At 38.5% G+C, this 119406-nt stretch overlaps 3 protein-coding genes across 3 annotated transcripts; 1 reads left to right on the plus strand and 2 right to left on the minus strand.

Annotated features, from left to right (window-relative positions):
* Positions 1-32451: 32451 nt before the first annotated feature.
* On the plus strand, positions 32452-50817 carry LOC149819764 (putative LRR receptor-like serine/threonine-protein kinase At1g07650). Its single transcript, XM_089983390.1, has 24 exons — positions 32452-32686; positions 37741-37912; positions 37997-38068; positions 42284-42355; positions 42504-42575; positions 42661-42732; positions 42858-42929; positions 43003-43074; positions 43173-43244; positions 43331-43402; positions 43487-43558; positions 44342-44413; positions 44499-44564; positions 45489-45551; positions 45988-46026; positions 46416-46465; positions 46552-46922; positions 46993-47188; positions 47272-47424; positions 48161-48282; positions 48532-48742; positions 48812-49046; positions 49575-49722; positions 50189-50817. The coding sequence occupies exons 1-24, from the start codon at positions 32554-32556 to the stop codon at positions 50573-50575; spliced, it is 3066 nt and encodes a 1021-aa protein (XP_089839516.1). The 5' UTR covers positions 32452-32553; the 3' UTR covers positions 50576-50817.
* Positions 50818-51586: 769 nt separating this feature from the next.
* LOC149819765 (putative LRR receptor-like serine/threonine-protein kinase At1g53440) lies at positions 51587-54941 on the minus strand. Its single transcript, XM_089983391.1, has 4 exons — positions 54741-54941; positions 54193-54345; positions 53692-53810; positions 51587-51962 (listed from the first exon to the last, which is right to left on the minus strand). The coding sequence occupies exons 2-4, from the start codon at positions 54251-54253 to the stop codon at positions 51807-51809; spliced, it is 336 nt and encodes a 111-aa protein (XP_089839517.1). The 5' UTR covers positions 54254-54345; positions 54741-54941; the 3' UTR covers positions 51587-51806.
* A 19083-nt stretch (positions 54942-74024) lies between these two features.
* On the minus strand, positions 74025-102767 carry LOC149819766 (putative LRR receptor-like serine/threonine-protein kinase At1g07650). Its single transcript, XM_089983392.1, has 24 exons — positions 102609-102767; positions 97836-98010; positions 97680-97751; positions 87565-87633; positions 87345-87416; positions 87196-87267; positions 87000-87071; positions 86855-86926; positions 86685-86756; positions 86525-86596; positions 86370-86441; positions 85479-85550; positions 85317-85382; positions 84409-84471; positions 83948-83986; positions 83511-83560; positions 83054-83424; positions 82788-82983; positions 82554-82706; positions 76417-76538; positions 75956-76166; positions 75649-75886; positions 74982-75132; positions 74025-74603 (listed from the first exon to the last, which is right to left on the minus strand). The coding sequence occupies exons 1-24, from the start codon at positions 102742-102744 to the stop codon at positions 74217-74219; spliced, it is 3075 nt and encodes a 1024-aa protein (XP_089839518.1). The 5' UTR covers positions 102745-102767; the 3' UTR covers positions 74025-74216.
* Positions 102768-119406: the final 16639 nt, after the last annotated feature.

Here is a 119406-nt window from a genome sequence, read left to right on the forward strand (position 1 = left end):
ATTAAAAAAAATAGTTGAAAATTTGGGGCATTACAATATGTTTGTTGAAAGCTTGGAGAAGATGAAATGAAGTATAAGGAGTTTGTATTTAAAATGTGTTTGTTGCAGGCTTGGAGAGGGTGTAGTGAGTTTGTATTTAAAGTGTGTTGTTGCAAGCTTGGAAGGGGTTTGTATTTTTGAAGCGTATGTTTATTTATAAAGTGTATTTGAAGTTTTTGTTGAATGTATGTTAATATATTGAATGTTTGAAGTGAATGTTTGAAAATGTATGTTTGAAGTTGAATGTTTGAGGATGTATGTTTGAGGATATATGTTTGAAGTGAATGTTTGAGGATATATGCTTGAAGTTGAATGTTTGAAGTATATATTTGAAGTATAATGTTGTTTTTGTTGAATATATGTTTTAGTTGTTTATTTTAGTATATTTGAAGTTTTGTTGAAGTGCATATATTTGAATATGAAAAAAAATTAAACTAATTGGTAGTTTTTTAATTTGCAGGTCTATATATTATAATAGTGGCATTCCTGTTTCGTCATTACAAGCAAGATCCCTTTCTCGCCATTATAGCTAGCCTATAACGGCGAGTTAATTATCCATGTTATAGCTTACAATGGAAAGTTAATGCTTGCCATTATAGGTTATATCAGTGACATAAGAATGTTATAACCTATAGGTAGCCTATAACGGTGATCCAAAGATCTCATTGTTATTAAACATCTCGCTATTAAAAAAATTTCACTGTTATAGGCTTTCTCGCCACTATTAGTATTCTCAATTTCGACGAGTAATCTCGTTGGTGTTGGGTCATCTTTAACGATGACCTATAAGTGTCATCGTTATTGGTCAACAAAGGCCATTTTTTTTACGGTGACTTAACGATGAGAATTCTCATCGTTATAAGCTAATAGCGATGAGAAATAGAGCAATAGTGGCAAGAAAAATTGCCGCTATTGACCCTCATCCTTGTAGTGCTTCTATCTCAGAAAAACAATGCTTGAAGAGTAGGTACTAATACATGCATCGTTTGATACAGTCTACTTTTGAATTCTAACGCATTTTGCATCACACTCGGTCATTAGGTCCACACTCCGGAATGTTGGAGGAGTGTGGAACATGTTTCCCACCTGAATATAGATTCACAATTTTTGAAGATCTAACTTCAAAGTAAGTTGGCACCGGGCTGCCAACTTACCTTGAAAGATGGGGGTTCGGAGTGGTAGACCTCAAGGCAAATTCTTTTGGAAAGTAGTTCTATAATTTTACCCTAGACTCCTTGTTATATTCAACTACAAAAGTAGACTCTTTGTAAAATTCGTAGTCTTATTTAAGAAGGCATCCCCCTCTATATTATGTATCCCAATCAATAAAAAAAAAAGGATAAGTGTAGTCATGGACAGAAGCAATTTTTGTCAAATTAGTGTGTGATTATTTTCTTTTTTTGTTTTTTTAATGCTTGTTTCTTCGATCCGTCAGTAGATGGAATGGTCATTCCCTAACAATGAAAAGCTCATAACCAGGTTCGTTGATTTTTGCCATCAAACCAACTGTGGCTAGGTGCTAGTAGAGCATCACTCCACTTGCCATAGTGAAGTGAGATGGCAGAGGCGAGGTGGGAAAGATGAGCCAGGGTGTTGGCAAAGATTAACATAAGTTAATCGCATGTCAAGATAAGATAGAAGGATTCCCAAGTAGTATATGTTTTAATGAAAAAGAAATGCAAAAGAACATAAAAGTTAATGTGTTGGTAAACTGTTTAACTAATTACAGTTGCTCCCTGGGGGCAGGGGGTAAGCCCACGTTTTATGCTGGCAGATCTAGCTTGGCTAGGTCTTTGATCTTCGGGGTGGTTTCTCCGTTTAAATATCAAAAAAAAAAAAAAAGAGTTTGAGGTATACTTAGTAGTATAACTTGTTTAACAAGAAGATATTATTATATTTCCTATTGGTGATTTGTAAAGCAAAATAAGTGCAGTCGAGTGCAAACAACTAAGAAATAGTCATAAGAAAAAAACATAAACATGATATATGGTTCAAGAGAAAATCTTCAGTGCATGTGCAATAGATGAAGATGATCTATTATACATGTTTACAGATAGTGGGTTTGAAGAAGACAAGAGTGGGATCCAAACCCTCTTTTTTTCTCAGTCAAGAGAAGGTTACCTCAGGGTGCTCTTGAATCCCCCTGGATTTCAGATCCGATGAATCTTGACTAGAGACCCTCAGACCCGAGATCTGGATCTCCAGTCTGACCACACACCATTGTGGGTTTCGGGAAGTTTTGGCCTAAAACGAGGATATCAGGTCCTCCGTGGAATGTAGGTTAGATCATTAGATCAAGGTGTGGCCGTGTAGTGATTTTCTGCATAAAACGCACAGCAAAATAGCTACCTGCATTAGCGATTTTTTGTGTAAAAAGCAATACACAGAAAATCGCTATACAAAGTTTCTGTGTTTTATGTGGCCCTAGTATTTTGTAAAGTATCGAGGCCCCAACATTGGATCTGCTCTGCAATCAAATGCACCCTCTGTGTTTCAAACCCAAAATTCCTGGCTTAAGATTGCAATGATCCATCTTACTCAACCCCATTGATGGGATTAGTGGGTATGAACTAGAGAGAGAAATTTATAGTTTAATAACGTAATAAACAGGAGCATTTTCAATAGTGCATTTTAAACTTGCCTTAGGAAAATGCAAACTGAGAAGAGTCACACGAGATGATTGGGTTCATAGTAGGCAAGACTTGAAAAAGTTTCATCTACTCCACTACTCCAAGCACCAATACAGCCAAAATTCTAGGAAGGTGACAACAGTTGGATCAAAGTACAACATTTTTCTTCTTACATATGTCATGTAATCGACCCTTTGCTCTTTCGTTACGGAAAGCCCCATCAAATCCATTTTCCAGCACTGGCCCAGCTGAGCAGCTTTGCCGTGATCTTTACGCTCTGTCATAGTGACAAACGTTTTTATCGGCAATTTCTCGTTTAACAAAAACTTGTGAGAAATTGAAAAAAATACATAAATCTTGCATTTTTTTTGGCAAAATCTTGGCAATAAAAAAGTAATTAAAATACAAAAAAAATATAAGAAAATATTAATAAAAATACATGATTTTTTTCATGATAAATAGCGGTTTAAAACATAAATAACGTGTTTAAATCACGATATTTATGTTTTTTCATAAATCTCGTTATATTTTGTAAATCTCGCGAGAAATTGCCGTTTTAAACTTTCAGGCAATTTCTCACGAAATTATCACTAGATTTTCATAAATCTCCCCATATTTGTCACACTGTGCTCTGTCAACCTCGCCTCTCTTCAAAATGAGATGATCTTGATGACAACCATCTATGCCGTCAATCTACTAGATGTATCCCTTTTATCTACTTGAGACCCAACAGGACTAGCATAGACTATGCACATTGCAACAGAGGGAAAATGCAACAGGAACTCGTTTGTTTCCGTGGCATTGGAAGAACATGGAAATTCTTTTCCTAAGAGCATAATGATTCAAAATCCCATAGTGAAAATTTGAAAGTGCAAAAGTTTTTGAAGCCCTTCCAAATGAAGAACAAGCGCTACCCCAGGGTGAGGAGAGCCATCACAATTGTTCACCAAGTGATTTTTTTTTTCATGACAGAGAAAGCTGGGGTTAGCCTGACCCCTACCAGTCATACAACCATAGGGGGAGCTTGGGGGGGGGGGGGGGGGGGGTTAGGACTGGGCCCAGCCTCCGGAAACAGTTAAAAAAAATTTAAAAGCCCAGCCAGATTCCATATGAAATAGATTTTTATCCATTTTTTAGCCCAGCCCTGACTGCATCAAATAGTTTGATTTGTCCATATGAGATAGATTTTTATTAATAATTGTAGCCATTTTTTATTTTATCTCAAAAAATATATTTTTCGGGGGCGCTGCGCCCGAACCCCATACTATCACACCAATTTTTTTTTTCATATACCCCTGTTTGCAGGGGTGGGGGGCAGAACTGGGCTGTAGCTCAGTCCTGCCTCCCGGCCCAGTTAAAAAAAAATAATTTAAAAGCCCAGCCCTGATTTCATATGAAATAGATTTTTATCCATTTTTGTAGCCCAACCCAGCCCTGACTGCAGCAAATAGTTTGATTTGTCCATATGAAATAGATTTTTATTAATAATTGTAGCCATTTTTTATTTTATCTCAAAAAATATTTTTCGGGGCCGAACCCCAGACTATCACACCAAATTTTTTTTTTCTACACCCCTGTTTGCACCCCCTCACATGAATCCTAGCTACGCCCCTGTATACAACCATACCATTTGGGGTTCGAACTTGCAACGTCCCAACACAAGGTGATGCGCACTAACTGCACAACTATTAAGTTTATAACAGATCGACTACAATTAAACTCTTTTCATTTCCATAAAATTTTTTTTTAATGGCGAGGAACCTGCCTAGGAACGGGGGTCACTTTAACGGCTGAGTGGCCTAGCCCGCAAAGGATACAGATTTGAGTCCTTTGACATAGGATGGCTTTCATCCTATATTCAATCCTAACCATCCAATCAATAGCTAGGTTGGTCCATATTTTCACTTGGATGTGGACTAATCCTGGGCATCAAAGGACTGGATCCTGTTTGCCCACACACGTTTCTTCAAAACCTACTAACAAAAAATAACTATTATTCCCGTCAGGAGGCTTTTAGAGGTGGGCCACGTGAAGCAGGGTGGGTTTTCCTTGCTTCAGTGAAGGTTCCTCGTCATAAAAAAAAAAATCCCATGAGGAGGATAAAAATCACTTGTCTAACAGACCGATCACATGAAAAATAAGCAAAAATTAATAAACACACCATCTGAATAAATATAGGTGCACGCAATAGGACATTAATATACCCATTTCTTCAACTCCCTACCATCAGGACGACTGCTTGTTGGGATAAACCACCACGTTGGTGGTGGTTACCCACGACGCTTCATCTAAAAGATGTTCCTTTCGTTAAACCTGCACAAATAAGGGGGAACGATTACACAACTGTTCCTATTTTGTGTTTATAAAAAGGAGGTTTCATGAGCAACCTCATACGGGAAAAATAGTGAAAAACAGAAAGGGAATAGAGCTTTGTGATCTTACCTTTCATCTAGCGTTTTTCTATTCAGTGAGGGAACGGTGATCCTGCTCACCAACTGCATCTGGCAGCATGAGCTCGTGGAGGGCAGCAGTCCGGTTGAGGAGTGAAGCCTCCCTGCTCTAGCCACCACCAGTAGTGGCACAGCCTTCTCCTTCTCCAGCCGATCTCCACCACCCACAGCAGTTCAACAATGGTGGCATCAGGTACGCTGTCCTCAGTGCTTTGTGTTTTTCAGTTTTTACACAAGGCCACCGCCACTCAGGGGAGCCGATGGAGTTTTGCCGAAAAACCACCAACCGACCCAACAATGGGTTATAGGCCCAGACCGTGCATTCGTTGCGCTGGTTTTTTCGGCAACTGTCGCCATTGGAAGACAGTGTTTTCCAATGACTGTCGCCATGAGGCGACAGAGCTTCTTTCGGTTGAGTGGTGTCACCGTGGGGTGACATGATGGCTGTCGACAGCAGGTCGCCGTAGGGTGACATTGTGTCGACGGTAGCCGGCGACTGTAGCCGTTGGGCGACAGACAGCAAAAAAAAAAATTAGAGGGGTTTTGGGTTTTTCTTTTACCTGAGGCCATTAGGTTGTTGTATCGTCGGGAAACTAGAGCCTTCGATAGACGTTTCACCGGCGTCAAAGACCATCCGGCAACATGCGACATCTGGGACACTCCAACGTCCTATTTCAGGGCAGCAGGCTGTGTCGATTGGAAGGTTTTGCTGGTGGTGCATCGCCGACCGGACTTCAGTGTATGTCACCGTCGGGGCTCCTGCGTGTGTTGCCGACAAAAGGCGTGGGTCGCCGGCAAGCAGCGCGAATCACTGGCGAGCGACGTTGATCACCGACTGGAAGATGGGGAAAACCCCTCTTTTTTAGAAAAATTGGGGTTTTTCTGCTCTTTTTCAGAAAAAACAGAGTTTTTCTGCTCTTTTTCAGATCCGATTTTTATTGGGTCTGGTACTGGGTCGGACATAGATCTAGCCCAGATCTAGTAACCTCGGGTCCGACCCAGCTCATGTTAACTCCGGATCTGACCCAGATCCAGTTTATATCGAGTCTGACCCGGATTCGATTATAAACCGGGTCTGGCCCAGATCTAGAAAACCCTGGGTTTTGACCCAGATCCAGTCCAAACTGGGTCCTACCCAAAATCAGTTCATAGCGGGTCAGACCCGGATCTAGTTACAGTTGGGTTTGATCCGGATCCAGTTGGTTTCAGGCATTATTTGGCCTGAACCGGATCAGGAACTGATTCGGCCCCCTTTCGGGACTGGTTCAGAGTCATTTTTTATCGGTTCCTTCCAGTTTCTCACTGATTCCGAGATACTAAGACTCTGTTTTCTTGCATATAAGAAAATACATGAATTTTTGCATACGGTTATAGGGTTTTTATGAACTTTTGTTCATACTTGACCCGGTTTATAAGGTTCAGAACTGGTTCGGACCCTTGGATGACCGATTCAGGGTTGTTTCAGACCGGTTCAGAGTGCTTGTAAACCAGTTCCTGCTTGAGGGCCCAAGGTTTTACCCATTTAAGTTTGGCTTGAGTTATTGTTCATGCATTTATAAGTAAGTTTTGCATGCGTGGACGATGTTAGTATAGTATTGGCATTAAGGATAGCAAAGTAACTTAGTGAATTCATGTCACCAAAGTTACTGAATACACATATGTTGTCAAAATTTTATACTATCATATGGTTTTAACCAATATTATTATTGTACTTAGATTCATGAAACGATAAATGACCCAAAGGTAGTTTTATCGTGTTTGAAATTTAAGCAGGGTAAAATAAGGTAAATGTGTTGAGATAAATGACACGTGTGTATCCAAAGGTACCTTGTGTCGATGGTCTAACTTTATAAGAACCTTAGTTTTACCGAATATGGTCGGTAGGCGAAGTGGTTTCGCGTGTCAGAGCTCTTACCAAAGTAGGACTTCGATGACCCCCCTCACTCGCCTGGAAATAAGCATATTAAGGGCCTTTCTTTTGCTTTTTTTACTAAAGTTTTAGTCTCGTACGAATGCTTCTTGATACGTATTTTTTGTTGTGCAGTTTCTAGTTCTGTGATTTTAGATGGCTCTAGCTCAATACCTTTTCTAGATGAATCTAATTTTGGTGATTAAAAAGAAACTATTTTTTTTACATTAGGGTAATTGGATTTAGATCTGACCCTAAGGATAGATGAACCCGCTTCCCTCACTGATCAAAGCATTGTTGATCAAAAGATTGCTTTTGAGAAGTGGGAGTGCTCAAATAGGCTTAGCTTGTTGCTTTTGCAATATAAAGTAGCTAAGAATATTCGCAGTGCTATCCCACAATGCAGAACAGTGAGAAATTTTTTGAGTGCCATTGAGGCACAATTTGTGAGTTCAAATAAGGCCAGAGCTAGTACCTTGATGTCTAAGCTCATATCTATGAAATATACTGGAGGGGGAAACATTCGCCAGCACATTTTGGAGATGAGAAATATAGCATCTCAGCTGAATGACATGAAGCTCACCATCTCTGATTCTTTCCTAGTCATTTAGTTCTAACGTCATTATCTTTGGAATACGGACCTTTCAAAATCTCTTACAACACACATAATGATGAATGGACGTTCAATGAACTTATGTCCAATTGTGTTGAAGAAGAAGAGAGGTTGAAAGAAGAGAAGGTGCAGAGTGCACATATAGCTTCTCATACATCCAAGGTAGGACTAAAGAAGAATGCATTTAAGAGAAATGCCAGGAAGAAGCCAACTGGGATAAGTCATCCCAAGACAAGCAATCTAACTTTGCTCACATAAAGTGCTTCTTTTGCAAGAAGAAAGGACACATAAAGGCAGATTGCATAAAATACAAGAAGTGGTTGGAAAAGAGAGGTAATCTTTAATTTGTTTCTCATGTATGTAATTTATTATAAATTCCTAAAAATATCTAGTAGATTGATTCTGGTGCTACTATTCATATTTCCAACTGTCTACAGTTGTTCTTGAGTAGAAGAGAACCAACAATGCATGAGAAGAGCATCTATTCAGGAAATAAGATGTGTTCACATGTGAAGGGTATTGAAACCTGTAGGATTACTCTAGATACAAGCGGAGTTTTAGATCTTCATGATGTATTTTATATTTCATCGTATAGTAGAAACTTAATTTCAATTTCAAAGTTGGATAAATTTGGATATTGTTTTAAGTTTGAAAATTTCAAATTGTTCATTTTCAGAAATTTAATTGAAATTGGTTCTGCGTCAGTTTATGATGGTTTATATAGATTGAATACGAAGATCCAAACTCAGGAGTCTCTGATTTCTAAATACGCATTGGTTGGAAATAAATGTAGCTTGATAAATGATAAATCTTATATGCTTTGGCATCAAAGGTTGGGTCATATCTCTGAAAAGAGAATAAAGAGACTTATAAATGAAGGGATCTTGAAATCTCTAGATTTTACCGACAATGACCTATGTGTTGATTGCATAAAGGCTAAGCATACAAACACATATAAAGAGTGTGCCAAACGCGGTAGTGAGATATTGGAAATAGTCCATACGAATGTATGTGGACTATTTTTCTCCTATTACACAAGCAAAAAATATTTTGTCACATTTATTAATGACTATTCTCGGTATATGTATCTCTACTTGATCTTTAAAAAATCTGATATTTTTCAGATGTTTAAGAAATTTAAGAAAGAAGTAGAGAAACAAATTGATAAGGTTATTAAAATAGTCAGGTCTGATAGAGGTGACGAATATTATGGTAGGTTTACTGAGATGAGGCAAAGGGAATGACCATTAGCGCGATTTTTCAAAAAAGAAGGCATTGTGCCTCAATATACCATGCCTGGTAGTGCCTATCAGCTGAAAGGAGAAACCGTACGCTTAAAGAAATGGTTAGAGCCATGTTGAATTATTCAACATTTCCCATAAAGTTGTGGGGTGAAGCCTTAAGGACTGTTGTGTATATTTTGAATAAGGTTCCTACGAAATCTGTGCCTAAAACTCCTTACGTGTTGTGGACGGGTAGGAAATCATCACTGTCTTATATGCACATATGGGGATGTCCTGCAAAGGCTAAATTATATAACCTCCACATTAAAGTCATTGATCCAAGAACAACCAGTGAATATTTCATTGGTGATCCAGAAAGATCAAAAGAGTACAGGTTTTATTGCTCATCTCACTCACCACAGATTATTGAAATGGATAAGGCAAGATTCTTAGAAGATGATTCAGTAGAATTAAGTGCACTTCAAAACTTTGATTTTGAAGAAGTACAAGATCTAGTTTCGTCACTTTTTAAGGAAAACATTAAAAGATACCACATTATTATTCCTAATGATGGTGTGGTTGATCATTCGGTTGTTAATGCACAAATCCAAAGTGAACCTATTGTGGATAATTCGGAAGAGCACGAGCAGGATGATCAGGTTCAATCTGAGCCTGAAGAACGACCTGTTTGGAGATCCACAAGGATAAGAAGATCTGCCATACATCTTGATTATGTGGTGTACCTTCAAGAGCCTGGTGATTTCATATATATAGATGATGACCCGTTGACTTTTATGGAAGCTGTGGAAAGCAAACAATCTACACACTGGATAAAAGCCATGAAAGAAGAGTTAGACTCTATGGCTAAAAATCAAGTGTGGGATCTTGTCGAGTTACCTAAGGGAGTAAAGCCCGTAGGGTGTAAATGGGTCTTTAAGACCAAGAAAGACTCCAAAGGTAACATAGAGAGACATAAAGCTTGCTAACGGATTCACCCAAATGGATGACATTGACTATAATGAGACATTTTCTCCTGTCTCAACTAACGAGTCAATGAGGATAATTTTCGCCCTCGTAGCTCATTATGACTTAGAGATACATCAAATGGATATTAAAACAGTGTTCGACAATGGAGATTTGAATGAAGAGGTATATATGGAACAACCTCATGGTTTCTCTGAAAATGATCATCTGGTTTGCAAGGTCAACAAATCAATATATGAACTTAAACAGGCCTCCCGACAGTGGTATATTAAATTTTCCCAAGTCATTGTGACTTTCGGGTTTACAGAAAACATTATTGATCAATGTATATACCTTAAGGAAAGTGAAATCAAGTTCATTATATTGATGTTGTATGTAGATGACATTTTACTTGCAACCAACGATATAAAGTTGCTTTCAGAGACAAAACAGTTTCTTGCATCACATTTTGATATGAAAGATATGGGTGAGGCTACTTATGTTCTTGGCATTGAGATCCATCAAGACAGAGCAAAAGGTTTTCTAGGCCTCTCACAGAGATCCTATATAGATAAGGTGTTAAAGCGATATGGGATGGAGAATTGTTCTCCTAGTTCTACACTCATATCAAAAGGTGATAAGTTGAGCCTAAAGGATTGTCCACAGAACGATATTGACAAAGTACAGATGTGCGATTATCCATATGCATCAGTTGTTGGCAGCTTGCAGTACGCACAAACATGTTCTCGACCAGATATTTCTTTTGCAGTAGGGGTGCTTGGCAGATTTCAGTCTAACCCAAGTTTACCCCATTGGAAGGCTGCCAAGAAAGTCTTGTGATACTTGCAAGAGACAAAAGTCTATATGTTAATGTATCATAAAGTTGATCACCTTGAGGTCATTGGCTACTTAGATGCGGATTTAGAAGAATGCCTTGATAGTAGAAAGTTTACTATTGGGTACGTCTTCTTACTTGCTGGGGGTGCAATCTCTTGGAGGAGTGGGAAGCAAGCGACCATTGTTGCCCATACCATTGAAGCAGAATTCATAGCATTATACGAGACTACTTCGCAGGCCATATTGTTAAAGAACTTCATATCACAGTTAAAGGTGGTTGATTCTATTGGGAAGCCACTGAAGGTCTACTGTGATAATGAAGTTGCAGTGTCCTTTTCGAATAACAACAAAAGTACTACGGCATGTAAGCATATGAAATTGAAGTATTTTATTGTTAAAGAAAAGACGGAGAATCATTTAGTACATATTGTTAATATTGGTACCAAAGAGATGAACGTTGATCCTCTTACTAAAGGGCTAGCACAAGGATTATATTCCGAACATGTAATGAGGATGGAATTGTTAAACTCTTTTTGACATATACACACAAATAAACTGATCACTTTCAGTCTTTTGATTCTCATTATGGTTGTTGTCAATCTAATAAGGATTAGATATTCAACTCAGGATCTATAGAATATATTATAAAGGTCGATCTATAGAATAAATTATAAAGGCCAATCTATTCATCAAGTTATTCTCATAAGGTTTTTGGTCAAAAGGGTTTATCGTCAGAAAAAGTAAGAGAATGTTGGGATAAACTACCACGTTGGTGGTGGTTACCCACGATGTGGGTAAGGCTCCATCTAAAAGATGTTCCTTCCGTTAAACCTGCACAAATAAGGGGGAACGATTACACAATCGTTCCCATTTTGTATCTATAAAAAGGAGGTTTCATGAGCAACCTCATACGTGAAAAATAGTGAAAAACATAAAGGGAATAGAGCTTTGTGATCTTACCTTTCATCCAGTGTTTTTCTATTCAGTGAGGGAATGATGATCCTGCTCACCAACCGCATCCGGCAGCCTGGGCTCGTGGAGGGCAGCAGTCCGGTTGAGGAGTGAAGCCCCCCTGCTCTAGTCACCACCAGTAGCGGTGCGGCCTTCTCCTGCTCCAACCGATCTCCATCACCCACAGCAGTTCAGCAATGGCGGCATCAGGTACGCTGTCCTCAGTGCTCTCTATTTTTCAGTTTTTACACAGGGCCACCGCCACTCAGGGGAGCATGGAGTTTTGCCAGAAAACCACCAACCGACCCAACACTGCCCTCTACCTTCGGTCTTTCCGGTTTGTTGAGAGCACTGTCCCATTTGATTCCACCTGCTCAAAAGGAAAAAAAGAAAAAAGAAAAAAGAAAAAGAAAATAAAAACCATTAAACAGTGGATTTGATAATAAAATTATATCGGGTTCATAAGTGAGCGAAATAAAAGAAAATTGTCAACCACAGATTCCTATGGTAACGCCATTGCTCTGAGATCAATATTAACCCTAAAGGTTAAAGCAGGATCTTACAAAGAATTTGCTCATTTGCTTGTCCGGTATCCTCATCAACATTTTGATATATGTCACGTAATTACTTGTTTAAAGCAGCATCTCCTTCCAACTTCTCATCTTTTTTCCTGAAACGAATTTAACCAATGGCATCATTAAACATATAACTGTCACATCTTGAATCACTTGACGCAAGGTTCCCTCGTTCTCCCTCATCAATCACAGGTGAATAACCTGGCACAAAATCCATTTGTTCTCTTTCATCAATCGATTTGGCATGCACTCTTTGCTTCAGCTTCCAGACCACAACCAATTCCCTTGATTTTCAATGATGGATATGCGGGCCTCTGAGATCTTAAATCTGCTGAGAAGAAACATGTTAACTGCAGCTTCTCCGAGACAATTGTATTCATCACTGTCCACAAACGTGGATAGTTTTAGCTGAAAACAGAGCGAGGCAAAACGCAAAGTGGCACCTAGAACAGTAAACTGGTGAATAGGCTCTGTTTGCAAAGAGGTAGTTGGTGAATAGGCTCCTCGAGTGAAACCCTCCAAATTCGTGGATTTTTTTCTTTTCTGTGAAAAACACTTCATTGAAATTCGACCATGGTAACAGATTCAGATTTTCTTCTATATTTCTTTCCCACCACTAAGACGACACTCATACCCAAACCAGTGGCGGAGCCAGGGGTGGGGGTGGGGGTGGGCATGGGTGGGCGGCCGCCCACCCTAAAATTTGAAACCGAATTGACTCATGACTCGAAAAACCGAATCAAATCGGGACTCGTGAAACCGAGTCGACCGGGACCCGAGCTCTCGATGAGTCTAGAGCCTGCCAAAAGGGGCGAGGGGTAAAACCCTCGCCAGTTTTCCTTTATCGTTCGTGCTCTGCCCCTCTGTTTTGGCGTTCCCCTTCTGTCACAGCAAGGCGGCAACCCCATTCGCCGGCAACCCTTGTGCTCTGTAGTGCCGCCGGCCTCCCTTCGGTGAACCCGCGGTGGAGGTGCCCCCCTCCGAGCTTCTCCCTCTCTGCTGCAATCTCCGGCGACGCGAGGCACCAGTGTCGCAGTCAGTCGAACCTTCGCCAATCTCCGGTGACCATTGCTAGCAGCCGGCCATCGCACTGTCTCAGGTAACCTTCCTAGTCCCTACCCCCTCTCTCTTGCTTTTCTTGCCGATCGGCAAACACGATAACCCTGTTTGCGGTTTCTGAGAAACCGAAGCCTTCGGTTTCTTAGAAACCACAAAGCATCATACGACCCATGTCGCCCATGTCACCGACCGAAAGACCTTCCGACGACGACTGCCAACACGACGCTCAGCCATGCCCACCCCTGGCTCCGCCACTGGGTGAAATGTCCCAACATCCCAGTTGAATGCGTATTTTCAGTGGGTTATTTTGTTTGCATTTAGCTGTTAATCTTCCTATCTACTTGACGCTATTCAATTCAATTTGAATACCGTTTGTCGGGCAGTTAGCTATTCCTATTTATCCTTGTTATATGTAGTTTTTGAGTTAAATCTGAATTCTATTTTTGCTTGCTTGAATTATTAGTAATTTGGTTTAGGACAGGGTTTGTGTTTCACGATTTTTTTCGTCTTGGATTTTAAGCCAAAAGGGCTGTTAGTAGTATGGGTGTGGGCACACACCAACTGTTTGGTGAAATAGCTCATTGACTCAGCTGAACCAGTTTGGTTCAGATTTTTTGGCCACCCATTGTCTTTTTCTAAGGGTCGAGTTCCTACCGTGTTGGCACATTTTAAACAGGGTTTAGGCATCTTTTAGAAGACAGTTTGCTGAATTGTTTTGTTCCATAAATCAGTACTTAAACCAGTCCCTAGTCATGTTAAATAGTTTGAGAATTTCATACATTTAATTCCACTATCATTGCTACTTGTGCATACTCTTTACAGGATCGTCCTTCAAGACCATAGCATTGTCCTCGAGACCCGAAGTCTGCCCACCCAACAAAAAACTTCTGGCTCCGCCGCTGACCCAAACATGAGATGAGTTGGAAAATTGCATTATAAAAGTACAACAAAAGCTCCCAACTCATCCTACTTTTCTGGATAAATGACTGAACGATGTGGGAAAAAAAAAAAAGCCTTGCTCCTGGTCCTCAGGATGCAGCTGAAAATCCAGATTTTTTTAACTTTTCCACATTCGTAGTGGTTGAAATTCCTGACTCAGGCTACGTGACAAACGCTGCTCGGCTGTCATTGCGAATTCCCCCTCCATGGTCAAACATACCTTGCCAAACAAGTTGGTTCATAATTAGACTTATCATGAAATCATGAAGTAGGTTCTCAGCAAATGATCAATGTACATAAATGACCGTACCTTACAGTCAACTATTACATGCTGGAATTGGGAAACAAACTCTGACATTGCCTCACTGAATGCTTAGCTCGACACCAAGATTGACCGTCCGTATGAGATTCTCCTTTCAACCACGTGGCTATGACTCAACCACCAGTCTTGCATCCCTGACACTACTCTAGTCCTCGATGCCCCTGCGACATAGAAGTGGGGCAGCAAATGGATCGGATTCTTCTTATAATAAGACCAGAATGTAGATTTGGATCGTATTGAGATTGCTCAGTCTTGTTTTTTTGGATTCGTATCAGTATTTTAGGTCAGATCCAATTCAATCTAGATAAAAATTTAAATTATTTTCATTTTTTATATGCAAGGAGCTTGGTTTTGAATTTTTGGGTTACCTTGTATATATTATGGATCTAGATTCAATCCTACCATATAAAATCTAATTCAGATCCAGATTTGGATTCAAATCTGTATTGTACATTTTGGATTTGGAAGTGAATCTAACAAGATCCTACCTGTATCTGACCCGTTTGCAGCCCTACCTAGAAGTGGAAGTAAGGAAAGTAGGTCTAATCCAATTGGACCTTCCACCAGGCTCAACAAATTTTTGGGGATACGGATCAATCAAGAAACAAGGTCCTTTTCCATATTTTGGTGAGACTTTGAATCTACCTGGTCGGATCAAGGTTCATTTTCTTCTAATTAGCATCCAGGTCATATGAAGATCCTCTATTGAGGGACCGCCCCAGGCGCAGAGACCTAGCCACTTTGGCTCAGCCTACCGTTCGCTATCCTGTCAACGTAAAACTCCAAGGGCTTACCCCTTGACCCTAGGGAGTTGCCAAGCTCCGGCTTACACGGGGTAACGCCCATGAGATTTGAACCTAGGCTGTTGGTGAAAAGGCCTAGGCCCCATGTCTTACCTGATCTGCTTCGCCTGTCCAACTCCATGTCTCGGCTGAGGTTTGGACCCTCAACTATGTCCAGCCTTTGGACAGGCAGATTTGACCAAGTTGCAACCTATTAATAGGGCTAGGAAATCAGACGAGCAGCTCTCGGTATGACCAGGGGAAGCTCTGATCAGCTCGGTTAGGTTTGTATGAGCTTGTTTTATATATTATATATACAACAACAACAACAACTACTATGCCTTCATCCCAAAACAATTGGGGTCAGCGATATGAACCAAAAAAGAAATTCATTTTGGGTCTTCCACATGAATCCTTTTCCTCCAATCATTTCTATCCAATGCCATGTCCTCGGTGAGGTTCAAAGCATTCATATCCTTTCCGATCATCTCCATCCAAGTCTTCCTAGGCCTACCCCGACCTCTTTTAACTAATAAATTTTCCCATTTCTCCAACCTTCTAACTGGAGCATCATTAGGCCTTCGCCGAATATGTCCAAACCACCGTAAACGATTCTCTCGCATCTTATTTTCAATGGGTGCAACACCTACCTTCTTACGTATTTCCTCGTTCCGAATCTTATCTCTTATTGTATTTCCACACATCCATCTAAGCATCCGCATCTCAGCTACACTCATTTTTTGAATATGATGTCTCTTGGCAGCCCAACATTCCGTACCATATAGTAAAGCGGGTCTAATAGTCGTCCTATAAAACTTTCCCTTCAACCGCAATGGCATTCTACGATCGCACATCACTCCAGTTGCACTTTTCCATTTCATCCACCCAACCTTTATCCTATGATTTACATCTCCATCAATTTCTCCATACTTTTGAATGATGGATCCCAAATATTTGAAATAATCATTCACCGGTATTTCTTGCTCACCAAGCTTCACTACACTCTTATCCCTACTTCGTTGCTTACTAAACTGACATTCCATATATTCAGTCTTACTCTTACTCAACTTAAAACCTCTAGCTTCCAATGTCTGTCTCCATAAGTCTAACTTAGCATTAACCCCAGCTCTAGACTCATCAATCAAAACAATATCATCAGCAAACAACATACACCACGGTACATTTTCTTGAATTGATCTCGTAAGCTCATCCATCACTATCGCAAAAAGGAAAGGGCTTAAAGCAGATCCTTGATGTAACCCAACCGTTATCGGAAAATTGGTTGTCACCCCTCCACACGTGCGGACATTGGTTACTACTCCTTCATACATATCTTTAATTATACTAATGTACTTGAGAGAAACACCTTTCTTCATCATTGTCCACCAGAGAACGTCCCTAGGTACTCTATCGTATGCCTTCTCTAAATCAATAAAAACCATATGCAAATCTTTATTTCTCTCTCTATATCTTTCAATAAGTTGTCTAAGAAGATGTATAGCTTCCATAGTTGATCTACCAGGCATAAAACCAAATTGATTCTCCGATATCGTAACAACCTTCCTCAACCTAGACTCAATCACCCTCTCCCAAAGTTTCATAGTATGACTCATGAGTTTTATACCACGATAGTTTGTACAATCTTGTATATCACCCTTATTCTTATATAAAGGCACCAAAGTACTCTTCCTCCACTCATTTGGCATCTTATTTGTTCGCCAAATCAAGTTAAAAAGATTTGTCAACCATTCTAAACCTTTCCCTCCCAAGCATTTCCAAGCCTCGATAGGTATACCATCTGGGCCAACTGCCCTTCTTGATTTCATTTTCTTCAAAGCCTCTGCAATTTCATTCTTTTGAATCTTGCACATGAAGTCACGATTTATCTCATGAAAAAGAATGGAGAAGTCTCCAAGATCTTGAGTATGACTATCATTAAATAGCTTATCAAAATAATCTTTCCATCTCTCCTTAATCTCCTCATCTTTGACTAAAACCCTTTGCGTTTCATCTTTGATACATCTAACCATACCCAAATCCTTCGATTTCTTATCTCTCATCTTTGCAAGCCTATAAATATCCTTCTCGCCTTTTGTGGTATCCAACTTGTCATAAACTTCTTTATATACCTTAGCCCTCGCGTTTCGAACAACTTTTTTAGCTTCCTTCTTTGCTATCATATACTTCTCCAAATTCTCATTATCACGACTCTTACTTAGATTTCTATAACACTCTCTTTTAACCTTAATAGCTAATTTGACATCCTCGTTCCACCATGATGTATCCTTACCTAGTGGTGCACCGCCTTTAGACTCACCCAATACCTCCTTAGCCACTTTTCTCATGCCACCCGCTATCTTATTCCACATTGATTCTGAATCCTCCTCGAGACACCAATTAGCTTCCTTAACTACCTGCTCTACAAACATTCTTTGTTTAGCTCCTTTCAGTGACCACCACTTAATTCTAGGATCTATCCTATGTCTATCCCTTTTGCGGCATTGTCTAATTCTAAGATCTAAAATTAAGACTCTATGTTGTGTAGCTACACTTTCTCCCGGTATAACCTTACAATCGATGCAACAACCCCTATCTCTCTTTCTAAGTAGAAAAAAATCTATCTGACTTGTATTAACCCCACTTTTAAATGTTACTAGGTGAGACTCTCTCTTCCTAAACCAAGTGTTTGCTATGATCATATCATAGGACAAACAAAAATCTAAAATCCTTTCCCCACTTTCATTTCTTTCTCCTATACCATAGCCTCCATGGATACTCTCAAATCCATCCCTACTAATGCCTACATGTCCATTAAGGTCACCGCCGATGAAAAGCTTTTCTCCATAAGATATCCCTTGTACTACTCCATCTAAATCTTCCCAAAATTGATGCTTAATGGAATCATCTAAACCTACTTGAGGTGCATAAACACTAATAATATTAATAATATCCGTACCTAATACTAATTTAATAAGTAAAATTCTATCACCCTTCCTACGGACCTCAACTACATTATCTATAAACTGATGACTCATAACAATCCCTACTCCATTCCTATTCCTATTTATTCTTGTATACCAAATCTTATATCCCCAAGGTTCTATCACTTTAGCTTTCTCACCTACCCATTTGGTCTCTTGAAGACATAAAATATCAATCTTTCTCCTACACATAACATCTACTAACTCTACCAACTTACCAGTTAAAGACCCTATGTTCCAAGTGGCTAACCTAATTTTATGGTCTTGGACTAACTTCTTTATCCCCACCCGTCCAACAAAGTGAGGGAACCCTTGCCTATTTGACACCACACCCGGGCGCCGGTGTGACGCGTCGCTTCTGGGCGACGACCTAGCAACCCTTGCCCATTTATCACTGCCTCCGGGCCTATTGAGTACAGCGCGTCGCTCAGTAGGGAACGCCCCAACGAAATTCTCATATTGGTTCATTTTCATAGGATATGACAAAGTTTTTATGCTGGCTGTCACAGGCCTACCGCAACCCTCCTCCTTTATCCGGGCTTGGGACAGGCAGTGTTTTATATATTATATATAAAATTATAAATTATATATTATACATATTATATAGGTCTTATGCATATAAGCAACTCTTAAAAACATTTTTTTGTAACAAAATGAGCCAGCTCGTGATCGGCTAGCAACAAACTCACGAGCCAAGTCCGAGTAGGGGTGCACCCTTAATTAATGAGCTGAATCCGAACAGGCCGAGCTCAAATCGTTTGGCTCATTCACTGGCCTTGCCTACTAATGTGTCATTTGGACCGTCCAGAAAACAGGCCAAGGAAGTCGTGTTTTTGTATTGGGGATGGAGTTGTGTTGCCAACTCCAGCCCCAATGCATGGTTTTGGCGACACTAATGTTCCCAAACATCCAAAGGCTACAGTGGAAACCACAACACAACACCAAGATTGTGGTTTCCATGTTCCCAAACATAGCCTTTAGTCATTTTTTCTTTAGGAAATGACCGCATTGAAACTGACACGATTGGCATAGCTTGGGACACATGATGTTTAGCTGCACTCAAGTTGGCTCATAGCTGGGCTCCATGCTCATGATGTCACAACAAACGCTAGGATAAGGCAAGCCTCAAAGTGGTTTGGCGTAGTGGGATGAGGCTTAGACTGCTAGATGGGTAGTCTAGGCTCAAACTCCATGGGCGTCAGCTCCTTGCACATTAAGGGAAAGCTAGGTTATACTGCAGTTTTACACCCTCAAAGAAATGATTGTATGTTCAATTGCATAAGTCCAGCTCTGTGAGGTGCCTTGCTCTGAAAGTGGTTTTTCCATTTCATATAATAAAAAAAAAAGTTAGTGTTGTCAACGAGTTGAGTATCGGACTAAAGTTATACTCGAAACCCACCCAAATAATTAACTCAGGTTCAGGTTTGTTGGGTAAAAAAAAAACAAATCTCAAACCCCAAACCATGTAATTTAAAGAGTTTATATTGTCTAAGGCCCTGTTTGGAATCTTGGAGTCCATGGTAGCTGGGGAAGGAAGTATGGATCCATAAATTGAGTGGATTTGAATACTTGGGTCCATCGGAGATGGGTTGAATATCCAATAAAAAATATGACCCAAACCCATCGGGATCAGATCGACCCGAATAATAATCAAGCTGTCATTTTTTATGCCTGCACTTAGGTATTGGAGTTCGGATCAGGTACTTCATACAAACCCAATTCATTATACATAGTGCACAACCTGGTTTTACCTACACAAAGCTTCAAGACAATGACAATATCTATTTGCACTTTTCTATAGTATTCATCTACTAAACCATCTTATTCTCTTTTGATCTCTCAGATATTTCATAAAGCAGAGTCTCTATATATAGACCCCAATCACCAACCCTTGCATGAATAGCGATTGACTCAATAAGGCCGACATTGATTTCTTCCAACATACCAATTGGGCAAAATATGTCTGAATATCTCGTATATGAAAACTAGCGAACAAAATTTTTTATTTTTTATTTTTAATTTTAAAAGAAGCAGCGAACAAAATTTTCAAATCAATCATATTAAGTGATAGACTTCGGTTAGTTTTGTCCTCATCTTGCAACTGGACTAATGGATGAACTCGGCAACTTACGCGGGTAATTAAAGTTAGGTGATAGGCTTCGGTTAGTTTTGTCCTCATTTTGCCTAGGTTTTCTTCATTTCACACTCCAATTGTTGAGATAGATGCTTTGCTGACTTCCAAAGGCATATGGCTTCATATCAGTTCCCTCAAAGAGAACTTGTCCAAGAGAGCACTACAGTAAGCTCGTAAGTATCACATATGTGAATCATCTTCATGCCGTGTGGATCCTAAGCCAAAAAGTATGGTATACCACTTTTAGATAATAGAGGTAAAGATAATAAAGTAACTCAGACTGATGCTTGGGGAGACTTCACTACACCTAGGCCCAGCTCCCTTTTGGGGAGAGTTTTTCCCTGGCCCTTGATGTGTAAGGTGAAAAAAAGGGCAAACAATTTAATAGATTTTCAAAAGTGAACACGTTATGAGCATGTTTGAAAGAAAGAAAAATTCTCACAGAAAAAGAAAAAAATTTCTATAAAAAGTTTTGATATAATAACTTTTCTTAATGAAAAATTTTCACTTATTTACGTAGCATGAGAAAAATGGAATGAAAAATGTAAGAAAAAATGAGAGAGAGAGAGAAAGAGAGGAGTGTCTGTGGGGTCGCAGAGAGAGAGAGAGAGAGAGAGAGAGAGAGAGAGAGAGAGAGAGAACTTTTGATAGGAAAAATTACTCCACTCCCGGGTTGAGGAATTTTTTTTTTATCAAAAATTGTACTTTTAAAAAAACATTCTTTGCAAAAAAAATTCTCTCATTTGAAACGGTTGAAAAATATATTTTTCCTTTTTTCAGCCTACCTGACACATCCGCTCATCTTTGCATTTTTAGAAATGGGTGTGGGTTTCAGCACAGTACCTAATGGACCTAGTCGTAAAATCTTGGCCCAAACCCGGCCCATGGCATGCCTGGTCGGCTTGGTCCATCACCCACCCCTACTTGAATCATCTGAATCCAACCTGCAAGTAGGCATTTTCGGTGATTCAAAAATCGATGAAATGAAAAAATGCAAAATAAATAAATTATAATTTAAATGCACATGTTTTATTCAAGAGTTGATTTCTATTAAATCAACCACGTTGGATTCATCTACAGGGTCAACTTTTATCAAAACAACTTGCACCAATGTGATTCCAGAGGGGATACGACATTAGGGAATGGCATAGGAGATGAGTGGAACCCGGTTGGCCCATTTCAAACAAGAATTTATGAAATCTAATACGATGTCCAGTCCAATTAAGGCCTGACTCGGCAAACCATGGTCCATGTTCAATAACTCCTGGTTGTGGTCAAGTTAAAGAATCCTAGAAGGCCTTGACCAAAGAGTCGGCAACAATTGATGTAACTTGGCTTCCTTTAAAAAGGAAGAAAAAAAACATGCAACTTGGCAGTACTTAGGGTGGCCTGATCGATCCTATTAAGAGTTGGTGGGTTTGGTTAAGTCAAAACCTTTGATTTGAGAGTTTCAAGGCATCAGTGTAGGGATGGCAGTGGATCGGGGCGGGGGCGGGGGACATTATGGTAAGGTTGGTTCAACATTAGGCAATCAGGTGATCGGGTTGGTTCAACATTAGGTAATCAGGTGATCGACCCGATCACCTGATACCCTTTTTTGCTTTACAAGTGGTTGACACTCTTTCATAAAATTGGTTGAATTTTTTTTTTTAAATTTATAACCTGAAAAAACTGCACCTGACATGAAGACATGGTCATGTTGGCTCAGCCTGTCATACCTATGATCATCGTACCGGCAGCGTAAAACTCCGAGATTAGGACCCCCTGCCCCCGAGCATACGCTACACATTGGCTTGTGCAAAGGAGCGACACATATGAGAATCAAACCTTAACTACCAGTCTAACAACCAAGACCGAACCCCATCAGGCCAACTCCCCTGGGGGCGGTTGATGAGCAGCTTGAAACATAGTCAGTGGAAGCTTTTACGACCTTCTTGGTAGGCCGTTTGAAAGAATCAGACTTCCCTCATCCTAATCAGACTATGATTACTTGGATCTAATATTGCCACATCCGAACCGTTTACTCATAGGTGAACAATAGGGATGGCAGTGGGGTGGGGCGGGGCGGGGCGGAGGACAAGGTCTCCACTCCCGCCCCGCCTCAAGATTTTATCCTCCACCCCCGCCCCGCCTCCCTTGCGGGGATGGATTTTATCCTCCACCCCCGCCTTCATCCCCGTTTCATGTCCTCCATCCCCGGTTCAAACGGGGATGAGGCGGGACGGGGCAAGGATATTGCGGGGAAAAGTGGTCGGGGCGGGGTTGAGGCAGGGATCGTGGTGGGGAGGGGGCAGGGCGGGGAAAAGTGCACGTCCACCCCCGGACGGGGATGGATTTTAACCTTCGTCCCCGCCTCCATCCCCGGTCCAAACGGGGCGAGGCGGGGCGGGGCCCGCTTTCCCCCGGTCCACTGCCATTCCTAGTGAACAATGACGCAAACATTTTCGCCAAGAACAGACGTCAACCCGTCATTTTGTAACATCTCATTGGAGGGCTTGACTGAAAAAATGCAACGATCCAAACCAAGTCGTTTTCTCCCACCGCCCCTTAAAATATTGGTGTGTCGTTGACGGAGACAGCTCCTTTGATGGTCAAATAAATTACAAATAAAATAAAGATATCTGAAAAACGATTTTTTGTACAGATGTGCCCGTGGTAATCTCCTCACGCGGAGGGGTTTCTTGGAAATATTCGGACTTCACGGAGGGGTTTTATGGTAAAAGTACACGAGATTGTTACAGTCTGCACAGGAGTACACAAGTTCACACATTCAGACCCTCTTTGCTTATATTTCTATTTATTATTTATAAAAATCATAAAAAATTAAAAAAAATGATTTTCTTTTTTTTTATATTTATAGAGAAAACCAACAAAGGTAATTATCATAATGACACTTTTGTCTGCTCTTAGTTTAATACTCGCATTTTGGGTTCACGAAATGTTTTCTTTTTTAACTAAAGAATAAACTCGCCTTATTCATGGTGGGTCCCACTTGTACTGAGCTATAGTACAGTGGATTGGCTTTTGTGGTTGTAAAGGCTGGGTGAGACACACAGCGTTTTACAGGATCTGCTATATAGACCACAACACGCTGGTGAGTTTTGAAGCCAATGTAGGGATGGCAGTGGACGGAGAAATATGGCCCCGCCCTGCCTCGTCTCGTTTGGACCTGGGATAGAGGATATGAAACAGGGATGGAGGCCGGGATGAAGGTTTAAAATTAAAACCCGTGTGGGGATGGACTTATACTTTTTTTCCCCACCCCACCCCACCCTACCCCGTCCTCGATCTCCGTCTTGCCCCGTCCTGCCCTATATCCAATCCTCCTTTAGAGATGACAGTGGACCGAGGGAAAACAGGATGAAGGACATGAAACGGCGATGGAGGTTAAAATCAAAACCCATGTAGGAATGAAAACAAGGATGGATGGTAGGATTTTGAGACGGGACTGGCTGAAGACCTTGTCCTCTGAGGCTCCGCCCCAGCCCCGATCTACTGTCATCCCTAAGCCACAGCAACGCAAACATGGGCTTGCCTTTCCTCTTAAAAAAGGGAGCCGTTTTCAAGGAACACGGATCCCATCATTTGAAATATGATCATACATTCAATCCTAGCCATCCAGCAGACCATTTGGCCATTGATTGGATGGCTAGGATTGGATATATGATCATATTCAAATGATGGGATCGTTGTTCGTTTTCAATCCCTTTCTGCGAAACCTTTTCCGGGGGAGCTCCAATTCTGTTTCAGCGGAAGAGGTGCCACCGCACTCTCTTTCTGGGATGCAAACGTGGTGTGTTTCTGTGGAAACCCCCTGATTTTCACTGCACACAAATGCACCCTAAAAAGACAAGGAAACGTCATTCTTATGTCTAACCATGGAATTCCCTTTTTATCTTTCTTGCATATTGTGAAAAACTTGGGTTGCATCCACGAAAATTGGCTTTTAATTCCAAGTTGCATGTTTGGATTCTCTAGGGTCCAAGAAATGGCTAGTTCATGAGTCTCACATATGTGGAATGTGGATCATCTCACCTTGCAGACACTTTAGCTGCTACCTTGGTGATAAAACCTTGCTAAATTTATATGGCTATAAGCAAACCCAAAGGGTCATTCTAGTAGCAGGTTGGGGTTGACCCGGACCAAGTGGCCCATTACATTGGTTAGTGATCCAATAGATGTACCTTGCTCATGGTAGGGGTGCGAAGGGATTGTATACAGGCTGGATCTTGTAAAATCGAAATCCAAATATGAAACTGATCTAATATGGTAGGGCTGAATCCTGATCCGAAATATATGTGGTAATATTAAGTCTGATAGAAACTGAAAAAAAAAACAAACTCTTAGCATGTGAAAAAATGAAACAAGATTGATGCCCATATTGGGATATCCAGATAGGGTACCTGAGACAAACCAGACTCATTGACAGTAGGCTACAAATGGATTGGACATAGTTGACGTAACATCTCTAAAAAAATTCAACCTTTTAAAAGGTTTTTTCAAAACCCAAAAATTTGGAAAAATTTAAAATTTTTCATTCGAGTAAAATTATACATAACTTCCAAAGGTAATGCATCAAAAAGTTCATCTAGGAACACGTTTTAACCATTCTAAATATTACATTGCTTGTCCAAGCATAAGCGCAAGCATATATTAGCCTCACAACATCAAGTACAATATGAAATCATCCATAGACACAACTTGATTGAGTTTATTACTCTATCAGAATTTATATAATATATGTGAAAGACAAAATTTATTTAAGGATTAGGAGATTTAAGAAGTTATGTAAAAGTTAGAGATTTGAAATAAAATTTTAATTTGCATATGAGAAATGAATTAACATCTACAAGTTCATCTTATTCCAAAATATTTATAAGTCTTTGACCATAAAATTCAAGACAAGAGTTATGATTCAGAACAGTAAAAGTTTAATATTTTTACAAGTTTCTAAAAAAGAAATCAAAGTCTAGATTTCTCAAACGATCGTGGTAGGTAAGAGTATCCCTCGAGTGCTCAGCAACCCATCATTTGCTTCAGATCTCTAGAATAATATATGTAATTTTGTTTGGGCATTAATACTACGCGTTCGTATAACACCAAAACTGAGCTTAAAGAATAAAAATCAAATTTGTATTGGTACAATATAGTATGATTTTTATCATTTATAAAATAAGGGTTAATGAAATCCACATTCATTCATTCATTTTATTGTCATTCATTCATTCTCATGGCAATCATTTACATAAATGAATAAGCAATTAAAACACAACATATGTAATTGTGTAAAGAAAATTGGTCAAGTCTTACTGGTCAATTAAAACACATGCACATATTTTTCAAACAAGTCAAGACATACGAGTCTCTCACATCATAACATATGCATTTACAAAATTCATAAAACAAATAAGTCAAAATCCCATTTGGCCATTTCAACATATATTATACGCGCATGCTTTACAAGCAAACAAGACATACCAATCTATGATCATTTATGACATTTGCATTCATTCTTTTATAAAAGAGTATTCAGTTCAATCATATGATAAGTGAATACATATGTATGATATGCATTTATATAACCCACAGGTCAATTCTCATGACTGTAATACTCATAAATTTTTTTATAATTATTTAATAAATAAAGATAATTTTTATATCTTATTTATGGATTTTTAGGTATTCCAATATGCATTGATAATAAAATTTATTGTATTTATTAACTTAAAAATTAATCTCAAGTGAGTTGGAATTTTAACTAAAAGTTAAAATAAAATTCAAATTTAATTGAGGGTTAATTTAATGTAAATTAAAATTTAAATAGAATTTGAATTTGGATTTAGTAAGTCAAGTTGGATTGATATTGGGTTTGAAAATTCGTGGATGATGATTGGGAAGAGGAACAGAAGTCCAAAGAAAAGTTGTATGGGCATTTCTTAGGTGGACAAAAGAAACGGTTCAGCGAAAAGCGGTTTGCACCACCTACCAAGAAAGGCAAGCAACAACAACAGAATCATGGAACATTATGCCCCAAGTGTCACCATTACCATTAAGAAAAATCACGTCCTCTTGACACGGGTGCATGCCTGCATTGCGGTCTGATGGGTCACTTCGCCAAGGAGGCCCTCTAGAAGAAGCTCAATGGTGAGAATCAAGGAGTAGAAGGCTAACCTCAGTAACAGCTACACCAACAACAATGGCAAAAAAATGTTACTAGTCATGTCTATGACACCACAATAGCTAAGTTGGAGCAAGATGCAAATGCCATTAAAGGTACTTTCCTTATTATAGGCTATAATACTAGAGTGTTGTTTGATATAGAAGTAACACAATTTTTTTTGTTGCCACACATTTTGCTTCTATATTAAATCTACCTTCTATTACTTTGGGTTATACTTTAAAGATACTTACACCTTCAAGTGATAGGATCATAACTTGTAATTACTTGTCTAAGGTAGAGGTATTGATTGCACTGCATGATTGGTTGTGAATATGTGAATTGAGTTTAGATTGATATGTTGTGTTGTATGTTTTAGTTGATTGTTTGAAGATGTACCTATGTTTGTCTCTTATATTTGGGTTATATTCATATTTATGTGTATTGGTGTATCCTACTGAGGTTGTGGATTAATGCCCCCTACTTTAACATTTTTTAGATAAAGCATGAGCTGGTATGATGGTGAGTTATTCGGCGATGTCTGACGGATCATTATCATTTTTTTTTGGGATCCAGCTTCAGTTTACATATTTTTATATTAAGTTAAAATTTTATTGTGACATGTAAACTATGAATTTAATTGAGTACTGGTTTGAATTAATTTCTTTAATTAAGTTTTTTAAATCCACTTGTGTGTGTTGATGTGTTATTGTAACCCGCTCAAAGTTTGAATCGGTTTCAATTCTTCTATTCCAATGTGTTTGCAATGAGATAAATCAAATTAAAAAAAATATTTGAAAATTTTCAATAAGATTTTGAGGCATTACAATGACAGGTTGATTCTCATGACCTTTCTAGTGTATATCACATATACATATGCATCTTACATGCATTTCAGTAAACTCATTGACTTACTTTATTTGGTCAATCAAATGATCCCTTACATATTTTTTTCATTCACATGTATGCTAATATGCAATAACATTCATAAACATTAGCAATTTAAATGGATATTTCACGATGTTTATGCATATGACATGTGATTTTAAAAATCTAATGCATTGTTTCTCTTGATTTACTTAAACTCATTTAGTACAAAAGATGGTATAGTTGTTCTAAAACAACCATAGAGGTATTTATTATGTTATGCATTTTCAATTTTCTTTCTATGACTTAACTAGTTTTATCCTAGGCGATCAATCTTGTACTATAGCAATTGCAAGATGGACACAGAGTCCTTGTATTGGCCTACGTCCGTGTATGCCGCTCGAGTTGAAAACAAAGAAAATGTCTTCCCTTAATTACTTTACAGAGTTTCTAACTCTATCTTGTGAATTCTCGGGTAGGCATGTCCCCATAACCTCTATGGGGTGGGGACGAGGCACACTTAGTCTTCCAATATTTTTATACTAAATGAGGTTTATACTGCATTTTTCTCTCTAATAAAGATATGAAATCAGGACGGACCCAACTATCTTGTTGATATCGAGATGAACCCAACTATCTCATTGAGATCGAGATGGACCTAGCCATCTCGGAGCGCCTGATCTTACAAGCGCTCCGAGATGGCTAGATAAGTATTCTAAAAATTCTAAAAATTAATTTAGTCACAATTCATATATAATTGCCACAAACAACCTAGATAAGTATTCTAAAAATTCAGTTAAGGGTTTCTACCCTTGTAGATCTAGTAATTAACTTTGTGAAACCTACAATGCCAAGGGGTTTTAATCAAACACTTGGCATTTGTGTGCAACACTAAGAGAAATAGCACAAAAAGGTTCAGTTGGAACGTTTGTCTGCGGACGAAGAGTGCTACAGGACGACACACTTATCACGGTGAAGTAAAAAACTCTTCCATATAAATCGATAATCAAGGATGAAATGGTTTTGCTCAAAATTGACAAAAAAAAAAAACAATTTGGCAATGTTCCGCACCACTGGGCATCCACCTCTATGATCTATATGCTTCCCAACACTGCTATTATTGATGCAAATCCCAAGAAAACACGAAATGGGCAGTCAACTATAAAAAATTCTATATAAAAGAAGAAGATTGAAGAAAGAAGAAAATGTAGGGAAAACAACACCACATCGTCAAAATAGAGGGTTTGGGTATGAATTCCAACCATGCTTGGCATGATTTTCAATGCTAGTGGGTTGAATCCCTGAAAAGATAGGGGGAGGCTAGCTAATTAGGGAAGAAAGAGCGATAAAATTCTCTTTAACCCAAGAAGGAATTGAAGAAGGTGAAAATGATGATACGCTTACCAAGGGAGGGGCATGAATTTTTAGGCAGATGGAGGAGGTTGCTACTGGCACAAATCCCAATGCAAGAGGAGGAGTCGGCTATGGTGAAAAAGGGTTTCTTTTAAACCCAAGAGGAAAAAAAGTAGGGTGCGTCTACTTTGGGAGAGAAAAAAAGAGAAGATAGAGGGGATTGGATGCCCTAGTGGGCCCCACCCAACCTCTCATTTATTCTCCTATGCGCCCCTCCCAAATCGGATTCAATTCAAGTCCAGTTTGGGCCTAGTTTGATCCCAAACCCTAAATGAGGTTTTGTAGAATAATTAAACCCCAATATAATAATAATAATATTATTATATTTATCTATATTAAGTTTCATAATCAATATTAAAATAAAAATATAAAATTCTGTAACTTTTTTAGAATTCATAGGAAAAACTAATTTGGGTCGGTTCGAATTCAAACCCATATGGATTTCAAATCCATACTAAAAATTCATTTTCACTAAAATAAAATCCTAAACTTTGCTAAAACAAAACAAATTATTCTAACTCTAATAAATTATCGTTTTGGCAAGTCCTTGATTAAGTCACTATTTTGAAATAAAATATCCACTTATATTATTTTTTTACCAAAATACTCTTTTTATAAAAATTCATTCTCAAGCTAGTTAAATGCATCTAGTTAATTTCAAAACACTTTGAAATCACCTTGATAAGTCATAAACACAATCAATTACATATATTTAAGTTTAAATCAAATATTTAATAGTTAATTGCTTGAACTAAAGTTATAGATACCAATTCTACACTTAATGACTAGAAATGAGTACATGAACACGTAATACATCAATAAATGAAATTTAAAAGCTAAAAACAAATTTCTAATCTGATCATAAATGTGTTTACTTTATTTATTTACAACTCTCAAATTTTATAGGTTTTACGGTTGATTATCCAATTCAAATCTAATAATTTTAATTTGAACCCTTACTGTAAGATCTGAGTGTAGATTCAGAATAGAATTGAAATACCCTTTAAATTCCATGGTTGGGTTTGATACTTCATTTTCTCGACCAAACATAACCTGTGGATGCCCGGTATTTGGACGGGTTTGGATGTGCACCCTTGTTGAGTTGAATACCCGATCCATAGTGAGTTTTACATGCTAGTTACATGTCATGTAGATGGACCAACTTTGTCATCATCTATAAGGTTGAATAATAGAACCAGGCTCCTTAAATCCAATATCCTAACCAAGGGCTCTATGATAGAGATAGATTCGAATGTGAGTTGCACTCCAACCAATGTTGTAAGAACCCTCTCGGACCAAATCGATTGGAAGAATCGATTCTGATTCAGGCTGAATTGTTTTGAATCGGGCCAACTTTTAACCACAGAGAGACACGTTGTAAAAAAATATTAAAATAATTAAAACTATTTTGTCCATTTTTTTATTTATTTAAAAAATAGCCAGTTTATGTCAGTTTCTTATCATTTTTTCCTGCCTATACGGTACGAATCAAACTGATTTGCAAAGATACTTACCTCCAACTTGACTAACAGGAGAGCGAAATAAAAATTAAAACTTTGGTAAACTAGGTTTGGATGAGCTGGGGGGCTTAATAAAACTGAATCTCCACTCATTTTTGATCAACCTGGATCGAACCAAGCCGAGAATACCTTAAACTAGTCAACTTGCTCAAGGAATACTTAAAAAAAATAGTAAAGAATTAAGCTGCACATTGGGTACGTTTGGAAGAGAGAAAAATTTTCATAAGAAAAGAAAGTTTTGCCATGAGATTTTTTGATATGAGAAGTTCTCTAAAAGAAAGTTTTTTACTTGTTTGTGTAGCATAAAAAAAACAGAGAAAAAATGTTAAAAAATGAGAGAGAAGAGAAAGCTGGTGGAGAGTGTAAAAATAAATTTTTTGCTTGGTAGGAAACATTCCTCCACCACCCTAATGTTTTCTATCAATAAGTATACGTTTTAGAAAAACTCTCATAGCAAAAAAGTCGCTCTTGTATGGAAGGGTAAAAAATTTCATATAGATTTTTCATTTTACATGACTTTTCTTACGTATTTCGCTTCCAAACGCTCCCTTCATGACTTGGCAGTAGCTTCAGCCATGTTCAAGCTGGGTTCTGACGTAATAACACTAAAAAAATAAAAGAGTTGACTAAGTCCATTAAATTTGACTAGGCTATGCATGCCTTAACATTTAAGCGATGTCTCATCTTCAGCATTTGACCATGTTTTTCCAGTGGAGCGCACCCAAAACCCATGTGCCCAAACAAGGGCATTGAAATCCCCCAGATTTTTAGGGTCCTGAGAGAAAGGCCCCAAAGTCAGCCATTTCCATGCTTGGACCCGGATCAGCCCCGCAACTTAGAGTCTGAGAAATTTAAATCCATCATCATTTTTCCCTCACTGGTTTTGAGTCAGCAGATAGTACCTGGATGGCTCGACCTTGTGGCAACTGAGTCGGATCCAGTTTGACCAATCTGAACCAAGAGCAAGACTTGATATGGCTTACTTATAGGCTTATCAAGCCTTGGCTAAGCCGCCTAGCTAAGGACTTAGTCACAAGACTCAAGTGCCATCTTAGACTAAGACACTAGGGATTTTCTGCAAGACATCAAAGCTTAGACTGAGTCAAACCAACTGATCTACTCTGACGGTTTCATGTATACGAGTGACTTTAACTGGTGGGCTCCGTGATAAATCTCCATAAAGGCGTAATGTGTTCAAAATAACACTTATTTTATAAACTATCATAAATTTATCACCATATCAACTCCTTTTTAATTTTTGTATTTGAAAAAATTTGTTAATTTTTTTTATATATTTTCCTAGGAAAGGAATTGGGTACAAGAAGCTAGTGTTAAAAAATAATATGAAGTGGAATTGTGAAGTGATTAAGCAAGCACATGAAAAATGAAAAAGAAAACACATTGAAAGCAATATTAAGTGCAGGCATAAGCAAATTAAAAAATGACATGAACATAAATATAAAACAATAAAAACAACATGCAAGCTTGTTATAAAGAAATTATAATATTTGTAATATAGAAAACATAGAAAGTAAGAGAGAAGCAAGTGAGAAGTGATAGGAAATGAAAATAACACGTTGCGGAAGGTAAAGGGAATCCATTTGGAAAACAAAGAGGATGGGCTTTTCACAAAAAAAAAACAAGTTTCTCATATTTTAGAAGTTAGGTTTCCCAAAGTTTTCCTCATTTTTGAGAAAGGTTTCTCACTTCTGAAGCGAGTTTCTGAGATTCATGTAGCGTGAGGCTTCAGGTAACTATGGTTTAGTCAACACAGTCCTTGGTGGGTACCTTATACCCTTTCTTAGACTGATTCCACTCTGTGAGAAATAAGGCCGGGCTCACTTTTGTCGTCATTCCAAAATTCATGCTCCATAACCCAATGTCCGAATTCGGATCCAAGAAAATAGGGATACGTTTGTCATTCTAAAAAATACGGGGACAAATAAGGAATTCCAATCGAACGGCCAGCTATGAGCTACCCGATTTATTGCTAAGGTCCCCTGTTCTCCGCTCTGACCTCTGCGGAATTAAAAACTAAAATTGTAATAAAAAAAGATTAATATATTTGAAAAAATATCCCAACATTTATCCGCCGTATAAAAGAGCCAAGTAGAGGAGGGGAGCAGCGTTTCCTTTCCTTCTGATTGAGATTCTTCTTTCTCTCTCTTTCCGGACGCAGAGGGCCACAGATGGGAGCGGAGATTCGGATTGCGGGATCGTTCCGTACTCTTCCTCCTGCTCTTCTTCTTCTTCTCTTCTGCCTTGCTGCGAATTCTGGAGGAGTCTTACGATCGGATGCTGCAGAGCTCCCGAAGGGAGAAGGTTAGGATTCGAACCGTTTTTGTTTTTTTTCTTGTTGATTTTAGAGCTCGATCTTGTTTTATTTCGCTGTTTCGGCCGTTTTTGTTTAGCTCGAATTGAGGAATGCGCCAACATTTCGTTTCTTCAAGATTAGGTAGTCGAATCGATTGTTAAGCTGGGAAATTACTGGCTTTCGCTCTTTTTTTGTGAGTTTTAAAACGAGATCTTGTTTTAGTTTCTCGTTTTGTTGTTATTGTTTAGCTTGAAATGAGGAAAATGTGCTAAAGTTTATTTTTTGAAGAGTAAGTTGTCAAACGGATGGTTAGGCTAGAAAAATTACGTTTTTTTTTTGCTAGTTTTTTGTGAATTTAAAGTGAGATCTTGTATTGGATCATCACTCTATGGTTTTTAGTCGCCTTCAGTTTGAGAATGAGTGAGCTTTTCATCTTCTGAAGGTTTTTGTTAGATTGGAGGTTAAACTTTAAAGTGACAATTTCTAGAGTTTTGCAGGGATATCCTGACTTAGCTCGTTATCTTGTTCGTCTTTGTTTAACTTTTTTGTGTTCGAGAGTTACAGAATATAGAGAGAGATTAAACTACACAATTCTATGTCTCTTGCTTTTAATATTTTTATTTCTTAACCTTTTCGGATTATATAGCGATATCATACTTTAGTTCACCATCTTCTTCACGTTTTAGCTGGAATTCAAGAAATTAGTGATTTTTCATCTTTTGAAGATCATTTAGACAGGTCGCAGTGTTAAAAATTATTGGTCCCTTTTTCTTTTTTAGTTTCAGAGCGACATCTTGTCCACATTAGGTATTCTTTCTTAATCTTTCGTTGAATGAGTGAGTAAATACTAATAATTTGGAGATTATGTAGTTACTTTTATATACTGGCAAATTATTGCTTGTTTCTTCGTTGAGTAAGAACCACATTTGCTTATTCTACTGTTACTAATTTGCTTAAAGCTAACTGATTTTTGTTTTGGACGAAATAATTTATTGAGATCAGAAGAGAATTCTTGGAATAGATGGATTTTTTGGCCGATTTTTGCGATCAAAACGAGCAGTTGCTAAGAATAGTCATCATTTTCTTCTGACCATGTCGGGTTATAAAGCAAATATTGAAAAGGGCACTCCGTTGTGATCAAAAGCACTAATAACTTAACATTCTTCCCATAGAAATCCGTCGACCTAAAATTTCGGCCGTCTAAATCTCTGCACTTTTTTTTTTTTAATTTATAACCCGAAGAAACTTCACCGGGCACGAAGACGTGGTTGCCCTGGCTCAGCCTGCCATGGTCATCGTGCCGACAGCGTAAAACTCCTAAGATAGGATCCCTGCCTCCGGGGCCTATGCTAAATCTCTACGCTAAAATGCATCATCGGACTTGCAAAGTTGAGATAAGTTGCTTAAAAGAGCAATCAAAATCTACTTACATTTCCGGAAAGGAAGTCCTCGGTCATCTAGGGAAAGGCCTCATCCTATTTTGTCTAGCGTGCCTGCCATAATTCGAGAGTTTTGATCCCTTCCGGACCAAATTACCGCTGTCTACATGGGGGGTAACCTTTTCGATTCGTTGCTTGTGTCTTTCACGGATAATCTACCAATCTTGACTGTGGAAGGCGAAAAGAAGGGTTTCCTTTTAACAAAGTTGGGCTTGATTCAGAGATTACCTCGTAGTCACTGAACGGCTACTCTTTTCAAAATACGCGCGAGTCAAAGCCAAAAGTCGGCTTTGACTGTACACAGTATACTAGTAAAGGTTGGCTTGATTTTTTGGATGTGCTACTGCCAGGTCACAAAGTCTCAGGAGGCAACAACGTCAATCAGTATTAGGCCATTTACTATAATAAGCATTAGAGCTTATTTTATTATCAAGATACTTATGGTTACGGTTGAGGCCTCGAGGGGGTTGTGGGTCATGTAATATATGACGGCATTCAGGATATGTTTGATGGCTTGTCCATATTAGAGGGACTGAACAAAAAAAATCGTTCAGTAACAACTGTATCAAATTCAACGTTTGTTTTAGATAGTATTTGGATTCTGTATTCCAAATGTCAATGACTATGTGCAGATAATTTTAACAGTCATGAATAATGAGTAGGATTACTTTGTTCTGGATCGTATGACCTAATCTGCCCAATAATACTAGTGTTTTAACATGTTTATTATGACTTTTAACATTGGATATAGATATCAGATTAATTTAAAAACTAAAAAATATTTAAAATTTGGGTAATTTAAAAAAATAAAAATTAAGAATTTTTATATATAAATGCTTTAACTGGTATCTTATTAGATGTAATTATGAAAGTTTATCATATTTTTTATATACAAACCAAAAATCCTTCATTTTAATATACTAACTAAAAACAAAAGGATGCAAGATATTCATAATTTTTATATCAAAAACCAAAATTCAAGAATTCATATTCATAAAACCGAAAACCAAAATCCAAATTCCAAAAACCAAAAACTGAAAATTTAGGCCAGACCACAGCTCTCTACAGCCAATGCCCGCATAATGAGATCATTCAAGCACAAACAAAGACACACGGAGAATTTCTACACGCTTGTGAATTCGCAATCTTAATCGACCAAAAACCTTAACTAACCATCCAAAATTACAAACAAGACTCATAGATTGGGTTTCCAGACACCATTTCGCAGAATAAAATCATCCAAAGCCGAAAAAAGGGCGAAAAAGCATTCAAAAGAAATGATGGCAAAAAACAAGAATTCTGCAGTTTCACATATTAAAGTCTGGACTTTTGAATTCAATAGCACTCTATTTAGAACACCAAATAGAAAAGAAACAAATGCAGCAAACTCACAACCATATAATCTCAACAATGAGAGTAAAAAGAAGGGGTAAAACACACATTTTCGAGCAGGCAGTATCCATGGTCTATAGGAATTAGAATGGTTCTCCCTTCATCCCCTTCCTTGCTGATCAAAATGTTTCAGGGTTCATGTCTTCACAGCTCCCATAGTTCTTCACAAACATATGCAGAGACCCAACCTTGACGTTCTTGGCAGACCCATCGTACCCGTCGCGGTAGTTAAACCCGCTGTGCAAACACCATCCTGGAGAAACAACGTCGGGATGGTTCCTCATCGATGGGCTTGAACACCGCGGCGTACCTGCTCCCGGAGGATTCACACATGAAATAAGCACCGTCCTGCGAGGGATTGAGGACGATCGGGCGGCAGGAAGCGAGGGAGGAGGGATCTCCAGAGGTGACGATTCGGCCGGGAGAGTTGACGGAATAACCTTGATGAGAGGAGGGCGGCCTCCGCCCCTCCGCCGGCCTCGGCACCGCTCTTTCTCCGGCCGCTCCTCCGCCCCTCTGCCCGCTGCACAGGAGAGAGGGGTCGGGCGCCCCCGTCGAGGAGTATGTTTATTTATTTAAACTTTGTTTCCTCTGTCCTTGTTATTTTTGTAACAAGAGTATCGGTGGAACGAAAATAACGCTTTATTTTGGACGCTATTCCAGGCATCCGCCGCGAAATACATCTTTTTTGTCTTGCTGGATGAACCATCAAACATACTCTCAGGGTGCATTGGAGACTCGTGGTGGCTTGTCCCACCGGCGTTCTCTATGCTCAAAAAAAAAAAAAAAGACCCACCGGCTTCTCTTGACGCAACACAGTTCGGACTAGCACCTGCATTTTGCGAGAGCATGCTTGTCCTCCTCTCTTTTTTTTCTTTTGGATAGAGAAAGCTGAGTTAGTCAGACCCCTACCGGTTTACAACTATACCATTGAGATTCGAACTTGCAACGTCCCAACACAAGATGACATCACTAACTGCTCCTGCCATACAAGCGGAGCCCCACGTTCGTATTCTTGTCCTCTAAAAAAAGAAATCATGCTTGTCCTTCTTGTGGTAGTCTGAAAGGAGAAAAGAAAAATTCATTGCAAATTGGAAATGGCGGTTCGGCCGTTCTTGTGCGCGAATCCGGTGATTAAACAAACTGCTTTCATGATATCAATCGATTTATTGTTTTTATTTTTTTGCCTTTGGAAATTGCGTGTTTAATCCTCTGACTTTTTTCTTCCTTGAGGCTTGAATCGAGAAAACAATGGATTCTACCCGTTTTTCAAAAGATTATTCGGAAGAATGGATTCTTCATTTTTTTCGGTTTTCTTCGAATTTTGGTTGTTTTCTTCGGTAGTGATGCCTTTTCTGTTTTTATGAAGAACGAAGTGGTACGATTCACTCTGTGGAAACTCTACTGTTTTCCGTTATAGTCGTTCCGAAATCTTTAAAAATGGGCCCGGCAATCTCTTGGCAGAAGCCATAAACTCTTTGCGGGTATTTGACTAAACTGTTTGCCAAAAGTTTACAAAATTTTCATTTCTTTTCCAAGATTCATTTAAAAGTTCTCTATTCTTTGAAAAACTTCCTTTGGGAATGTTAAAGTGATCGTACCCTTCTCTATTGCGAACTTAAAAAAATGTACGGTAATGTGGTCAAATTATAGGATCAGCCAAATATCGTATTTACTTCATACATTTCTTGGGGGATAACTGGTTCGAAGCTGACTCCAAATTAGCCAAACATTGGAAATTAGTCGAACTTTCTGTATAGTGTTTGCTAATTTCAGCAAGAAGACTGTTTGTAAAAACTTGGAAAGAGAAAAATGATGAGAATGTCATTCCGAATGACACGTTTTTGTTGGAAAGGACAAGAACCCGCACGAAACTTGGAGGTCCTCTTCCGTGAGCAACCGATCACTATATAACGCCCTGTATCTATCATGTATCCTCATTCTCACATCACTAACTGCCCCTCTCTAATGAGAAAAATAAGTTTCAACCTTTTCCTTTTTCCTTCCTGTCTTTTAAACTACCAATTAGCTTCCATGGTCGCAAACTGCCTCTTCTATCTCAAGTCCATGGAAGTTTTTACTTTATCATCGATGTTTTGTTCTCTAGTTTGTGTTTGGAAATTCTGGTGGGTGCAATAAATTGCTTTGATAATGTATCTTGGATAATACACTTGTCTCATGAGCCGACTGGTGTATTGATACTGACTGCTGCTTTTCCATGTTTTAAATAGTTGATGCTCTTATACAAATTTCAAGGAAGCTTGGAGGAACAAACTGGAATTTCAGTATAAATCCTTGCTCCGGAAAGGGATGGAATGAAACTGATGAAGGGCAGGATCGGGTTAATAGTGTCACTTGCGACTGTTCATACAAAAATCGAACTGTCTGCCACGTCGTGAGCATGTACGGATTTTGGAAACAGCTTAGTTTTCAGAATGCAACATTTGTTGATTGTTAACCCTCATCTTTACACCCTCTCAACTGCAGTATGCTGAAGGCCCAAAACCTTTCTGGTGTCCTGCCTGAGGAGTTTGCTAATCTGACCTTCCTCAGAATAATGTAAGTAGATTATTGATCTGATTTTGTTGTGATTATCTATAAATGGCTGTTAGTGAGAACCATTTTCTGTTGGTAGTTGTCTTTTCTGATTTCATGTTAAGCTGCTTATATTTTGAAATCTATTTTCTAAGAAACAGCAATCCAAATTGAAGGGTTATGTTACTAGATATGCCCAGCTGTGGACGTGAATGAACTTTACTTTTGGAATGCAGGTTGTTTGGAATATGATTAGTCTATAGTTAAACTCAATATTGATGACTTATTTGTGATCCATAATCCTTGTTGTTACTTATTTCATTATTTGTATTGCAATGGATCTTTTCTGCTCGGGTTTCCAAAAAGAAAAGTGAAAAGACGTCTTTAGGCTATCTGTACATTGAAATGAGAGTGGTTCATAAGTTTATTTTTCTGGAATTTCTTCAAAAGTACCTTACTCTCTCTCTCTCTCTCTCTCTCTCTCTCACACACACACACACACACACACATTTATATGAGTTCATGATCCATGTGAATAAAGAATCATAAACAAACATGAAAACCTAAATTATTAGAAAGATAATGTTATTTCTTATTGTATCAAGAAAACGCGATGAAAGCCATATAAAACAATCTTTCATGAGATCATAAGAGAATTGCATTGGCACTGGTTGGACAGTTTGGAGTTTCAGATTTTAAAAACTGCAGTTTTAGTTTGATAACTTTCAAATAATTGGACCTATTCTTTCTTTAATTGGTTGTTTGGAGAATCAGTGGGGGGTTCAAATAAGTTGTTTGTGTAATAAAATGGTGGTCTTCAAAAAATGCACAAATAACTCACAAACAAGTGTCTATTGGAGACACTACAAGCATGACCCTTGAAAGGGTATAAAGGGAAGAACACTTGAAAAATAAATAATACTTTATTCATGAACAAAATGCTTAAGAAGCATGGTTATTTACATTGAAGGGGTTCACCCCTATATATACAAAAAAATGGGAGAGAGAGGAGAGCTCATTTTGAGCTCTCCAAAAAGAGACGTTGGATTCCAACGTCTCTTAATATAGCTGTTGGAATACAGTCCAACTGTTGGACTATAGTCCAACAACATTTATTATAGCTGTTGGACTACAGTCCAACAGCTACTTGCACAGTCAAGTTCCAACAGGAACTTGACTGGATCAAAATATCTAGTTTCTATTGAACTAGATGCTAAAAAAGAAAATAAAAAAAATAGAAAAAGAAAATAATAAAAGAAAATATAATAATATTAAATTATATATATATATATATATATATATATATATATATATATATTGCAGTTTACATTTTAACAGTTTGAGCCTGAAAGATGGTGATCCGAGGAAGCTGTTCATGACCTTGTTAATTGTTCCTGAAGCTTTCAGATGAAATATATGCCGACATTGTACTAACTGTAGCCTTGGTGACCTTATGCATTGTTAACTTGGAAATAGCATGTGATTGATCAGTTTTCGAGGCTATTAACTTGATATAATTATAATTGCTGTTATTAACAAGATATATTTTAGTTCAATTTATTTTCTTAAAGTTGTACTGGTATACTTTTGTTCTCTTATTGCCAGGCTATCTTTATTTTTTCTTTCGTCTGTTTTGGATTTTCCATTAGGATCCCTATTTTTCTTCTTTTAAGTTTCCCATTATTAATTGGTGTGAATTTTGGAAAACGATTTTTAAAACAATATTTTTAGGGAAAACAAGTATGAAAGCCAGACACCAAATAATAAAAACCGGCTCGCACGAGTGGTGGAGTCTGGGTCGATCTCAGGGAACGGGAAAATACTTTGTATTCAAGCAAACAATTAACTACTCTTTATTGCCAAAAATAAAAATCAATTAATTGAGTAAATAAGGGAGAGAGTGCAGCCCTCTGCGGAGGACTTTAAACAATAAAATAAAGGGCTTTATTACAAACCCAATTAAATGAATTGAATAAAATAAAACCTAATCTAAAAATAAAGGAAAAAGTCTTCAGTGCTTCGAGTTCTTTGTCCCTTTAAGGTAATGCTTGTTTTCTTGAACTTTTACTCTCTGAGGGATCTTTGAAGGCACTTTTGAGGGGACCTTTTAGGGACCTCTGAAGGCTCTTCGGGGGTACGAAAATGGGCTCACCACACGTCTGATCACTTCTCTGCAAAAATAAAAAACACACACTTAGCAAAACGAAAAAAACTACACTAATTCTAAATTTAAAAATCAGCAAAAGCAAGAATCTAACCACTATTCTAACAAACTACCATGCACTAAAAGACGAAATAGTGTAACTACTAACAAATATGAAACAAATCCATGAACTAACGTATGGCAACTATTGACAACTTAACTAATTTAAAACAACTAAATCACGAATAACTAAAGTGAGACACTAAGAAAAGTTAATACACCTAAATTAGTTGAATTCAAACAAGGAAGAACGTGATAACTTTAAAACAAATCAATCTAGCTAAATATGATGTAGACTAAAACAGATTAATTACGGCTAATTCAAAAGAGAAAACACGAACTACGATTAATTATTGAACAATCTAATGGAATTCAAATATCAAAGCAAATTTTAGCTGAATGACTAGGAAAATATGTGAATACACAGTTAACTAGATTTAACTAATATAACTAAGAACTGCTGGCTTCTAAACTATTGTGAGAAAACGTTAAGAAGAATTGACTCAGCAAATTTTTGAACCAAAACTTGATCTACAGAATTTAACTTAACTAATAAAACACAATACGTGCATGCCTAGCTAACGTTACTCAATACTAACAAAAAGAAATTAAGCAAGACGCATGACAAATTAACTAATAGATGTCGTGACAGCTAGCCAGCATCAATCGTAATCAAATAAAATACCTACTAAGTAACTAATGAATTAAAGATGACATATAAGTTAAAAACAACTATTGGGCTAATCAATTGATGCAATATATGACCTACTAAATAACGGCTACTGTGGCTTGGATACCGAAACAGCATCAAACACGCTGAACAGTGTGTTTGACGTTGTTTTGGTGTTTGGGCTAAAATAGAAACATGACTAATGCCTACTCTAATGAAAACGAAAAACTGAAAAAAAATTAAAACGCACCAGACAGAAACGACTGATAAAAAAAAATTATAAAACGCAATAGTCTAAACCGACTGACGTTGATTCACGCTGGAAGCAAACCAGACTAGATTCTGCAAACAGTAAACAGAAAGAACTATAAATTAAACCAACTATTTTGATTAATTAACTAATAAGACTGACGATTGTAAAAGAAAGGAATTAAACAGCAAGACGATTTATCTATGCTATGAACTATTCTAATCTAACCGAACATCACGAAATCAAACAAGGCTACTACGATTTTTTTTCTTTTCGAAATGGCTGAAAATAATTATTTAAACTAGAAGCAATACTGCGAAGAATAAACTAAAAAAAATATGCTTTATGCGATGCTCATGCAAAACGTAAAGAGATATGCATGCGATGAACCTAAAATCTATGAAGATGGGGGGAAGAAGCAAACCATCAGATTTGCTTCCGATGGAGGTTTGAGAAAAAGAGTGGTTTTTACCTTCGATCAGCGTGTGCCTCCGTCGAGTAAAGAAAGAAGAACCGGCGACAGAGAAACATAAGAAGCAAAACGAATTCGATGGAGAAAAGAAGAGAACGGGGGAGAACCGATTGGGATTGAGGAGGAAGAGAAGAGAGAGGGGAGAAGAAACTGTGTTTTTTAAAGAGGCAAAAACAGCCTCCATGGCTGGAAAAGTTCTATTTATAATAAAAAAATAGGTTAAAACACATTTTCTATGGAAGTCCAAAATATTTTCAAAATTTTCAAAACAAGTCTTCCTCAAAAAATGTGTTTTTCCTAAACTAATTAAAATTAGTTAATTAAGTCCTAATCTAATTAAACTACAATTAAGAAAAATTCTAAACTAATAAAAACACTGAAAAACGCAAGGCCGAACCAGAAAATGTGATTTTTCTCAAAAATTCAATTTAAAACAATTTCTCGAAAGCAATGATAAAAATGGGTTTTTAATGTGATTTTATCTTGGATCATGCATAAATAGATATGAATAAAATGCAAATATTATGCATGATCATTAATCAATAAAACGGATTATCAAAATTGAATGTAGATTTCTTCTTTTAGTATGCAATTGGATGCATCAGTCACTATGATTAAGGCTAATAGGTTTTTTACTGTAACAGCGATTTGACCCGCAACTATCTCAGTGGATCACTACTTGCTGTATGGGCTTCCTTACCTGACATAACCGATATGTGAGTTTGTTACAGCCTCGTAACCTGACATCTATTATAACATTTATGTAGATAGATCTGCACACTTTTATCTACTTCGTTACTTCCTGTGGTTTCTGTATTTTGTCATTCACTGTTTGTGATCTAAATATCTTGCCTCTTCGATCAGATCTATCTTGGGGAACCGTGTATCTGGATCCATCCCAAAGGAATATGGAAACATTAAAACCCTCGCATCGCTGTATGTTTTGTACTTCTGTTTATGTTTATCTCTTGAAAATTCTCATATAGCTGCAAGCTTTGTCATCTATAATTTCCTGGTCCAGGGTACTGGAGGCCAATCAATTTGAAGGGCTTCTTCCTCCAGAAATTGGCAACTTGAAAAGCTTGGAGAGATTGTAAGTATGCTGTTTTCTTGCGTCCTCACTGGTTAAACTCCTGGTGAATGTGATTCCTGCTTGCTTTAAGGATCGTTTTGCTTAACATAGATTTTTTCTTTATTGGCACATCTGAATATTTGCAGGCTCATAGGTTCAAACAAGTTTACAGGAGAGTTGCCCAGTACATTGTCTAAGTTGACAAACTTGACGGATTTGTAAGTGAATTCTGTCAACAGTGTGCTTGTAATTTTATGAATTCATGAGCTCATATCTGATTTCTATTTACAGTCGAATACATGGGAACAATTTCTCGGGAAAGATTCCTGACTTCATCGAGAACTGGAGAAGACTTTCGTCCTTGTAGGAACTTTTCCTCTCTGGTTCATACTGTATTTAGGCATTGTCTGGATTTCTTCACAAACCAAATAATGATCTGGATTCCTTATTGATTCCTGCAGAATGATCTTTGGAACATCTATGGAAGGACCTATACCGAAAAGCATTTCTTCTCTGACCAATTTGACAGACATGTGAGTTTCTGCGGCTTCTATTATGGTTGTTTTAGTATGATTTATCTTGATCCAATTTAAGGGATACCTTGACCTATTGCTTACAGTAGGATTACTGACATTAAGGGACAAGGTTCTGGATTCCCACCTTTGCAGAACATGGAAAAGTTGAAAACATTGTAAGTTTGAAGCAGTTGGTTATTCTTGGCAGCTAAGCAGTTGGGTACTAACGCTTGCCAATGTTTGTGGATATATTCATGCAGGATACTGAGGAACTGCTTGCTTTCAGGTGAAATCCCAGTGTACATTGGTAGAATGAAAAACCTGAAAACAATGTGAGTCACATTTACTTTATAGAAGTAATTGTTGGTAAAACACATTGAATGTTCTTCATGTATTGATATTTTCACAGCTAACTTTTATATATGTACAGTGAATAAGATGCTTTACAAAATTGTTGTTTCAAGAATCTAATGTACATCAGTGCACTTGGTTCATTTTGTTGGTTACTTTCTAGAGATAACAAACTGAAAGTTAATAAAATCAAACATATATTTGCTTTTGAATTTTCTTGTAGTAATCTTGTTAGCTTATAGTGAGTTGGTAACTGTAGTAAAAAATTCTTGTCCTACTCAGGATTTTGTCAAAAAGGAGGACATGCTCGCTGGTAGCATGTTTTGGTTTATTCAGCTTGCTCAAACTAATCACATATATGCTTTGTAATATTCTTTTTGAGTGATTCGAAAGGCTGGAATTATATGAACCACACTAAGGAAAAGAATATTCTCGAGGGGATCACATTAAAGAAGTGATCAACATTCTGAGATGGACCTAGCAGAAAAAAACCCTGGCATTCTGCTATTCATGAATAGTGAAGTCTAAAAGAAGAGGGAACAGCCTTATCGTGGTAATTAGAGGACATGTTAGCATTTTAATACTAGGGAAATACATTATATTTATTACTTACAATTGTTTTGTTCTTTGATTTAAAGTTTATCAAGAATACATTTGGAACACATTAGGTGATGATCCTAGATATATCCAGTGAACAATATAAACAAGATAAATTCTTCTCAATTGAGGTTTTCTAATTGTTTGATACCATATTTGTCTTGTAGAGACCTTTCATTCAATAATTTGAGTGGAGAAATCCCAGAGTCCTTTGAGAATCTAAAGAAACTTGATTTCTTGTAAGTTGTGGGCATTTTTTCATTCATTCGTATCTTGTCTGTCAGCTATTTTTATCTAGTGAAAGTGTAAATTTCTTAAATGTAGGTATCTCACAAGCAACAAGTTGACTGGCGCAGTACCCAGTTGGACCCTGAAAAGCCAAAAAAACGTGTATGTGTCATTCTCAATGCAGTATTCTTAACTACATATGCATGTTAATAAGGTTGTCATTTAAGTAATTGTTAGTTTATTGGTTACTTTGTTGTTGTTATGAGTGACAAATCATATCTTCTTTCTTCAGAGCAAGAAAGTTGCTCATTGTTGGATCCTCAGTTCTCTTATTGGAAATTATCCCATATCTTCAACATTACATGCAATTTTAAGCATTGAAAGCATCTGTTGTTTTCTTCTTGTTTGAGCCTGTTAAAGAAAATAAAATTTGTTTCATCCTGAATTAAACCAACATTTTAGGCTTCCTTTGCTTCATCATTCTCACGTAAAGGAAAGAAGGATGATTATGTTGGGTTCTGGTGTGATCCACAATGTTTCTACAATATAATTTGGTTTCCTAACTCCAAAAGAAGGATGAGTATGTTAGATGATGGATAGAGTGATCAATGAAAGGTTTCTCACCTTTAATTGAAGGACACTTCATTCTCAAATAGTCATTTGTTTGAAATGTTAAAAAAAAATAGTTTTACTTTCCTCAACTGTGTATTGAAATTCACTCATAGCTTTCAAGACAACTTTTAATTGTACAAAATTGAACCATTTGGGATGCTTCTTGATGGTCAACTCCATTTAAAGGTGACTCAGCATAGTACTTTGCAACATGACTATCATGTCTGGTTCAATACAAGTTATGTTTTTCTTTATAAATCACTCTTTTCCAGGTTTCTTTAGATGGGGTTTATTTTTGTGAATGTTAGTTTTGATCTTTTTAAAGCGTATAGTATCCATAACATTGTGAACTATTTATCACTAGAATTGTGCTTCTGAATCTTTGTTTGAAAACATGTTGCTTTGTACTTCTTGTATAATTAGTTAGTCTTTTTACTAAATTAGATTAATTGTCTTTTATGTTTGGTGCTGCAGAGATTTCTCAAATAACACATTCACTGGGGCTACTCGTTCTTCCATTTGTCTACAGGGAAACTTGTAAGCATAGTAAAAAGATATTCAAGCAATTGAATTGTAAAATTGCATCATGATATATTCTAAAAAGCTAAAATCTTTCAAAAAACATCATGAGAATTGTGTCACCCCTATATGTTCTCAAGGAAATATTGTGAAACTTCATGATATTTTTTGCAAGAAATTGATCTTTTATCTTTCTTTTCTATTATTGGTCATGTACAACTTTCTTTAACTTTTCAAGTTTTTTGTGATTTCTTCTTGTCTTCAAGAATTTTGCCTTTTACCTGCTTCTGGTTCCTCCATCACTTGAAGTATAGAAAAGTGTCAACCTTGAATTTCTTTGGCAGGATACCTAAGGACATTTATGCACCATACGTTCATTGTAATATCACCTCAATTTACTTGCATTTGGTTTCATGTTGGTTTGGTCACTAACCTTTAATGTCCACTACCTCAGGAACTTGGTGGGCAGCTACTCCTCTATGGAAGATAATTCGTAAGATCATCATCCTCATAGCTTATGTAGTGTTGCATTGTTTTTTGCACCTTTCTTGCTTGTCTTTTTGTGGTCAAGTGTAGTAGGCAATAGGCCCTGTGGATGAGAAACTGCATCACTGTTTAGTCTGATTTCATTTTGATAAGGCTTTACTTTGGGTAAGCAGAGAAAATGAATATCTGTTGTGTTAGGCTAACTAGGAAACCAACTTGACAATATTAACCTCTGCCTAGTGTTGTCTCTCTTAGATTGAGCAACTTGTCTTTAACTAGGTAGTGAGTTTCCAGCTGATCTAGAAGAATGGAGCCATAGTCATGCTGTATTAGTATATCAAGAATGCTTTTTTGATGTATGCTTCTGTGATTTATGGTGTAATTCCATTTTTGCAGAATTGATTCGTGTTTGAGGAAGGACTTTCCCTGCTATGGTAAAGCACGAAGTAAGTATCATGCTTGATTGGAGTCGGTGAATTGTAGAAACTTGAATCATTCTTGATCTCAACCTCCCTTCTTAAACTATTGGCAGACTATCAGTTGTTTATAAACTGTGGAGGAAGCGAACACACTATCAATGGGACAAAATATGAAGCTGACTTAGAGCGAAGGGGGGCTGCAATGTTTTACAGCAAAGGAAATTGGGCCTTTAGCAGTTCCGGGAACTTCATGGGTGACCACTATGATGCAGATGACTACATAATCACCAACACATCTAAATTGGATATGCCTCACCCAGATCTGTACATGGATGCACGTATATCTCCTCTTGCTCTGACATATTATGGTCGCTGCCTTCAAAATGGGATCTACAATGTCAGCCTTCATTTTGCTGAAATAGTATTTACAGAGAGCAAAACTTTTAGCAGCCTTGGAAAACGCATATTTGATGTGTCTATACAGGTGATCTATGGACAACTTTTTGAATGGTTTATTTGTGGTTGGCATGGTTTTTCTAACTCTTCCTATGCAGGGTGAAAAAGTCTTGAAGGATTTCAACATTGAAGAAGAAGCTGGTGGTCCAGGTAGAGAACTCATCAGAAGTTTCAGTGCTAATGTTACAAGCAATACTCTGGAGATTCAGTTTTACTGGGCAGGAAAAGGGACGATTTCCATTCCAGATCGAGGGGTGTATGGGCCTCTTATTTCGGCTATTTCAGTGACACCCAGTATGCTACTTGATATACCAAGTCATCCCATTGTATAGGCTGCCTCCTTTCATGGTGCTTAATATTTTTCAATCTCTATGCAGACTTCAAGCCTGAAATTGATGATGAAAGTGGGCCCAAGATACCTGTCATAGCTATTGTCATGATTGTTCTTGCTGGTTGCATTATTCTGTCCTTGGTTATTGTGATCCTCCGTTTGAAAGGTTGGCTAGGAGGCAAAGTACGTGAAGATAAAGGTCTGTGTGAATTAGCTAGTTTTGATTTTTTTTTCTTTTGTGCATGTTTTGTTTCTATGTTCCTCACCAGTATTGGCGTATCTACTAATGTTACAACAGGAATAGTTCACAGGCATTAATGCTGGCCCATCTAGCAACATACACGCATGCCTGCACACACACAGAGACTCCTCACACATGCATTGATTCCCCTAGGGGTTTGATTCAGTGCTTAAGTAATGGCTTCCTGTTCAATTTCAATTCTAAAAGCTGAGAGAAATGTTGAAATTACCATTAACTACCTTTTAAAATATTTTTGTGATTTGAATTGAACTCACATATAATAATACATTGAACCAGGTGGTGTGTATCTGTTTTGAAGAGCTATAAAAAAAAGCAAGATCATACTGACTCTGAACACTGCTAGTTGCATCCACTGGTTCCAACAAATAAATTTATTTTCTAACTGATGTAAAGCTCAATGATAAGTGTTTGGTATAGCATCTGTTTGAAATTTTAAGGCTAAATGAGGCTGATCAATGTTAAGTATCAAGTCATGCTTGATCACACTATATGACGCATCCTGAGAAATGTATCAATGTGCATAACATCCATTTTAAACTGCTCCTTGTGAATGAAAATAATGTTCACATAGTTATTGACTCCCTAGAAGTCGACACTAATTACAGTGTTTTGATTCTTTGAGTAAAGCTTCCATTGAGCGGACTCCAAAATGTGTTTCTTGCTTTTCATGCAGAACTTAGAGACCGTTTAGAGCAACAAACAGGGTATTTCACTTTGAAACAGTTAAAAGCTGCCACACAAAACTTTGATGCTGAAAATAAGATTGGTGAAGGAGGATTTGGGCCTGTTTACAAGGTAAATCCCATCGTTTCTGGCTTTTCAAAAGGAAAAAGATCAAAATCTCTTCCATTCAGACCCAGGTCTGCTGTTAATCATATTTGTGTCTGATGAAATTCTTATATACAGCTAGGCTTTTCGTTTTGAAAATTTGAAGATTTTCTGGATGTATTCTCATACCAGAAATATTTTGTAGACTAGAATTGATATTGATTTTCTCTTTGAATTGAAACTGTATTTATTTCTCATAATTTTGTGCCAAAGCAGGGTGTGCTACCAGATGGTGTAGTGATTGCAGTTAAGGTTCTTTCTTCCAAATCAAAGCAAGGAAATCGTGAATTTGTGAACGAGATCGGCATGATTTCTGCTGTGCAGCATCCAAACCTTGTAAAGCTATTAGGATGTTGTATTGAAGGAAACCAATTAATGCTAGTATATGAATACATGGAAAACAATTCCCTTGCAAGTGCTCTTTTTGGTAAGTTTACTGCATTGGCACACTATGTAAGACAGATTGTTAAGGTTTTTAACATCTAACCGCTTACAGATCCCGATTGTCGCTTGAAACTGGACTGGCCAACAAGATGCAAAATTTGCATTGGCATAGCCAGAGGTCTGGCTTATCTCCATGAAGAATCGAGGCTGAAGGTTGTACACAGAGATATCAAGGCTACCAATGTTCTACTTGATAAGGATCTCAATGCAAAGATATCCGATTTTGGTCTGGCTAAACTTGAGGAAGAGGGGAAAACCCACATCAGCACTCGAATTGCAGGAACAATGTAAGCTACCCCTTTCTATTTCTAGTTTCCCCCCTTTTTTTTTACTTTTTCGTAATCATCTATTGATTTTCAACATTGGTTTATCCATATTTGTTACTGTCAAAAATGTAGATGTTTAAAAACTGATGCTTTTAAGAATTTATGGATTTTCCAATTGATTTGTGCCCATGGATACAATCATGTTACTTCAGCTTCCAAGCAATGCAAAGTAGCTCCATAATTCTAGGAGAGGCAAGTAGTTGATAGATAAATGGAAATGAAGATATGGGGAGGATTAGCAATAATTTGAGCCTTAACACTTATAAAAGATGCAACTTCCTTATTCTCATAAGGAGACCTTCTATTACATGAATAAATCATGTGTCTTTTGCTATACACAGAAGCGGCCTTTAGCTGCCCAAGGAGAGACATGAAATGACCATGTTAAATTACTGTTTTAGGATTCTAATATTTCATTTCAAATTATCATTGCTTGAAGGATTGGAATATCTATAGTTAACTTGCATACTTTTGATGTGATTTTGACAGAGGATATATGGCTCCGGAATATGCAATGCGGGGCTACCTGACAGACAAAGCGGACATATGCTTTGGGGTGGTGGCTATGGAGATTGTTAGTGGAAAGAGTAATACAAACTACAGGCCCAAGGATGAATTCGTTTATCTTATGGATTGGGTATGAGTTTCTTTTTGACTACTCTCTCTCGCACAAAATCTTTCCAAAAGGATTTGCCAAATATTCCTTGGCGAATACGAACCCATTGAGTTTACCTATTAAATAACAGATAGTCTAGAACTTTACATTCATGGCCAGCTCTGTTTGGGAGCCCGTTTTGGAGAGATGAAAGGGGTAATGGGAGTTGGAGATGAAAGTGAGAGATGAGGCTGGAGTTGTCAGGAACATCCTTTTGAGGATGTAGTTGAAAATGGTCCATCTCCACTCCCAAAACGGGGTTCTCAAACACCTGTGGGGTAGGTGGTATTAATTACACCCCCATTCCCTTCTTTCAAAAAAACCCATCCCCAGTCCTATCCTCTGGCTCTCAATCGGAGTCCAACTTACCACAGAGAGAACCCCTCTTTCTAATCATGTTGATCATCAAGTGGGTGAGAATATACTAATTTTTTCTTGAAAACCGCAGGCATATGTCCTCCAAGAGAAGGGGAACCTCTTGGATCTGGTGGACCCGAGCCTAGGGACAAAATACTCGAAGGAAGAGGCCTTGAGGATGCTGAAGGTGGCTCTGCTCTGCACCAGCCCATCCCCCACACTTCGACCCCTCATGTCCACGGTGGTTAGCATGCTCGAAGGGCGGGCCGTGGTGCACGAGCCTGCCCCTACCAGCGGGCCTTTCTTGAGCAGCGACTGGAGGTTCAGGCCCATTGATGGCTCCTTCATGACCGAGAGCGAGACCCTCTCGACCATTGGGCCCCAGACGGAGGTAACCGAGAGCGGTGTGGAGGACAGTACCTTCTTGTCAAGCAAATCATCACAAAACCAAGACACTTTTGAAATAGATGTAAAATAGTTAGGTAACTAGTAAGGTTATTGTTTTAATAATACACAGGTAAATGGTGGAGCATGGTCCAACCAGAATGGTTTGACCTGTTGTGTTGTTTTGATTTACTTGTGTTTTGGTAAGCCTTGTATGTTGGGTTGTATTATTTGCTGTTTATTTGTTATTCATCCAATTGTAAATGCCCAATTTTGAACAATGTCTTCTTGTATGGCAGTACATGTTCTACCTTGTAGTCGTAATTTGCAAGAGAAATGATGCCATGGTGTTGCCGTAGGCCTTTTTTTGATATTTACATGGAGAAACTGCCCGCAGGAGCAGAGCCTATTAGATCTGAACCTAGACCGCCTATGCCCCATTCCACTACGTCAAACCCTTTGGGGCTGTTGCCTTTGGGGCTTGAAAGCTACTTTTTGGGTTTTGTGATGAGGACCACAATGTACAGGAAATTTAGTCTGGGATTTGAAAATGTAATGGGTAAAAAAGGCAAGGTCAAAGTTGGGTGTATTCTTGGTGAGTAAAAAAGGCCTCAAAGGTGAGAAAAGAGAGTTTTCCTTGGCATAGCCTAAAAAAAAAAGAACTTGTGATTGTTTTTAGAGGAAGTGTCAGAGAATAAAAAAAATTAAGAATTCAAAAATTATAAAAAGGAACACAAATTAATGCGTAAAAAATACTTAATTTTATTGATAAAAAGTATGTATCGTGATAAAATGGTCATATTTACACTTGCACCTTAGTATAACGCTGTTTCCAAAATGTGGGTTTGAATATACTTCTACCGTGATATCACTTTTTCGTGAGATATTGAAATACAGCCCTGTAGCAAATGCTATCAGACAACACTTTCCCCCAGCTTGTCTTAAGAAACAAAAAGCCAGGCCTTTTTGCTATTCCAATGCAAATATTGCACCTTGTCGCCCAAGTTAGTTTTAAATGGTGTTCAGTTGTACCTACAAATCATCGAATTTCCATGCATGAGCTTGAGCCCTGTATCAAATCATTTCACAGGATACCCTTGTACCATTGATCTCAAAGATCATCTCAGTATATGTTCATAACCATGTATGTGACTTGAGAAGCCACACAACCGTGAGTAGATTATCCATCTTTAAGATGAGTAGAATCATACAAGGATGTATCCAAATTTCATAATTACATAAGTACCTATCATACACAGAAAAATCTTACCAAAGAGAACTCGTGCAAGGGTGTTATTTTCCATGTACTCGTATATTAGCATCAATTAGTTGCCTTCAGTACAACAGCCGAATAACTTCACGAGATTTGGGTGTTTCACGGCAGATATCATGCTTATCTCATTTAAGAATTCTCGATTCCCTTGTCTTGATTTCGATGAAAGCTGTTTAACTGCAATTATCCTACCATCTGGTAGTGCGCCCTGCTTTAATGAGAAGCATAAAATATAAGAACTGCTGATCACAAACATCACAATGATGACATGAACAAAACAGAATTACATCTTGGAGGCCATCTATCAGATTGCAACCCTATAATATTCATAAAACATTTTTTTTCTTCTCTCAAACCATGCTACTACGGAGGATCATTTTTATATATATTAATGTGCTTGCCTTGTATCACAGTGTTTTAAGGTGGATGGCACAGAATTAGGAAAGTAGTTTCAGTCGTTACCAGTTACCACAAGTTTGCCTTGTGCATGTTGACAATGTAAGGAACCATGCAAAATATTCTCGTGCCTGACTCCTATACTTGTTATTATTTCAAAACCTAAGACATTTAAATGAAATGCACAAGTGAATTATGCTGTTGGCCGTCTCAGAAAAAACAAGCATCAAGCACATGCTTGATTGTGTAGTGGCTCATCTGCCATTTATCGAGTTCCTCAATGCTAATTGCCATTCATCTCAAGGTTGAAGTATTGTATCGTTACCCGTATTGGTTGGGTCTAAAATATGATATGTATCATATTGTAAAAAATCATAAATTTTTAATTCTAAAAAATCATGAAAAAAAAATTAACAAAAATTCTAAAAAAATCATAACACCTAAACAATGATGAATTGCACAAAATACAACCATAAAATCACATATAAAGCATTTATGTCTTTATGAGTGCATAAGACATCATAACCAAGTTTTTTAAAAATAACACATGAAACATTAACCAAGTTTTTAAAAATATACCATCATTCATCATCATTATCTTTTGATTCTATGCTAGGGGTTGTAGGATCAAAAGTACTGTGTGCATCTTCGTCCTCCTAGGACTGCACATACCCCATTTCTACATAACTCATCTCTTTGTCTTGTTTTCTTTCTCTCAGACCATTAAGTAATTGTTGACATTGCTATTTTACGACATCTGATAAATTTATTTACGTGCAGGCCACAACATTGAGATGTGTCCCGGCTAAATAATTCTTCAACCGAGAGATACCACCTGAAAAAACAATATGCAATAGTTGCACTCAACTTTCAATCGGTTTCCACTCATTACTCGAGTGCACCATTGCCATGTCGGATCATTTCATGCCATCTTCTCCCAAAAAAACTCAATAAGAAGCAAAAATAATTAGAATAAGGTTTTTTTACCTTAACCCACTTCCTTGAATGAAAAAATAGTGGAAATACACTCTTATTTGAACAAACCGCAAAAGCTCTCTCCCTTGCACATGGATCAGCCCTAAATCGTTCTCATGAGTCCTAGGGTGCTTGGATACCTCTCTAATGACTTACAAATAAGGGAGTCGGCCCTCAAGAGGTCTTTAAAACCCCAAAACTGAAAATTACAATTTGACCCTTTTTTAAGTGTGTCGACCCTGTATATGATACGGTATGATATGATGCAGATACGATATGAGTGCATATCGTATCGATATTCCTCATAGTAACGATATGTATCATATGATACAGTACGATATGTACAACATTGATTCATCTTATGATGTGGACTGCACAAAAGATGTTTTTCAGTCACTTTTAAATACAACCACTAATGCATTCTAATTTCTGTAAGGACATATCTTGCATGAAAAAACTCAAAATTGAAAAATAAAATACAACACTTGGAATATGAACACTTCATGACAAAGCATCAAATGAGAAGAGAAATCATATTGCAATTTCTTGATGTTAGAACGTCATACCTTGTAAACTGGTCCAAATCCACCTTCTCCAATCTTGTTCACAGGGTCAAAGTTATTAGTGGCTGCCTTTATCTGTTTAATACTGAAGTACGCCTTTTGTTTCTTCAAGTCTTTAAGTTCTGTAAAGAAAAAAAAAGTACCAGAGAAATTTAAATGCTTGATTAGGGACTTGGGCAGATTTCTTATGTCAACCGATTATCAGTAGGACTTGGAAATTCTTAAAGGTAAGACTTCAAGGTCTCCATGTAACAGTGATTCAGAAGTTTCAGTTAAACAGACCTAACTGCTTTCCAAATTACTGTTGGTTTACTTGAAGATATTTAAGCTTACAGTTCAGTTGAAATTTTCATAGTTGTCCAGAGTAGATGTCGGCCAAAGTACAAAGCTTCATGGTGGGGATCATAATGTGCATGATGAAAATGATCAAAATTTATTTAATTACTAGTCCTCATAAATCTTATGATAACTATTTGAAGCACGTTGAATTAGATTTCTTTGCACCTTCATGCAATGGATCTTTGCCTCCACGCCGGACCTTCCAATAAAGGATTGCTAAAACCATCAAGATGATAAGACAGCTGGCAAGGACAATCACAATGATTATTGCAGTGGAGATCTTGTGGCCAGGTTTACCATGGTTAATAGGAGTGAAATCTGCATGAAAGCAAAAGATACGCGCATTAGAGGATGATGCACAAAGGCTGCAGTGGAATTGAAAATCGAAACAGTTTCTACCCATTGGATGTTCCGATAGTACTATTACCCATAGTCGGTGGAATGTAAATTTACATGGGCACCCCATGAAAGCTTCCCCTTTTGAAGTCCACAAGGTAGTGGAATCAACCATTCAAGCTACACTATGAGCTACAGAGCTCATTTTTGGCAGAAGACCCCAATAAATATAAATGCAGCCTAATGTTTTGCATGAGATTGAAAGATAGTATTTTTGAAGCCTAGTCCGTGTAACTATCAAGAAATCTTTGCCCCCATAGAAAATAACAAGTAGCTGCCAATGATAAAATTGAAGAGTTTAAGGCAAATCAACTTACTAGGCTTCACTGAAATAGCTGAGACAAGAGGTCCATAAACACCTTTTTCTGGAATTATAAAAGTCCCTTTCCCTGCCCAATAGAAATTGATCTCCAGTGTGTGTTGCCACTTTCACATTGAAACTCTTGATGACTTCCTTACCTGGGCCACCAGCTTCGCTTTCAATGTTGAAATTCTTCAACACTATTTCATGCTGCATGGTGAAAAGATCAGGACAATTTAATTCTCACCACGAAGAGGGTTTACTGAAGTGGCAAGCAAATTACTCACTTGGATGTATACATCAAAGACACGCTCTCCAAGACTGGTGAAAGTTTGGTCATCTGTAAATATTATTTCAGCAAAGTGAAGGCGGACATTGTAGTTTCCATTCTGTAGGCATAGGCCATAATATGTCATGGTGATTGGTGTAGCACGTGCTGTCATGTATAGTGTTGGGTCACTCATCAGCAGTCTGGTTTTGTTGGTTGGTATGAAACTGGGTTTACCGTAGTCCATAAACCATCCAGTACTAGTAAAGGCCCAGTTGCCATTTCCGCTGTAGAAGAATACTGAGTCCCCAGTTTGTTCATCTGCTTCATACTTGCCCCCATCAATAGTATATTCCTTCCCTCCACAATTTATAAACAAGGAAGAATCTGCCAATAGCATGTTAATAAGTAGTCAAGTGACTCAAGTCACACACACAAACGGAATTCCAATATTGATATAGCTGACAAGTTAAAGGGCTTAATGTTTTTCTATTATCCAAACGGCTAATACTTACATTTTGCTAAACCTTTGCAGGGGAAATCCTTTCTTAAGCATGCAGGAACTCTAGAAAAAGAAAACATTGTTAGGATTCTTACCATGCTTAACAATACCACTACTGTCATCAATTTAGTAATAATGGTATGTGTTGGTTGAACCAAGATATCACCTCAACAATTCAATCTCAAGAAAGGAAATAAAGAGCTTACGAATTGTCAGTTGTGGAAGAGAAACTGGACACGAGGTTCCTGGAGCAGTGAGAAGCAGAATATTAATGTTACAGAGCCTAATGCAAGCTAAATGATACTCGAAGACAAGGAATCAAAGATTGGCAGGTGAGTATTCTTACACATTCCCTGGTGAACACATTGCATTTGAATATGCACCTCCAAAACCGTTCTTTGATAAATCTCTGTAAAGGAATAAATGTTTGGTGGCTGTTTAAGCAGATTATATACAAGTATGCATGCCACTAAGAAAGTCCCTGTAATAACCCGAGAAAAAAAATCGTTTGGATCCGGGCCGGATCCAGACCCGGATCTGACCCGGGTGATAAGTCAGCTGTGTGCTTTTAAAAGTACGCAGCAGCGAAGGGGGGGAGGCTCTCGAAACTTCCTTCCCCCTCTCGTCTCTCAGTCTCTGCATTCTCTCTCCCCCGACCGACTCCCTTTCTCTGCGTTGCCGAGCACGGCCACCAACGCCCCCCTCCTTCCGACAAGCACCTTCCGACGAGCACCTTCCGGCAGCCTCCCTAGGTATGCTCCTTCCCCCTCTGCTCTCGTCTCTCTCTCCTTTTCGTCGCTTTCCTCGACCGCCATCATCGGCAAGCAAAGCCATTGGCGACAGCATCACCGGATCCCACCCTCACCGGCGACAGTCGCTTCTCTCCCTGCTGCGATCTCTCAGCTCATCGAAAGGCCCTGACGTCAGCAGCCTGCTCGAGCCTCCACTCTGCGACCTCGCCGGCGACGCTCGCATGCCGGCGATCCTTCCTCAGGTGACCCCCTCCTGGTACGCGCCGCTTCTCTTCCCCTTTTCTTTTTTCCTTCCGTCGACCGACAGGGGCAAAAGCCCCTGCCTGTCGGTCTTTTACGGCAGAGAATGACCGTCCAGCAAGGGCTTTAGCCCCTGCCACTTTTTCAACAGGTCGGCAGGGGTAAAACCCCTGCCGCCTGTGAGAAGGGTTCTGGCAGGGGGTTTTGGGCCCCCTGCCTGCCCTTTTGTGTTCACAGGGAGGGTGGAGACCCCTCCCTGTCCCTTCTTTTTTTCACAGGGAGGGAGGGTCGAGCCCTCCCTGTCTCCTTTTTGTCGTGCAGGGGAGGGTACGACCCTCCTTGCCTCTGTTTGTTGCGGGGAAGGGTTCGAGCCCTCCCTGCCTACGTGCTATGCAGGGGAGGGTTCAACCCCCCCCCCCCCCTCTGCTTTCGTAATATGCAGGAGGAGGGGTCGACCCCGCTCCTCGGTCCCTTGATGTTAGGGGAGGGGTCGAGCCCCTCCCTGCTTGTCTTTTATACAGGGGGAGGGGTCGAGCCCCTCCCTGCTTGTTTATTGAGTAGGGAAGGGGTCAATCCCCTCCCTGTTTCCGTGTTTCGCTGGGAAGGGGCCGAGACCCCCCTTCCTCCCTCTATTGCTCCCTGTGTTCTGTTTCTCTGCTTGGCAAACAGGGGCTCATCCCCTATCTTTGTTTCTTTTTGCAGGACGGAACAGGTTCGTCGCCGTTGTCCTTTTGCAGAGATGGCAGAGGACCGAGTCCCCTAGCCCTCTTTGCATATTTGGCAGGCAGGGGCGAAGCCGTCCCCTGCCGCCCCCTTAGTGGCTTGCAGGGAAGGGCCTCGCTTCCTTGCTCTTTTGGAAGGCCGGGCGAAGCCTCCCTTGTTGTCTTCTGTTTCTTGCTGACAGCAGGTCGGTAGGGGCTCGCAGCCCATGCCCCTGCCCCTGCTTCTTGGGCTTATGGTAGGTGCGCAAAGGTACAATGCCCCTGCCCCTGCCTCTGCTTCCCTTACGTCAGGACGGCGACAATGCCCCTGACCTTCTATTTTTGGTGTTAGCTTGCTAAGATCGTCACTTTTGCAGCTCGTACGACAGATCCCGCTCGCGCTCCGCGACCTGAGCCGTCCATCGCTTACACTCGCAGACGCCAGCAAGCTTCCAACTCTCAAAGGTAGGGAAAGATTGCACAAAGGACTTGACAATTGAATTGAGTTCAATTAACTAAAAAGGACAATTAAATAAATATATATGCATATATATATCATATATATTTATACGAGTACGCATTTAACTCAAGAACGCGGTTTCGCAATCCTTATCCTTTACTTTGTCATCGCGCATCGCGCAAAGGTTTTGTGTTGCACTCCTGCTTACATCCTTTACTTTGCCGTTACGCATCGCGCAAAGGTTTTGTGTTGCACTCCTGCTTACAGCTTTTACTTTGCCGTCGCGCATCGCGCAAAGGTTTTGCGTTGCACTCCTGCTTACAACCTTTACTTTGCCGTCGCGCATCCCACAAAGGTTCTGCGTTGCACTCCTGCTTACAGTCTTTACTTTGTCGTCGCGCTTTGCGCCCAGGCTCTTGCTTTTGCATGTGTGTTGTTACTGCCTTGCTATTGCAGATGACGCTCAGGTTTTCGCTCAATGCATACGCGTTTGAGGCATCCTCGTGGAGGATGCAAGAGGCATCTACCACTCTCCCTCTTGCGACAAGAGTTGAGTCAGGAGCTTAGCGATTCATCATCATAAAAGGAGAGGGATCCCTAGCAGGAATCCAGGTTCTTCGAGTACGCAGTCCTACAGCCGAATTGGTATTCGAGTGAACTTCATAGCAGGGGTTCTGTTGAGAAACCTGTATTCCGTCTATCGAGGCCGGTATCGAGTCATGCGAGACATGTAGATACCCTGATAACGGATGCGATTCGAGATAATCACATGCCAATTGTTGGCACAAGCTGCTGGTTGTTTCAAAGGACAAAGAATGTCAAAGTATAGTTTGACAAGCATTACATCTTTGTGAAACACTTCTGATGAGGCTCTTATTGAGGAGTTATACCCCTTTCATCCTAGAGTACTTGTAGTCGTGCACTACACATCTAGTACTGCGATGATCGGGTAAGACGGTCGTGCAACCTCGAATAGTGCTAAATGCACAATGCTGTAATCACATAAATGACCTCACATTCTCCTTCACAGGCAAGATGCTAAGTGGTTTAAAGACCACAGCATAGGATGGGTCGTTAGTTAAGCAACCCCTAACGCACTCATTCGCTTCTGGTTGTTCTGTCAAGGGAGAGTACAGAGCGGTACAAAACTCCAATGGACAGGTTGTTAACAACCACCCCACGGGCAATGATCCGGCCTCCCCAGTCATTGGAGTTAAGGGGAAAGGGGCTACAATAGTTAGTTCAACACTTCTGCAGAAGTTGGATGCATCTGTGGCACTGCTTATCATCCTTTGGGGAATCCTCTCTCGGCTAAAGCCGTCCCTTTAGGAGCGGACTCAACTAGCTATTCGGGTTATTGAAAATACATAGAATAACAAACGCCAGAACTAATCTCAGTTGTTTCTACGTTTTGCCTGCGCGTACCCGCAGGCGAGTAATATCGAAACATAAAGTTTGTTCACACTGGTTGATTGCTCACTTGCTCGATAGTTAAGTATGCTACTCGTTGAGCTGTACCCGCCTGTTGAGGCGTTACTCTAGTTTGTTAAACTGCTTACGCAGTTATTCACTAAGTAACATCTAGCTTCTCATACTAGTTAAATACTTATAATAATAGCATTATGCCAGTTACTACATATTAGCATGTGACTTGTTTTACCCCTTAGTCGAACTGTTTAGTGCTTATTGTAGTGTAGCACTTGTTGGCTTGCATCTCTTATGATTGATGTGATTGCATACAGCTCGTAATCTACGAACTGGTGGCAACTAGGATTGATGTGGCCGCTTGTCTTATAAGTTGCTTACATATTGTGATATAACTGCTGCCGTATGATTGCTTATGAATGGCTTGTGATGCAATGGTTTATGCCTTACGATTAATTTAATTACTTGCTGATGGACTGAGCCATTTGATGGTAATTGTATGTATTCTGAGCATTGTTATGAGTGCTTGTCTTATTCAGTTGTTTTGTTTGGCTGTCGGATAGAGTTAGTTACTCTTCGCCTATAGAATCAGTTGGATTGCCATATCTGCGTGTTCTCATGTATCGTTTACTCTTGCTTTGAGGTCCTATTTGAGGATTATAATGTTCCTTGTGGCAATATTTCGATGCGTAGTATTATATGCTTCTGTGTGATATGATTGATGTGCCACGTGATAAGAAATGTTGAGAGTATGCGATAATATGTTTATGGTTCATGGAGCCTTATTGGAGGAATGGGTGATCGTGTGTTTTGTTTTACCATGTGCAGTGATATGCTACATATTGCTGATATTCATGTTTGTGCCCATATTGGTGGCTACTGGCCCAAGAGCGGTCAATTGTTTGGAGCAGTCGACTGTATTGATGCATGTATCACCGAGTAGGGTGTCTATTGAGGACCGGATTTTCAAAGGATTATCTGCGAGGGCGTGTATGATCAAGATCAGGTGAACCGACTAGAGTGGTAGATTCTCTGTGAGGATGTACACTGTCCACGAGCGGGTAGCCGCAAAGACGGTGAACTCGTGTGAGGAAGTGTATGGTCCAAGACCAGGTATACCATCTAGGGCGAAATTCCTTGTGAGGTTATACATTTCCGAGACCAGGTAATCCAGCGTTGATCTTGTTGATTGTAATAGTGGCTATCGACCCTGAGAGCGGTCATTTGCGTTGATGCGTGTATCGTAAAGATTTTCATTGGCTAGGGCTTTTGTTGGGGACCGGCTTCCCAAAGGTCTCGCTGTGAGGGTATGTATGATCAAGATCAAGTGACCCGGCTAGAGCGGTAGAATCTTTGTGAGGATATACACTGTCCACGAACGGGTAGCCGCAAAGACGGTGAACTCTTGTGAGGAAGTGTATGGTCCAAGACCAGGTATACCCTCTAAGGCGGTAATTCCCTGTCAGGTCGTATATCTCTCGGACCGAGCGACCCGACGTGGATCTTGTGTTTTTGTTTACCATAAAAAGTTATGGTGAGCTGTGATGATCTTCTGAGATTGTTTGAGATAGCCAGTCATAAATCTATAGTTTGGCTTTCTGTTTTAGCATGATTACATGCAGGACTCAGATGTGAGAATCAGATCGCTAGCGATTTTAGATCATGATCATATTTTGGACCTTCTATGAAATGGTGGGCTTTTCTGAGAAAGTATGACGCCTTAGTGAGTCATAACCGGTGACAGTTGGCCGCGTAAGGCCTTGAGAGATGAGAATAAATTAAAGTTGTTCAGGACAAGCGTTTATTAGGAATAGTGAGAGCGACAAACGATGTCCTGATAATGATTCAATGCAGAGACCCCGTTCTAGGAACGAGAACAAGCTAGTTGCGTGGTGGTTCACAGCCTACGATCAATTAAATTGTATGCTGTGTTTGTCAGTTGCACTGCTTACTTGCTTGAACTGCTTACTGCTTGCTCTATTTACGCATTTGCACTACTTACGCGTTTGTACTGCTTACCCTATTGCACTGCTTACCTGTTTAATTGCATATCTGCTTTAAACTGCTTAGCATACTGAATTAAATGTACTTAATTCAGTTTCCTGTAGTCTCTCTTGTGCACCTACTAGTTTTTCGCGAAACTAACCCATTCTATGGGTACAGGTGATGATTAGGTACAACACGGGCGATGACACGATTGCAAGATGGCTTCAAGACTTCTTCTTTTTGCTCTAAGCTCCCATCCTGGACGTTTTGGGTTTGTAACGGATTTTCCTTGGGATATCCGAATTTGTGAGTTTTGGTTCTTTTAGCTAACACGCCCAAAGTTGTCTTCTTGCCTTATGTATTAACAAAAGAATAGTCTTCCGCTGATTTCATAAACAAACTCTGAAGGAAAGCGATTTTTCCTAGTCTCTTGCCTGTTTTCTGAAAGGTTCGCAAGTTTGAAATTTTGGGACGTTACAGTCCCTAACATTCATCGTTTAAACAATCTACAAATAATGCGGCAGAGAGTATCGAAAAAGAAAATAGAATTAGCAAGTTTATAACCGTTATTACATGGAAGTGTTATGTACATTGTAACATCATGCACAAAGAGTCGTTTTCTTGTAATTTTTAAGTTGACTTTTTTTGTCATTTTGAATCCATTATTAAATTCTTAAAAGTCAAGATCAATGTACCTTTCTTAAAAACTAACCATGCCCTTATCTACAAATGCCATTTCCCCTCTCATCCATTGCTTGACTAACTTGGCTACTACTCACCTGAAAATTAATTGGGGATGGATTTTAACCTCCACCCCCGCCTCCATCCCCGTTTCATGTCCTCCATCCCCGGTCCAAACGGGGGTGAGGCGGGTGGGGCCCATTTCCCCTCTGTTTGTAGTCATTCCTTAAAGGATTGGGGACGGAGCGGGGTGGGGACGGAGCGGGGTGGGGACGGAGCGGGGATTGAGACGGGAATGGGGCGGGGCGGGGCGGGGGAAAGCGTAAGTTCATTCCCGCACAGGGATAGATTTTAACCTTCATCCCAGCTTCCATCCCCGTTTTATGCCCTTCATCCCCAGTCCAAACGGGGTGAGATGGGGTGGGGCCCCATTGTCCCCCGTCCCACTGCCATCCCTGTTCATTATACAACTTTCAAGGGAAACTGTTGAGTTGTCAATCCTTTTTATTTTCTTTTTTCAATAAAACAAATATCAATTCATCGGTAAAAAAAGTATCATGCTTTCACAAGTGGGTCCCAGCTAGTTTTTCTTACCATCTAGCACTTTTCATGTGTCAATCCTTCCTTACCTCCCCGGCTACGAAAGCATTGGCATGAGAAAGCTGAGCTGGCATAATTTATTAAAAATCCATGCCCCTTTCCATGAAAGCTTTTCCCTTCAACTGGAATGAAACATACATGTCCTCACTACCAACGGGAGAGCACATCCAGCTTCAACCTCCTGGCGAAGGACACCTTGTGACTTGAATTCATTAAGTCTCTTCAACTTGGTGATGTTCAAGAGTCGTCCCTACTAGATGAGTGTAGCCCTCGTCATGAGCTATATAATCTGAACCTTCGGTGCCCAAACCATAAGAGGTAACGAGTACAAGTTTCTATTACCGACGAGTAGAAAATCATGAGTGATGCGTTAATAAAATTCAAGAAACACGCTGTCCTTGGAGGCTTATTTGTATCTTTATCTATCTACAAGTTTGTCAAATTTTAGCGAATTAATCAGCCGGCGCAAGAAATTTCAGAATGACGACCATCTCCCATCCGATAACCATCGGCCGGAAGAACCATCTTTTCCAAAATGACCAAAAATTTGTTCCTTTTTTCAGAAAGAAGGTACAAACTCCCGAAATGACAAAAACGTCCTTTAATATTTATGCACAAGTATCCTGAAAAATGAGAAAAATGAACTACTGACTATCTCTGCGTATTCCCTGATGGAGATTTTCCTGGAAGGATCAAATTAAAACTCTAATCCTAAGTTGATCGTTTCAATTAAACCTGATTAAGAAGATCGATGGATCTTCAAGACATTCTAAGAAAGTCGAGACTGCCTACTTCATTGAAAACCCCTAATTCTTCTCGAGATTTCATCGTGATAATTCATTTAACAGAGGAAGATTGATAGAAGCAGAAATATGGATTTGGATGATAACTTCACACCAAAATCGGAACAAATATAAGAAAAAATCAGCGAAAAAAGAAAAGGAAAGGTATGGAGAGAAATTATAACCTTCCATGGAGGGGAGTCTCGCAGCGTCGGATCGGAAATTCCCGTGGGAATCGGAGGCGAGAAACAAGAAGACGGAGAGGAACGAAGCGAAGAAGAGTCTGGAGAAAGCGTCGTCGCCGATTCCCGCCATTTCCCTTCCTTCTCTTTCACCGATTGCCGGCCTTCTTCTTCATACGAATCGATCAAACGGAGAAAAGGGAAAAACCTTTCTTTTTCTTTTTTTCAGGAAGAATAGTATTCTCTCAAAGAAGGGAGAAACTAATTAAGAATATATAATGGGATGATGGGTTACGGTGATACAGGCGTTGTGCCCACAGGTAGCGCTGGTAAACGAGCCCAACGAGTCGAGCTTGAAGTGTTTTTAAGCTTTGCCTAATTCTTGTATAGAAAGACGAGCAGAGTTTGAAGCTGATAATGAGTCCGAGCTATAACGAATCCAGCTTGAGTTGGCTTGCTTACATCAAAGTTACATGGCCATGTAGCTGTCGCTGGCTGTTCTGACAACGTATCTTCGTGCTTGTAAGTTGACAGTTAGAAAGTATCTTTTATTGCTACTTGATGGGTCCTGGGCCGCCTTGATCACCCACCATCTATTGTTGGGCTCCATAGCTGCCACGCTGTAATCTCAGAGATGAAGGGTGATCAAGTGCAGGGACACATTGGAAGTGTGCCATCACATTGCACCTTACCCTCCCCTCCCTCTCCGATCGAGCACCTATTATTCATGTTTGACTTGACCAACATATTTTACAGAGGTCTTTTCTTTGTGGAGCCACAAGTGGCTTAGTTGATTTGCCCACAAGAAAGATATCCTGTTTTTAATGCACCAAAAGTCCAACCAAATCTACATTTAAGCTCGGCCATGTCCAGGATGCAAATGGGTCGGATTCAGGTCGGTGGTTATGCAATTTTTGCCTACTTAGAATCCGATTCTAATATGAATCCCCATGTAATTAGCTATTTCGGATCCAAAACATTTGCAATGCTAATCCAAGTAATCATTGTCAATGGCATCTGCATCGCAACAAAGTTATGAGGATGTGACTATTTTAATGAAAGGCGTTTTCAGTCCTCAAATCTCTTCCCCACCACAAGTATGATAGTATCCATGCTTTCACAAAATGATTCTCAAATGTTTGAGCATTAATTGATGGAAATTAGGGATGCAAACGGTTCGGATTTCAGATCTAAAATTACATCGGAGAGTCGGGTCATGCAGTTCTGATCAGAGACAGACAAAATTTGCAAAATCCCCTTCTTAAATCTGTTATGTTTGCAACCCTAATGGAAATGATAATTTCTTTATTAAGACGCTCCCTCCCAACCACAAATAAAAAAAAATGAAATCCAGGTGGGTAGCTGTTTAGCACATACATCTAGGGCTGGTTAACGAGCCGAACGAACCGAACAGGGCATGCTGGGCAAAGCTCAAGCTCTGCTCATCCCTAAATGAGACGACCCGAGGTGGCTTGTGTTAAAAGATTCCATTTTATTTATACATAGAATATATTATATTTTTTTTTACATATGATTTCTCTTGAGCCTAACTGAACCTAGCCAAACACCTTGTGTTCGGGCTCAACTCGTTTAAGCTAAACGAGCAGCTCATGGCTCGATCACCAGTTATAAGAACTGATCATGAATGAATTCATGAAAAGTCGAATCAAGCTGTTCAGTTTGTTTACCAGTCCCCCATACATTCCTGAACTATACTGTAGGGACATCGTATATGACATTAGGGGTGGCAATCGGGTCGGGTTGGCGGGTCATCATACCTCAACACGAACCCGACCCGTTTATTAAATGGGTCATCTGTGGCAAACATGAACCGACCCATTTATTAAACGGGTAACCCAACACGACCCGGTTAACCCATTTAATAAACGGGTCGGGTCAACATGACCCGTTTATACGACACAGGGACCCGTTTATTAAATGGGTTGACCCGATAACATAGACACGATAACCGACCCGAATAACCTGTCTAACAATACTGGCCTTCAGAGTAATATGTTTGTAATACTTGGAAATTTGAGACTTTGGAAATTTGAGAGTTCAACAATACGTGGTATATTAAATACGGGCCAGTATGATACTTTTTAATACCACGTATAGTTGTTGAACAGTTTAGACTGATGAGTTAAACTAAAGTCTAAAACTACCACTTGATGAAGCAGAATGAAAAGAGCTGACAGAGTGAATGCATCAGAGTTCAACTGTTTTCTCTGACTGGCCATGTTCTGCAAATCCAGCAATCATGGAAGTCCAGGAAACAACATCTCTTTCAACCATTCGTTCAAACAATTGGAAAGCTTCATTGAGGCTTCCACATTTAGAGTACATTATGAAAATTGAACTAGCTACAGAAACATCAAGAGTTAATCCAGCCTTAACAGAAACATAATGTATTTGTTTCCCCAGTTATTCATATGACACTCAGAACACTTAAAGTTGCATATTTTTTTGGTTTCATTCCTTCTCGAAATATTTGCTGAAACAACTCAATACATCTTCTTGTATTTCGATTTTGAGCATAATTAACCAGCAACCATGGTTGACCATGTGGAGACAACAATCTTGTGACCACTATCCCTTTCTTCATGAAACACTCTCTCAGACAACTCAATATTTCGGCATTTCATATATGCATTGATGAGGACTTCAGAAACCACAACACCTAAAAGAAACCCTCCCTTCAAAATCCAACAGTGGAACTGCAAGACTTGTTTTAGTTTGACCATTTTAGCACAAGCACTAAGTATGCTTGTGACAGTGTATATGTTTGCATCAACTCCAGAAGTTCTCATGCTTCGGAAGAACTCAAAAGCAGAAACAACATCCTCCTGCCTAACAATGAAGACATCATCTTCCAGATTGCATTTGATTACCCAACCATGAATTCCCTAACCCAAGTCCAATTCTTTCAATCCAGCACAAGCTGTTAAGGCACTTGAAAACGTAAAGGAATTTGGCAACTAATCAGTAATTGTGCATAAATATAAATCAGTAAAAATTGCAAAACAACATTAGCTGAAAACACAACTAATCACCAACAGAGAGGTTAGGAAACCTAAGGCACCAATAAACAACAAACTTATTTCAGATGCATGGAGGCAAAAAATGCAATTGATCAAAATGATTTGTACTTACACTATTGAAAAGAAAAAAAACAGTCACTATTAGCCAGAACTATTCTTTTAATTATGTGTTCATCATATACAATAACTCAATACATGCACAAAAATGCATTTTGAATAGCAAAAAGTTTGATAAGTGAGAATTAGAAAAAAGGAAAAACACACACCTCATTAACTGCAAGTGTTTGCCCATTACTCTTCACTTTCTTCAGCTTCCTCAAGCCTAACCAAAATGCAGTCTCCAAACCAATTAACGAAACAAATAAAAATAAGAAAACAGAAAAGGCTAAGGAAATATTCTCTCAAAAAGCTCACTGAATCTCCCAACATTGCATATTCTCTCAACATTAGCTCATCGCCAGAAGCATATTCTATTACTATGGCTCACTGAGTTGGTGTAAGGCTAAGCAGCACCTGGAACAGTCAAGTTGGTATTCCACTAAGAATACCAAGCTACCAACATAGGGATAAAATACAGGACTAAAAATCATGCACAAATATTTGATTAGGACCAGATGTAAATGCTAATATGTGCTTATGTTTGTGCCAACTTATAGCTTGAACACCAATTTTTGATGGCAACTCCACCTAAAAGCATGAAGTGATACCAAAAAATCAACAGATGTGTATATTCTTGTTTATCAACCTGACGATATGCCATACTAGGATATGTTTTTTGAATTATCAATGATTCAAGTGGCCAGGCAAAATTTTTTAGGAAATGAAGATGGACATATACAAGATGACAAAACATTGCATAAAAAAGATGAGAAAAATCAAACCATTAGCAACTTTTTATAATGTTTTGAAATCTATTTAGCTCATAATGTAAATTTATTGGCAACACAGCGTGCACAAAAATCATAGTATGCATAGCACGCAATTAAAATCGCTAAAAAAATGGCTCCTATATGCAACAGAAATTGATAAGTCTTAGCAACCAGAACCTCATCGTAGCACCTTTAGTTTCCAATATGTGCTTGCCTTCTCCCGCCTACAGTGTCAAATATAAATATTCCAAATTTTGCTTATCACTGCTTCTCAAGAAACAAAATACACAATGCACCTTCACTAGAAATTGAGAAACAAAAGCATTCTATGTTTATCAAATTTTAAGAGGCCTAATTCCTCTATTTGGCATAAAAAAACAAAAGAGAAATAAAAGCAGGAAAAAAATGGGTGTCCATGAAGTTTTTTTTGAAATTTGACAGCCATTTGGGGGGACAATGAGAGCTTTTCATAAGCTTTGAGGAATGCAAGGCACCCATGAAAAAGCCAAAATGTAGGCAGAAAGGGAATGCATGTTGTTACCAGTCGTGCCTCAGATTAGACCCTTGGTGATCCTGGATTCCTGGTAGCCTATTATGAAGAAAAAAAAAAAAGACCCAAGCATTACCGTCACAAGGTTTCAACCAACACTAGAGAGAGAGAGCAGTAATATACCTGTGTGACAGTGTTGCCAAACGATGGGAATGGGAAGACCTTTAAAAAAAGTGAATAACAAACCACATACTTATTCCAGCCCCTTCTTCAATATAAAAAAAATGAGGTGCCTTCAGCGGGAGAGATGAAACGTTGGATTGAACTTGCTTTGCTTGGGTGTCATTGCCAAACCAAGAGGAGGAACAAGAGGGAGGAGAGAAGAGGGTGGTGGTGTGCGCCTGTGCGGTGAATCGTGATGGCAACGAGGTAGAGAGGACTCAAAGGAGAGGTCTCCGACTCTTCGGCTCTTCGGCTCTTGGCTGCGGCAGGAACTTCCGGATGACACTTTAGGAAATTAGGGTTAGTCGGTTAGATAATGAAACATATACGGGTTGCGGGTGGTCGGGTAAACTGGTTGACCCGCCCGCCTAACTCATTTATTAAACGGGTCAGCCGGGTTGGCCGGTTGGCATACCCCTAACACGAACCCGACCCGTTTAATAAACGGGTTAGGCGGGTCGACCCGTTTATTAAACGGGTTCGTTTTTGCCAAACCCGAACCCGCCTAAGAGGCGGGTTGGCGGGTCGGGTTGGCTGGTCGTGTCAGGTTTTGCCACCCCTATATGACATGTCCTCTAGCAGCTTGTTTAAGTGAGTCCATAAACAATGCTAAACACGTTCATGGATTGACCTTTTAACACCTTATCTCAAAAGAAAGTGGTGCATAATTGAATCGAGAAAACGTATTTATCGTAACGTGCAATGCATGAATAAGATTGACAAACTTCACCCACTCAAGACAAATTTACGAGACGGATCCAATCATCTTATGATGGCATCGATCCTTCCTGCACTCAATCTTAGCCATCTAACCAATGGTTAGGATTAGTTCACACTCACATGGATGTGAACTAATCTTAGCTGTCCAGATGCATCATTTGGATGGAGGATCAACATTGATCGATTGAAATCATATGTTAGATGATATAATTCTTTTTGCAAACCTAGGTCTTTTCCCATTCCTTCAATCTTTGAGAATGATATTGGTTATCATTTGCTGTTGAGATCGATTAGACATAAGGGCTCCCCTCATATGATAGAAACAACTTGTGAACATGGGAATTTTTGTTTAGTTACACAAAGAAACCCACAGCATGATAACAGGTAGATCATAGATCGAACCTTCAAAGAGAGAAAACTTAGTGGCTAAGACCCTTGCCTCCAAGGCCTATGCTGGGCTTCGGCTTATGCAAGGTAACACCCACAGGATTAGCTGGAATATTTCTTCCAACGAGCAAAGCCATCCGATTCGAACCTTGACCACCCTTATGATAAGGCTCAATCCCACTATGCCAACTCCCTTTGGGGGATGTTAGGAGTCTCTTGTAGCATGGTCAATGCTGGGCGTACTCTCCGATGAGCAGGAGGAACTTCAAGGGTTTTACCAATCAGAGGCCCGCCAATGTACTCAGTCATACGGGATTACGCCTAGCAAAAAAAAAAATAATGAAAAGATGAACGATTTAGGTTCATAGAAAAACACCCATTGTTTCTTTTTTCTATTAGCGGGTTAGTGATAACTTTATAAAAAACCAAATGCTCATCATAATAGTTTGGGTTTTAAATATTTTTTTATTCCCTTGTAGCTAGACAAAGGCTTTCCCAGTTATAAAGGCAAAATTATAAAATCCTATTTTATCACTGTGATTATAATCAAATTTCTAAGTGCTGTTTTTTCTTGAAAAAAAAACAATATATTTATTAATGTATAAATTAAATAGGCAATTGTGGGAGCGATGAGATATTACCTCACACCGTTAATACAGCATAAGCGGGAAATACAGAAAACATAATAATAATGCAGGCCTTGTTTTATCACATATTCATATTGATGCAGGCCCTAATTTTCCCAATCCAATCCAGGGTCTTACCAGGCCATTTACGACGAGCTCTGCCACTGATTTCCCGTTCTTGCCATAGAAGCTTCCAAGCCGAAAGGATCCACCCCCTTCAAATAAACTTCCAGCATGCCCCCCTTCGAATCCAGTTGTGCGGCGATCAAGAGTCTCCTAAGAAAGTCATGGCTTTCGCAAATCAGCTTGATGTCACCATAAGCATGATGAACATTAGACTCTTCTTTGTAGAAACATAGAGAACACTTGGTTGCAAGGTGCACTCCTCTGTGTTTCAGTCTAAGTTTTGAGTCTACCTTGGAAGATTAGCCAATCGATGAAAGAACCTATAGAGGAAGACCCGCCCCCCCCCCCCCCCCCCCCCAATGCAACGACCCAAAAATTTTGACCAACTTTTTTTTTTATGAAAAAATTTAAAAGATAGAGAGAAAACTGTAGAAGTGACCTCAGTTTTGAAAACCCGTTGTAAAGAAATCATTGTCATATTGAACTGACCTCAAAATTCAAAACTAACTAGTCATATTCTTTTCATTCAAAAGAAAATTTGTTTATACAATGTTCAGTTACAAAATTACAAAATTCATAACATGTGAAAGTCCCAAAATACACAACGGTTGCAAGACTAGAATGAGTTCATGATCCAGCTCCAACGGTACCCGATCTACACATCCATCACCACCAAAGCACATCTACCCGTAGGTACCTACAAACGAGAAGGTAAAGCAGGGATGAGACCAACTACTATCTCAGTAAGTAACTCGACCTCCTGTCTTGCGATAGTGAATACATAAAGGTCTATAAGAAAGCAAAACCTACCATAGGTCCAAAGTACAACAACAACAACGGTATGCCCATCCCTTTGTGGGAAAACTCAACGTAACTTCTAACTCTAAAGGGAAACCAACAATAGGTCACATAGACTAAAATATGCACAATCTTAAATGCATAAACATATTTTATTAATCTTTCTCTTTTGTTATCTAAATAATGCAATTATTTGTCCGGATATTACTTAATTGTATCCAAAAGGGCACCACTGTTTGTAATGCTATAGGTTCACCTGTCTACATGGAGGTGTATTTTCAAACATAGGTATTTTATTAACCTCAAGAACACACGATTACACTGACACCAAGAATCTAGAATCTTTCATCAAAGATTTATTTTCTTGAAAAAGTTGTAGTGCACTATTGCTAGTGTACATAGCTCAATCTTCTCCATAAGGAGTCTTCATCCCCTAAACCATCGTGGTTGGAGACTGGTCTACCCTCAGTAACCAACACATGATCCAAACCTATTATTGTTGAGAAGCACTCACTTGGCAACTCAGTACAATCTCACGAGGTTGTGTTAACTCGCTAAACGAGCAAGTCCATTTATTGGTCACCCCATCTTTCAGGGTGTAAGCTTCAATCTTTGTGTAACTTGTTTCACTTTAAATTTTAATTCATATGCATCAATGCAAAGTTATTTTGGTACCCACACTGGTACATTGGGCTCTTACCCAACAAGCTACACATAATTTATTGATGAAATATTCATTCTTTTGTTCAAATACCCTTACACACATGATGTCACTTTTGTACTCCAATATTTGATCATGTCATGCATACAACTATGTAGTGCTCATAACAGTACCATGACTTTATATTGCAACATTTGCAAATACAAGTCAAACCAAATCATGTATGCTTAAACCACACAATATCATATTGTCATATACACAACAACTCTTATGAGTCATACTGAGAAACAAATAGCATGAACTTATACATGTGCATTATTCTCATGCATTCATGGTAATATATTTATACATTTCAACACAAATCAAGTCTCTCATTGGACTATCCAACACATGTCAATGCATAAAACTCAAAAATATAGCAAACACATACTTACTAACCTGTTTTCGGAGTGGTTTCCATGAAACCCAAGCTTAACAGCTCTTACTCGAGCACAAAATAGCATAACATAGCATTTTAGCACACAAGAGTCAACTCTCCTATCTCAGAAGTCGACAGGCAAACGACTCCGATACAACTCTCAGGAGTTGACTCACAAGGTGCAGGGTCAGCTCTCTTTAGAAAGAGTCGACTCTCAATGCAGGTGTGGACTCTCAGTTGACCCTCCTAAAATGAGTTAGCTCAACAGAAAAAAATCAAGGGGTCGACTCTCAAAAAGAGAGAAAAAGAGAGAAAGAGAGAGAGAGAGAGAGAGAGAGAGAGAGAGAGAGAGAGAGAGAGAGAGAGAGAGAGAGTCAACTCTTTCAAATCATTGAGTCAACTCAACTGAAGCAGGGGGTTGACTCATTTAAAAAGGGAGTCAACTCTGCAAAATAAAGGTAGACACTTATGGTTGTATTTTGTGCAATTCATCATTCTTTCATGTGCTATAATTCTACTTGAATTTTTGCTCTTTTTTCATGAGTTTTTAGAATTTTTAAAAAAAAATTATGATATTTTATGATACTAAACATATCTTATTTTGAACCCAACAGATATGGGTAATGATACCATACTTCAACCTTGAGATGAATGGCAATTAGCAGTGGGGAAATCGAGCAATGGCAGATGGGCCACTACACAATCAAGCATGTGTTTGATGCTTCTTTTTTCGGAGATGGCCAACAGCATAATTCAGTTGTGTATTTCATTTAAATGTCTTAGGTTTTGAAATAATAACAGGTATAGGAGTCAGGCACGAGAATATTTTGCATGGTTCCTTACATTGTCAACATGCACAATGCAAACTTGTGGTAACTGGTAACGACTGAAACTACTTTCTTGATTCTGTGCCATCCATCTTAAAACACTATGATACAAGGCAAGCACACTAAAATATGTATATATGATCCTCTATAGTAGCATGGTTTGAGAGAAGAAAAAAATGTTTTATGAATATTATAGGGTTAATCTGATAAATGGCCTCAAAGATGTAATTCTGTTTTGTTCATGTCATCATTGAGATGTTTGTGATCAGCACCAGCATTTATTGTTTGTTTTTGTTCTTATGTTTTATGCTTCTCATAAAAGCAGGGCACACTACCAGATGGTAGGATAATTGCAGTTAAACCGCTTTCATCGAAATCAAGACAAGGGAATCGAGAATTCTTAAATGAGATAAGCATGATATCTGCCGTGAAACACCCAAATCTCGTGAAGTTATTCGGCTGTTGTACTGAAGGCAACTAATTGATGCTAATATACGAGTACATAGAAAATAACTCCCTTGCACGAGTTCTCTTTGGTAAGATTTTTCTGTGTGTATGATAGGTACTTATGAAATTTGGATACATCCTTGTATGATTCTACTCATCTTAAAGATGGATAATCTACTCACGGTTGTGTGGCTTCTCAAGTCACATACACCATGGTTATGAACATATACTGAAATGATCTTTGAGATCAATGGTACAAGGGTATCCTGTGAAATGATTTGATACAGGGCTCCAGCTCATGCATGGAAATTCGATGATTTGTAGGCACCACTGAACACCATTTAAAACTAACTTGGGCGACAAGGTGCAATATTTGCATTGGAATAGCAAAAGGCCTAGCTTTTTTTTTCTTAAGACAAGCTTGGGGAAAGTGTTGTCTGATAGCATTTGCTACAGGGCTGTATTTCAAATGTCACGAAAAAGTGATATCACGGTAGAAGTATATTCAAACCCACATTTTGGAAACAGCGTTATATTAAGGTACAAGTGTAAATATGACCATTTTATCACGATACATACTTTTTATCAATAAAATTAAGTATTTTTTTAGGAATTAATTTGTGTTCCTTTTATAATTTCTGAATTCTTAAATTTTTTTATTCTCTGACACTTCCTCTAAAAACAATCACAAAGTTTTTTTTTTTTTTGAGGCTATGCCAAGGAAAACTCTCTTTTCTCACCTTTGAGGCCTTTTTTACTCACTAAGAATACACCCAACTTTGACCTTGCCTTTTATACCCATTACATTTTCAAATCCCAGACTAAATTTCCTTCTACATTGTGGTCCTCATCACAAAACCCAAAAGTAGCTTTCAAGGCCCAAAGGCAACAGCCCCAAAGGGGTTTGACGTAGTGGAATGGGGCATAAGCCGCTAGGCAGGCAGTCTAGGTTCAGATCTAATAGGCACTGTTCCTGCGGGCAGTTTCTCCATGTAAATATCAAAAAAAGGCCTACGGCAACACCATGGCATCATTTCTCTTGCAAATTACGACTACACGGTAGAACATGTACTGCCATAGAAGAAGACATTGTTCAAAATTGGCCATTTACAATTGGATGAATAACAAAATAAACAGCAAATAATACAACCCAACATACAAGGCTTACCAAAACACAAGTAAATCAAGACAACACACAACAGGTCAAACCATTCTGGTTGGACCATGCTCCCCACCATTTACCTGTGTATCATTAAGACAATAACCTTACTAGTTACCTAACTATTTTACATCTATTTCAAAGGTGTCTTGGTTTTGTGATGATTTGCTTGACAAGAAGGTACCGCCCTCCAGGCCGCTCTCGGTTACCTCCGTCTGGGGCCCAATGGTCGAGAGGGTCTCGCTCTCGGTCACGAAGGAGCCATCAATGGGCCTGAACCTGCAGTCGCTGCTCAAGAAAGGCCCGCTGGTAGGGGCAGGCTCGTGCACCACGGCTCGCCCTTCGAGCATGCTAACCACTGTGGACATGAGGGGTCGAAGCGTGGGGGATGGGCTGGTGCAGAGCAGAGACACCTTCAGCATCCTCAAGGCCTCTTCTTTCGAGTATTTTGTCCCTAGGCTCGGGTCCACCAGATCCAAGAGGTTCCCCTTCTCTTGTAGGACATATGCCTGCGGTTTTCAAGAAAAGTTTAATATATTCTCACACACTTGATGACCAACATGATTAGAAAGAGGGATTCTGTGTGGTAAGTTACTCCTTTTGAGAGCCGGAGATGGTATTTAATGAGTGTAATTAATACCACCTATCCAGCATGGACCCTTTTCAACTACAACCTCCCAAAGATGCCTCATCTCCATTCCGATCACCCCTCTCATCTCATCTCCACACGGGCTCCCAAACAGAGTCATTCATGGCCATGAATGTAAAGTTCTAGACTATCTGTTATTTAATAGGTAAACTCAACGGGTTTGTGTTCGCCAAGGAATATTTGGCAAATCCTTTTGGAAAGATTTTGTGCGAGAGCGTAGTGAAAAAGAAACTCATACCCAATCCAGAAGATAAACGAATTCGTCGTTGGGCCTGTAGTTTGTGTTACACTTTCCACTAACAATCTCCATAGCCACCACCCCAAAGCTGTATATGTCCGCTTTGTCTGTCAGGTAGCCCCGCATTGCATATTCCGGAGCCATATATCCTCTGTCAAAATCACATCAAAAGTACGCAAGTTAACGATCGATATCCAATCCTTCAAGCAATGATAATTTGAAATGAAATATTAGAATCCTAAAACAGTAATTTAACACGGTCATTTCGTGTCTCTCCTTGGGCAGCCAAAGGCCGTATCTGTGTATAGCAAAAGACACATGATTTATTCATGTAATAGGTCTCCTTATGAGAATAAAGAAGTTAATCTTTTATAAGTGTTAAGGCTCAAATTGTTGCTAATCATCCCCCATATCTTCATTTCCATTTATCTATCTACTTGCCTCTCCCAGAATTATGGAGCTACTTTGCATTGCTTGGGAGCAGAAGTTACATGATTGTATCCATGGGCACAAATCAATTGGAAAATCCATAAATTCTTAACAGCATCAGTCTTTAAACTTCTACATTTTTGGCAGTAACAAATATGGACAAACCAATGTTGAAAATCAATAGATGATCATGAAAAAGAAAAAGCGGAAAAACTAGAAATAGAAAGGGGTAGCTTACATTGTTCCTGCAATTCGAGTGCTGATGTGAGTTTTCCCCTCTTCCCCAAGTTTAGCCAGACCAAAATCAGATATCTTTGAATTGAGATCCTTATCAAGTAGAATATTGGTAGCCTTGATATCTCTGTGTACAACCTTCAGCCTCGATTCTTCATGGAGATAAGCCAGACCTCTGGCTATGCCAATGCAAATTTTGCATCTTGTTGGCCAGTCCAGTTTCAAGCGACAATAGTCAGGACCTGTAAGCGGTTAGCTGTTAAAAACCTTAACAATATGTCTTACCTAGTCTGCCAATGTAGTAAGTTTACCAAAAAGAGCACTTGCAAGGGAATTGTTTTCCATGTATTCATATACTAGCATTAATTGGTTTCCTTCAATACAACATCCTAATAGCTTTACAAGGTTTGGATGCTGCACAGCAGAAATCATGCCAATCTCGTTTACAAATTCGTGATTTCCTTGCTTTGATTTGGAAGAAAGAACCTTAACTGCAATCACTACACCATCTGGTAGCACACCCTGCTTTGGCACAAATTTATGAGAAATAAATACAGTTTCAATTCAAAGAGAAAATCAATATCAATTCTAGTCTACAAAATATTTCTGGTATGAGAATACATCAAGAAAATCTTCAAATTTTCAAAACGAAAAAGCCTAGCTGTATATAAGAATTTCATCAGACACGAATATGATCAACAGCAAACCTGGGTCTGAAATGGAGAGTTTTTTATCTTTTTCCTTTAGAAGAGCCAGAAACGGCAGAATATACCTTGTAAACAGGCCCAAATCCTCCTTCACCAATCTTATTTTCAGCATCAAAGTTATTTGTGGCAGCTTTTAACTGTTTCAAAGTGAAATACCCTGTTTGTTGCTCTAAACGACCTCTAAGTTCTGCATGAAAAGCAACACATTTTGGAGTCCGCTCAATGGAAGCTTTACTCAAAGAATCAAAACACTAAAATTAGTGTCTAGGGAGTCAATGACTATGTGAACATTATTTTCATTCACAAGGAACAGTTTAAAATGGATGTAATGCACGTTGACACATTTCTCAGGATGCGTCATAGAATGTGATCAAGCATAACTTGATACCTAACATTGATCAGCCTCATTTAGCCTTAAAATTTCAAACAGATCCTATACCAAACACTTGTCATTGAGCTTTACATCAGTTAGAAAATAAATTTATTTGATGGAACCAGTGGATGCAACTAACAGTGTTCGGAGTCAGTATGATCTTGCTTTTTATTTTATAGCCCTTCAAAGCAGATACACACCACCTGGTTCAATGTATTACTATATGCTTTCAATTCAGATCACAAAAATATTTTAAAAGGTAGTTAATGGTTATTTCAACATTTCTCTCAGCTTTTAGAATTGAAATTGAACAGGAAGCCATTCCTTCAGCACTGAATCAAACCCCTAGGGGAATCAATGTGTATGAGTGTGAGGATTCAGAGTGTGTATGTGCGGGCAGGCATGTATGTTGCTAGATGGGCCAGCATTTAATGCCTGTGAACTATTCCTATTGTAACATTTAGTAGATACGCCAATACTGGTGAGGAACATAGAAACAAAACATGCACAAAAGAAAAAAAAAATCAAAACTAGCTAATGTAATGAAATATGCGGAAAAGAAATGTATGTCCTACAATGGACATTCACACAGGACATACACAAAAGCCAATAATGGCTAGAAAGCATAAAATCTTATAAATGCACAAAAGGGCTTGAAGAAGCCACACATTACAAAGGGGGAGACCCCACTTATTTATAGGCAAGAGAGGAGTGAGGGAGAGTTAGAGAAAAGCAAGAGAGAGGGACCATTGGGAGTCCCAACAAGGAGTCGTTGGGCTCCCAACGGTCACAATTGTGACCGTTGGGGGCCCAACGACTCTTTGTTGGGGCCCCCAATGGCTGTGCATTAAATGCACAAAAAGAAATAAAAAAAAAGACAAAAAAGAAAAAGGAAAAAATAGAAAAAGAAAAAGGAAAAAAAGAAGAAAAGGAAAAAGTCTAAAATGCCCCTATTGGGCGAGATTACAAAACTACCCCTTATCGGGTAGTGAATGAGAACTATATATATATAGGTATTACATATATTTTAACACCCTCCCTCAAGCTTTACGGGGATACAACGGAAAGCTTGTTGAGAAGAAACATGAAACGAGGAGCAGCAAGAGCTTTGGTGAAAAAGTCCGCCAACTGGTACTCGGATGTGACATAGGGCAATGCTATGGTTCCTTTTAGGTATTCATCTCGAACATAGTGGCAATCCATCTCAATGTGTTTAGTACGCTCATGGAAGGTGTGGTTGCTGGCAATATAGATAGCACTCTTGTTATCGCAACACATCTTCGAAGGAATTGAGATGACGATGCCCATATCACAGAGGAGACTTCTAAGCCACACAAGCTCCATGGTTGTAGTGGCCATTGCACGATATTCCGCTTCAGTTGAGGACAATGATACTTTATGCTGCTTCTTGCATCTCCAAGAAATCATAGAGTCACCTAGGAAAACACAAAAACCAGTGGTTGAGACTCTATCATTGGGATTTCCTCCTCAATCAGCATCTGTATAAGCAATTAAATCAAGGGATGATGAAGAGGAAAGAAAAACTCCCTTAGTTATGGTGTTTTTAATATATCTGACAATTCTTAAGACTGCACTCATGTGCACAGTTGTAGGTGCATGTTGAAACTGACTGACGGAGTGAACTGCATGAGCTATGTCTGGCCGAGTGATGGATAAGTATGTCAGAGACCCAACGAGTTGACGGTAGGGAGTAGGATTCTCAAGAAGTGTCCCATCTTCCAGTCTCAGCTTTGCATTGATAACCTCAGGGGTTTCTGTCTTCTTATCATCCGAAATTCCAGACTTGGCACAGATGTCAGCAGCAAGTTTCATCTGAGAGAGGATGTACCCTCGAGGTGAATATGCAATTTCAATACCTAGAAAATATCTTAAGAAACCAAGGTCAGACATGTCAAAATTTTCTTTTAAAATTTTCTTAATATCATGGATTCCTTGCTCATCACTTCCAGTGATGATCATATCATCAACATATAGTAGTAGAATAACTACAGAGGACCCTGCACTTTTCACAAATAACGCAGTGTCAGTATAACATGAACGAAAATTTAAGCTAGTCATTACAGTACTAAATCTGTCATGCCAAGCTTTCGGAGCTTGTTTTAACCCATATAGTGCCTTTTTTAGTTTAAGAATTTTGTTTTCACCAATGGATACTCCTGGTGGAGGATCCATATAGACCTCTTCACTTAGTTCGCCATTAAGAAATGCGTTCTTAACATCCAATTGATAGATAGGCCATTTTTTAACGGATGCAACCGCAATAAGAGTCCTAACACTAGTCATTCTAGCTACGGGAGCAAAGGTTTCTTCATAGTCTATTCCGTACTCTTGAGCATATCCTTTGGCTACCAACCTAGCTTTATAACGTTCTAATGACCCATCACTTTTAGTTTTAATTTTGAAGACCCATCTACATCCAATAGACTTCTTTCCAGTGGGTAATGAGGTTATTTTCCAAGTTTTAGCCTTTTCAAGGGCACTAAGTTCAAGTTTCATGACTTCAACCCATTGAGGAATGTTTTTGGCTTCATTATAGTGTGACGGTTCATGATAAGAGTGTAATGCAATTAGGCATGCCCTATATTTAGGTGTTAGGGACTCATAGGAAACAAACCTATTAGGAGGATTGGAGATCCGGCTAGATCTCCTTAAAGAGGTTTCTTCTATGTTGGAATTTTGAGAATATTTTTCTAAAGCGCTAATAGGAGTTTCTTGACCACGCCTAACATAGGTTTGAATGGACCTATTTTCAACATCATTACTTGCATTTTCAACATTACTAAGAGGAGTATCCTCTAAATCATTAGGAACATCCTCTTCGTGAGGAATCACATCTTCTTGAGAGAGAAGATCAAATAAGAAAGCATATTCGCTTTCATCAATATCTTTATGTTTCTCAAAACCGTTCTCATTTTCTAAAAATGTAACATCTTTTGATACATATAGTTTGTTGCTTTTGGGATCGAAGCACCTAAAACCCTTTTGATTTTCTCCGTATCCTAAGAACACACATTCGATAGCCTTGGGAGATAACTTATCTCTTTTATGTGTAAGGACAAAGCACTTACACCCAAAAATTCTTAATCTATTAAAATCGGGTGTTCTTTCAAAAAGTTTTTCATATGGAGATATATTTTGTAGGGATGAGGATATCATTCTATTTATCAAATAAGTGGAGGTTAAGGCGGCTTCGGCCCAATAGCATTTTGGAATTTCTTTGGAAATAAGAAGAGTCCTAGTGGTTTCCAAGATGTGTCTATGCTTTCTTTCGGCTAGACCGTTTTGTTGGGGAGTCCTAGGACATGACCTTTGATGACAAATTCCATTGGTTTCCAAATATTCTTGAAATTCATTTGATAGATATTCTCCACCGGAGTCGGATCGAAGAATGGAGATATTAGTTGAAAATTGATTTTTGACAATCATATGAAATTTTTTAAAGAAGTTAAAAACTTCGGATTTTAAATTGAGAAAATAGATCCACACATATCGAGTGAAATCATCAATGAAAGTAACATAATATGAGTATCCTCCTTTTGATATGACCGGAGAAGGACCCCAAACATCCGAATGAACTAATTCAAAGGGTCTTTTTGACACAAATGTTCTTTTTGGAAATGGGGTGGATTTCATTTTTCCAAAAATACAACTCTTGCAAACAAAATGTTTCTCATTACAAAATTTCTTTCCAAAGGGAAAGGAGTACATTTTTGAGAAGCTTGGATGTCCAAGTCTTTGATGCCAAGTTTCTATATTTTTATCTTGGACATGATTACAAAATGAGTTAGTAGGAAGTTTCAAGTGGGTCATGTAGTAGAGATCTCTGCTCCTATGGCCTTGCCCAATCCGCTTCCCGGACTGAAGATCCTGTATAGAACAATCCTTGGTTGAGAAGGAGATTTCACATCCATGATCACATATTTGGGAGACCGATAAAAGATTTAAATTAAGTTGAGGTACTACTCTTACATTTGGCACAAAAAAATCTTTTGAAAAATCTAAGGTTCCAAAACTTTTAACTTGTAAAGAGGTACCATCGGCGGTGGAAACAAAGGAATTTTTGGAGTTTCTACATACATTGGATAGTCCATTTTCAATAGGGGTCATATGAAAAGATGCTCCAAAGTCAAGGATCCAAGAAGGCGTACCTGGAGGAGAAGAAGAGGCAATGGCGGCTCCCGAAGTTGATGGCGACTTAAGTAGAATTTGTAGTGCTTCGGATAGTTGAGCAAGGGAGAAGGACTCTTTCCCTTTCATTGTCTCCTCCTTCTTTTGTGGGATTTCTTCAATAATAGCAACTTTACCTTTTGGAGGTTCATTTATCTTTGGACAATTAGGTCTTATATGACCCGGTTCTTGACAATGATGGCAAATGGCTTTCCTATAATTGCCATTATAGTTATTTTGCCTCCCAAAGTGTGGAGGCTTATATGCTTTCATATAATTGCCGGGTTTAGACACGGCAAGAACTTCATCTCTTCCTTTAATCATGCCAAGACGTGTTTCTTCTTGGCATATTTCGGCTATGGCATCTTCCAATGGAAGTGGTTTGGATCTATGAAGGAGGGAGGACCTAACTTGTTCATATTCGGGCCTAAGCCCATGTAAAAATTGGAAAAAGTGTTCTTTCTCCATTTGTTCTCTCCTCATTTCAACATCTTCACTTGATACCCATTTGGGTTCAAGAAGGGATAGCTCATCCCACAAAGGGCCAAGAGTGCTATAGTAATCTCTTACACTCATTTCACCTTGCTTAATGGTACGAATTTTTTCTTGGATGAAGAATTGACGAGCAAGGTCTTTTTGGGTATACATACCTTTCATAAAGAACCATGCTTCATTTGCTAGGCGGAATTTAGCAATGTTGGCGCAAATCTTTAACTCCACGTTGTTCATGAACCATGCAAGAATTTTTGCATGCTTACTTTCCCAATCTTCTACCTTGGATTGGTGATCTTCAATAGCTTTCATGCGAGCATTTCCTTCTAGAGCTTTTTCTTGATCACCATCAATTTTCGTAAGTTAAAGTTGAGGTTCCCTAATGGTGCCCATAACGTATCCCCAAAGCTTTTTACCTTTGAGGTTGTTCTCCATGGCGGCGGCCCACATCATGTAGTTAGTACCATTGAGCTTGAAGGAGAGATCAATCTTTTGTTCTCCTTCCATTATATAATCAAGAATGGAGGACAAACAAAGAGAGATAAAACAAGACAACTAGCAATATGAATCAAGAGCACAACCAAGGCTCTGATACCATGTAATGAAATATGCGGAAAAGAAATGTATGTCCTACAATGGACATTCACACATAGAAATCAAAGAACAAGTCCAAAAGAGGACATACACAAAAGCCAATAATGGCTAGAAAGCATAAAATCTTATAAATGCACAAAAGGGCTTGAAGAAGCCACACATTACAAAGGGGGAGACCCCACTTATTTATAGGCAAGAGAGGAGTGAGGGAGAGTTAGAGAAAAGCAAGAGAGAGGGACCATTGGGAGTCCCAACAAGGAGTCGTTGGGCTCCCAACGGTCACAATTGTGACCGTTGGGGGCCCAACGACTCTTTGTTGGGGCCCCCAATGGCTGTGCATTAAATGCACAAAAAGAAATAAAAAAAAAGACAAAAAAGAAAAAGGAAAAAATAGAAAAAGAAAAAGGAAAAAAAGAAGAAAAGGAAAAAGTCTAAAATGCCCCTATTGGGCGAGATTACAAAACTACCCCTTATCGGGTAGTGAATGAGAACTATATTTATATATATATATAAATATAGGTATTACATATATTTTAACAGCTAATTCACACAGACCTTTATCTTCAAGTACTTTGCCTCCCAGCCAACCTTTCAAACGGAGGATCATAATAACCAAGGACAGAATAATGCAACCAGCAAGAACAATCATGACAATAGCTATGACAGGTATCTTGGGCCCGCTTTCATCATCAATTTCAGGCTCGAAGTCTGCATAGATTGAAAAATATGAAGCACCATGAAAGGAGACAGCCTATACAATGGGATGACTTAGTATATCAAGTAGCATACTGGGTGTCACTGAAATAGCCGAAATAAGAGGCCCATACACTCCTCGATCTGGAATGGAAATTGTCCCTTTCCCTGCCCAATAAAACTGAATCTCCATAGTATTGTGTGTAACATTAGCACTGAAACTTCTGATGAGTTCTCTACCTGGACCACCAGCTTCTTCTTCAATGTTGAAATCCTTCAAGACTTTTTCATCCTGCATAGGAAGAGTTAAGAAAACCATAACAACCACAAATAAACCATTCAAAAAGTTGTCCATAGATCACCTGTATAGACACATCAAATATGCGTTTTCCAAGGCTGCTAAAAGTTCTGTTCTCTGTAAATACTATTTCAGCAAAGTGAAGGCTGACATTGTAGTTTCCATTTTGAAGGCAGAGACCATAATATGTCAGAGCAAGAGGAGAAACACGTGCATCCATGTACAGATCTGGGTGAGGCATATCCAATTTAGATGTGTTAGCGATTATGTAGTCATCTGCATCATAGCGGTCACCCATGAAGTTCCCGGAACTGCTAAAGGCCCAATTTCTGTTTTCGTAAAACATTGCAGCCCCCCTTCGCTCTAAGTCGGCTTCATATTTTGTCCCATTGATAGTGTGTCCGCTTCCTCCACAGTTTATAAACAACTGATAGTCTGCCAATAGTTTAAGAAAGGGGGTTGAGATCAAGAATGATTCAAGTTTCTACAATTCACCTACTCCAATCAAGCATGACACTTACTTTGTGCTTTACCATAGCAGGGAAAGTCCTTCCTCAAACACGGAGCAATTCTGCAAAAATGGAATTTCACCATAAATTCCAGAAGCATGCATCAAAAAAGCATTCTTGATATACTAATACAGCATGACTATGGCTCCATTCTTATAGATCAGCTGTAAACTCATTACCTAGTTAAAGACAAGTTGCTCAATCCAAGAGAGATAAAACTAGGCAGAGGTTAATATTGTCAAATTGGTTTCCTAGTTACCCTAACACAACAGATTAATTTTCTCCCAAAGTAAAGCCTTATCAAACTGAAATCAGACTAAACAGTGATGCAGTTTCTCCTCCACAGGGCCTATTGTCTACTACACTTTACCACAAAAAGACAAGCAAGAAAGGAAAGGTGTGCAAAAAACAATGCAACACTACATAAGCTATGAGGAGGATGATCTTACGATTTATCTTCCATAGAGGAGTAGCTGCCCACCAAGTTCCTGAGGTAGTGGACATTAAAAGGTTAGTGACCAAACCAACACGAAACCAAATGCAAGTAAATTGAGGTGATATTACAATGAACGTATGGTGCATAAATGTCCTTAGGTATCCCGCCAAAGAAATTCAAGCTTGATACTTTTTTAGGCTTGAAGTGATGGAAAAGGCAAAATTATTGAAGACAAGAAGAAAAAAACTTGAAAAGTTAAAGGAAAGTTGTATACTATTACATGACCGGTAATAGAAAAGAAAGATAAAAGATCAATTTCTTGCAAAAATATTATGAAGTTTCACAATATTTCCTTGAGAACATAGAGGGGTGACACAATTCTCATGATATATTTTGAAAGATTTTAGCTTTGTAGAATATACTATGATGCAATTTTGCAATTCAATTGCTTGAACATCTTTTTACTATGCTTACAAGTTTCCCTGTAGACAAATGGAGGAACCAGTAGCCCCAGTGAATGTGTTATTTGAGAAATCTCTGCAGCACCAAACATAAAAGACAATTAATCTAATTTAGTAAAAAGACTAACTAATTATACAAGAAGTACAAAGCAACATGTTTTCAAACAAAGATTCAGAAGAACAATTCTAGTGATAAATAGTTCACAATGTTATGGACAATATATGCTTTAAAAAGGTCAAAACTAACATTAAAAAAAATAAACCCCATATAAAGAAAACTGCAAAAGAGTGATTTATAAAGAAAAGCATGTCAACTTTTATTGAACCAGACATGATAGCCATGTTACAAAGTACTATGCTGAGTCACCTTTGAATGGAGTTGACCGTCAAGAAGCATCCAAATGGTTCAATTTTGTACAATTAAAAGTTGTCTTGAAAGCTACGAGTGAATTGCAATAAACAGTTGAGGATATTAAAACTAAGATTTTTTTGTCCATTTCAAATAAATGACTATTTGAGAATGAAGTGTCCTTCAATTAAAGGTGAGAAACCTTTCAGTGATCTCTCTATCCATCATCTAACATACTCATCTTCTTACTCATCCTTCTTTTGGAGTCTGGACTCTGGACACCAAATCACTTAGTAGGAGAATTGTCAATTGCACCAGAGCCCAACATTTTTATTTTCTTTAACAGGCTCAAACAAGAAGAAAACAACAAATGTTTTCAATGCTTAAAATTGCATGTAATGTTGAAGATACAGGATAATTTCCAATAAGAGAACTGAGGATCCAACAATGAGTAATTTTCTTGCTCTGAAGAAAGAAGATATGATATCACTCATAACAACAACAAAGTAAATGACAAAACCTTATTAACATGCATATGTAGTTAAGAAAAATGCATTGAGAATGACACATACAAGTTTTTTTGGCTTTTCAGGGTCCAACTGGGTACTGCGCCAGTCAACTTGTTGCTTGTGAGATACCTGCATTTAAAAAATTTATACTTTAACTAGATAAAAATAGCTGACAGACAAGATATGAAGAAAAGGAGAATGAATGAAAAAATGCCCACAACATACAAGAAATCAAGTTTCTTTAAATTCCCAAAGGACTCTGGGATTTCTCCACTTAAATTGTTGAATGAAAGGTCTCTGCAAGACAAATATGGTATCAAACAATTAGAAAACCTCAATTGGAGAGAATTTATCTTGTTTATATTGTTCACTAGATATATCCAATATCATCACCTAACATGTTCCTAATTATTCTTGATAAACTTTGAATCAAAGAACAAAATAATTGTAGGTAATAAATATAATGTATTTCACTAATACTAAAATGTTAACTTGTCCTCTAATCACCACGATAAGGCTGTTCCCTCTTCTTTTAGACTTTGCTATTCATGAATAACAGAATGCCAAGCTCTTTTTCTGCAAGCTCCGTCTCAGAATGTGGATCACTTCTTTAATGTGATTCCCTCAAGCATGTTCTTTTCCTTAGTGTGGTTCATATAATTCCAGCCTTATGAATCGCTCAAAAAGAATATTACAAAGCATATATGTGTTTGGTTTGAGCAAGCTGAATAAACCAAAACATGCTACCAGTGAGCATGTACTCCCTTTTGACAAAAACCTGAGTAGGACAAGAAATTTTTACTACAGTTACCAACTCACTATAAGCTAACAAGATTACTACAAGAAAATTCAAAAGCAAATATATGTTCAGTTTTATTAACTTTCAGTTTGTTATCTCTAGAAAGAAAGTAACCAACAAAATGAACCGAGTACACTGATGTACATTGGATTCTTGAAACGACAGATTCCTCCCTTTACATATGATTCAATTTTGTAAAGCATCTTACTCACTGCACCTATATAAAAGCTAGCTGTGAAAATATCAATACATGAAGAACATTCAATGTGTTTTACGGTTTTACCTACAATTACTTCTATAAAGTAAATGTGACTCACATTGTTTTCAGGTTTTTCATGCTACCAATGTACCCTGGGATTTCACCTGAAAGCAAGCAGTTCCTCAGTATCCTGCATCAATATATCCACAAACATTGGCAAGCGTTAGTACCCAACTGTTTAGCTGCCAAGAAAAACCAATTCTTCAAACTTACAATGTTTTCAACTTTTCCATGTTCTGCAAAGGAGGGAATCCAGAACCTTGTCCCTTAATGTCAGTAATCCTTCTGTAAGCAATAGGTCAAGGTATCCCTTAAATTGGATCAAGATAAATCATACCAAAACAACCATAATAGAAGCCGCAGAAACTCTCACAGGTCTGTCAAATTGGACAGAGAAGAAATACTTTTCGGTATAGGTCCTTCCATAGATGTTCCAAAGATCATTCTGCAGGGATCAATAGGGAATCGAGATCATTATTTGGTTTGTGAAGAAATCCAGAAATTGCCTAAATACAGTATGAATCGGAGAGGAAAAGTTCCTACAAGGATGAAAGTCTTCTCCAGTTGTCGATGAAGTCAGGAATCTTTCCCGAGAAATTGTTCCCATGTATTCGACTGTAAATAGAAATCAGATATGAGCTCATGAATTCACAAAATTACAAGCACACTGTTGACAAAATTCACTTACAAATCCATCAAGTTTGTCAACTTAGACAATGTACTGGGCAACTCTCCTGTAAACTTGTTTGAACCTATGAGCCTGCAAATATTCAGATGTGCCAATAAAGAAAAAATCTATGTTAAGCAAAATGATCCTTAAAACAAGCAGGAATTGCATTTGTCAAGAGTTTAACCAGTGAGAACGCAAGAAAACAGCATCTTACAATCTCTCCAAGCTATTCAATTTGCCAACTTCTGGAGGAAGAAGGCCTTCAAATTGATTGGCCTCCAGTACCCTGGACCAGGAAATTATAGATGACAAGCTATATGTGCATTTTGAAGAGATAAACATAAACACAAGTACAAAACATACAGCGAATGAAGGGTTTTAATGTTTCCATATTCCTTTGGGATGGATCCAGATACACGGTTCCCCAAGATAGATCTGAACGAAGAGGTGAGATATTTAGTTCACAAACAGTGAATGACAAAATACAGAAACCACAGAAAGTAACAAAGTAGATAAAAGTGTGCAGATTTATCTACATAAATGTTATAATAGATGTCAGGTTATGAGGCTGTAACAAACTCACATATCAGTTAAAGGTAAGGAAGCCCATACAGCAGGTAGTGATCCATTGAGATAGTTGCGTGTCAAATCGCTGTTACAGTTAAAAACTTATTAGTCCTAACCATAGTGACTGATGCATCCAATTGCAGACTAAAAGGAAGAAATCTAACTTCAATTTTGATAATCAGTTTTATTGATTAATAACAGGAAACTTAAAAGAAAAAAATAGGGAGCTTAATGGAAAAGCCAAAACAGACTAAACAAAAAATAAAGAAAGCCTGACAATAAGAGAACAAAAGTTTACCAGTACAACTTTACGAAAATAAATTGAACTAAAATATATCTTGTCAGACGTCTTTAGGCTATCTGTACGCTGTAATGAGAGTGATTCATAACTTTATTTTTCTGGAATTGCCTTAAATATGCAGTTAATGACTAGAGATTTTTAAATTAATTTTTTATTTAACTCACTCTTCTTTTTCCCACAAGAAAGAAAAGGAAAGAGCAACATGGTTATGCAACTTCTGCTAGGCTGTCATTTTTAATAAAAATGAGTTGAATAAGATATCGAAGATGAGAAATGAAAAATGAAGAAAATTTGAGCACATGTTCAAACGTACCCTACATTTATATGAGGATATTTAACTCTCTCTCTCTCTCACACACACACTCACACTGTAAAACCCCCTCCGGCAAAGTCGCCGGAGGGGATAGACATTAAAAAAAAAAAAAATTTGGAAACTGCGGTTTCCCCAAAAGGGAAACCGCGTAACGGAGGGGGGAGGATAAGCCTCACCCCCCAAAATCCGCGGAGGGTGAGGGTTATCCTCACCCTGCGTGAGGGTTATAAAAACCCTCACGCAGCCTCCCTCCACCGCACCAAACGAGCGGCAGAGGGAGAGAGACAGAGAGTGAAGGGGGAGCGAGAGAGAGAGAGAGAAGGACTTACCGGCGACGGCGGCGGCGGCAATCAGCGGCGAGGTAAGCCCCTCCCCCATCTTCTTCTTCGTTCTTCTTTTCCGTCAAAGCAAAGGGGGCCGGCAGCCATTGCTGCCGGCGAGTTGCAGAAAAAAAAAAATAGAAACAGAGAGTGGGTGGGAGAGAGAGAGGGGATCGGCCAGCCGACCGACGCCGGTGGCCGATCTCCCTGCATTGGGGGCGGCCGGCACCGGCCGCCGGCCGATGCCCCCAGGTATTCGGGGGGAGGGTCGGCCGGTGGCCGCCCCTCCCTGTAACCGAAAAGGGGGCTCTGCCCTTTCGGTTTTTTTTAAGAGGGAGGACTGGTTCGGTCCGGGCATCCAGACCGAACCGGGTCGGTCTGGGGGCGACCCAGACCGAGCACACCGGTCTGGGTCGCGCCCAGACCGAGCCCTTCTTTTAAAAAAAAAAAATTTTGTTTGGGGTGAACCGGTTCGGGTCGAACCGGTTCAGACCCAAACCGGTTTGATAGACCGGTTCGGGTCGAACCGGTTCAGACCCGAACCAGTGGGGTGAACCGGTTCGGGTCAAACCGGTTCAGACCCAAACCGGTTCGAGGGACCGGTTCTGGTCGAACCGGTTCAGACCGAACCAGTGGGGTGAACCGGTTCGGGTCGAACCGGTTCAGACCCAATCCAGTTGGGTGATCCGGTTCATACCCAAATCTGTTGGGTGAACCGGTTCGGGTCAAACCGGTTCAGACCCAATCAGACTTTCTGGATCTAGTCAGCAATTTTGGATCCAGTTATGAGAAGGATCTGAATCCAAACAGACAGGGTTTGGATCCAGATCAGGATTGGATCAGAAAATAGTTTCGAAGTGGCCCGAAATCCGAAATGTACTAAGGGATCCATTTGGATCCGTGAGATCCATTTCAGTAAAATGGACATATCTTCGCACTCCAAACTCGAAATCGAGTGAGGTTTGGTGCGTTGGATTCGTAATGAAGAGGGGAATCCAATAGTCTATGAAATTCAGTCAAACCAGAAATGTAGAAACCGTGGTTTCTTTAATAAGATTCGGGAAGGGTATTTTGGTAATTTTAGTAAAAAGTTTGTGAACTGATTAAAGTATATTACCTTAATGACCAGATCCTAGTGTTAGAGCTTCGTGATGCTCGATTTCGGAGAGAGCACAGAGTCAACACTTGAGGTAAGGGATATTATAAGTAATTTTAGATATAAATAAACATTTTACGTTGGTTGTGATTATACGTTGTTATTGATTAGCATGATAGTTTTGAGAGACCATGACATGCATAAATTCCATGCTTGACATTTAGAGTTGAGTTATATACATGTTGAGGTGATATGCAAGTTAGTTTTGATATGTCATGCATGATGAAAAGAAATTTGAATTGTGATTGCATGTTTATATGATTGTCAAATATCATGCTTTGTGATGAGACCATGTTTAGTTTAGAGTCCCATTTAATCTATTCACGTGTGAATAGATACTTTGAGATCAGCATGCATGACCCCTTAAATCCCGGAAGTGACGACCTGTGGCAAGGGTTACCTGGTTCGCGGCCAGAGTGCAGCCACCATGGAGAGTGGGCCGCCGGTGATTTAACGATGTAGAGACACTACATCATTGCATGCTAAGTGAGAGAGGTGTGAGTCCTAATGTCACCATGAGATAAAGAATGAGATTGTTATGATTAGTCATGACACCACTCGTAGGAGAACGAGTGAACTTTGAATGTGAGAATATTGTTCAATGTGTGAACTTAGTTATGACTTAGGATTTCAGTCACACTGGTTTGGGACTCTAGAGGATCATGGATGGTTGATAACCATCATGTTTAGGATGTAGCATGAACCATGCCGAGATTGAGAGCTTGACCTCCCGGCTAGCTACCGGTGGGGTCCCCGTGGTGGTTCACTGCAGTGCCTGGTGGTTTGGGGACCACTGGAAGTGTGTGGTTCATTGTCTAGCCAACATGTAGAATTTGAGTGTTCTACAGGGTTGCTACGCCCATAGATGGCTATTACCGGTATAGCCAGCCTAGTGATAGTTGTGTGAAAGAGAGTATTTGAGAATGATAATGGGGGAAATTAAAATATACAAACATGTGTGGTGTATCGAGAATTAAAATAAGACTAGGGGCTTAGAGCCCACTATAGTTGTAAATTGTTGTTTATTTACTTATAATTATTTCTTACTGGGTTGTAGACTCACCCCCATTTTTGTTTAATTACAACTGTAGGTTCCAGGCATTAGCTCATTCACTCGTGAGCCACTTCTTCTTCTTCAGCAGAGCATTGGTATCTTTTACTTTCCTTGTCATTGAATAAAATGTATTTGCTTTATTTTATTATGAATGATGAACAATTGTAAGGAAAAAGTTGATTTATGAGAATGAAATAAAAAGTTTTTTTTTTAGCCATGTTTTCACTGTGTAAGCTTTGCACTCTTCCCTCTGGGAAGTAAAACCAACCGAACTCGGACTCCTGAGGTCCCAGATCGGGGTGTTACACACACACACTTATGAGTTCATGATCCATGTGAACAAAGAATCATAAGCAAACATGAAAACCTAATAATTAGAAAGATAATGATATTTCTTATCATATCAAGAAAACATGATGAAAGCCATATAAAAAATCTTTCACGAGATCATAATAGAATTGCATTGGCACTGGTTGGACAGTTTGGAGCTTCAGATTGTAAAAACTGCAGTTTTAGTTTGATAACTTTCAAATAATTGGACCTATTCTTTCTTTAATTGGTTGTTTGGAGAATCAGTGTGGGGTTCAAAGTTGTTCGAGCCTCAAAGATGGTGTAACACCCTGATCTGGGACCTCAGGAGTCCGAGTTCGGTTGATATTACTTCCCATAGAGAAGAGTTCAAAGTTTATACAAAGAAAACGTGGCTAAAAAAAATTCTTTTTATTCCCATAATAAACTTTTTCTTTACAATGTTCACCATTCATAGCAAAAGAAAAGAAATTACATAATGCTCTATTGTAGAATGAGAAGTTGCTCATGTCCTGATTGGTCTAATGCTTCAAACATACAGTTGTAATTTAAACATGGGGGGTGAGTCTACGACCCAGTAATGAATAATTATAAGCAAATAAACTATTAACTTACAACTGTAGTGGGCTCTAAGCCCCTAGTCTTAGTTTAGTTTTCGACACACCACACAAGTTTGTATGTTTTAATTTCCCCCATTAACTTTCTCAAACGCTCTCTCACACAATTATCACTAAGTCGGTTATACCGGTCATAGCTGTCTATGGGCATAATAATCTCGTAAAACACCTCAATTCTACCGGTTGGCCAGACAATGAACCATACACTCTCAGTGGTCCCCGGACCACCAAGCACTGTAGTGAACCACCATGGGTACCTCATCGGTAGCTAGCCGGGAGGTCAAGCTCTCAATCTCGGTATGGTTCATGCTACATCCTAACTATAATGGTTATCAATCATCTCTGGTCCTCTAGAGTTCCAACCCTGTGTGAGTAAAACCCTAAGTCATAACTAAGTTCAACCTATTGAACCATATTCTCAAACTCGTCATACACTCGTTCTCTCACGAGTGATGTTGTGAACTTTTCACAACGAATCTCATTCTTAAATCTCATGATGACTTTAGGACTCACACATCTCTTACTAAGCACGTAAAGATGTAGGGTCTCTATATCGTTAAATCACCGGCAGCCTACTCTCCGTGGTGGCTGCACTCTAACCGCGAACCAGGTAGCCTTTGCCACAGGTCGCCACTTCCGGGATTTAAGGGGTTATGCATGCTGATCTCAACACATTTATTCATACAACATGAATAGATTATATGGGACTCCAATCTAACATACTCTCATCACAATGCATGATATTAATAAACATTTAGACATGCAATCACAAATACAATCTCTTTCGATCATTCAGGACACGCCTCAACTAACATGGATATCACAACCACATGTATAAAATCAACTCATAATGTCAAGCATGGTAAATTTTATGCATGTCATGGTATCACTCGAAAGTTATCATGTTACTCATATTAATACACAAAATCACAATAACATGCAACAAAAAATGTTTATTCACTTCTAAAATTACTTATAATTGTGCCAGTCCAACAACTCTATTGCTAGTCAAGTCTGGACAGGAGTTGACTAGCAACCGTCATTCTAGTTCAAACTGAACTAGATGACATAAAGACAAAAAATAAAAATAAAGAAAAAAAATTACAGAAAAAAAAAGAAATGACAAATATATTTATATATATATATAATAATATACTATTATATATATATACAGTTTTACATTTTAATACTCCTCAAACTTACGGTACAATGAGCGAAAGTTTGTCTAAGAGAAAGTGAAATCGAGGAGCAGCGAGAGGCTTTGTAAATAAGTCTGCTAACTGATATTCTGAAGTGACATATGACAGATCAATTATCCCGTGTAGATATTCCTCTCTGACGTAGTGACAATCCATTTCGATGTGTTTGGTGCGTTCGTGGAATGTTCTGTTACTGGCAATGTAGATCGCACTTTTGTTGTCACAACACATTTGTGAAGCCTTTGTTACTTCAACTCCCATGTCAGCAAGCAGTTGTCGAAGCCAAACTACTTTCATGGTTGTGGTTGCCATGACTCTGTATTCAACTTCGGTGGATGAGAGAGATACCTTCTGCTGCTTTTTACACCTCCACGAGATCAATGATTCCCCTAAAAAAACACAAAAACCAATGGTTGAGTGTTTGTTATTGGGATCACCTCCCCAATCAGCATCAGTATATGCAATTAAATCAAGAGAAGAGGAGGAAGATAAGAAAAGTCTTCGTGAAAGAGAGGACTGGATGTATCTGATAATACGCATGACTGCTCCTATATGAACAGAAGTAAGAGCATGTTGAAATTGACTTGCGGTTTAAACAACATGTGCTATATCTGGTCTCGTAATGGATAGATAGGAAAGTGCCCCGACAAGCTGTCTGCAAGGAGTAGGGTCTGCAAGAAATTCTCCATCATCAATCTTCATTTTAACATTAACAACTTCTGGAGTGTCGACTTTCTTATCATCAGTAATACCAGACCTGAAAACAATATCAAAAGCAAATTTAGTCTGAGATAATAAATATCCTCCCAAATCAGTCATTTCAAAATGAGATTTAAGAAGTGTTTTGATTGTTTCAACTCCCTGTTTATCGCTTCCGGTGATGATCATATCATCCACATAGAGAAGAAGCACAATGATCCCTGTATCAGAATTCTTAATAAACAAAGCAGTGTTAGTTAAACAAAATTGAAAACCAATATCAATCATAACACGACTAAACCTATCATATCAAGCTTTTGGTGCTTGTTTAAGTCCATAAAGAGCTTTTTCTAAGCGAAGGACTTTACCCTTAGGAATACTTAGACCAGGAGGGGGTTCTATGTATAATTCTTCAACTAGCTTTCCATTTAAAAAAACATTTTTGACATTCATTTGAAAAATAGACCATTTTTTGATAGAAGTTAAGGCAATTAAGGTTCAGACAGTTGTCATACGAGCCACCGGAGCAAAGGTTTCTTCATAATCAATCCCATATTCTTAAGCATAACCTTTGGCTACTAAACGGACTTTATATCTTTTAAGAGTACCATCACTCTTGGTTTTAATTTTATAAACTCATCGACATCCTATATTTTTTTTTCTTGGAGGAAGATCTTGAATATTCCATGTAGAAGCCTTTTCAAGTGCATCTAATTCAGCTTTCATGGCTTCTATCCATTTGATATCATTTTTTGCTTGAAAATATGTGGATGGTTCTTCATATGAGTGAATTAATGCAATAACTGCCCTATATGTGGGTGAGAAAGACTCGTATGATACAAACTTTTTTGGAGGCCTCAAGACTCGGGATGATTGTCTAGTTGGAATGTTAGAATATTTTTCAAGTGCACATGGAGGATTAGACTCTTGTCGCCTAGAATATTGAATACTAGTATCTCTATAAACTTCATTTTCAACATTAAGATTAATAATTCTTTGATCATCATCAAAGTTACAGTCAAGGTCATATTCATTAGATGTTGATGTTAGAACTAGCAAAAAGGGGTACTCAGTGACGTCTTTTAATTTTCTAAAATCAAAGAAGCTCTCCTTTTCAAGAAAGGAAACATTTCTAGACACATATAGTCTATTATTTTTTAAGTCAAAACATCTATAACCTTTCTGTTTTTCAACATATCCTAAAAAGGCAAAGGGAATCGCACGAGGGGAAGGTTTATCATTTTTGTCAGTAAATATGAAACATTTGCACCCAAATATTCTTAGTTTAGAGTAGTCTGGAGAAATCTTCATAAGTTGGAATGATATTTTATAACGAAGAAGATGACATCCTATTAATGAGATAGGTGACAGTTAAGGCAGCTTCTGCCCAAGAGTCTTTTGGGACTTGATTTGCTATTAATAAAGTACTAGTGGTTTCTATAATATGGCGATGTTTTTGTTCTACCAGTCCATTTTGTTGAGGTGTATAAGGACAAGATCTTTGATGTGTGATGCCATGCAATTTAAGATAATTTTGAAAATCTGTGGATAAAAACTCTCCCCCTGAATCTGTGCGAAAAATAGTAATATCATTTTGAAACTTGTTTTTAACTATATTATGAAAAGTTTGAAAGTATGAAGACTTATATTTGAGAAAGTAAATCCACGTATATCAGGAGAAATACAACAACAACAACAACAACAACTACGCCTTCATCCCAAAACAATTGGGGTCAGCGATATGAACCAAAAAAGAAATTCATTTTGGGTCTTCCACATGAATCCTTTTCCTCCAATCATTTCTATCCAACGCCATGTCCTCGGTGAGGTTCAAAGCATTCATATCCTTTCCTATCATCTCCATCCAAGTCTTCCTAGGCCTACCCCGACCTCTTTTAACTAATATATTTTCCCATTTCTCCAACCTTCTAACTGGAGCATCATTAGGCCTTCGCCGAATATGTCCAAACCACCGTAAACGATTCTCTCGCATCTTATTTTCAATGGGTGCAACACCTACCTTCTTACGTATCTCTTCGTTCCGAATCTTATCTTTTATTGTATTTCCACACATCCATCTAAGCATCCGCATCTCAGCTACACTCATTTTTTGAATATGATGTCTCTTGGCAGCCCAACATTCCGTACCATAAAGTAAAGCGGGTCTAATAGTCGTCCTATAAAACTTTCCCTTCAACCGCAATGGCATTCTACGATCGCACAGCACTCCAGTAGCACTTTTCCATTTCATCCACCCAACCTTTATCCTATGATTTACATCTCCATCAATTTCTCCATACTTTTGAATGATGGATCCCAAATATTTGAAATAATCATTCACCGGTATATCTTGCTCACCAAGCTTCACTACACTCCCATCACTACTTCGTTGCTTACTAAACCGACATTCCATATATTCAGTCTTACTCTTACTCAACTTAAAACCTCTAGCTTCCAATGTCTGTCTCCATAATTCTAACTTAGCATTAACCCCAGCTCTAGACTCATCAATCAAAACAATATCATCAGCAAACAACATACACCACGGTACATTTTCTTGAATTGATCTCGTAAGCTCATCCATCACTATCGCAAATAGGAAAGGGCTTAAAGCAGATCCTTGATGTAACCCAACCGTTATCGGAAAATTGGTTGTCACCCCTCCACAAGTGCGGACATTGGTTACTACTCCTTCATACATATCTTTAATTATACTAATGTACTTGAGAGAAACACCTTTCTTCATCATTGTCCACCAGAGAACGTCCCTAGGTACTCTATCGTATGCCTTCTCTAAATCAATAAAAACCATATGCAAATCTTTGTTCCTCTCTCTATATCTTTCAATAAGTTGTCTAAGAAGATGTATAGCTTCCATAGTTGATCTTCCAGGCATAAAACCAAATTGATTCTCCGATATCATGACAACCTTCCTCAACCTAGACTCAATCACCCTCTCCTAAAATTTCATAGTATGACTCATGAGTTTTATACCACGATAGTTTGTGCAATCTTGTATATCACCCTTATTCTTATATAAAGGCACCAAAGTACTCTTCCTCCACTCATTAGGCATCTTATTTGTTCGCCAAATCAAGTTAAAAAGATTTGTCAACCATTCTAAACCTTTCTCTCCCAAGCATTTCCAAGCCTCGATAGGTATATCAGGAGAAATCATCGACAAAAATAACATAGTAAACAAATCCTCCTTTAGAAATTACTGGTGCAGGACCCCAAAAATCCGAGTGTATTAATTCAAGTGGTCTTTAAGAGAAAAATGTTCTGAATAGAAATGATAATCTTTTCATTTTGCCGAGAATACAATCTTTACAATCAAATGATTCAGAGTTACAAAATTTTCCTAGATTTGGAAAATGTTGGATTTTGGCTATATGTGGGTGACCAAGTCTCTTATGCTACAATTCCAACTCTATTTTTTTAATATTATAACAAAAAGCTTTCTTAAAATCCATTTAACAGAGTTCTCCTTCTCTATGGCCTTCCCCAATCAGCTTGTCTGACTAGCGATCCTGTACCCAACAACCATGAGAAGAAAATGAAATATTACACCTATAATAAAAAATTTGAGATACAGATAAAAGATTTAAATTTAATTTGGGAACATGTTTAATTTCTGGAATAAAAAATTTCTTTGTTTTATAAATTTTTTCAAAATTTTCTATTTCTTCTATTTCAAGAGAAGTCCCATCAGCAGTAAAGACCTTTGACACACTTGTTTTATTTTTAACACATTTGGATAGACTTTGATTATTTGAGGTCATATGAAAAGATGCACCAGAGTCAAGGAGCCAAGAATCTTTTCACTTTTCTTTTTAGAAACCCAAGCAGAAAAGATCCCATTCAATACAAATAAGTAAACAACAAAGATTATGGATCACAAATAAGTCATCAACATTGAGTTTAACTATAGACTAATCATATTCCAAACGACCTGCATTCCATAAGTAAAGTTCATTCACGTCCACAGCTGGGCATATCTAGTAACAGAACCCTTCAATTTCGATTGCTGTTTCTTGGAAAGTAGATTTCAAAACAGAAGCAGCTTAACATGAAATCAGAATAGATTACCAACCGAAAATGGTTCTCACTAACAGCCATTTTCATAGATAATCACAACAAAATCAGATCAATAATCTACTTACATTATCCGGAGGAAGGTCAGATTAGCGAACTCCTCAGGCAGGACACCAGAAAGGTTTTGGGCCTTCAGCATACTGCAGTTGAGAGGGTGTAAAGATGAGGGTTAACAATCAACAAATGTTGCATTCTGAAAACTAAGCTGTTTTCAAAATCCGTACATGCTCACGACGTGGCAGATAGTTCCATTTTTGTATGAACAGTCGCAAGTGACACTATTAACCTGATCCTGCCCTTCATCAGTTTTATTCCACCCTCCCTTTCCGGAGCAAGGATTTATACTGAAATTCCAGTTTGTTCCTCCAAGCTTCCATGAAATTTGTTTAAGAGCATCAACTATTTAAAACATGGAAAAGAAGCAGTTAGTATCAATACACCAGTCGGCTCACGAGTCAAGTGTTTTATCCAAGATACGTTATAAAAGCAATTTATTGCACCCACTAAAATTTCCAAACACAAACTAGAGAACAAAACATCGATGATAAAGAACTTCCATGGATTTGAGATACAGGAGGCAGTATGCACCCATGGAAGCTACTGGTAGTTTAAAATACAGGAAGAAAAAAGAAAAAGGTTGAAACTTATTTTTCTCATTAGAAAAGGCAGTTAGTGGTGGTCTAAAATTTCATGAGAATGAGGATACATGATAGATACAGGGCGCTATATAGTGATCGGTTGCTCACGGAAGAGGGCCTCCAAGTTTCGTGCGGGTTCTTGCCCTTTCCAACAAAACGTGTCATTCGGAATGACATTTTCATCAATTTTCTCTTTCCAAGTTTTTACAAGCAGTCTGCTTGCTGAAATTAGCAACCACTATACAGAAAGTTCGACTAATTTCCAATGTTTGGCTAATTTGGAGTCAACTTCGAACCAGTTATCCCCCAAGAAATGTATGAAGTAAATACGATATTGGCTGATCCTGTAATTTGACGACATTACCGTTTTTTTTTTATTCGCAATAGAGAAGGGTACGATCACTTGGACATACCCAAAGGAAGTTTTCCAAAGAATAGAGAACTTTTAAATGAATCTTGGAAAAGAAATGAAAATTTTGTAAACTTTTGGCAAACAGTTTGCGTAAAATACCCGCAAAGAGTTTATGGCTTCTGCCAAGAAATTGCCGGACCCATTTTTAATGATTTCGGAACGTGCGGAAAACAATAGAGTTTCCACAGAGGGAATCGTACCACTTCGTTCTTCATAAAAACAGAGAAGGCATCACCACCGAAGAAAACAACCAAAATTCGTAGAAAACAAAAAAAAAATGCAGAATCCATTATTCCGAATAATCTTTTGAAAACCGGGTAGAATCCATTGTTTTCTCGATTCAAGCCTCAAGGAAGAAAAAAGTCGGAGGATTAAACACGCAATTTCCAAAGCTAAAAAAATAAAAACAGTAAATCAATTGATATCATGAAAGAATCACCGGATTCGTGCCAAGAACGGACGAACCACCATTTTCAATTTGCAATGAATTTTTATTTTAAAAAAATGAGCAAAAATGACACGTTTTCTTATAGATTTTGAATGCGGTACAAAATCACAAATATTTTTATTTTTAAGACCTTTTTAACCTTTGCACCAATAACTTTCCATGGGAATTTATTTCATATGAGAATTTCTTATTTATTCACTGAAAACACCTTTAAGAACTATCTTTGCAGAGGCAGTCATGTCTCTACCAATGTTTAATCTCCAAATCGGTCTCCCATGGATTCTTTGGTGGCACGGGTATGCCGATTCTGCAGCTATTAGAGGAGCTACAACTTGCAGTGGAGAATGACAAATACTTCAGTTGGCTATAATAAAAAAATTTACAAAATTTATTTTTAAAACCTTGCAGATACTTGAATTATCTTGTATAAATAATTTATGAAATTCACATAAAATAAGTCCGATAAAACTTTCTTTTAAACTCTCAAAACTTCAAACATCGCAAATACCAAAGTTACTTTGCATAAAAAAAATCTTAAATTCGCATAAAAAATTAGCAATTTTTGTTTTAACTCGAACAAACAAATTTCTCAAATACATGAGTACTTCGCATAAAAAATATAATAACATTTGTATAAAAATTCTTTGAAATTTCTTTCAAACGCGAACCTCCAAACTGCGCAAATACGCATGAAAATTTTAGAAATACGCATAAAAAATTTAAAAATATGCATAAAAAACTGTAAAATAATTTTTTAAATGGTGACTGTCGGTGATGGTAGTAGCTAAGGTGTTTTCAATGGAGACAGAAATTTTATATATAAAAAAAATCACCAGTAAGTGTGAAGGTTAAAAATGTCATAAAAATAACAGTATTAGTTTTTTTTGTTTTTTTTGCCGTTTTAGATTTTCACAAGACGGAGGGACAAGCATGTCAATGCCAATGGGGGCCTCCCCTCCACTTGTCTGGCAGGAGCAGTTAGTTCACGCCACCTTGTCTTGAGATGTTGCAAGTTAGAATCCCAATATATAGTCGTATAACTTGTACAGGTCTGCCTAACCCAGCTTTCTCTGTCGAAAAAAAAAAAGAAGAGAGGAGCATGCTCTCGCAAAAGGCAGGCCAGAGTCCGAACTGCGTTGCCTCAAGAGAAGCCGGTGGGTCTTTTTTTTTTTCCTTTTTTGGCATAGAGAACGCCGGTGGGTGAAGCCACCCCGAGTCTCCGACCCACCCTGAAGGTCGTCATATATTACATAACCCACAATCCCCTCAAGGCCTCAACCGTAGCCGTAAGTATCTTGATAATAAAATAAGCTCTAATGCTTATTTTAGTAAATGACCTCCAAGATACACGCCCGTAACCTAATCCTTATTACCATTCTTGCCTACTGAGACTTTGTGACCTGGCTGGAGCACATCCAAAAAATCAAGCCAACCTTTACTAGTGTACTGTGTACAGACTTTTGGCTTTGACTCGCGCGTATTTTGAAAAGAGTAGCCGTACGGTGACAACGGTAATCTATAAATCAAGCCCAACTATTTTTACAAAGAAAGAAGCAAGACTCAAAGTGACTTGCAACGTCCCAACACAAAGTGACGTGCAGGGAGCTCTTCCTTTCGCCTTCCATGGTCGTGATTGGCAGATTGTCTGTGAAAGACGCAGCAAAGAATCGAAAAAGTTACCCTCCACGTCGACCGCGGTAATTTGGTCCAAAGTTATGCTGGGCAAGCTATACAAAATAGGATGAGGCCTGAACAATTCTGATGATGCAAGTCTGATGATGCACTTTAGTGTAGAGATTTTTAGCATACGCTCGGGGGCAGGGGTCCTAGCCTCGGAGCATAGTGACAAACGTTAAAAACGAAAAAATCTTCTCGCTTGAATTTGAAATTTTTTCATAAATCTCCTGTTTTTTGGGGGCAAAATCTTGGCAATAAAAATAAATTAAAAATATTTTTATAAAAAGATATTTATAAAAATCATTTAAAATTAAAACACACATGGGTTTTCACGATAAATAGCTGTTTAAAACATAAATATCACATTTAAATAATAGTATTTACGTTTTTCATAAACCTCATGATATTTTGAAAATCTTGCAAGAAATTACCGTTTAAAACTTTCAGGCAAATTTTCACGATATTATCGCAAGATTTTCGTAAATCTCGCTATATCTGTCACTATGCCTCGGAGTTTAGCTGCCGGCACGACCACAGCAGGTATGGCAGGCTGAGCAGGTGCGATCCCGACCATGCCGGGTGAGGTTTTCTGGGGCTATAGATTCAAAAAAAAAAAAATAGTGTAGAGATTTAGGCGGCGGAAAATTTAGATCGACGGATTTCTATGGGAAGAATGTTAGTTATTAGTGCTTTTGATCACTACGGAGTACCCTTCTTTTCTATATTTGTTTTATAACCTGACATGGTCAGAAGAAAATGATGACTATTCTTAACTACTGCTCGTTTCGATCGCAAAAATTGACCAAAAAATCCGTCTATTCCAAGAACTCTCTTCTGATTGATCTCAATAAATTATTTCGTCCAAAACAAAAAACAGTTAGCTTTACGCAATTTCGCAACAGTAGCGTAAGCGAACGTGGTTCTTAACGAAGAAACAAGCGATAATTTGCCAGAATATATCAAAGTAACTACATAATCTCCAAATAATTAGTATTTACTCACTCATTCAACGAAAGATTAAGGAAGAATACCTAATCTGGGCAAGATATCGCTCTGAAACTAAAAAAGAAAAAGGGACCAATAATTTTTAACACTGCGACCTGTCTTAAATGATCTTCAAAAGATGAAAAATCACTAATTTCTTGAATTCCAGGTAAAACGTGAAAAAGATGGCGAACTCGCGCTATATAATCCGAAAATGTTAACAAAAATATTAAAAGCAAGAGACATAAAATCGTGCAATTTAATCTCTCTCTATTTTCTATAACTCTCAAAATAAAAAAGTATAAGACGAACAAGATAACGAACAAAAAAGTCAGGATATCCCTGCAAAACTTTCCAGCATACAGAAAACTCTAGAAATTGTCACTAAAGTTTAACTTCCAATTTAACCGAAAAATCTTCAGAAGATGAAAAGCTCATTCATTCTCAAACTGAAGGCGACTAAAAACCAGAGTGATGATCCAATAGAAGCTATCACTTTAAATTCACAAAAAACTAGCAAAAAACGTATTCTGGCCTAACCATCCATTTTACTGCATACTCTTCAAAAAATAAACTTTCGCACATTTTCCCCATTTCAAGCTAAACAATAACAGCAAAACGAGAAACTAAAACAAGATTTCGTTTTAAAACTCACAAAAAGGATCGAAAGCCAGTAATTTCCCAGCTTAACCATCAATTCGACTACCTAATCTTCAAGAAACAAAATGCTCGCGCATTTCCACGATTCGAGCTAATAAAAACGGCCAAAACAGCGAAATAAAGAGAGTCGAGCTCTAAAATCAACAAGAAAAAAACAAAAAACGCTTCGAATCCTAACCTTCTCCCTTCGGGAGCTCGGCAGCATCCGACCGTAAGACTCCTCCAGAATTCGTAGCAAGGCAGAGGAGCAGAAGAAGAAGAAGAGTAGGAGGAAGAGTGCGGAAAGATCCCGCAATCCGAATCTCCATTCCCATCTGTAGCTCTCTGCGTTCGGAAAGAGAGAAGATGCTCCCCTTCTCTACCTGGCTCTTTTATATGGCGGACAAATGTTGGGATATTTTTACAAATATATTAATCTTTTTTTGTTACAATTTTATTTTTTAAATTCCACAGAGGTCATAGCGGGGGACAGGGCACCATGGAATTCCTTATTTGTCCCCATCACTTTGTAGAATGACAAATGAATCCCTATTTTCTTGGATCCGAATTCGGACTTTGCAGAATGACAAAAAAACGCTTCCCCAAATGTGTTATTTTCATTTCTTATCACTTCTTATGTTGTACATATTACAAATATTATAATTTCTTTATAACAAGCTTGCATGTTGGTTTTATATTTGTGATCATGACATTTTTTTTATTTGCTTCTGCCTGCGCTTCTTATTGCTTTTTATGTGTTTCCTTTTTAATGTGCTTCTGTAATCACTTCACAATTGTATTTTGCTTCCCACTTCGGCCTAAATCAGTCTACTGGAATTGAATGGGCTCCTCACCAATTCAATTGGAAATCAGCCTGAACCGGCTTTCTTGTTGTTATAATTAGATCATTTGTTTTCTTATGTCATTTTTAATTATTAAACACGTATTTTAGAATTTGATTGAACTTCCAAGTCGTTATTTACTTTGTTTTTGTGTTTTTCCAAATAATTTTTTTTGTGGATCTTTTTATTTTTTGGATGTTTTATTATTTTTAAAATTTAAAAAGTTAATTATTTAAATAGACCGATTCAAAATTATTCAATTGTATCGAATTCATGCTGCTTTTTGTTCATCTTTAAAAACAATTTGGCTCAGAAACCGATTCTGAAAACGTTGCTATTTCTCAAGGACAAAACCCCTTTTGAATTTTCTGCAATGGAAAACATTTAAGGAAAATGCCAGATTTTTTTTTTTATTTAAAGGCAAGCAGGGGTTAGGCAGACTCCTACCAGTGATACAACTAATACCATTGGATTTTGAACCTGCAACATCCCAACACAAGGTGACGTGCACTAGCTACTCCTACCAGACAAGACTTCACAAAATGCTTAAGAAAATATATACAAAATTAACATTTTTTTTACAAAAATTAAAAAAGGCGTTGATATTGTGATAAAATTATGATAGTTTATAAAATAGGTGATATTTTGAACATATCATGCCTTTATGGAGATTTTTCAAAATCCGTTATATTTTTTATTGGCAAATTCGTAATATTTCAAATTCCCATGTTTATGACTATGCATTTTTTTTTATAATGAAGTTCTCCGCCCAAGTGGGTACCACAAGAACGGGCCATCCAGGTACGATCCCCTGACTCGATCAAAACCAGCGAGGGAAAAATGATGATGCATCTTAATTTTTTAGGTTTCTAAATTGCGGGGTCCAGCGGGGCTGGTCCGGGTCCAAACATGGAAATCGCTAACTTTGGGACCTTCTCTGAGGCATAGTGACAAATATCGTGAGAAATTGCCTGAAAGTTTAAAACGATAATTTCTTGCGAGATTTTTAAATTATCGTGAGATTTATGAAAAAACATAAATACTACAATTTAAACGTGATATTTATGTTTTAAACAGCTATTTATCGTATGTTTTTATTTTTAAACGATCTTTATAATTTTTTCTTATAAAAAAACAAATTTTATTTTTTATTGTAGAGATTTTGCAGAAAAATGGGAGATTTATGAAAAAATTTCAAATTCTCGCGAGTTTTTGAAAAACTAAAATTTGCCGTTTTTAACGTTTGTCTCTATGGTCTGAGGGCCCTAAAAGTTTGGGGATTTCAATCCCTTGTTTTGAGTACATGGGTTTTGTGTGCGCCCACAGAAAATCCATGGTTAACGCTGAAGATGAGATCAATTAAACGTTAAGACATGCATGGCCTAGTCAAATTTAATGTAGGCTTAGTCAACTCCTTTATTTTTTTAGTGTCATTAGGTCAGAACCCAGCTTCAACATGGCTGGAGCTACTGCCAGATCATGAAGTGCAGCTTAATTCTTTACTATTTTTTTAAAGTATTCTATAAGCAAACTTGACTGGTTTAAGTGTATTCTCAGCTTGGTTCGATCCAGGTTGACTAAAAATTAGTTGCAATTCAGTTTTATTATGCCCCCCCAGCTCATCCAAACCTAGTTGACCAAAGTTGTATTTACTATTTTTTTAAAGTATTCTATAAGCAAACTTGACTGGTTTAAGTGTATTCTCAGCTTGGTTCGATCCAGGTTGACTAAAAATGAGTTGCAATTCAGTTTTATTATGCCCCCCTAGCTCATCCAAACCTAGTTGACCAAAGTTGTATTTGCTATTTTGCTCTCCTGTTAGTCAAGTTGGAGGCAATGTTGTTAGTATCGTTGCTGAATCAATCTGAATCGGCCGATTCGTGCTGTATAGCCCGCAAAAAAACTATACGAAACTGACCTGAACTGGAACGGTCAAAATAGTTTTTTATATTTTTGAGTAAAGCAAACTATGGATCAGGTATGGATCGACTATCTGTCTCAACAAAGTTGCATCCAAACCTGTCCAAATATCGAGAATCGAGCTCAGGTTATCTTCGGTCGAGAAAATGAAATATCAAATCCAACCATAGAATTTAAAGGGTATTTCGGCTCCGTTCTGAATCTACACTCAGATCTTGCAGCAATTATCCAAATTAAAAAGTTATTATATTCGAATTGGATATTCAACTATATCCAATCCGTTAGCAGCATGCTGTCAATGAGTCAAGTTTGTCTCGGCTACTCTATCCGACTTGAACCCAGATATCCCAATATGGGCATCAATCTTGTTTGGTTTTTTCACATGTGAAGAGTTTGGTTTTTTATTTTGTTTCAAATTCTATCAGACGTATTATTACCACATATATTTCGTGAGGATTGAGCCCTACCATGTTGGATCAGTTTCAGTTTTGGGTTTGGATTTAACAAGATCCAGCCCATATACAATCCCTTTGCACCCTTACCATTAGCCAGGTACGTCTATTGGACCACTAACCAATGTAATCGTGCCGCTTGGTCCAGGTCAACCACAACCCTGCAACCAGAATGACCTATTGGGTTTCCCCTATATCCATATTAGATTTAGCAAGGTTTTATCTGACCAAGGCAACAACTAAAGTGGCTGCAAGGTGCGATGAATCACAGTCCAAATATGTGAGGCTCATGAACTAGCCATTTTTTGGTCCCCAGAGAATCCAAACATGCAACTTGGAATTAAAAGCCAATTTCCATGGATGCGACCCAAGTTTTCCACAAACTGCAAGAAAGATACAAGCGAATTCCATGGTAAGACTTAAGAATGCCATTTCCTAGTCTTTTTAGGGCCATTTGTGTGCAGTGGAAATCAGGGGGTTTCCACATAAACACACCACATATGGGTTTCTAACTTTATAAGGAAACCATTTTCTCACTGGACATTTTAAAATAGAGGCAGGAGTACAAGGAAACGACGCATCTTCCACCCTCTAGTAAGAACTAAGAGTACCAGCAAATGTTAGGCAGTATTTGGATGTACTTATAACAACTCTCTCTCTCTCTCTCTCTCTCCCTTTTTAAAGGCAAGCTGGGGTTAGGCAGACCCCTGCCAATTATACAACTATACTATTGGGTTTTGAACATGCAATTGCTCCTGCCACACAAACAGAGCCTTCCCCACATTGGTATAACAAGTCTTTCTTATTTATATTTATTTTGATTTTTAGGTGGTTTTTGTTAAACTTTAACTTTAATAGATAGAAATTAAAAACAACAGATGTTTCGGAACAAGCCACAAGCGATTTTCGTCTTCTATTTTTATATTTTTTAACATTTCTCTCTCTTGTCTTTTCTGGCCTACCTACCTATTCAAGCACATCTCAATGCTTATTTTCCTCCCAAATCCCTTTTTCCACCACGTTATTCACAACAATATTACGGCACTTTTTTATTTTATATTCATAAAGAATGATGCTCGATTTGAACCTAGACCACCTGTTTAACCGCTTAGGTCCCAACTCACTAGGCCAAACCCCTTTGGGGCACAATATTATGGTGTTTAAAACTGAAATCTATTAACCACCACTGTTTTTTCATGTGGTTAACAGGGTCTTGTGTCAAGCTGAAGGCCCAAGATCAAATCTCATTGGTGCATGAGGGCTGCCCTTGAGTTATCATGGTTAGGGGTACTTAAGACCGGGTTGTCGCATCCTCAACCTGGAGGCTTGTTCATTAAGCGACCCGATTCTCAGTGAGGATTCTCCAATCATCCCTGTAGGCCAGAATGTGAAAATGGACGGTTATGTCAAATGATGGATCCGTACTGGCTTCAAACCCACCACCAGTGTATGTCCTTTGCCATTAGGCTAAAGTTAAATATACTTACCGACGGGTAATGCCAATGAGCTCGGCGAGCAACTCGAGATTTTTATTTCGATTAGTTAAAAAAAAAAAAAAAGTAAACATTTCATGGATAAAAAATGCGAGTATTAAACTCACAGCAGACACAAGGGTCATTATGATAATTACACTTGCAGTTTTTCTCTATAAATACAAAAAAAAAATCAATTTTAATAATTATTATTTGATAAATAGTAAATAGAAATAAAAGCAAATAAGGTCTCGATCTGTGAACTTTTGTCCTCTGCAGCCCGTAAAAATCTCGTATGCTTCTACCGTAAAACCCCCCATGAAGAGCCAATATTACCAAGAAAACCCCTCCGCGTTAGGAGATTACCTCGGGCACATCCGTACAAAAAATTGTTTTCAGATATCGACATTTAACTCGTTTTTTTTTTTTTATAATTTATTTTACCATCAAAGACATCAATAATTTAATGAGAAGAGGGAGAAGACAATTTCGGTTTGGGTCATGTCAAACTCCGGGTGAAATTAGCAATCTCACACAACGTTTACAACCACAATGATGTAGACGGTTTAGTTATAGGTCGGATCGGATGTGGCAATATCAGATCCAAGTAATCAGTCTGATTACGATGGCTAAAGGCTAATATTGAATTTAATTAAAAACACTCAATCGGATTCATTTATCTGTCAAAATCACATTTTCGTCCGATTTGGTCACGAAATCGAAAAATCTAAATCCAATTATCAATCAGCTATTTGAGAGCAGGGGTTGAGAGGAAAGATGGTATTTAATGAGAATTTAATAAATACCATTACCCTCGTATGTGCTTGGGAGACCTGTTTTGGTAGAAGAGAACGGTGTCGAGACTCAGTCATGCTCATACAACTCCAGCCTCATCTCCTATCTCATAGACCCTCTCATCTCCTGACCATTACCGGCCCCCAAACAGAGTCATAGTTTTCCTTACCGAATCCAACTAACTAGAGTTAGATCGGGTTGGATGTCAAATAACATCAGACCCATTGACTTACTTAATTCGATCAATCATGTTAGATAAAACTTGTTACAATCATAACTTGGGCCAATCTTCCCAAGCCATGCATGGTTTAGTGATGCGTGAAGCATGGAATGAAAAGTGATCGTCTGGGTGAACCATGAAGCGTGCAAGAGCGATAAAGCGAAGCAAGTAATAAACAACAAAAGATGTCGAGTATAAAATAACATAAAATGAGAAAGTAAATATAGGTTAAATATTTATAATATTAAAAGTTTCATTTTTTTTTATATTAAAAACACAAGTTTAATTTGTCATTTATTGAAAGCTAGAGTTCCTGATGCAAGAGCGAGGGTGACGCATAACTGGGTCTACGGGATCCAGTTAGATTCATTTTGCGGTTTGAATTTTTTATTTTGTATGAAAATATTAGATCTACATTGGATCCATATTTAATTAGGAAGCTTATCAACATTAAAGAACCTATCTTATTTGATGTTTATCAAATAGAAAAGCTAGCTAGACCTATTAAGATTCGAATTTCTCGTCTATAAATAGATGAGAGATTTAGAGATTTGTCAGTATGGAATATTGAAATTGATTAATTTTCAGTTTTCTTTTAATTTAGTGTTATTTTTTTTATTTCCAACTATTTCATATGGTCAGAAGAAAATCTTCTAAACGACAAGAGCATCCCTTGTCACACAGGGAACTTACGAGTTTCGCTAAGATCAGAAACCGCGTAGTTGGTAGGAGCTGTCAGTGCAAGGCTTCCTGTGGTGGGACGTTGCAGGTTCAAAACCCCAGTCATACGATTGAATAATAACTGGTGAGGTCTGCCTAACCGCAGATTGCCTTAAAAGAAAAAAGAATTTACTGTTAGGCTCGGTGAACTTGTCAAGAGTTAATAGGGATTTTTTGAGATGGGATCAAGTCAGAACTAGCGCTTTTGGATGCCGTTGATCTCAAGATGAACGGCATCCAAACTAGTAAGAATGAGATGCCCATTACTTTGATGGGCCCCGCTTTCTTCCTGATGCCGTTCGTGCTTTGAATGAACGGTATCGAAATGGTTTAAAATTAACGACTCACAATGAGCCTCATTCACTGTTTGATGGGTGCCGTTCATTTTTTTTAGATGAACGACATCCAAGATGCCTTTAACAGTGTTACCGTCAATGGTACATCTGACCTGTTCCTCTCTCCAAAAATTTTTCCCCTCATTTTCTTATGCGAATAAACCTGAGATCAGATACCTGGCCGTGATAGTTTTAGCCTACCCTACCTACAGTTGCCGACGCCTTGTAGCTCGCAAACAAAGGGTTTTGACTTAACCAAATCCACCACCAACTCTTACGCGGATCGATCATGTTCTTTTTTTTTTTTTGTCCGTTTTAATGGAAGGCAAGATACATTAATTGTTGCTGAGTCTTTGGTCAAGGCCTTGACTTGATCACCACATCACATGTAGGAGTTATTGAACATGGACCATGGTTTGCCGAGTAAGGCCTTAATTGGACTGGACATGATATTAGATTTCATAAATTCTTGTTTGAAATTATGGGCCAACCGGGTTCCACTCATCTCCTATGTCATATCCCCCCTCTGGAATCACATTGATGCAAGTTGTTTTTGATAAAAGTTGACCTGTAGAGGAATTCAACATGGTTGACTTAATATAAACCAACTCTTGAATAATGTTTTCAACAAAAAAAATCCAATCACCGAAAAAACCTGCATGCAGGTTCGATTCTGATGATTCTAACTGTTGATGTTCACTAAATAGGTGATGTGGGTTCAAGTTGTCCAAAAACTTTTTTCTATTTATAACCAGCATGAATACATATATTGTACTGGTTCAGCCTGCCATATATGCGGTCATCGTGCCAAAGTTAAGACATATGCTGGGTGTCAGCTTGTGCAGGAAGGAGATACCCATGGGAATCAAAACCGTGATCACCTGTCTAATGGCCAGGGGCCTACCCCACTACACAAACCCCCTTGGAGTTGAGTTTATTACCAAAAACTTGCATCATTGAGACATCAGAGAAGGGCTTGATGATATGGATGATTTTGGGGATGATTAGAACCTAATTTCGGTATGGGTTGGACTTCTCTGAACACCAAGTAGAGCTAGGAGTGCACAACAACGAGCCAAGCTAAGCTCGAACTCGTCTGAGTAAGTTAATGAGCCGAGCTTGAACAAAAGTTCAGGCTCATTAAACAAAAACAAGCCAAACTTGATCAAGCTCAAGCTTTGAAACTCGATAAAGCTTGGTTAATGCAGTTGTATAATTAATGATAATTTTTGTTGCATACATACCTCAAAAGTTGACTTTACCCAAGTGGTTAGGGCATTAGGCATTTGTGTGCGAGGAGCGGAGTTTAATAAATCCCTCTCTTGACTCCTGTTTAAAATGTTAAAAAAATAATCAACTCGACTCAAGCCGAGCTTGAACATATTTTTTTTTTTAGCGAGCTGAGCTTTTAGATCCCAAGCTCGGCTCGTGAGCACCCGTAAGTGGAGCCTTTGATAGGCTAAAGATGACAGATAAAATGACCTCGTTGGGACACATTCTATAATCAAATCACTAGTTTTCATTCTGACAGTTCCACGCGTGATGGCCAAAAACATCCCATAAATAAAATTTTTTCAATGTGCTGTTTGGACGCACTCATTTATATTGAAATGTGGAATAAGTTGGAAATTTGCATTATAAATGAGAATGAGAATGAAAATGAAAATTTCCCAGCTTATCTCACTTTTCTAGATAAGTGGGTGCATCCAAACATCCCCCAACTAGTAGACTTAACATTGTGCATGTGGCAACTAATTTGTGGCCAGATACTGATAATGATTAAGGTAATATCTAACATTGAGCCATGAATAGGTTAGTTGCCACATGCACTATGTCAGGTTGTATTTTGGATAGAGGCTATTTTTTAATGCAGTGGCGCTGCATGCTTATCACGTAGCTCCGCTGCTGATGACTACCAATCTCGTCATTTTTTTTTGATATATGGACACCACACCAGTTTCGAAAAATGATAAGATGGGTAGATGTCAGTCTGGTAGCTGCATATAATATGTTAAATTTTGAAAATCAAATATCCAAAAATGCCAAGATGGGTGGATGTCAGGCAGGACGCTGCATATAATGTGTTCACTTTTGAAAATCTATTAATTTGTTTACTCCTTTTTACCACTGGTACACATCAAGGGTCAGAGAAAAACTACCCCCAAAAGGGAGCTAGATGTAGTGAAGTCTGTTCAAGCATCGCTCTCAAAGTTACTTTATTATCTTTACCTCTCATTATTATTTTAAAATGGTATACCTTACTTTTTGGGTTAAGGTCCACACGGCTTGAAAGTGATTCACGTATGAGCTTACTGTAGTGCACTCTTGGACAAGTTCCCTTTGGAGGAACTGATATGAAGCCAACAAGGCATCTATCTCAACAATTGGAGTGTGAAATGAAGAGAAGGGATACACTTTTCTTCAAGAATAAACATGGCCCTCCAATGGGTGATGGATAAGGACATTTGTATCTAGGAGTGGGCAATGAGCCGGTCTCTGGCCTGTTAATGAACGGGCTGACTGGGCCAGCCTATTAGGAAAACTCTGCCCCACGGCCTGCCCATTAGGCCTGTGGGCCTAAACGGGTAGGGCAGCCCAAATATGCTTAGGGGCTGCCAATGGCTTGGCCTGTTTCATGGATGATCCAAATGACACATTAGTAGGTAGGGCTGGTGAATAAGCCGAACAACAACAACAACAACTACGCCTTCATCCCAAAACAATTGAGGTCGGCGATATGAACCAAAAAAGAAAATCATTCTGGGTCTTTCACATGAATCCTTCTCCTCCAATCATTTTTATCCAATGCCATGTCCTCGGTGAGGTTTAAAGCATTCATATTCTTTCCTATCATCTTCATCCAAGTCTTCTTAGGCCTACCCCGACCTCTTTTAACTAATATATTTTCTCATTTCTCTATCCTTCTAACTAGAGCATCATTAGGCCTTCACCGAATATGTCCAAACCACCGTAAATGATTTTCTCTCATCTTATTTTCAATGGATGCAACCCCTACCTTCTTACGTATCTTCTTGTTTCGAATCTTATCTTTTATTGTATTTTCATACATCCATCTAAGCATACGCATCTCAACTACACTCATTTTTTGAATATGAAGTCTCTTGGCAGCCCAACATTCCGTACCATACAGTAAAGTGAGCTTAATTGTGGTCCTATAAAACTTTTCCTTCAACCATAATAACATTCTATGATCGCACAATACTCGAGTTGCACTTTTCCATTTCATCCACCCAACCTAATTATAACTAGGTTAGACTGGTTGGGTCTTAATTGACCTGGGCAGGGCCAACACGATGTCCAATCCTATATTTATATCATCATTTAAAAATCATGTTATTTTCAAAATATTAGACATATTTATGACATAGGATCTAGGCATGGGCATGGGGTGGGGTACTGAACAGGGGCAGAATCAAAAAAACAATATAGGAGGATCCGGATATATATATATATATATATATATATATATATATATATATATATATGTGTGTGTGTGTGTGTGTGTGAGAGAGAGAGAGAGAGAGAGAAAGAGAACTACTAATGAAGATAAAAAACTAATGAATAGAAATCACTTGCTTCTTAAAAAAATTCAAATTTTTGTAGATCAAATGTTACAGATGTGATCTACATGATTTGTTTAGTAGGAATCTTGTTTTGAAACACTATGACAAGTAATTAGTCTTTTAAAGGGGCCCAAAATCTATGGCTCACAATATGCCAAAATTTCTTTAACTCAAATGTTGTTAGATTGAGTTGATACAACTTGCACCTATGATTTCTATCTCATTAGTTTATTACCTTCAGTAATAGCAAATATTTTTTCATATATATAGTTATTGAAGGCACAGAATTATTGAGCAAAAAATCATAGATTCAGACTTCCATCAACTCAATCAAACCATATAGATGTGTTCAACATAGTTTGTTTACTAAGGGTCAAACCTTGGATCGTGTTAATTTACCAACAATCTATTGTGAAAAAAAACCCTCTGTAAACCAAAGACCAGTAAAACCTGGTCCTGACTCTGCTCGACCAGACTCGCTTAGTGGCCAATAGAGGTCATGAGCTGGCTGGGCAAAAGGCAAAATAGACAGATAGGGGCTGGCAACGGCTTGGCCTGTTTCCTGGACGATCCAAATGACACATTAGTAGGTAGGGCTGGTGAGTAAGCCGAACATTGGGTGAAAAAAAGGGCAGGAGGCTACTCATCATAGCAAGAAGGGTCAGCTTGGACAAATCTATTGGTGACCTCTTTAGGAAAAAAAATGTTTGCTGGTGTGCCAAGTGAAAAGATCAGGTGCCATCACATGGCACAATTTTATGCCTTACGCACCTGATCACCCTCCATCTTGGAGTAGGGCCTGTCAGGTGTGGTTGAAACAACTTTCCAGTAAACAAGTTTTCTACATGTAGGCAGAGTTTCTCGTAATCCTGTTAAGACTTTTTAATGGTGATTGCTAGTAGTGCTGTCAGTAGATCCGACCCAGTTTAGACTAAGGGTAGTTGGGTGGACACGGCTGTCAAAGGGAAGACATGGTCTTTACCAACTCCAAACCTGACTGGTAGTGATATAGGTTCAGATTCGGGTCGATGTAACTAATACCATCCGACTAATTGGATATTGGCTAATCGGATGGAAAAAAGTTAATACCGAATCTGAAAAAAATATATGTAATCAGATTCAGATTCCCATCAAAATCGGATATCCATCAGATTCGATCATGGAATCCTGATACCAAATCCAAGTCCAATTACTAATAGGATTTAGTTTTATTAATCTGATTCAAAACAGGGTCAGATATTAGATATAGTCGACCCATTGACATCCCTTTTGTTATTTTTGAAAGGCAAGCTGGGGTTAGGCAGACGCCCGCCCATTGACATCACTAGTAGCTACTATATTCAAGAATTGAGAGTTCTTACATTTCCAAATGCATAAACTCCCTCTAGCTCCTAGTTCACAAACAGAGCTTACTCCATTCGCCCACCTTATCAGGAAGAACAGATCAACTGATTTTTTTTTATTATTAAGCTGAGGTTAGGCAGGCCTCTACCACTTACAAGCTGAGAGAAATAATTACATACTATATTAGTTTAAAAAGGAAACCAATCATGTGATCTTTCCTTCCAAGTTTTAGTCACACCAAAAGATCTTTGTGTACAAGATTATGAGATACATAGTTTTTTTTGTCTTTCTTTTTAGATTAGCAAGCTGGGGTTTGGCAAACCATGATCAGTCACACCAATTCAGACAAAAACTACATCACAAAAGAAGACCAATCAACCTCATTGAAACTGGCCGAACCGAAGAAGCGAATTAATGAGATGCTAATTCTATCATTGCAATGATTTTCTTCCTTTTAAGTGATAGAAATAATATCATGGCGAGACTTTTCTACAATTACTTGGGAGTTTTCAGGAATGAGCGATAGTATGTCTTCTTTTAAGGCGATTACACATTTAATGTAGTTATTATCTGTCACAGAGGCACGCGGAATGAGGACACGGGATTCGAGTTCAATTTGCCAGTTTGTTTGTTTGTTTTCCTCTAAAAACAAGACATGAGGCCACTGATTTTTTAATCAATAAAGAATATTTTTTTTTGATAATTCAATATTTAAAAGCTTGAATCAGTGCTTGTGTCACCTGAAATACGTGGCAAAAATGGAATGTTCCTACGACATAGTGCCCCACGTCGGCAGGATTTGTAAAATATTATGCTCCACAGTGCTTACACTCACCGTGGATCAAAACTTTTTACTGTATACGGACGAGGTAATATGCCAAAACAAGTTTCCATTCAACTAATTCTTAATTAGTATGACTAATTAGGTAAATAAAAATAATAATTAATAACTAGCAAATTCTCATGCAACTGATTAGTTAAATAGTAATGGTTATTCAAATTATTACCTATTTTTATAATTTTGTATTATTAAAAAAAATAATAAATAACTCAGGCTCATGGGTCCAGCCCGGTAGCCAGAGGGCTGGCCTGAAACCGGCCAACGTATATAATGGGCTAGGTTTGGCCCCCTACCTAACGGGCTCACTCCTAAAATCATGGCCCAAACCCAGGCCATGGTGGGCCAGGTCGGCTTGGCCCATCGGGCTGTCGAACCGGTTGCCCACCCCTCATCAACACACACAAAAAAATGTGTCTTAGATGTCACCTGATGTGTTCTCTCTTTAGGGCTGCCAACGGGTTTGGTTTGTGTCATACTCGACCCGAACCTGAACTTAAATAATATTTGGGTCGATTCAAGCCGGGTTTCAATCATGATTTTTGTTGGGTACCCGACCCAACCCCACTGGAGTATTGTATATATATAAACTTCTAAAATTACATAAGTTCGGGTTTGAGATTCTATTTTTTGTGACCTGAAAAAATCCAAACCCAGATTTTTGTTATATGAGCGAATCCGGATCAACTCTGACCAGACCCATTGACAACCCACCTTTTTTTCCGGTACTGGTCAACCCGCACAAAAAGTTCCAAAATGAAAATTATCTTCCTAAGCCCACCGAATAATCTTTTCCAAAAATAACGAAATTGGTCTTTATGGAACAAACGCACCAACTGTCGAAATGATGACACCCACCTGAGCAAGGGGTGTCAACGGAATGGGTTTGGTTCGGACCCAGGTAGAACCAGACTTGGACCAGATTTTTAATTTGGGTATGGTATTAGCTCCGGACCCGAGTCTAATCAAGTATACTATAAGAGAAACCATACTCGGATCCGATAAAAACTACATGAACCAGACCCGGACAATACTCAATAAAATAATATGTTTTATCATTTTACATTGAAAATTTGTGGGTCTTAATCGGAACTCGGTTCAGGTCTGGTATAAAATTTCACAAACTATACCAGGGTCTATGTATTATGGGATCTTCAGGTCTTAATCCGGTCTTGTTATTTGTCACCGTACCTGGACCCTATAGGGTTTGGTTCAGGTCGGGTCGGGTCCCATTAAACCAGACCCTTTGACACCCCTAACTGGAGCTCTTTCTGTTTGGTAAGAGCAGTTTGCGGCTTTGCGCAAGTCACCATGTGACGAGACATTGAAAGTTGGAACCCCACTGGTATGGGTTATAGTTAGGGGTGTCAACAGGACTGGTTTACACGGATCCAACCTGAACCAACCACTATAGGGTTCGGGTATGGTGATAAATAATAAGACTTGAGTCCAGACCCGAAGGTCTGATTAATATACATGGAGTCTGGCATAGTTTGTGAAATTGTATACCAGACCCCATCCTGACCTGAGTTCTGATTAAGACCTGCTACTTTTAAATTGTAAAAATGCTTAAAAAATATGATTTTATCATGTATGGTTCAGGTCTTGTTCATGTAGTTTTTATGGGGTTCAGGTATGGTTTTTTTATACTAGACCCGATTAGACCTGAGTCCAAACCCAATACCATACTTGAAAACTGGGTCCAAGTCTGGTATCAGGGGTCCAAACCAAACCCGATCTGTTGACTCCCCTAATTATAGTGACAACAGTTGAAAAAACATCACAGGCAAAAACTCATGAGAAATTGAATCTTTTTAAAAATCTCTCATTTTTAGCAAAATCTCAACAATAAAATAAATTAAAATTATAAAAAATAATTTTTATAAGAAAATATAATTGAAAATTATTTAAAAATAAAAACCACATGGGTTTTTCATGAGAAGTAGCTGATAAAAATATAAATATCACGTTTAAAATGTGACATTTATGTTTTTAATGAAAAATGGAAATATCTTGTCAAATTACCGTTTTTAATTTTCAGGTAATTTTTCGCCATATTTTCGCGAGATTTGTCACTATGACTATGGGTGGTTGAATAATTGCCTGGATGTATAGCCATCATCAATAGGGTTTGTTTACCGGAAAGGAGGGAGCCTTAAACTTAATCCCCTCAGCATGATCATAAAAAAAAAAAAAAAAACTCATCAGGTCAGATGCAGTTCTGATGGTAGAATGTCAGAGCTGCTTTGGATGTCGTTCATCCACTTGATGAATGACATCAGGATGGATAGAATGGTTCTTTGATGGGTCCCACAATTTTTTTGAGAGCCATTCAAATTTCGGATGAACGGCATCTGCAGAGTAAAAAAAATAAACGGCTGAATAAAAAAAAATGAGACGGTGTTTGGGATGCGAATCATCACTCCAAGGCAGCTCTGACGGGAGTAGTTGATGGTTTTCTTGGTTTTCCAGGGACAGTTGTATCATTTTAAAATTCCGTACGTGTGCACATCGTCGTTGTTGTCCTTGTCGTCATTTCAACAATTTTTTTTTTGTTCGAGCACATCAGGTCCAAAGCAGCCCTGATCTGACGATGATGCTCTCGAAAAAAGAAAACTGTCCGAAATGACGACAAGAACAACAACGGCCATCGATTGCACGCGTACGGACTGTTCAAATGACATAACTATCTCTGAGAAATTAGGAAAATGACAACCAACTACTCTCTGCATCTTTCTGTGCTAGAGATTTCTGGAAAGGATTAAGCTCTTCTAATCTTAAGTTAATCGTTTCCATTAAACCAGATTAATAAGATCGAAGGATTTGCCTCGAAATCGCCTACTTCGGCACAGAGACCGCAAATTCTTCTTAATATCTCATCCAGATCATTTTGTTAAAAAGAGTAAGATTGAAGAAAAGGAAGATATACAGATTCGGATGATAACTTAACCTCCAAAATTAGAAGAAAATTAAGTTAAAAAAAAAAAACAGTCAAATGAGGTTGGGAGAGAAACTCTTACTTTCGTCAACCGGAAGTGCCGCAGCTTCCGACCCGAAATTCTCCGGCGAGTTCCCGCCGAGAAGCAAGATGAGGAAGAGGAAGGAAGCGAAGAAGAGTCTGGGGAAAGGGCCGTCGCCGATTCCCTCCATTTCCTTTCCTTCTCTTTCACTGATTCCTGCCTTCTTCCAACGAATCGAGCAACTTACAGAAGGAAAAAACATTTTCTTTCTTTCTTTCTTTCTTTCTTTCTTTTTCTTTTCTCAAGAAGAGCAAGCTCGGTGTGGGCGAAGGGAAGGCTCAGGATAATTTTTGTGAAGAATGGAGAAACTGAGAATATATAATGGAAATTGGGGATTGGAGGCCTTCCGATTGAACTTTTTTTTTTTTTTAACTTTTAGTAGGATGATGCTTAGGAGACGTAACGATGGTACGGTGACGGAGATGTTGTACTTGTAGCTGGTAAACAGTAAACAAGCCGAATGAGCGGAGCTTGCTTATTCATGTAGCGGGGTAAGTTGAACTGTGCAAAAAGAATGCTTTGTTTCAAAGCTGAAAGATAGTAGCATCACCCCAAAAAAAAAAAATTTATTTTAGAGCTGAAAGCAAATAAGATTTTATCTGTAAAATATATCTAAAATGTTTCGTTCATTTGTTCTACACTAGTATTATATAATATAAAAAATTTGTTTATTAGTTGAAAGCACCTATTGTTCATGTTTGGCTTGGCAAGCCTATCTTGTGAGTTTGAACGAGCTCTTTGTGCAGCGGCACATTGCCTTGCAATGTGATTTGCAGCTGATTCTGCCTTGTGCAATGTGGTTGCCTCTGTCTGTCACCCCATGCCTCGCAACGGAAAGACGGAGGGCCCTAAAGTGCAGCGGCACATTGCCTTTGTGCAATGTGAGTGATTGCACCTGATCCAGCCTTTCTCTCGAGCCCTGTTTTTTAACTGCAACCGCGACCTTCATAAAGGGTGATTATAATAGATGACCACATCACCTGGTCTTAAATCATTGGTTAAACAAGCAGGGACCAAAGATCAGGATCAGGAATTACTTTGACTCCCAAGTTTCTTATGACTAGAAGGAACATAAAGACGTTTTGGCTGCACATTGATGCAATTCAAGCTAAATCGCAGAATTTCCTAGAGTTTCAGAGATCAGCCTACGAAGAAGAAACTTAGATTCTTTTATTTTTCCTGTCCGTAGTCTAACATCACAAATTTTGCTTCTCAAAATGGTATAGCAAAACTTTTAGAGTGGCCTAAGTCTAGGCTATTTGGGAATATCATGAACTCAAAAGTTAATTGAAATAGAAATGCTAGTCAAGCGTTGAAGACTTTGAAGCTCAGTTTAACAGCAAGATCTTAGTTCAGCAGTCTCAAGCTTTTTTTTCATGACAGAGCTGCAGGCTGCGGGAATTAAGGCCTTCACCTTTTACACCTCAAACTTGAAGTAACTGCTAACCGTAACTG

This window comes from Nuphar pumila, chromosome 12 (genome assembly GCF_984573655.1).
Source record: "Nuphar pumila chromosome 12, dmNupPumi1.hap1.1, whole genome shotgun sequence".
NCBI classification, from domain to species: Eukaryota; Viridiplantae; Streptophyta; class Magnoliopsida; order Nymphaeales; family Nymphaeaceae; genus Nuphar; species Nuphar pumila.

Coding starts and splice junctions, on each gene's coding strand:
- LOC149819766 (XM_089983392.1), bottom strand. CDS start 102,744: ATGGGAATGGAGATTCGGATTGCGGGATCTTTCCGCACTCTTCCTCCT. Junction 98,011..102,608: donor CGAGCTCCCGAAGGGAGAAG/GTTAGGATTCGA, acceptor TGTTTTAAATAG/TTGATGCTCTTAAACAAATT. Junction 84,472..85,316: donor CTGAAAAGCCAAAAAAACTT/GTATGTGTCATT, acceptor TTGGTGCTGCAG/AGATTTCTCAAATAACACAT.
- LOC149819765 (XM_089983391.1), bottom strand. CDS start 54,253: ATGGTTTTAGCAATCCTTTATTGGAAGGTCCGGCGTGGAGGCAAAGAT. Junction 53,811..54,192: donor CAAAGATCCATTGCATGAAG/GTGCAAAGAAAT, acceptor TTTTCTTTACAG/AACTTAAAGACTTGAAGAAA. Junction 51,963..53,691: donor GATTTGGACCAGTTTACAAG/GTATGACGTTCT, acceptor TCATTAAAGCAG/GGCGCACTACCAGATGGTAG.
- LOC149819764 (XM_089983390.1), top strand. CDS start 32,554: ATGGGAGCGGAGATTCGGATTGCGGGATCGTTCCGTACTCTTCCTCCT. Junction 47,425..48,160: donor CAAAGTACGTGAAGATAAAG/GTCTGTGTGAAT, acceptor CTTTTCATGCAG/AACTTAGAGACCGTTTAGAG. Junction 49,047..49,574: donor ACTCGAATTGCAGGAACAAT/GTAAGCTACCCC, acceptor TGATTTTGACAG/AGGATATATGGCTCCGGAAT.